At 44.9% G+C, this 118868-nt stretch overlaps 3 protein-coding genes across 6 annotated transcripts; 2 read left to right on the forward strand and 1 right to left on the reverse strand.

Moving 5' to 3' along the window:
- Positions 1-1582: 1582 nt before the first annotated feature.
- Positions 1583-32032, forward strand: SUSD3 (sushi domain containing 3). Of its 2 annotated transcripts, none has more exons than XM_082060019.1 (5): positions 1583-1770; positions 18413-18601; positions 20106-20253; positions 23141-23308; positions 31625-32032. In XM_082060019.1, the coding sequence occupies exons 1-5, from the start codon at positions 1686-1688 to the stop codon at positions 31836-31838; spliced, it is 804 nt and encodes a 267-aa protein (XP_081916145.1). In that variant the 5' UTR covers positions 1583-1685; the 3' UTR covers positions 31839-32032. The 2 variants fall into 2 exon arrangements, with proteins under 2 accessions (XP_081916145.1, XP_081916146.1); XM_082060020.1 differs by lacking the exon at positions 1583-1770 and adding an exon at positions 1912-1948.
- A 7345-nt stretch (positions 32033-39377) lies between these two features.
- On the forward strand, positions 39378-57678 carry CARD19 (caspase recruitment domain family member 19). 3 transcript variants are annotated; one of them, XM_082060021.1, is made up of 6 exons: positions 39378-39531; positions 48231-48373; positions 50182-50335; positions 53714-53773; positions 55235-55306; positions 57136-57678. In XM_082060021.1, the coding sequence occupies exons 1-6, from the start codon at positions 39516-39518 to the stop codon at positions 57246-57248; spliced, it is 558 nt and encodes a 185-aa protein (XP_081916147.1). In that variant the 5' UTR covers positions 39378-39515; the 3' UTR covers positions 57249-57678. The 3 variants fall into 3 exon arrangements, with proteins under 3 accessions (XP_081916147.1, XP_081916149.1, XP_081916148.1); XM_082060022.1 differs by lacking the exon at positions 39378-39531 and adding an exon at positions 42963-43082; XM_082060023.1 differs by lacking the exon at positions 53714-53773.
- Positions 57679-68602: 10924 nt separating this feature from the next.
- On the reverse strand, positions 68603-86836 carry NINJ1 (ninjurin 1). Its single transcript, XM_082060402.1, has 4 exons — positions 86652-86836; positions 78242-78476; positions 73544-73705; positions 68603-71373 (listed from the first exon to the last, which is right to left on the reverse strand). Exons 1-3 carry the CDS (start codon positions 86721-86723, stop codon positions 73551-73553), a joined length of 462 nt encoding a protein of 153 aa, XP_081916528.1. The 5' UTR covers positions 86724-86836; the 3' UTR covers positions 68603-71373; positions 73544-73550.
- Positions 86837-118868: the final 32032 nt, after the last annotated feature.

The following is a 118868-nucleotide window of genomic DNA, read 5'->3' on the forward strand; positions in this document are numbered from 1 at the left end:
CAGTGCAGAGTAAAACTAAATGTTGACATGAGCCGAGTGGGATTCAGATGCTGCTTCTGAACTTCTTTCTCTAAGTGCCTTTAAGAAAAGATTGGACTTGCAACACAGCTGTATTCAACTTTAATTGTATAATAGCAGTTGCATTAGCAATGGCTTAAGGAAAAAAAAAATCACCTGTCTTTGGTAATTCTCTGGCTTCACAGACATGAAGGACTTGATTGTGGGAGCTGTAGTTCCTTGTTGACATAAATTAAGTATATGAGTATTTGACATTACTGGAAATGCAGACCGGATTCATAAACTGCAGCACTTTTCAAAAATGCTGTTCTTTTGCTATAATGTGACCACGTATTACTTTTAAAATGTGTTTTAGTTGTAGAGATGGAAATAGCAGTTCTTTATATTTCTGTGGACTCCTTGCCAAATAAGCTCACAAAAGAAAGTGCCGTGTCCAGTAGCACAGAGTAGCTGTGTCACCACTACCCATGGGTACGATCCTGCTCCATTTGATACTCCTGGAAGAGCCTTAGGAGATTTTTCTCAGTCTATCTGGGTTTGGTGCATCTTGGAATTTCTTCTCTTCAATCTGCTTCAGCAGATCATTTATTCTTCTAATTCCATGTGAAAAAATAATTAGAGGGTAAAACAAGCAGAGTGAGTGTTAATAACCAGAGTGCTGACTGTGGCCCCCAGCCCATATGCTCAGCACTACCAAGCAGAGCTCCTTGAGAAGAGCCTGCTGTTCCTCCTCTCGCTTTTCCTGGACACACAGTGCAAACCTCTCAGTGCTTTTCTGTACCTACTGCCGGTGTCAGCAAATCAATGAACTCAGGGACCACTGCTGAGACCTGAACTTGCCCGTTTGAGGCAGCACTCTCAGGGTAAGAAGCGACTCTGGGTGATATGACCAGGGTGCAATGGGCACAATATTACGTGTAGTGAGCACTTGGGGTTTACTGAATGGCCTGTGTCTGTTGGTGTGTGCTGTCCAGCTCCCAGGTGGGGAGGTGGTGGATCTTGGCACTGTCCAGTCAGTTTCAGATCCCAGGGAAAACAAACACAACTTCGAAGACCGTAAGCTGAGTGTACGTGAGAGATGCAGCTCCCGGCACATGATGGCACAATGAGCGGCAGGCAGCATGTTTGTGATGAGCAGAGCAGACCCATGGGAGCAGCCCGCCCTACCTGAGGCTCTCGGGGCTGCTCTGGGGGCCAAGGGCGGGGGGGCGGGCAGGCAGCCGTGCCGCATCCCAGCCAGGCCGCTCCGGCGGAGCCGGTCGGGTCGGGAGAGGCCGGGGCGAGCCCCGGGTGCCGGTGCGGGCAGCCCCGGCCCCTGGGGGTTGTCACAGGACGGCGCTGCGCGGTGGCCCGGGCCCGCAACGGCCTGGGGAACCGCTTTTCAGCGCCTGGGCTCCCGCCAGCCCCGAGCAGCCGCCGCCTCCCGCCTTCCTCCTCCCTCGCCTCCTCCTCCCCCTCCCGCTCCGCTGGTGCCGGCGGAGGGGCCGCGGGGCGGGCGCCCGGCAAGGGCTGGCGGGGCCGCGGCGGCGGCTCCCGCGGGACGGCGGCCGCCCCCACCCCCGGCCCGGCCCCCAGCACCCCCGGCCCGGCCCCGGCGGCGGCGGAGGGCGGGCGGAGGCGGGCGCGGGCTGCACCTGCCGGGCGGCGCGGCGGGGCTCGGCGGAGCGATGCCGGCAGCCACGGCGCCGGGGCTGGACGTGCCCCGGACCCCCGCGCCCGGGCGGGACAGCGGCGGCCCCCGCGGATACACAGGTACGAGCGCGGCCGCGGCTCCGCAGGGTCCCGCATCGTTCCGCGGGGAAGTTCCCCGGTGCGCCGCACCAGGGGGAGGGATGCCCGCGGAGGCAGCGCCGGGCCCCGGGCAGGGTGCCGGGATCCCCGCGCAGGGATGCAGGTACCCGAGGCAGGATGCGGGACCCCCTGCGCAGAGGTGTGTGCTCCCCGGGCAGGGTGCGGGACCCCCCGGCCAGGGTTGCGTTACCGCTCCGCCCTCCCTCCAGGCAGGGCCCCCTCCCGCTTATCCTGTGTGCCGGCTGCGGGGCTGGTCCCTGCGACCGCGGAGGGCAGGGGGGCAGCTCTCCCTCACCCTGAAGTTCTCAGGGACACAGCACCTTGGGGCGAGTGTCCCAGAGCCGCCCCAGGCAGGGGAGCGCGCTTGGCGGGTCCCGGCCGGGCTGCGCTGCGGGCGCCGAGCGGGGCAGGACGGCTCCTGCGGGAGAGGCTGCGGTGCCAGCCCCGGGGTGCGGGGTCAGGCTCCCCAGGGATGGGTGTCCTAGGAGGAGGCTCCGTAGAACAGCCCCCTCCCCAGGGCCGCCCCTGCGGGTCACCCCAGATGCCTCCGGAGGCGGCTGATGAAGCCCCGGTACCACTTTGGGGAAACAGCCCTGTATGGGGTGCCCTGCGCTGGAGGGCCTGGCAAGGTGGCAGCTAACTGCCCGGGCATCGGTTGTGGTTCAATTGCTCTTAAATAGGAAGCAGTGGGGTTAATTTATGGGAGTTTGGGTGAACGCAGGGTGCTGGGGTGGCAAGCGACATGCAGCCATGAGGGCTGGACAAATGTGAAATTCAGTGTACTTTTAAAGAGGGAAGGGGTACGGCACACACTGTCTTGCAGCTTGTTGGAAGCTGCTGGTCCCCAAAGAGAAATAATCTCTAGAGAAATGCAAATTGACTGGGTAGAAAATGAAGATATCAGCATGTTAATGGAATAGGATCATACGCTGAGGAGTGGAATGAGAAACCAGTCAAAGCTTTTTTGCTTCCTTTTCTCTCTCTCCCCCCTAAGTTTTGTCCTTCAATTTGATCGCATAGATCGTGACATCCTTTCAAAACCTCTTTGACTCGAGTGGGGCTGATTAACTTGATGCTAATGGGAGCTGATGGAGGGTCTGGCCCTGCCGCAGGTGGGAGGTGCACATTGCATTGGGGCTGCAGTCCTGGTGAGTTTCTGGGTCCAGGAGAGAGGCAGAACTGTAACCTCCATGCTGTGGATGAGGTTCTTGGGGACATGGTTTAGTGCTGGAGTTGGGTTATGGTTGGACACGATGATCCTGAGGGTCTCTTCCAACTGAAATGGTTCTATGGTTCATAGCCTGTCCCCCTGCACTTTAATTTGCTCATGGGGTCTAGCAGAATTTGTCAATGACCTGATTTTGTTATGCTGATAGAAATGAGCAAATGTGTTTGGGCTGTATAGCAATGCTTTAAATTGCATCCACTGAATGTGCTTAACTGTGCATTTAATTTGAATTTAATAGAGCACTTCATTTTAAAAAATGCGAAACAAGTTCCGGGAAACCTACTTAGAGAATTAACAACTCAAACGCAAGTGTAGACCCTGTTGCTCTAGTTTGGTGCTAATGTTACTAATTATTGACTTTTTTTCATTTGTAAAATTGTGTATGTTTGGCTGCCTTTATTTGCTGTGCCCAATTGTCTTCTAAGGCTGGGTTTGCCCACAATGAAGTTTGGAAGTGGCATGTCCTGTGTTACAATCAAGCCTTTTTGTGCCTGCCTAGGTTAATCTTGTCCTAGGTACATATGAAGCAAAACTCATAGAAATTCAGAATCCACCAAAACAAAATTGGCGTTCAGACTAGAAATCCACCCTCAGTTAATCCCTTAGATATCCACAAACCCAGCTTCTCTCAGCTGTGTCTCCAGCCAGAACAACAAACACCATTTTCTCCAAATCAGCTGCACCAAAACCATGGAGCAGGAGTTATCAGTAAGGTGCTATGAATAGATTGGAGTGAAAAGGGAGTACGCAGGATCAGAGCACGGCCATGGAGCTGCTGTGTGTGTTGTAGGAGCAGCAGAGATGTGCGTGGCACACAGGCTCTGCCAGACCTTTGCTGGGTGTCAGGCTCCCTCGTCCCCTCTGCTCTCATTGCCCTGAGACTTTAGGGAGATTTGTCTTGGCCTTCACTATTTGTGCAGATTTCACCTTCATTGAATATGCTTTTGTTACTACAAATGTATTGAGTTAGGTGGATGTGCTGCTGTTAAATTGGAGTGGCTTAGATAGCTAAGATTATGACTGCTAGTTTTAAATTAAACTCTTGTTCAGGGTGCTTAAAGTGTGACTGTGTTATTTATGCAGAAGTATTTGCTGGATAAGTGACCTCTAGAGAAAGCTGATGACAACTGTTATATGGTATCTTTCATTCTATCGTGTTATTATTGGTGATCACTTTTCATGCTGCTTTGATCGAGAGTCCCCCTGTAAAGTTTCAGGCCGTGAGCAATAGGGTGGTAATAAAGATTGGCACAAACTCCCTCACACATTCCTTTTGCAGAGGATAAAAAAAAAGTAGCAAAATTTCTGTTTGAATTAACGCGTGAAAGAGAGAGAAGTTCAAGTTCCTTGGCGCAGCCTGATGCTTGTAGCACTTAGAAGGTCTCACAGCTTCCTGAAACACAGCTGTGAAATTCCAGCTTTTCCTGACCTGCCTCACCTGGAGCAGGGGGAAAGGTGCCCCCCTGTGCTAGAGGAGGCTCAGCAGCGCCCTTGCGAAAGGGGCCGTGGGAGCCCGACTTGCCCCTTGGCCAGGTCAGCGCGGCGCTGGAGTTTTTGGCGTAGCAGAGGGGCAGACGTGCAGAGCAGGACGTGGGGCGGGGGAAGAGTGCAGCAAATGTCTGCAAGCTGAGAAGAAGCCTTCTTCAGTTCAGCCTCTTACATTTTTAAATGATAGAGATGCTTTTATGTATTCCATATCATACTGTGGTTGTTTTGCTGTCACAGCAGCTTTCCGCAGTAGTTTACTATGGACAGATACTCATCGACCGTCTCTTGCCAGGCTCATTATATTATCTGTAAAAGCCTCTGAAATTCTGAACGCTCTTGTCAGTGGTGACCTGAGCGCTTTCCTGCCCTGTGGGAATTGCCATGGAGTGGGGGTGTCAGCATTGCCGCTGTGTTGCTGTTGCCTCTGAACCTGCCCAAATTATGCTGGCAGCTCTTTGGGTGTATCATTATGTTTAGTCTCCGTGTTGCTGAAGCTGGGGGCTCTGGCCCTCTCCCTTTCCGGGGTGGTACCTCGTTTTTTGCAGTGATTCCTCCCTCATTCCTCAGTGCAATCCTGTAGCTCTTTCAGGCCAGGGCAGCACATGCTTCTGTAAATGTAGAGACACATCTACAAAAACATCGGTGAGGCCGCAGACGTTAAGGGAAAGTAAGAAAGAAGTACAGAACATGACAGAGACAATTGTTATTCCAGGTTGTAAATTAGTAGGTCTCTTGTTGCTGGTCTCTAGTAGTTGTGGTTCTGCTCCGTCCCTCTGCCATCCAAACCAGAGAAGAAGAGAGGCCGCTAAAGGGGAGCTGGGACGTGCTGCAGGACACTGTGAATGCCACCTCCACACCAAACTGTGGAAGAAATTATCTAGCAGACCCCATTGAAGGGAAGAGACATGATCTCTGGCTTAGGACAGACAAAAGCTGCAGTTTGTTGGAGAGTGGAAAAGGTATCACTGCGTATTCGCTGGGTTATACTCCAGATGACTGTCAGTGGAACATAATGGGAGGTAGGTACCAGACTGGATGTATCTTTGGTGTGACTCGAGGTGTCTATTCTTTTATTATGCACACCTTTTTTTTTTTTTTCTGAAGTGAGTTTCCATGTCAGTGCCCAGGCTGTGAAATCATGTTGCTGAGAACTTGCAGTTGCTCTTCCAGGAAAACAAAAGCAAAGTTGTTCTTCAAAGCCAAGAGCACTGCTGCTCTGCAGAAGGGCTGCAAGGAGGTTTCTCACCTTGTTCCTGTGATCCTGAGCTGCAGCTCAGTTTTTAGACTGAGGAAGAAAACATTGATTCCAAATTTCCATTTCCACAGGACGGAACGTGACACAACTTGGAATATATGGGTTTGTTTCTTCAGGGTTATTTCTTCAGGGTTATTTCTCCTTGATTTTTCTCCCATGAGATCAAAGTGAAACCTTTTATTAAATAAGGTAAAAGAAGTGACAGTTGCAGAATTTCAGCTAATTGGTTTTATCTCCCGCACTGCAAGATGCTAATCTTCGTGGTTAGGCGTTTGCACCAGACATTGTTACTACTTTGAGGGAATGATTTTTGTGCTTGTCATAAAAACTCTAGAATGGTACAAAATAGAGCTGGAAAAGAGTTATTAGGTGTTCTGGCACAGTCCTCCACAGTGCAAGATTGTTCCCTGTGGTATTCTCCAACACTTTGTCCTAGCTACTCTTAAATTACATAGGTTATAGAGATGAATTATGTCTAGACTTCTGAATTTCAGCTAGGGAATGAAGTGAGCTGAGTGTTTTGGACCCAAAACATCGATATTTCAAAAATCAGAAGTCAACTGCAGAACACAGAAGCAAAACCACCAAAAACGACAGCAGATACTCCAGCACTTTCGGGGTTAGCTGTGGCCAGAAATGTGGTCCGTTTTAAAGGGCCAAAATGGTTTGATTGTTCCCACCATGGCAGAGCCAGGAGGTCTTCAGACCTTTTCCATGAGAAAGTGGAGCCTCCCAATGCACATCTGCAACTCTACAACAAAGATGATTTTAATTGAGCCGAAATTAGCAGTATTTGACTTAGTCACAATTGCCACCGAGTTTTATGTGCCTGGCACTACAGAATCTTGCCTTTAATAGTTTGCCTGGGACAAGCCAACACGTAGGACAGTTGCTAGTTGCATTTTATTGACATGCTCTCTTTCAAATGCAGTCACAGATAAGCGTGTTATTCTGAGGAGCAGTTCTGACTGGCTCAGTGGGTCAAAAGATTGACATGGATTGAGAGCAGCCTGCAGAGAAGGGCTTGGGGGGTACTGGTAGAGCAAAGATGGGACATGAGCTGGCTATGTGAGCTTGTAGCTCAGGCCAGTGCTGCCCTGGGCTGCATCCCCAGCCCCGTGGGCAGCAGGTGCAGGGAGGCGATTGCCCCATCTGCCCCGCTCTGTGAGACCCCCCTGCAGTTCTGGTCCAGCTCTGTCCTCAGCACAGGACACACATGGACCTGCTGGAGAGGGGCCAGAGGAGCCACAGGAATGACCCGAGGCTGGAACAGCTCTGCTGGGGGACAGGCTGAGAGAGCTGGGGGGTTCAGCTGGAGAAGAGAAGCTCCAGGGAGACCTTATTGTGGCCTTTCCAGACTTAAAAGAGGCTGTAAGAAAGATGGGGACAGACGTTTCAGCCGGGCGTGTTGCGATAGGACAAGGGGTGAAGGTTTTAAACTAAAAGAGGGGAGATTCAGGCCAGATATGAGGAAGAAATTGTTGCCCCTGAGGGTGGTGAGAGCCTGGCCCAGGTTGGCCAGAGAGGTGGTGGCTGAACCATCCCTGGAGACATCCCAGGCCAGGCTGGACGGGGCTCTGAGCACCCTGAGCTGGTGAAGGTGTCCCTGTCATGGCAGGGGGGGCACTGGGGGAGCTGGGAAGGTCCTTTCCAACCCCAAATATTCAGTGTTTCTATGACAGAGAGATGATTTTTCAGTCTTGGTGCAAGTCTGCCTCTCGCGTTTCGTTTTGTTTTGACAGTGGGAAATGCAGAAGTTGCAGAATGAGCAACCTCTTACCAAATAAATCAATTCCTGCGTCTGCTGGGGTCTCAGAGATGGGGTTGAGCTGGTGCCTGGTTCACATACAAGGTTTTGCTGGCAGAGTGGAGACTCTGTGGCAGATGGAGGTGCCGGCCCAGCAGCCCCGGGCTGCTTGGGGAAGCAGCACTTGCAGCTGCATCAGCAGAAACTGCAGCAGCAGCACCTAGTAGAAACACTCATAGGGGAAGAGGATGGGTTAACTGCATGCTTTTCCTCTAACAGAGCTGGGAGCTATTATTAAGTAGTTATTTCTGGGATTAAATAAAGCCAAACACAATGCTGCTCACAGGTACAAATCTCCTAAGCAGAGGATCTTTGATTGGGAATGATTTTGAGGAGGGGTGAAAAGGGGGACAGGAGCCAGGTTCGGTGAATGGAGGAGGTGGTGTACAGAAACCTGCGTGCACGTGTGCGCCGGGAAAGAGTGTTCGGGAAGAAGATTTGGGCTGAGGTGGCTGAAGGAAGTGCAAGGGGGGAGTTTTGTTGGTTGATCCCTCCCATTCAGGAGAGCAGAAATTGGTGCCTTCACGTACAAGATCAGCATTATACCCAGGAGAGCTTCTGCTCAGAACTGCAGTAATCTCCAAGACTATGACCTTTGTTAGTTGGCTGGGTCAAAAGAGGCATCCGGTCTGGACACGCAGGTTTTGCTTTGGTCTTGAAAGAGGCGCCCCATGAAGCCAGTGGCAGTTTTGTGTAGGCAAGAGGGAGCTCTGGTGTTTGGCTCAGCATCATTAATAAATACAGAAATATAGATTAGGACTAGGTTTTTTTCACTCATTTAAAATATGAATCAGAGACTATCCTTGCACGGTGTTGTGGCTGTCCAAAAGCTGCCAGTGATTTAGCTGAATTATCTGATGTAGATCTTAGTTTCTTAAACATGTGCAGTACAAGGGACTGAAGGGCAGGAGGCTGCTTTCCTTTGATCTGCTCGCTTAAGCTGCTTCTCATTCCAAGTATAACTCGCCTGCAATCATTGACTTTTTTAATGGGAATAAGCAAACACAATGGACTGGTTCCCTGTCCTTATAGTGGCATCCCTGTCAATCTTCCTGCCACCCCTCACTAATTCCTATGGCCAGGGGGGCCAGAAGCAGATGTGCTTATTGACTCGTGCTGTTAATCATTGCCGTGCTCGAATGCTTTCTGGCAGGATGCTGTGTGACTTTCGCAGTTTGCAGGTTGTGCCCGTGGTCAGGTTCCTGGCTGCACACCTCTCCGCTCTCATGGGTGAAGCCCAGCAACAGGAAAGCCAAACCCAGCAGCAAAAGGACAGAGGGGAGAAGAAAAATAAAAAGTGATAAAACCGCAGAGAAGATTTTTAAATCTGGCTGTTAGTTTCTCAGTCCATGAATGATTTTTAGCACCGTGATAAATGGCATGCTATTGCTAACTCTTTCAGACTGATGTCTAAAAAAATCAATTATTCACAGAAATTCTTGCTGACAGTTGCGAATGCTGGGTCACAGCTCTGTGCTGCACATTTAGCAGCTTAACACAGCAAACCAAGTACAGGAACAGCTTCAGTTTGCTATTGGGAGAGAAGAAGGAATTGCAGAGGCCAAAAGAGGCCAGCCAGGAGGAGCAAGTGCAGGCAAGGTCTCCAGCTTTAAAGTTGGCTTTGCTTAACAGGATGGCTGGAAATTCCCCTAGAAGGCTAACAAACCTGTATTCAATAGTCCATTTTAAAACAAGAAAGTAATTTCAAAGGTTTAAAAGTTTATATAGTCTTTACAAATAAGTGCTTTGTGCAAATATAATTCCTATGTTTTAGGGCATTTGGCCAATACTGAGCATGTAACCATCGAGTAGCAAGCATTTCTGGTGCACCTAAAATTTCATGTTGGGGTGAATCTTCTCATGCCTGAAGTGGTGTTTGGCCAGCTCTGGACACTCCCCACTCGAGCATTTTTCAGCCAAGGCAGCGTTGGTGCAGCGCTCACCTCGTGTCACCCCGTCGGTGGGGATTTCTGGCGTCCACAGAGGCTGTGCCCACTCTGGCAAACATCACACAGAAGCAAGAGGCCACCGGCTGCATCGTCAGGGGACATCTGCTCTTATCGGTGTCGTTCATTACCCCGAGTGTGCACAGAGGCCGGCGTTGCTGCAGGCAGATAACCCAGCGCCATCGCCCCGGGGCCGGAGGCTGAGCTCCGCATCCCCACCGTGCCCGGGATAGAGGACAGGGAATGTTTCAGGACACACGGGATGCTGCTCTCCTGCCCTCCTTCCAGAGGAACGTGGCAGGAGGGTCCCCAAAGGGTGGCTGAGCAGCAGCGCAGGTGGTTCCTGCACCGCATGAGCAGCAGCCTTGGCCCTGTCAAATGGTCCTGGACGGCATCCTTCATCCTTCATCCATCTACGGCTCCTAGCAGACAGGTGCTTTCCCTCTGAAAATAGGTCTGAGGTTTTCTTTTGCCTTCTCCAGTGGAAAGCTTGTCAACAAAGCACTGCATTTCTACTCTGTCTGTTGCAAATTAAATAGGCTGTTGAAAACTATGGTAAATCAGGAGATGTCTGATGTTGCCAGGGCATCATATTCAGGCTTGTTTTTCCATCAGGTGTGTTCAGATAATCATTTTCTGTCCTGTACCCCTTAAATCCTGAGATACTCAGCTCTACCCAGCTCTCCTGCTCATCTGTGCAGCCCACTGCGAGTCACCAGAAGCACCAGTGAGTTATATATTGAACCTGTAGATCCAGAGCTTAGTGGACAACGCTGCTGATTTGTCTCTATTTTACTTTCCTCATCTGCAAGAAGCAGTAAAATCTGAATCTTGCTCAGTTTACCAAAGTTTACACGGAATCCCAGAATGTCAGGGCTTGGAAGGGACCTCGAAAGCTCATCCAGTCCAATCCCCCTGCCAGAGCAGGAACACCTGGTGACAAAACTTTGATAATTATTAAGGGAAGCCAGAAAATGTTGGATTTGTTACCAGCTGGCTTTTAGGTTAAATATAAAATTGATGCATTTACGTGTCTGCTTTAAAGAGGGAAAAAAAAACCAAACGGTTTTGCAGAGATTCTTGGAGGTGCTAAACCATTTTGTATGTGAAAAGCCACAGAGCTGTAGCTTTTCTGGCAGCGAGCCCTTTTCTTGGGCCATTGATAGGATGACTGCTGATGAGGTATTTGTATTAGAACTGGCTGGACAAGGTGGTTTTGGCATTTTTGTTCTTTCTTCATTTTAAAGGGAACAAAAGCAAGAGGGCAGATTCTGTCAGAGCATCCCCTTCCAGACAAAAGGGTCGAGCTTTCCAGTTCAGGCTCCTACCAGCGAGTGCCTGCGGCCTTTTCCAGACCCCCGAAATGCCCATCGTCATCTCTGTGAAGGTGCTGGAATAGTTTTGCTCTTGTAAGCGGTTGTTGGTTGTGTCTCAGGTCAGGCTCCCGCAGGAGCATGGAGAAGGGCTCGCCAAAGGCAGACTGGTAGTAAAAGTTGTCTGTTTTCCTCTTGATACCTGATCCGCATTAGCAATGCGCTAAATATTGAGTTGGATGCTAAAATATGGATTTCCCAAAATCATTTGCTTTCTGTATCATATTTGTTTAACTTTTGTTTAGTTTGTGGTGGTTTTCTTGCAGTTATTGTGATGATGAAAAATGCTTTGAGCAGTAGTCCAAGATAATCTCCTATCTCCACTATGGACAAAGGAAAACTTTAACATTTCTGATCATCATAGCTTCCACTGGAAAATATATAGGGTCTGGTTAATGGAGCCCGCATATTGCTTTGCACCCTCTGCAGAAATGTTACAGTTGGCTGCACAGGTTTAGTGAATGAGAGGTTATTCATGAGCACCGGGGAAAAATAATGGTTAATGTTGAAAATATAAACCTGCAGAGTTCACCGGCCTGATGTTTCATGAAGGACACGTCCACCAGCAAGGATATGCGTCCCCAAACCTGGCTGGGGACAGAGCCACCTGGCAGCAGAGGGAAGGTGTGGGGATGCTCCTAGTCCTTGTTATTCCCTGGAGAGGAATTATGTAGAAACAGATTCCTGACCTGCAGATTTCAAATTCTGTCTGCCCTGGGACATTTGATACGTTTAGGGTATCGGCTGAAGTGCAGGTGAAAAGCTCTTTACAGGTTATTCCTCTTAATTTTATTCTCTTTAGAATCGTAGTTCTAGAAACAAGGCCACAAACTCTGAACTGTGCAAATATGTAGTTTATTATCTGTTTTAGAATGACGAAGAAGGGAGACCATCAGCACTATTAGTTCCATTCACCATAAAATCAGCCACAAAAGCAACTGTTGGCATCATTTCCATGAGTTATTTTTAATTGGGAACAGTTTGGATTAAGGCATAATTCTGGCGTGCTCCATAGTGGATATATGTAGAGATATATATAAAATTACTCTTTTTTTTAATATGGTAGTAATTGTGAGGTGATAAATAGATGAACGCTTCTAATTTGCTTTAGGTTTAACAGATCCTTCCCATTCTCAAAAATTTCACTACTAGTAACTTATCGGAAGCATCATAACCTATTTCAATTCTGTTGGTAAACAGACAAATAGAGCACAGAAAACCCATCTGTTCTTGCTTTACCTGGGACTTCATCAAATACCTCATTTTTCATTTGGTTTTTATTTCTCATTCATTTGTTCCCATAAGAAGAGAAATGTTCAGTATTGAGCTCATTGCTAGATCCAGGAGTAAAATCTAAAATGAGAGTAATCTGACTGATGTATATTGACAAAAAAATCAATCGTGGGGATGGCAGTATGGCGACTGGAACAAATCCTCTCTCATAAAGATAAAACACGTGGATAAGAATCATTTTACACCAATCATACGCATTATTTATGTCTGAAATAGGAGCGTATCGCACATGTTGTCGTCAAACCCTAATCTAGCACTTGGGTGATACATAGCTTGGATTTCACATGGATTAAAATTGCTTGCGGGCCTCTATAATACTATTTCAGAGCAGAGTTGGAAAGCACTTAACGCTGCCTTCTAATCTTGCTCCATGTTGTTCGCTACACTGAGCAGCTCAAAAGCCAGATGAAAAATGCTGGGTGAGAGAAAAGGAAAAGGCTCGGTATTGTAAAGAGAGATGAACCCAATTTGTCTGCTTCAGATCTGGATGTGAGATTTTGCAGCAGCGTGGCGCGAGGACTTCTTCCGGGCATGGAGGCCAAGAGTGTGCTGCCATCTGGTACATTTTGCTGCCTTAGCAGGCATGGTGAGACTCGCGGTGGCTTCGCCGTCCTCCCTGCGCTCTGGGGGGCCGTGCAGGGGTCGGCGCGGTCCCAGGTGTTTCACGCCTCGCCGTGGGGCCAGCAGCTCCATGAGCAGCCCCAGTGTGGGGGTTCTGGGGTGCCTGGGGCAGCACCGGTTCCTGCCCACCCAGCTTGTTCACCAGGTGATTTAACACCTCACCCGTGGCTTCTTGCCGGATCCACAGCAGCTTTGCCCGGTTGGAGGATGCAGCTCTGGAGGATCAGATTCCCGCTGAAGTGTCGCCAGCGTCCAACAGCCGCTGGCTCTGTGCCTTTGCTCGTTTACCTGACAAGGCTGTGTTGGTGAGCGCTCCTGCCCCTCTTGTGTTTCAGAGCCGCTTGGCGTTTGACACAGTGCTGTTTCTTTCTTTTCTCTGGATGCATTTGCTTCTTTCTTCTTCTGCACGTGCTCCCTTCCCTGCTCCGAGCCGGGAAGGATCCTGCTCTGTCCGGTAGCAGCTGCTGCGTGCTGCTGCCACGGCTGAACCGCGATGGCAGATGTGCTGCTGAGCCGGGAAGGGTGCGGGATGCTGAGATGTGCTCGCTTGTCCTGGGGACCCTGAACGTGGCGAGAAGGAACACGGCGCTGCCCGAAATGCGACCGGTGAGGCTCAGCCTGGTGTGGGAGTCCATGCACCCCTTCACACTGCAGAACCAGCGTACATTGTTAGTTAAGTTGCAAACAGTGTGCTGAAAAATCAGTTTTACCTACAAAACAGACAACAGAAAAAAGAGGAACAAGCCTAGGGGATCTGCTATTGTACAGGTGTGAGCAGAGAGCTCATTTGAGTGTGGATGTGTAAACACAGAAAGAAACTCGCTTCAAATACCTCTTTTCTCTCCTTCCCTCCTCACATTTCCCACGAGTGTGCAATGGTGGCCTTTGAGAATGGTGAGAAATTGGGCTCCCTCTTTCACAAATTTAAAATTAACTTTTCAATAGAAATCCAGAATGCTTATAGGGAGTATTTTCATTTGCAAATGCTGAAATCAGACAGATACAAGGCTGACGTATCGTTGACAAGTCGTGTTTCTGGTTTTGGACTACGTGCTCTGAGAGATGTCTTCTGTAGGTACCTTCAAGTTTTACTGTCTGCGGTTGTCCAGATGGTTCCTCCATGGGATACAGATGGGGGAAGACCTGCCTGCATGGCTCTTGCAGGTTCTGCAGGCTCCTCAGGTGAAGCTTCCCTGGGCCATGGTGACCGAGCCTGGCCCCGCTCGCCACAGGTGGCCCTTGCAGTCACGGGTGTGCAGGGGGCTGTGTTTTGGTGCACATGGTTAGTGCCACACCTGGACCTCCAAAACCCTCCCCAGGAGAATAACTTTGTAGGGCCATGCCTAGATATTGGAAGGCAGACAGGTCTATAACAGCTTTCCAGTGTCTCGGCTTCACAGTTACTCTCAGAAACCGGTGAAGTAGGTAGGAAAGGTCAAACCACACCATTGCTGCCGTGTGCTTTTGTTAGAAAAGGTTGCAGCAGGTCATTACTTGGTGCCACCAAGCAGCAGGAGGTCTCCATAGCGCTTCCCCAGGGCTGTGGCACAGCTGAGGACGTTGTGCAAGCTCTGCAGCTTCCAGAGCCTGGATTACTGTTTTACTGCTGGGTTGCTGTCATGTTCAACACTCATTTCCTAAAAAGCCGTGCCAGTGTCTGAATCTTCTGGTGGGAGGAGAGGCTGTTCCCAGTAGGCATTTGTTGTTGCAGCACTTTGTGCAGTGCAGAGCCCGGCCGGGCAGGGTTCATGGCCAGCTCTGCGAGGGAGCGAAGGCGCGGGCACAAGGGACCAACGCTGGCGCGAGGTGGTTTCACCCACACAAAATGCTTCACTACATCTGCTTTATTTCACATTTCACTTCTAGTCGCTTTTCTATTGCTTTTTGACAGAGCGAGCTCTTCCAAGAGCTCTTCTGTGAGGCTGCTGCGGATGTTGAACGTTACGCCTGTGACTTCAGGGACAGTAATTTCCAAGGCGTGCTTCTGTAGGAAAATAGACTTGCAGAAATAATATCAGCATGTTTACTTTCTGCGGGGTTTACAGAACCTAATGTTCTGTCTCTTTCTGGCATCTGGTTATTCCAGCATGTTTTAGTTGCATTAAATAGTCAACAATAAGCAACACAAAGGCTTGAGTTACTTGTGTATGGGAGTAATGAGGCGAAGTCATGGATTGCTCCCTTTCTGCACAAACAGCGAGTGGCAATCTTGACAACATGGTTTCAGGTAATTATTGCTGTGGTTTAGATCATTTTGGTATTTACTTACGTGATGTATTTGATTTTTAGCCTCTATGTTTTGCTATGGAAGGAGCACAGGAAATGTTTAGCGGACAAGCATGCCTAGTTTGCTCTCTCATTTCTCTTTTCTTATTAGCAAAACATAAATCTGCAGCTTGCTGACAATGGAACCATATGGTAACCCTTTCTGACAAATCGATTTTGCAATACAGATAATCTTAGCTGTGCCTGAGAAGAGATATCTTGGATTATTTTGTCTTAATTCTTGCATTACTCTCTATCTTTCAGTGCCTGGAAATTACGTATGTGGCTATTTCTGAAGCCAGTGATTTGGGTGAATTAAGAATTTATGGAGTACGCTACACTTTAGTGTCTTTACTTTGAGGGCAGTTATTTGTCATACAAAATAATCTGTTCATTTGCTATAGCCAATGCCCTTTTCTGTGGTGGCAGACAGTAGTGGCAGATTCGGGTACTTTGTGAACACTGGGCACCCTCCTAGTGTGGAGCCAAGTTAAGAAATGCATTTGTATAAATCAGCTCTTGCTGTCCAAGAAGCTGCAGAAGTAGCTGTAGGAACTTGAAGCAGTAGCCGGATGGGGCACAGGAGACACGGATCAAGTGCAGGAATGATGCCATGAAGCTCATCAAAACTAAACAACACATCATCAATGTTAATGTTTATTATAAACTCCATAGAGATGGCTGATAGGCTCTTAATTCCTCAAGCGTTCCTACTAGCTTTAGGTGCTGGCCCTCAGGCATGAATCTGTGAGGTCTGAGATGCAGCTATTGCAAAAGCTGCATGAGCAATATTTAGGGGGTTTATTCAGTTTTACATTTCTAGGTGCTAACAGTTACTGCAACCCAAGACCTGAACATGACATTTTCTAGGTTTTTAGAAAGTAACTATAAATCAAGATGTAAACCTGGTCAACACAAATGTTTATGCAGTGTTTTACTTCAGGAGGCAACACAGCCTCAAACACCAGCCTCAGCTGAAAACAAAAAAGGTCTCTCTGGATGGGTCCCTTCCCTGCAGCATGTTGACCACACCACTCAGCTCGGTGTCATCAGCAAACCTGCTGAGGGTGCACTCAATCCCACTGTCCTTGTCACCAACAGAGAGGTTAAACAGCACCAGTCTCAATGCCAACCACGGAGGGACACCACTCAGCACTGATCTCCACTGGGACGTCAAGCTGTTGACCTCAACTCTTTGAGTGCCACCATCCAGCCAGTTCCTTATCCGCCAAGTGGTCCATCCCTTGAATCTATGTCTCTCCAGTTTAGAGGCAAGGATACTGTGTGGGACAGCGTCAAACACTTTGAACGAGACCAGGTAGGATTACATGTCTTGAAAGAAAGGATCCAGTGCCACACACTCTATTCTTTGGAGAGCACAGGCTGAATGATGGTCCAGGTGAACTGGCAGGTCTGCAGAAAGCATCTCATGAGGGCTGCTATGGTGGCTAAGCAGGTGGACTTTGAATTAAATTTGGCTCTGAATTAATTTCTACATCTCACGCAGCTGGAAGTGTGAGCAACGTGAACTCCAATTATGTGACCCGGTATCTAAAAATAGCCTTGAAAGTGTAAAATACAAAAAGGTAGATTTTTTTTGCAGCTTAGGATAATGGTTTTTCATGTTAAGTCTCTGAGTGGTGAAGGTAAGAAAAGCCCAAACTCGTAACGCTCATCCGAAGTGAGGGGGAAGGTGCTCCAGTGCTGGGACGCTGGAGAGAAGCACAGGACATGAAGAGAAACAACCCTCAAGAAAATATTTGCTCTCATTGAGGCAAATTGCTGCCATATTAAGAGACTGAAAGAGGTGGCAAAACAAACAGAAATAATTTGCGTGGCATTAAAAAAGGCATGTTTTTAAGAGCTAGTCCTCAGAACATATTTACTTAGCAGATTAGGCCAGTAATTGTCACTGTGGCTTTTGTTTGGTCTTTTGCTGAGATTTCTTTGGGTTTGGTTTCCAGGATATTGGGGTTTTTAAGAGCGTGAATTGAAAATAGGTAGTAAACCTGTCTGCTGCAGCTTGATTGCAGAAATTTAACATTAATTAATGACAAGAGGGGAAGATTTAGTATTAAAAATAAAACAGACTTGCTATCAATGTGATTCTGACAAGATGTTCTCAAAGAGGCTATTAAAACTGCACAGTTCTTTTCGCTTGCAAGTTTGGAAAGCATACTTTCCCCCTTTTGAATGTTTGTGTCATCACGGTGCTCGGAATATTTGTGTTGCAGCTCCAACCCAGTTGCCTCTGAGTCTGCTGAAGTCATTTGTAAATCCAGTGAAAGATGGGGAACTCGGACTCTGGTGTAGAAGCAGTGCTGGTATTTAGTAATTGTTAAAAAAATTTTATGTAAAACATTTTCCACTTTCTGTCACTGCACGTGTACAAAACCAGAAAATGTATTTGCTGTTGTTAACTTCGAAGTATATCTGGATAGTATATGTTGTCTTAATAACTGATAATTAAAATTTGTGTTTAAAATGAGTGTGAAATAAGGAACGTTGTGACAATAAAATTCAATGTATAAAGTTAGTGGCTGACATTAGGTGGCTGAGAGGAGAACAGCTCCGTGACTCACAGAGCAGCTGTGTGAACGACAAAGGAATGGAAAGCTGAATGAACAAAAATGTACTAAAAAATGAATGGTATACTATCAAGCAGAGACAGTAACTAGAAAATGAAGCTAAGTGGGCTGTAGTTGTGCTGTGTCTGTCTGTCTGTCCCCCCCTGAAGAGTGGCTCTTCAGCTTGCAGCCACGACCAACAGAGGTTGATGTGCAGGGCTCTTGGAAGACAGGAGGTTTCTGTAGGATCATGGAAAGATGCCACCAAGTAGACTGAAATGCTGAAATATGTGATCAGTCCATCAGATCTTGGAGAGTTTGCATGGGGGGCGATGTGTTAGGATTGGACTGGATGATCTTTCAAGGTCCCTTCCAATCCCTGACGTTCTGTGATTCTGTGTAACGCTCCCAGTGCAGAAGATGCCAGCCCGAGTGCTTAATTAAGCACACAGAGTCCGACAGGACAGGAATCCGTAGGAGACCGCGCTATGTGCAGAACAACTTTTTCTTTTAAAAAATGTACCAGTCTAAATAGATAACATTGTAATATGAGTAAAACCCTCTTTGGGCCGGGGTCAGAGTGCTGGAACTGTTGAGCAGCACCGAAGGGGGTTTGTTTGCCCTTGGGCTGGCGCTTGGCAGAGCAGGCAGCATCCCCCACCCCGAGCTCTGGTCTTTGTCTTGGCCAGTAACTTGGACTGATTTACAATCCGATCGCTATAAAACTGAGGCGAACCTTCGCTTTGTTTTTGTCCCACAGCGCAGTGCAGCCACGTCGTGCCCCCCCAGCTCGGCACGCTGCAGATCCTGCACGGCAACGGCACGGCCGTGGGGACGGTGATCGCCTTCCAGTGCTCCGCCAAGCACCAGCTGGAGGGACCGGGCATCATCACCTGCGTCTGGAATGGGAACGATACCCACTGGACAGCCGGAACGCCCTCCTGCAAGCGTAAGGTTCTTTCCAAACCATTCCCAGCCCCTTTGGGCTGCGCTGTATTTGTTTTGCCCTGCCTATGTCCTGCAACGGTAGGATTAAATCTAGACATCTGCGCAAGGGAAAAGACAAATTCAGTTTCCTTCAAAGTTGCCCCCACTGACTGTAATTGCACTCCATATGTGTTCTGACATCGTTAATTATCACGACACATGAATGACTTGGTCGGATTTATGCCTGATCTCACGTCACCAACTCCAGTAGCGTTGCACTCAATAAATGTAGCTCTGTAGCTACAAGTTGTACCCTTCTTTAGAAAATGTATAGATATGACCAACTAATGTGCAAGCATATTTGCAAACCCTCTAATCTCCTAGCATTCTTTTCTGAAGATATTTTTGCTGTAAAAGAAACACAGCGATATTTTTGCACAATTTTAGGTTACTGCCTGTAGGCAGCCGCATGGGAAGGTTACCATATTGACAACTAGCGTTTGAATGGCAACAATATTAACTACTTTTCACGCTGTGTTCTTTCTTATTCATTTTAAGGTTGTTAGTAATTTGACTAGAAGTAGGCCCCAGCAAAACATGGTACCTCTGAGCTTTGGGGATCTCAGCCTGTTTCCCAGAACTTGTATAATTTTAAAGCACCAGTAGATGGGTGGCTCTTTTAGATACTTACCATTCTCTCACAAACACAGTTATTTTTATCTCTCACTTGAGAGATTCCATTAAAGACAAAGGAGAGAAATCCTCCCCTCCGGAGGCCGCAGAAATACGCAGCTTTGTGTGGAACTCAGCTGAACTGTTTCTGATGCTGGTCATCGTGGTGTTGGAAGAACTAGAGGAGTTTTGAAGCAAGACATGCTTAGTGCTCCAAGTCAGCTGGCCGAGATCTGCCTCAGCTGTGCCACACCACGGTCCCTCTCCTCCTTTTGTCTGGATAATTCGCTCCTACAGCAATCACTGCGAACTCACAGCCCCGCAGATGCTGCCCCTTCTTCTGTCCTGCATCCTTCCCCAAGCAGAGGAAGGCCTGTTGTTTGCTGCCCACCAAATAGGGTGTAATTAAATAGAACTCTCCTTGCTCTAAAGATCTCCTTTAAACCCATTTACCCCGACAGTATTTGATTTTGTAGCTCCAGTCCTTGTTAAAAATTGGCTATAAGAGTCTGCTAGCTCATTTTCATTTGATATCCCGACAAAGTTGTGTTTTTTAGCTACTGCAGCACTGAAGGCATTATGTTTAATTAGCTGCAGTGGTGAAATACTTGTGAACAATTCATTAGTGGCTTATAAACAGGAGATTTTCAAATAGCCCAATTTAAAGCTTGTGTAGCTCTAAGCTGAAGCCAAGCTACGCTGGTATGTTGACACATACTAATGTGAAAGTCCTCACTGAGCTATTATTAGCAGAAGTGTGAAACAGGTAGTTTCCAGCATGGTTTAATGAAAATGTGAAAGATAAATTCATGGATTGACCTTAGAAACGTGCTTCTGTGTTTGCTTTGCTGCAGCCATATCAAAATATGAGACTTTTGGATTTAAGGTCGCAGTGATTGCCTCCATCGTGAGCGGTGCCGTCATTCTGCTGATGTCCATGGCTTTTTTAACTTGTTGTCTTATCAAGTGTGTGAAGAAAAGTGAGAGGAGGAGGACTCAAAGGTACGTCAAGAAAAAGTTTTAAAATCAGCACTAAACTGTACATCATACGGACCCCATTGCTGTGGTAGCAGAGAGCTTCAAAGGACTTGCTGCCACAACACAATGCTGTTAATTACTAAAGATTCTTAATTTGTTGGTTAGGCTTTAAGCATAGAAAGGCTCAGAATTCAAGACTGTTAAGGCACCTAATGTCTGTTAATATCCGGTGACCTCAGTGGGCCTGGGCAGATCTGGATTTACCCAGGATTATGCAGTAGCTGAACATACAGGTCTGATTTGCTGGCCCTGTCCTTCTCTCCTTCCATTCTTTAAGACTGGCTGTGTTTTCCCTTCTCTCTCTCTTTCATTTTTTCCTTTGAACACTGCTGGGGAAATGAATCCCCCCATGTGGAAACCACCAAAAGGCTTCAACACCTGGAAAGCGCAATTAAAGCTGTCACAGCTATGCTGGGACAACATAGGATTTTATCTTCTGGCTTGAAGAGCAAGGCAGCAGGCAGGATTATAAACAGGCATGGGAAGAAGTAAAATTTACCAACCCAGTCCATTATAAAAACTGAGTGTGAAGGGTGGCTGCCTGACTACATCTGTCTGGACGCTAAAGCCGAGCTGCTGTTGTTCGAGAGAGCATCCATCCCAAGTCACTCACTGCAGAAGGTTTCCCCACGCACCTCTTCTTCCTGACCCTCTTGCTTTTCCTGCATGTTGTTACAGCTCCAAAGGGTGGCTGCTCCTGTCCTGCTGACGCCTGACCTGCACTTTGTGTTGATTTTAAGCTGCTTCTTGCTTCAGAAAAGTGTTTGGAGTGAGGCGGAGTAGTGGGAGACTGGGGAGGACACGAATCTCTCTGCTCCAAGCTGCGTTTTATGTAGAGAACCAGCATATGGGGTGAATTCTGTCATTTTGAAATCTGATTGTAACCAAAATGCAGTCCTTGAAAGGACTTTGTGTGGCAAAAAAGAAAGTCTTTGGTGTCATTCTTAATATTAGGTTTTCACTGATAACATGGAAAAATTTTTGAAATGAAAGGGTTGATTGGCATTTTTGGAATCACCGCTTTTCTTTTTGATAAGACTATTCATATCAAAGTCCTTATTTTTCATTTGTTTCAAATGGAGTTTTGTCCAAATTAGCTCTTCACATGACTTTGATGACTTGATTTTTTTTTTCTTACAAAAGAAAAACCCTTCACACTGGACATTTTGACCTGGTTTTGTCAAAGGGACGTGAAATGATTCCCTTTGTTGGGAGCTTCTCTGTTCCCTGCTGCTCTCTGTCCTCCCTTTCCCACCTTCTGAAGAAGCTGCTCCAACCCGGCCCCTCCACGACTGAGCTTCGCTCCTGAGGGGACCTGGTGACACTGAGGACATTGTGTGGCTTGGTGCTGCTGTCAGAAAGCAACTGAGATGATGCAGAAACTGTCCGTGTCACACAAGAAGGAGTATAGCATCCCTGCATGAAAACTGCTGGACCTGCAGCCCGTGCTGCAGAGAACCAGGGGTGGTGGTGGCATCAGTTTTGTTGCTGTAGTTGGAAAATGTGGATTGATTTTTTGGATGCCAAAAATTTATTAATTAACCTGAAGATGACTTCATACAAAATGAGTGTACACAGCACAGGATTAATTAAATAAGTGTCTCTTAGACCATCTCTGAAGGAAAGGGTGGTCTGTACCTGTGGGGTATGGAGGATGTCCTCATCCTGCCTTCAGCTTTGAGGTTTGCCTCTCTAGGTTCTTTGGCTCTTTTAGTTGGTCTACTAGAGGGATGACCTCTGCCTACAAACCTCTCTTGCAAGGTATCTGTTTGATGATCTTTGAAGTGCCATCTTGTGTTTTATCCCTGCATTTGGAAAGAAAAGAATATGAAGGCTGCTGAAAATCCCCACGTAATTTAGGCTCCTCGCAGACCTTGTCCCGTGGCGTGAGCATCACTGGTGTTTTCTTTGGTAGGATCAGGATTGTATCCTGAGAGGACAGAAATGACACCAAATCAGCATCGCCAGCCCTCGCAATTCTTGTCCCATCAGCTGGTGTGACTGTGTGAATCTTAAGATTTCTTTTCAAAACGAGAAATTGGGGGGCATTTTTTTGTCCCAGAGTTGTATAGAGCAGCGTGAAAACTGCCTTGAGCACTTCCACAAGGAAACCCTGAAGGGAACCGAATAAGCCCTGCTCTTAACGAAGGCAACATTACCTGCCTCCTGCATTTTTAAGTTAATTCATCTTTTCAGCCTACCTGGTGATTTTTGAACCCTCGGGAGCAGCACCACTGCAGAAATTCACAGAAAATACTTCTTTTTTTTTCTGGAATGATTTATTCCATAAAATGGTGATGAGAATCTGTAGTCTTTGCATGTACAACAGTGTCTGGCCTGATGTGTGTCAGTGATAAAGGTCCATGAGATCTTTGACACAACATCATCCCTTAAGTGGCTGTCCCTATCACCTGTAGTCTCAAAACCCACTGGATCAAATTGACACAATTACTGCGGTTTTGTTCCTTTGAACTATCCACAAGTGCTCATTAGAAAACTGGTTTTGTTTGTTTGCTGTTTTTTTGGGGAGTGAGGTATAATACTTTAGAGTATTTTACTGAATAATATTTATGCTGCTTAAGAACCCCACACCTTAAGGCACAGAGTGCATGATTTGAAGTCATCATGCCTTGAAATTGGGTCCATCTTTTTGAAACACCCTGTATTTAAGCAGGTATTTAAGTCTTTGGAAATTTGGCTTGCACTTGAAGTTCAGAGTGTGTTTAAGCGCTGTCTTCAGTAAGCCTGGATTTAGATTTAAACTCTAGTGAGTAGGGCTGTGGTCAGGTAAAAGCTCAGCTATACAACCATCTATCACAGCAATGTGTTTTACCCCTTGCTTCATTCACAGAGATATGCAGCTGTGGTACCAGCTCAGAACTGAGGAACTAGAGCACATGCAAGCTGCTTACTTTGGTTTTAAGGGAAGAAACAATAACAACAACAATAAGAAACTCAGGAACAAATCCTTATTTGATGATGTGGCTAACGTGGCATATGATAACCAAGGCTTCTACAGGTAAGGCTATTAAAATACAGTGTGTTGAATGAGTTTGTTGAACCAATTTTAGAAAGAGGATTCCTTGAAAGTGCATCTGAAAGGGATGCCCCTGAAAAGGACATGATGCCAGTGGATTGTCAGGCCTTGTCCTTCAACTTGCCCGTCCTGCGGGGAATTAATGTTGCCAAAAGGTGAGTCAGCAGAGAAGCTGAGCGTGGCCTCCCCCCGCACGGCTTCTATCCCCATAGTTAAGCCTGGTCTGTGCCAGATTAACTGGAGAGAGGTTTTTAATTGGCTTTGTTAAACCAATGCTAAACTGCCACAGGTAGGTCAGTGGCAGCAAGGTGCCAGCTGGCCCGGGAGCCTTGGAGGGGACACCAGGGACACGGGGGCTGTGGGCAGCTCCAGGCGAGCAGCGGGTCCCTCGGTCACCGCCAAAGCTCTCCTGAGAAATATCATTTCATTATCGGGCTGTGCGGGGCAAACACAATGGGATCCTGGTGGGCAAGGCAGCATGAGGGCCCACAGCGGGGGACCCCGGCTCTGGGGCAGCCCAAAGAAACATCCACGCTGAAATAAAGGGCATCACGGGCTGTGGATGCCTGCAGGGTGGGCAGAGGAATGGCTTGTGTCGGGTCAAAATCACCTCTGAATGTGTCCAGATGTGTTATGCTGGCTGTGGTGTTGCCAACATGAGAAAAACCGAAAAATGAATACATGTTAAATTCTAATTACTGCTTTGCTATTATGATCCATATAAATACACGTCATTCTGTCTTTTCTATGCTTTGGGTTCTGCTTTATCATCATGTACGATAATATATAGCACAATCCTTGTTTGCTTTTTATTCACTGCTCACTTGTACAGCTTTTATGTACAGCAGTATCTGTGATTTGTAGTGGTTACCTGCAGAAAACAATTTGATGCAGATTATAAGCCTACTTCCATGTCACAGTGCAGCTGGAAATTATATTCAAATGGAGGACTTGCACAAAAGTCTGATGGCTGCTTAATCAATTCCTAGCTTTGGGCGATTTCAGAAAGATTTATAAATCTAATTAAATGCTGATTATAACCTAAACAGTTTTTAGAAGGCTCAGGATGCAATTTTTAATTTTGGGCAACTTCAATCTGCTTCAATGTTAATGTTTTGTATAAGCGTAATCTGCTTTTAAAATAACGTGAATAAAGTTACATAGGGCTGTAAACAGAGGTTCGTGCTCTGCTGGAGCCTCGAGCTCCGGGGCTCTTATCTGCACCGCTCCACGGAGCAGAAGCTGCTGTATTACGTTTACCAAATTCTGCACACCTTTTCTTAACTGAAAGTACCAGAGAATATACAATTCCGCTGGATAAGCAGCTTCTCTGGGGCCAGAAATCAACAGTTTTATTATTTCTTTAGAAAACTGTAGATTGTTTAAACTTCAGTGGGGATTTTCAGATGGCAGGAGGAGGAGGAAAGCCTGTGAGCTCTTTTTTTCCTATGTAGAACAACACACACGCTGTGTTAAACACTGGTGCACACCCACCTCCTGAGGCATGAGGTCCGCTGTTAATCAAGGTCTACTTTATTTCCACCATGCAGCGGTGATGTGATCCTGGCTTATCACTAATTCAGCGAGGAGAGCAGGCGTGTTAGTCTGTGCACCCTGAGCCACAAGGCTGGCTGTTTCTATCGTAGAGCCTTGGAATTTCTCTAGGAACATGTGTAACTCTCTGCCAATTTGTACCTTGTTCCCTTTCTTCACTCAGACGAGATCTATTTAATTGAGGTTAGTAAAAGACGCTGATTTCTACTGTTTAATTCTGTTAAATGGATCTATGTGCAGGATAAGACGTAGAAATTCTAACATACTTCATGCCAGCTCTTAAAGACAACAAATGATCTGTCAACTTTGTGTTTAACTGCAAGACTTATTTTTTGTGTGTAGTGAATTAGGCCAAGTTTCATCATCCTGTGCACTTCAACCAGCTTACTGGGAAGAGCAGGACAGGGCAGGCAAACCCCTGGGGAGGTGCAAACATGAAGCTGGCTTACGCTGGGAAGACCAGCGTGCAAGGACGTGTTCATTACCTGGGTTATTTCTGCGGTACCATGCTCCATTTAAGATGAAGTGGATGTGCTGGCAGCCTATGCTTGGAGGAAATCTCTAACCCTGTGGGTGTTGCTGTAGTGGTGGGGCTGTTACAGCGTTGATTGTCTGAGGAAATAAATAAAGCCATGTGGCATGGCTGGAGAAAGTAGCAAAACTGAGGGCAAGCAAGCCCAAAGGAAAGCTTCTGTGTGTGCATGTGAACCAATGTGTGTGGCTATGGCCACAAACAGCCCTGGGCTGATCAGGCAGTTGGACCAGATGATTGTTGTGGGTCCCTTCCAACTGAGCCTATCCTATCCTACCCTATCCTATCCTACCCTATCCTATCCTACCCTATCCTATCCTACCCTATCCTATCCTACCCTATCCTATCCTACCCTATCCTATCCTACCCTACCCTATCCTACCCTATCCTACCCTATCCTACCCTATCCTACCCTATCCTACCCTATCCTACCCTATCCTACCCTATCCTATCCTATCCTATCCTATCCTATCCTATCCTATCCTATCCTATCCTATCCTATCCCATCTTATCCTTGTGTTAATGTTTCAGACATTTGGAGGAACTTGTGCAATGCATCACTAGACACCCGAGCAATTTAGAAATCACTGAATCACAGGATGGTTGGGGTTGGAAGGGACCTCTGGAGACCATCCGGTCCCACCCCCAGCTGAAGCAGGTTCACCAGAGCAGGTTGCACAGGGTCGCGTCCCGGTGGGCTGGTTTTTCAAAGGACACGTCCTGGAAGGCACGGGATGCTGGTGGTTCTCCCTGCCCTGCTCAGGGCCGCGGTTCGTGTTGTTCTCTGTGATACAGCCGGGAAGCGGCTCTGCAACCCACTTAGAAGGGGAAGTCTGAGAGACAAGTGGAGCCCTTGGCTGAGAAAGGAGTGGGTGGAGGCTTGGCAATTTGTGTCATTTTGACGATAGCATTTCCTTTTCTTAAATAAAGCTGCTCTGCTGCTTCTTCATGTGATATATGAAGTATCTGGAAGAGTGAGAACTCCTCCACCCTTGAAGAAGACCTTCCTGAGTAGATCTTAGCCTATTTTTTACTAGAAAAGGATGTAGGTCATGCAGCTTTTCAGGCTCAATTGAAATAGATGCAGAGATTGACTATAGATTAACATTTTGATTCACCACTTTAAGGACAAAGAATACCCTACGAACAAATAAAATAAAACCCCAATTTTTTTCAGGTTAAGCCAATTTAAAATAAAAAGCCAGATCTTTCCAACAGGTAAGTTATTTGTTATGGTTTACACAGTAATTTAGGATTAAAAAACTATCATCTGTTAAAGCGGTGCCTTAGTTTATTGATAATTTTGGCTGTAGCAAGGTGACATGATGTGGATGCAGAAGGCTGATGTACAGGAGTTATAAATAATGTATAAGCCCAGCTGCTGGACAGTAGAGGCCCCAGTGTGCTGTCCTGGGCCTGTCTGCAACGAAATGAAATGTTTTCCCCCTCCTGTTTGAAGCATGGAACAAATGTGATGAATACAAAGTTTTTCAGGGAAATGTTAAATTTTAACGGCAGCATTATAATGAGGCCCATTCTGGCTTCTTGGCTGCTTGAACAAATTGCTTTAAAATGCCGAGAAATACGTTCACAAATACCTGGGATCATTCACTACAGGGTGCAGTCACTGTTGATGACACCTCTTTATTTTTGATGTCATAATGAGGACAAAAATACCAATTTTTAGGAGGAAGTTCTGTACACAGGAGCTGCAAGCATTTACAGCATATTTGCTCTTTTATAATATTTGAAGAGCTAACTAATGTTGAGCAGAGAAAGTCCAAGTTGCGAGGCATGGGGCTGCTGGGAGGGACATGTTTTCCCCAGTGTTGCTTCTCAGAAGTAGAGAGTGTAGAGCAGAGATAGCAGGTTGTTGCCTGATGCAGAGGTTGGGATAGATTAGCTGAAGAAAAGGGTCTGTCGTCTATGGGAGGGAGATTAGCTGCAGCTCTGGGCCACGTAGTTAGAGGAGAACAGCGTGCATAAGCCTCCAAAACAGCCCCCTGAGAAAATTGCTATGCAGGGGCAGGGCTTGTCAACATGGGAATATATTGGGAACAGCTCTCGCAGCCCGACAGCAGCAGCTATCAGGAGAAAAGCCTAAAATTGGTAAATTATATTCTGCTCTCTTTAACAATTTAAGATTTAAAAGTCTTCCCAGATCTTCATGAGAACAAAACCAGGGCTGTTGACGTTGTTCATCCAAAGCACAAGACCTCCCTCAAAGCTGCACCGAGCACCGAGCCTGCTGGGGGTCAGAGCGGCACCACGGGTCTGGGACCTGGGAGAGCTCATTTCACTTTGCATCAGCTTCCTAATTATTGTAAGAAATAGCCACACCTAGGGAAGCCTCTATTTTCTTTGCTTTTTCAGCATAACAGTCCTGTGACCTGTGCTGGAATAGATACTCCCTTGACTCAGGGATGTGCTGTTATTTTGCAAGGGAGGATTGATGGTCCAGCATTTTCTGCAGTCAGGGAGATCTGAATGTAGCTGTAGACTAACTCCTTTTCATCCTCTGTCAGGTAAGATGACAACCAGAAAGAAACTAGTGCAGCTCAAAAATATATTTGAAGAGGAGCAAAGAAATTTGGTGATTTTTTTTTTTTTTTTTTACCCGGTATGGAAGCATTTCGAAGAATTTGTGCATTCCAAATTTGGACTGTTTTGAGGTGAATTATTTTACACAGCTCTAGGCCAAGTTATAAAACATTCTCTATGAAGTTGCTGGTCTGACTGCAGGAGTGAGTCAAATGGAAAAGCCCAGGTCTCAGTAGGTTTAAAGTCCTCCTTTCAGATATCCACTACAGCTGGAGCATATTAGCAAGAAGAAAAAATCTCTTCTGCAGAGAAACAGGCTAGTATATTCTCCCACATTAGATATTTTTAATACCTGAAATTTTTGTACTGGAGTCCTTCTGACTATAAGATGCATTACCAGTGTACCTGGCAAAAAACAGCAAATAAGGCAAATGCAACAACAGAGATGTCCAAGTGAGAAGGTTTTGAAAAAAAATCAAAGCCAGCATGCTCTTTGTAGAGGCAACTCGGGGTTTTCAGTCAGTCCAAGAAGTCTCATGCAAGGTTGTTGAAATTAGCTCGTAGCTTTGGCCTGCACAGTAAAACAAAATGTATTTTCTCTTTGATTTAGTGGCTGTAATGGTTGAAGTTTTCCACTACCTTGTGTAAGGGGTTCCAAGGAAGGCGTAAATCAGAATCTCGTGTTGCTCTAAGAAATGTTCCTGCCTGCCCAGGCTGGCTGAGGAGCATGAGGACCTTCTAGAAATGCAGACAAGGTGGGGTGGGACACTTGGCCATATTCCTACCTTGCCCTCTGCTCCCTTGAGGGCACTTCCCCAACTGCTTTTCCCCTCTGAACAGCTAAGAGATTAAAAAGCTGAAGGATCCGATGCCCTTCTACTAGCAGGATAGTGTGGTGTACAGTTACCACAGGGAATTAAAGGGCAAAACATCTTCTACAGCAGTGACTACGTGCAAGACTGTTTGAGGTCCTGGGAAAATGACTTCAAAGAGCGAACGACCTGTTTCATACAGTTGTACATAATTAATACAGTTCCCTACACATACGATGTTTGATTGTGTGGCACTTGGGACCGGAGAGGAGGAGAGCCAGCACAGGAAAGGGGCAGATTTGCTTTTCAAATTATTTTATTCAGATTATCCCACCCTGTGAGTTGTCCCACCTTGAGCTTCTCTATTAATGGTGGCTCTTTTTTGCTCTAGTTTGTTATCCCTGTGCCCCCACCACCACCTTTCAGAGACCAAAATCTTCCAGTACCTTTTGAAACACATATTTCCAAGCAAGCCCAGGCAGGGGAAGTGAGCTGTGGTTTCCTCTTGGGGCCCTGTCACAAAGAGTATGATAGCTGGCTGCTCAATTTTACCGATTTCTGAATTTCAGTCTTAATTGTCATCGCGTCTGAGCGCGGAGGGTGTGTGCACAGCAACATGTGCTTTCAATAAGGCTGCTATTATTGTTTTCATAATGCTTCCATGATTACCCCAGGGTCTTGTACAAAGTCACCAGATATACGGTAACAAAAAAATGCCCTCCCATCCACCAATATAAAAATCCCTTTTCAGAGGCAGCGCCAGCACCGGGCAGCATTTTGATGGCTCCACTGCTCGAGTTCTGACACTGCTCAGGTGTCCCCTTAGAACAGCGTGTTCCCCCCCAGCTAGCGACAGCTCTCAAGTCACACAAAGTGAAATTCTTGTGAATCCTCTAGAACCCATCGACAAATGCTATGGTGGCCGTTCTTCTCCCCAGATGGGAGCTCTGACTTGAGCTGTCACATAAAGTCTGCCCTTGTTAAATATCTTGTGCATCTACCTGGGCTGTTCAGCACCTGGCAGCCTTGGCTGGGCTTGTGTTTCCAGGTGAGAATACAGGGAGCTCTTCTGGTCCTCTTATTTCAGTCTGTGCAAGCTTCATAGTTCCCGAAATGGAAGAGGTTGCTTAGCCAAGAGTGTGGTTGTCCTCCAAGAACAGTTTTAGCCAGTTTGGCTTTCCGAGTTTGTGGTGGACTGTGGGCAATTGCAGAGTTTCACAATGCAGAACTTTATAGGGAAAAAATTTCAGGATGGGATGAATTCTTCCCAGGTAAACTATATTTATTGCAAAATGACCTAGATTTGAACTATAATCCTGGCAGGGCTATTTGCAAAGGCTGTGGATACCCCATGCAAAACTTTATTCCAGTTATTGTTCGTTTTATTTGATTTTTGTTTTGTAACTATTACCTACCACCTCAGGAAGACGGAACTTAGTCGCTTGTACTATAAAAGGAAAATGCACAGTAGCAAGTAACTCAGAAGATTTTCCTTCAGCAGTAGTAGTCCATGTAGCTCCTGTTCCCTGATGGGAAGCCACAGGAGTGCTCAGGTCGGTTCTGGTGTCAAACGCAAAGACACCTGAGGACTTGTTGATGCACCAAGATTAAAAAGTACAGTTGAAACAGTACAAGTCAATACAAATCGTGTAGTTACCAGGCTGTTTTTTTGAGAAATAGATGAGTTTGTTGTTGTCCAAATTAGAGGTGGGTAAATGCTGCTCATCTGAGCACCTCCTCGGTGAGTATATTCTGCCTACACTGATACAGTGCCTACTCGCATCAAAAGCAGAGGTGGTTTAAGATGCTATTACAGTACCTGACTGTAGCTCATACCCCAAATAGTTTTGTAATACAGCTTTCCAGTGCAGAGCAAGATTTATTCTCCTTATAAGAAAGATGTATCTGTAGTATACCTACTGTGTACCAGAACAGCAAGACCTTGGTTATTTGGTTTTATTTTCTGTTATTCCCCTGTTGTTCCTAACTGCATACACAGTTCATGTACGAGCATTTCTGCTGGCTCTCTGCAGAATGCAGCCTCTGTTTTCCCACCAGCTTTTCATGTACGAAGGGGCAGGAGCACGTTGTCCTGGATGCGGGTGTGCAGAGGGAGCAGGAGCCGCAGCAGCCGCTCACCTGCGGTGGATGTGGGGTGAGGAACCTGTGCCTGCCCTGCCCGCAGACAGCCGCCAGGCAGCCACTCAGGGTTTGCAAAGCCCCACATGCTCAGGCTGCAGTAATTTGGCACAAACCCCAAAGGGCTGTGTCTTACCTGCTTCTGGTTCACAGGGCTGTGCGCTTCAAGCCAGCTGCATCCATCAGGCTTCTTGCAGCAGAGCTCAAGAACAAACTGATCCCATCCCCCTGTTTTCCTGAACCAGTTGTGTGTTGTTTACTGAGCATCTTTTCAGCAACTCTGCCGTCTCCATCTGCCCCTCCAGCCCCACAGAGCACAGGCGGCTCCTGTGCTCCCAGCAGCGCTCCGCCAACCAAGCACGGACGCGCCTTCCGCACCAGCCGCAGCAGTCAACTGTTCTTAGTAATATTTCTCTAGATAGCAGTGGCATTAAATTGAAGCTGGGGACTTGTTTGGTGGAAAACAAACAAAAAACATCTGCCCCAACCCCATATAAAACCAACCTCCCAAGTCTTTTCAAGGTCTGCTTCAGCTTTTATGGAGACACAATTATTTGCCCCACTGCTGCCAACTGGCTTTAATGCTAGAAGAAGTGAGTCCATATGCTACAGCACAATTTGTTTGCAAAATGCCTGATGTGTGAACAAAATGGATTGGAAAGTTCTCTATCTTCACCAGGGCAAATGAAACACAAGTAACTTTTTCCTTCATGCTTACAGGTTCCAGGAGGAGTGGACTCGGGACACCGCAGCTCCTGTGTGTCGCAAAGACCAGGATCACTTGTCCAGGTTAACCAAGAGCCGCAGTGCACCCCTGAACCAAGCGGTACCAGGACCCCGCGCTGCGGTACAGAGCGTGGACGCAATACATGTCGTTGAAGTCTACGGACATACGGATAGTTGTAACAAACCAAACTGTCGGATACCTGGATAGCTGGTGGCTGAAATACAATCGCTCCTCTGGACCAAAATGAAATTTGGATAGAAATATGTGCCTTAAAGACAACATAGAAAGTTAATTATTCATATGAATTTGGAAGTTTTCTATATTCCAAGATGGTTATTTAACAGAAATGCTTCAAGGTCTGATATGAATAAAAAAATGAATGCTGAGGCTGGCAGTCCATAGCCATTCTCTGTGGTGTGCTATGTATTATGACCATGGCAAAAGCATGATATCATCCTCCTCTACATCTAGAGAAAAGTGGTAGCCAGTTTGTATATTTGCCTCATACAAAATCACTGATCATAATTACACATTCATAAAATTGCAACCTTCTTTTAACCAGTGTTTTTTGTAAGCATTTCAGAACGAAAAATCCCCCATATTTTTACACAGTAGTATGATAGAACTACAATAAAATTTGGTTTTTAACTAAAATCCCCTGTTGTTGCATATCAGGAAGGCTTTTTTGTTCAGTTCAGCTGCTGCTCATTGACAGACTTTGTGGGACTGGGTGCAGCTGAGGCACATCCAGCTCCAGCAGCCTGTGGAGAGGGGGAGCGATGAGGAATGTGCTGCCCCATGAGGGCTCGTACCTCGTTTTATCCATTTTGAATAGTTAAGTAACTGATATGGCTCTTACTCTGCTGTTTATATGCACACACATGTATATCTTAGAGTTATAGTATAGTTATTTTTGTTCAAGTTGAAGCCTTTTTTATTCTCTTGTCATCAGCTGTCTAATGGGTATTGTCACATTCCTGTAATGATGGAAATACGATCTTAGAGCAAACCCTGGTAAGTGTTTTACTGTATGTCCCACTTGTTATGAATCAAGAGTCCTCTTAAGCCATTTCGTTCTGAAGTTTCAGTTCTGAAATTCAAATTATTGTAGCTTGCTGGCAGGCCTAGAAATACCCTGTTCCATCCTGGCCATACTTGCCAGAGATCAAAACCACAACCTTGAACTTCAGCTGTGTGGAAGTCGCAGCAAAGGAGCTTCGGGTTTGTTCCTAATAAGCTCCGTTATGTACATTTCAACAGCCTGCACCGCTACAATGCACTCTGCATATGTGCTGCAAAAGGAATAATAGATGTACTTCTCAACACTACTTCCAGTTAAGTTCTCGATTCATTAATACTAGCCAATGTTTATCAGGACATATTTGTGCTGTGACCCATTTTGTCTGCAGTTTTTCGGTACCCTCCCAGGCCCAGGCACCCTCTGTACCCAGATGTGCTCCTGCATCCCCTGCTCCGGCGGGGGGATTGCACTGGATGAGCTTTCCAGGTCCCTTCCCATCCCTGACATTCTGGGATTCTGTGAATGGCAGGACAGCAGGGACAGCAGGACAGTGGGGACAGCAGGGACAGCAGGACAGTGGGGACAGCAGGACAGCATGGACACTGGGCTCCATCAGCAGAGGAAAGTGCCCCTAGGCCCTGGTTGAGAACAGGGCTTCAATAGTATCCATGGTGAAAGTCTGCAAGAGAGTGAAACAAAAACAAAATGTGGGAAGAGAAGGAGCATAGAGAGGAATAAAGGCTGGGAAAACCAGCCAAACATCTGAGACGCTGCTATGCAAATGGCTGGTACACTAGAATTAAATGCAAAAAGAATTATAGAATGATGGAATGGTTTGGGTTGGAAGGGACATGTGGACACTGTCTAGTCCAAGCACCTGCTAAAGCAGATTGCACACGACCGTGTCCAGGCAGGGTTTGAGTATCTCCAGAGAAACAGACTCCAGACTTTCCATGTAATAAAATGTACAACTTACTGAGAGTTACAAGTGCTTGTGGGACAAATGATAGGACTAGGACCTCGGCGTGGTAAATTAATAGCTTGTTCCAGTAGGACAGGTGAGAAGAACAGCCTATATATTCTCTGAAGTTCAGCATGAGTTGAAATGCTTATTAATTAATGTCTGCAGCTGGAGAACGGAGGGCAAAGGAGTGTGGGCTGCTGGGCACTGAGCACCTACTCTGCAGATCGGAGGAGGAGCTGGCAGGAGTTTGTCTGGGGAAATAACAGAACCGTCTTTAATATTGAGTGGCTTTATTTGTCTAATTCTCCGCTGGAAAGTGTCCAGCCACCAGGAGTTCAAACAGATGTCTCGGTGACTTCTTTATTTGCAAAGGTGGCGGGAAATGGGGTGGCAGTTGCTTTTGACTATAGCAAGGAAAAACTTGTTAAAAATCAAAAGTGACATTTGGGCAAATGTGATAAGAAGTGACATTACATTTTTAAGAAAAAGAGGAAGAGCAGCAGAATAAGGAAAATGGACTTTAAAAAGGCGAACTTTGACTTACTGAAATAATAAGTACAAAGGATCTATGAAGAAACAATCTGATAGAGCTGGCAGTCACTAGCAGCAAGTGTCTAAGGGCACACCAGGCAAACTGATGCAGAGGACAGCAAGAGCCTGAGAACAGCTGTCTCAGGAACTCTGAGAACATGAAAATCAAGAAAACCTCAAAAAATGGAAATATGGCAAATGACTGAGGAGCAGCACAAAAATGAGGAGAGCTGTAAGAGGTTATGTAAGTTGCAGCAAACAAGGGAAATGAAAGAAGAGAAAAATACATTGGAAGAAACAGAGAGTAAAACTATAGGTAAGGTATTTCTTGGGAAAAGGAAAAATGGACCCAGAGATGACAACTACTGAATGTCTGCTTTGGATCAGGCATCGCTGAAAAGTCCACTGGTTAATGTAATGAATTAGAACATGGGACTAGGATTGCAGCCTAGAATAAGGCAAGAAAAAGCCTGCAAAAATGAAGATAAATTTGATTCCTTGCTGAAATTAATCCTCAAGCACTAAGGAACAGTGTTTCATTATTATACTACAAGTATTGAGCAATGCTTGAACCATCATAGTTACAACTTCAGGAAATGGCAAAGGGCCAAGGAAGGTCTTAGAAGATGGGAAAGGGTAAATCTAATAAGCGGAGAGCAGAGAACCTCCAGAAGTACCAGAAGGTGCTTCTCTGCTACCCAGTAAGAGCGTAGGACAAATGATTCAACAATCAGTTTGCAAAGAAGGCACATCTCAACCCAGGGCTAAACAGAGTTGTAGGTGTGGGTGGCAGCCGCTCTGTCCTGGTTTCTCAAAAGCAGATGGTGCAGTGTGAAGGGTGACCTGGTTGGGCTGCATCCGGCCTCTCTGCGGCTCTTCTGAATTTCCTTCCTCTTCTGTACCTCTGCAATTGTGGTAATAGTGTTTCGTGATCGAGCTCCCTGGCATTTTAATTTTATCACATGACTTTATAATATGACTTCAAGTCACCAAGCACAATAAATTCACTTTTTGAGATGTCTGGGTCAACACACCACGTGAGAAGGGACCCCAGCTGACCTGTTCTACAGGTGAGGCCAATCTGAGTAATGTCTGATGGGGGAAAGTAAAACCTTACAATGTCAAGGACATTGCCAGCCATGGGAAGCTATAGAGAAGGTAGGTAAATTTACTCTGTGCCTGAGCATTGGATTACTATTGTTTATTGAGGCTGCTAACACAAGAGGAAGTTACAAGGTAAGGAAACACCACCCATACTACTTTTATAAGATTTGTGGCTCCGTTCCCTCTGGGACTGTGCTTAGTTTATGATGGCCGCACCCCCTGGAATTAGCTTTATTAGCTTTATTGCTCATGTAAACATTATTTATTGTCAAGGGGGAAATTAGTGCTGTGCAGGAAGGAGATGAAAGCAGCCGAAAATCTAAAATAGACGTTTCAAAACTCTTCTTGATTAAGTTAACCCTTTAGTGTTTGCCAGCCAGTGATTTCAAATGGATTCAGGCTCCCATTTCTGCCACAGCAGACTTGCATTTCCTTGTGTATGTTATGGCACTGATGGCTTGCACTTAAAGAACAAGCTAAAATGCTGTGAACTATGTAAACAAGCCTGAGACAGCCCCCTCCCTGCATGGATGCTTCTAATTTAATTGATATACATTACAGTATGGCAGGATAATTCTCCACAGATTAAAAAACCAGCAACAGTGTTTATCAGAGGAATTGCTTATTTGCATTCCTTCACCCTGTATTTTAAGACTGTTTTCCTAGAGCAGGCAGCTAAGTTGTTAAGCTTTGCTTGCAGACAACCAAGAGACAGTTTTTAAGATCTTAGGCTTAACACTAAACAGGGAATGGTTTTTAAGGCAGCTGATGTGCAGTTTGCTGTAGGAGGGTATCTGATCCTTACTTCCTTTTAAATTAAAATTCATTCTTTGACACAAATGGAAGAAAGCATTTGGAGAGCCTGAGCCTGGGACGTGCCGAGTGCTCTGCATGGGAACAGCAAACCCCGACCTGGGCACAGGGCCCTGCAGAAACACCTCCTGTGGGGAACACCTCCTGGGGCTCGGGGGATATCACAGAGTATAGTGTTGCCAGATGCTGTGATTTTTCTCACAAGTCTCATGGTATTTCTTATTAAGCCACAAATGGTAGAGTTGGATGAGTATGTGAAAATCACAGCTTCAATTTAAAAATACATAGGTGTCTCACACTTGTATGTGAAGGGACACTTCAGTCAAGCAGCAGAAAAAGCACACAAGTATCTCAAGTGTCTTTGATAGTAATGACATGATTTGGGGAAGGCCTGACTCATGATTCACAAATAGTTGAAGTTGGCAAATCTATGTGTGACCTTGACATGTCCTCTCTGGCTGAAAAAAGGGAAAGACTACATTTTGATCTGGATGGAGCAATGAAACTCGGGATGGACACCAGAGTATCTACTGTAGCATTAATATTGCTCTCATGGAGATTTCCACATGGCTTTATGGACACACAGACCTTCTCCTGGAGACCTGCCCCTTGGGTATTATCCTGGAAGGCTCTGAAGATGCTGTTTTCCTCAGGAGGCTCTGCTGTCAGTCTAACTTTTGGTTATAGGCAGGTTTTGTTCAAAATTTCTGTGAGAAGCCCAGGACCCAGAAAAGAAGCAGAACTGTGAATCTGATGGAATGTGACAACTTGCAGGAGGTGGCCAACGCCACCAGACTGAAATGACACGGCATGGGAAAGCAGGTTACACCAGACACTGGCTGTAAGAGCAGAATATGAATGACGGATGGTTTGGGTGAGAGGAGGTGGAGATCTTTAACAGTTTTGCTTCCAAAACATCCCAGTCATCAATGACGTCTTGGAAGCAGAGTAACCTAATGAATCTTCTATAACTTATTGTCAGATGTCAATGATTTTTGCAACTATCTAATTTTTTTTAAGCAATGTCACACAGTACAACCTTTTAATAAATTAAATGTAGATGTAATTGAATCTTCTGCTTGGAAGGACTATGAAAAAAATTGGCAATGTGCCAGCTGGTAGGTTTTGAGATGTCCTACAGCTGCATCCTTTTGTAACATTGATAGCTCAGCAAGAAGCTGTTCCACTGGGATACATAGTTTATTTTGTTTCAGGATTTCTTAAGTGTTCTATGGAAGTTTTAGGAAAGATCCACATCACCGCTACCTGACGACATCTGATACAGTTTACAAGTTATCTGGAGAATTTACACTGTATTTGGATACTGTAGCGTAGTAGTTCTTGTGCCCAGAAAAAACACCTAAGGAAAGACTAGAAAGGAACGCACCAATGAACACCTTGTGGGTGGAGGACATCAAACTGTGTGCTCCTCTGGCTTCTCCAGCATGGGGGCTACGCTTGGTCATGTCTATATGCCTGATTCATCTTCAGCACATTTAGTACCTGTTGATAAGTTTAAGAAGTTGGGCTTTTTTGTTTGAGAGTGAAGTACAGTAACTCATGGATGAGCAGAAGTCCAGAAAAGCTAGCGATATGTGATTGAAACATCCTCAAGACCTGTTTCACCTTGTCTTGGGCTCATTTGCCTACAAGAAACAGCTTGACCAGTCAGACCACAGGCCAGAGCTGAAGAACAACCTCCAACAGAGGTACAGTGAGGCTCTTTGATGACATTTTCATAAACTCTTGCTGTAGGATAGAGCAGAACCTTTCAGATTTTGAGTGGTATTTTGAGTTATGCCTCATAACACGACTCTTTGTAAACTCTGATCAAATCCTGTCCCCCGAAAGTGATACAGAGAGCCTCATTTGGTTCTTCCTTCAGTAACGTAAGGAAGTGATCTTTTCTACTTACTTGTAAAGGACTATTATGAAGAGAGAGCTGATGGACAGAGCCAGTGTTGAAAGGCTCTTGTTTAATTATTCCACAATCACTATTGTCACTGCAGCAGAACGTACCGGCTGGTGGGAACACTGCACGGCGCCAGCACCCTGCACGGCAAGGCGTTTCAGAAGCCGGTCTCCATTCCCGGCAGCTATCGCTAACACAGCGATGGAAACGCGAAACTCCTCTGGCGCAGCAGCAAGCGAGGCGGCCAAAGCTCGGCGGGTGTAAAGCAGAGCAGAAGCAGCTCGTTCCCTGGATCTCAGATGCTGGACTTAAGCATGCGTGTGTTCAGGCTGCTCATGTGTTTCAAGGTCAAGGTTATACAGAAATGCTCACAGGAGTGTTTCCCACAGGAGATATGCTGCATCTCTGGCCGGAGTCTGCAGCAGCGCCTGATCCATGCCCAGCTCCTGCAGCCCACGGCCGCACACCATCCTGCCCACGCCTCCTGGCCTGTGTGGTCGGGGTGACGACTGCCAAGTGAGGACACTGGGGACAAAGGGCCTTTGTTCTCTTCCTGGAGCTCTGCTGAATGTCAGTTTGCCAAATCCGTGAGCTGTTTGTTTATACACCTTTTTTTTTTTTAAGGGGAGGATGCTTTATCTGCTTCCTGCCTTCAAAGAATTTCAATGTTCTGGGTTTGTTTAGAGAAAAAAAAAAAACATAGTTGAGTATTTTTTCTCATGTGTATAACTAGATTTGTACTGTACTAGGTGCAGTTTTGAACATGTATGTGAAGCTGGCTGTTCATTATCCCATGTACAACCTAACAGCCAACATGGTAACTTCTGTAATATTTATCAGGATGATTTATCATCAAGGGCTTATTCTATGTGCTGGCTTTTCCATAGTGCCAGGAACAAGAGGTAGTCAATTTTTTCTATTATCTGCATCATGTCCTTTTTTCATGAGCGCTGTCAAAATTTCCAAGGATTGGGTGTCATACCACAGAATTGGGGTGAGTGTAATTCACTAGTGTAATGAATAGAAGAAGTTAAAACTGCCCAGGGATTTGCAGACCTGTGATTTCACCCAAGTCAGTTCTGTTCATATGTAATAGTTTGGCTTAGCTGGTCAGGAATAAAGAACTGAGAACTTGCAGCACAGCGTCTGGAGTCAGAGAATTGTTTTTCTTCATCTCCTTTTAAGCAGTGAACAAATAAAAGTTGATTATACCAATAATAATGCTGTGACTATATAAATAAGACTGGGAAATCACCCATTCTACATGCAAAGCAATCCTAGAAACTATCGGCACCAAAAACAAACAAAAAAAATATCCCATAACTTTAAGTAAACGAACGTTTTGTTTTGCAGCGCTGGTGACACATCCCTTAGGACGAAGAGCTGGCGCTGGCTGGCAGGAGCAGCGGCGGTGGCACCGCGCCCACGCCACCCGTCCCACCGCGGGGCTGTGGCTTCACCTCGGCAGTGACCTCTGCTCGCCCGAGCACGGCACCGGCCACCGCCCGCGGCACCGCACCGACCCCGACCCCATGGACGATGCTCTACAAGACGTGTAAGTGCCTGTTTGTCAATCTGTACCGGGCAAAATGAGCGGTCGGAACAGTCCGAATCTGCAGGAATGCAAGTGAGGAGCCAGGAGGGGCAGCGGCTCTGACGGGAGTGGCCACCCGGTCGCTGCCACCCTATTTTTTTCCCTTCTTAGAGTCTGTTTTTATAAATTAGTAGCTAAAGCTTGCTGAAGGGGGTTTAGTGTGTAATCTGAGCCTTTAAGAAATATTTCATTGTGTTTCCTTAAACACAAAGAAAGACTTTGTTAAAGGAACTGCCTGCACTATCTGGATTTAATTTGTTCCTGAAGACATCCAGTCCTCTTCAGCTGTGGGAAAATAAGAAACCATATTGTGATTTAACAATTAACAGATAAAACAAGAAAACACTACATGCTGATGCTGCCAGGACAAGGGTAATATTTAGTAGATCGAATAATTCACTCAAATAAACAAATCAGTCGGTTTAGCTGGGGGGAACAGCTTTTGAGCCAGGAAATACATCTGCTGTCATTTAGACACCGGAAAATAAAACATTGTTGGGCAGGTCACTCAGCTTAGCCACTAAATTAAGAGACAGAAATCTAAAATGAATCACAGCGTTGGGTCACTGCGTCACGCTGGCCATCAGCAGGACGCGAGGGCTCGCAAAATCAGCGTTAATCGCCTCAAAACATTTGTGCGGGTTTTGTAGCTCCCTTTGTGTACGTCTCATCACTGTTACCCGTACCGAGAGTGTCCTCCTTCTCCCACCGTGCTATCTGAATGTCACAGATCGTACCGTGGGGGGGATTCGGTGGCCCAGCTCCTGCCAAGGACGTGTCTCCCCACAGACGTGTCCCCTGCATGTGACGGGTGTCCCTTGCACATGATGGGTGTCCCCTCCGCTGCCACAGCCTGCTGGGGACCTGCCCTTCCACGGCAAGCGTGACAGCCACGCGGCTGCGGGAGTCGTGCGTGCCAGGGGCATGACGGGGAGATATATTTAACCCTTATCATTATCTGAGTCTATAGGACAAAAATATCGCAGGCCATGTGGCACTGCGCACCCCAGCACTCGCGGATGGTTGAGTTTCACTTCTATTTCCCTCACAGTGCTTGGAAACACTGCCTGCTACGAAATATTTAAGATTTATATTAGAGATTTCAGTCTGTGTCACATTAGGACAACCAGGTTTTTTGGTTTTGTGGTTTAGATTCTGGTAGCAATTCACAGGAAAGTTTCTAGCGAAGCACAAAATGCAGTGAATTAGCAATGGTGTAAAATGGTCATAAAAACATACCGTACTACCTCACACTTCCTCAGCACGCCACACTACCACTGCTTCTTAGCACTAGGCAACACGTCTTCCTGTAACATTTGATATACACATGAAATGGTCTTTAAAATGTATGATGAAAGCTGTTCTAAAATGACAATTTCCTTTCCGCACAGTACCTGTTTCTGTTACTAAAATACATTACCAAAAGTCACTCTGATACCGGCATGATCAATGTCTCCATGCGCAATAATAGTAATTTTAAAATCTATTTTCATGCTGTCCAGGAGATCTGGATTCTTGGGGGTAAATTGAGTAAACCTAAGATGCTTATACTCTATTAATCTTCCCAAGGACACACACTATAAACATCACAGCACTTGGTAATACTAAAAATATTTCAGTGAGGTTTTTTTTCTCATGTTCTTACACTTTGTAGAGATAACAAAGCTGCTTTCATTGGTAGGATGGAGGTACAGACAACATTTTCAAGAGCAAACATGGGGGTGTATGTATCTAGAGGTGCCTGCTGGTGTGGGTTGGCGCAGGTCTGGCGATGGGCTCCTCGGCGCCGGCCCCGCGCGCAGGGCTGCGGCGTGGGGGGATGCTGCGGCGTGGGGGGATGCTGCGGCGTGGGGGGATGCTGCGGCGTGGGGGGATGCTGCGGCGTGGGGGGACGCTGCGGCGTGGGGGGACGCTGCGGCGTGGGGGGACGCTGCGGCGTGGGGGGACGCTGCGGCGTGGGGGGATGCTGCGGCGTGGGGGGATGCTGCGCTCCTCCGAGAGCTGTGCCACGCTAGAAACTGACCACCAAGGTGAGATGTCAGGGAAATAAATGGTGCTGAAGAAAGCCGCAGGACTGTGGCTGGCCCTGCCGGCCGGAATGCTGCCGCAGAACATGCTGGAAAGGCCCAGAGCCTGGGGCTCTGCTGGGTATGACGCTTCCTCCAGGACACCACGACGTGGCAGCACTCGCAAACTTCCACCAAAATCTTTCATTTTTTTAAACTCCCAGCCTAGCTGGAGCTGCCTCTTATAAGAGGGTGTATGCAGCACATGTATCCAAGGGCAAAGCCAAGTCCTCACTACATCCTTTATTAATTTGGCAATTCCTGCCTACCCCGCAGGCTGCAGAAGTCGTGTTGGTCAGGACACAACCACGCATGTCAGCACCACAGCTTCCCCAGACGCTGCAGCACCCAGAGCAAGGGGCCGTAGGCTTTATTATCTCTGTGTCACCAGTCCCGGTGCACTGGTGCGGCTTTTCCACGCACAGCACAGAAGCAAAGCAGTGCAAAGCTTTTGGGATCTTGTGGGCCAGTGGTCACCCAGGCAATGGTTGTGTTCCTTGGCTAAGGGTGAGTCTTGGTGCTCCAAGACTTGCTGCTTAATGTTTTTAAGAAGAGGTGTCTGTGTGGGGGCAGTTGTGTGGTTGAAGCATTTTATGTACCAGTCCACAGGCAGCTTTGCTTACTGAGATTTTAATACCTCCAGAAGATTTCAGTCCCTCTTTAATATAAATGTTTTTGTTCCGGTTTCAACATGAGTCATAATTACAAATCACCCTGTGTCTTTGCCATACTAGAAATCCACCTTTTCCAACATATTATAAAAATATTAGATTTTGCTGAAAAAAAGGAAAAACTGGAGTAATAAATAATGTATCGCTTTATCACAATTTGCAAAGCTACGGTTCAGACTCACTCCTCTGCAGCATTAATACCTAGGAAGGCATCTTGTGCTCCATACCACACTGGATAATCAAATGCTGATTAAATTTTCTGCTAACAGGGGTTTCTAAAACGCACAGGTTTCCTTGCACTTCTGCTTTCATGAAGTTCGTCTGTCCCAAATAATTAGATTCTTCACTGCAGCTTTTCTTGGACTGAGAGCTGTCCCTGCTCCTGGCGCTTGAGTAACTGTCAAATTCGCCTCACACGCCGTAGCTGCACTTAAACAAACGTGTGCAGCGCAGCACAAATTCCATACGGATATTATGCAAATTTAGACATGGTGTTTGAACAGTTAAATTACTTGTGGAAGAGAAAATCGCGGCGTTACTAATTATGCGATTAACTGTTTCCGAGCTGCCAGCTGCACGTTGCCAGCTCCGCGCTGCCCCGGCGCCGGGACCCGCACGGAGCGGGGCGGGAGCAGCCCCGGCCCCGCCGCTTCCCTGCCCGCCCCCGCCGGCACCTCCTCCGGGCCCCGGAGGCGCCGCCCCGGCCCGGCCCCGCCGCCAGCCCCGGCAGGAAGGGCCGCAGCCCGGCCGGGCAGCGCCGCGGCCGCCATGGCCGGTGAGTGCGGGCGGGGAGAGCCCGGGGGGCGCGGGCGGGCGGCGCCGCTCGCCCCGTGTCGGTGCCCGCGGCCGCTGGGGTGCCGCCGTGCGTTCCGCGGGGCAAGTGTTTTGGTGCCTTCAGCGCACTCCCGCCGCGCGGGGGTTCCGGGACGGGTGACGCCCGCGGGCGCAGCGCGGGGCCCGGGAGCGGCCGCCGCCCGGTCGGGCCGGCTCTGGCAGCGTGGTTCCGCGGCGGGGCCGGGCGGCCTGGGCTCGGGCACGGCGGCCGCTGTCAGCGGGCGGGGGAGCCGGAGCCGGTGCTGCTGCGTGTCCGAGCCGGGCCTGTGCGCTGCCCCCGCACCGGGTGTCACTGCGGGGACGGCGGCCGCCCGGCCCGGGTCCTGCACTCGGGAACGTTCCGCCCGCCGTCCACACCACCTCCCGGTTCTTGACGGGCCCGTTGTGTCAGCCTTTGTACGGAGCTCGGGGAATGCGAACAGACTCGTGTCACACTCGAGCATCAAGAGCTTTTTACTGTTTTGCTCACCGTTTTATTATTTCTGCGATTTTTGAAAACATATTTCAGATAAAGATGAGTTACTGAGCTTGCTGCCAAAGGCTCTTACTTGCGGTGACCAACTGGCCCATGGCTCTGGTGCGGTGGCTTCCAGCCCCGCATGGCCCGAGCCAGCCCGGAGGAGCAGAGCGGTTGCTCTTCGCCGGATGCATTCAGTGACCACTGCAATCTGATCATCTCAGACTGTTTCCCTTGCAGCCAGATTCCTTCTTAAATCTTGTTCTTGGGGCCTTGAAAGGGAAAAGCCAAAAGCAAAATTAGCGTCATGCTGACATTTTGTTGAGAGTTTTTCAGCACTTTCCCGAGATGATTCAACAGGACATTTGCATGGTCACGTACAAATGGCAGGTCACCTGCCTCCAGGTTTTGGTTGTCAGCTTGCAGTTATAAAGTTTATGAAAATCGTCCAGGAGTTTTACAGGGAGTTGCAACTCGTGTTCGCATGGCACAGCAGATACCATTGAGGTTTCTGGAAAGGATTTTTTATGAGTGATGGGTGTTGTTATGGAGAATGTCAGATGTGTTGGGTTTGTGTCTTTTGTATTTAAATTTATCTGCTTGAAATGATGCTGTTTGCTTTGTAAATTGAAGGAGGCTTTTAAGGGGAAAACAAACAAAGGATGAAGCCATACACATACAGTGGTGTCAGAGACGGTATCAAGAGTCCTTATGTAAATATTGGTGGAGTTATTAACTGGAAAGATCTGCCCACCTGACTGAAGGTGGTTGGCAGCATTTGTGCTCCTGGGGCCCAAGTGTAGATGACAACAGTGACATGTCAGTGTAGCAAGGAGGGGCTGATCCCAGCCCTGGCCATTTGAAATGCAACTGGATTTATTAACTTACTGTGAGGTAGCAACTGCTGTCACTAATTTTATGTATTGTCTGTTTGAGGAGCTACTGGCTACATAACCAGTAGTCTCTTGCGTTTTTTCTGATATGTCTTAATTATACGTGTATTTCCTTTCCTTCCGGGCGTGCGGTCAGGTGCAGGCTGTGCATGTTAGTGTGCCGTGCATCTGCTGGATCCAAGAGGCTTTTTGTGCCTCGGGTAAGAGAAAAAGAAGCTGTTGTGTATGATGTGTCGTGGGCTTATAGTAATTATAAGCCAATAACATAAAATTATGAGTCATGTCTTCTTCTCAGCTGTCAAAGGCAGTTCCCGGGTTTCCTGCCTGTCTCTTTGAAAAATTTACATTTCCTCTGAGTAAGGAAAATACCAGCCTTTTTAAGCAATACCAGTGCCTGTGCTGTAAACTGTCAATAATTGACCTGGTCTCCCGATTTTGCTGCTCTGAACTTTCTAGGCAAGTACTGGCTGGTGGCATGACAGTCCTTGTAAAGCTGGGCTGACTCCTGCTTAAAAACAACCTCTTCTTAGCATAAAGATTTTATGTTTTCCTTGCAATAACTGTTGTCTCTTTGAGGCAATGAGATAAAAGGTGGATATGCAAAATATCCCAAAGAACCACTCCCTGAATTCTTAAGACTTGCCAGCACATCAGTAGCCTTGCTGCAGTTGTGCAGTTGCCTGGTTTGGGGGTTTCTGATTTTTTAAATGTAAACAGTGGGCGTGTTCAATATTAAAAGCTGCTGCTTATGAACAGTGACTATAAAACTGAAAAGCACGGTCATGTTTGTGCACCCATAGCTGGTAGTGCATGGGCACAAGTCCGTACCGTGACAAAGCTCCTGGGGCACACTGGGCTCAGGAGCATCGTGTGGTGGCTCCAAGCACACACGTGTGCTTTCTAGAAACCCTTCTTGCTCCAGAGCAGGATGCCACATTCCAGTCACTAGGATTGGTGGAGCTTTTTTTGTTTGTTGTCTTTAAATTTAGTAGCTGTGGTGCAATTCTGCACTGGTGGGCAGTGTCGGTGGGAGGTTTCACTTCTCTGGTCTACCAGAAGCCTGTAGGCAGTTCTTTGTGAGGTTTGGGCAGAGATTGCTCAGAATGAGAGGAGAGACAAAAGATTTTGAAAGGGAGAGGTGAGATGTTAGAAGAGTGAGATACTTCTGCTCTGCTTTTATTGAACTACCTTGATAACCATTCTTTAGGAAATTTTAAACCTTGCACCCCATCCTAAATACTGAACTGAAGTAATCTGGAGGAGGTGAAGGTGCAGGCAGGTGAAATGTCTCTTTGGGAATTGGGGGAAGCAGACTGGTCCATGGGTGCTTCCTAAAAATGGAGCATCCCATAGGATGGGAGACGCGTTTTGCGGATGCCTGAGCCAGGCATAAGACCTGTCTTTGGCAGGCACGGTTTAGCAGTAGCCAGCGAGGCCAAGAGTATCATCTGATTCTCCAGCCACTTGGCTTAAATGGGAAGAAAACGGAGCCACCCCTGAATTCTCGGGCTTATGTCTGTGACACCACCATGCAGGTTTCAGATGGCAGCAAAACGGCCTTGGTAAGACTGGTGGTGGTTTAACAAGCGTGTAAATGAAAGATGCCGCAAGGACATGGAGTGGTCCTGATTGCTCAGAAAATGATCTTAAATGTGGTCTTTGGTTGGTCACAGTTAACTTCAGAGGCGTAGTTGCTGCTAATAGACTTCTTCATGCTGCCTGTGCAGGGATCAGTAATGACAAGGTAATAACAAAGCAGCAACAGAGCAAAAAACAGGGAAGGAGAAGACACTTCGGGCCTGCTTTTATTATACTTTATATACTCATTGTGCTGGATCCTTGTCATGATTTCAGCACTTGCTGTGGTTCGTTCTTTGAATGTCACAGTGCTATTTGAAGTTTAATTGCTCAGCTAGCTGTAAGACCCTGGTTTAATGCATGTTGTTTGTAAGTTTGCAGAAGGTACAGAGTTGTTGGTGACACTACAAATCACGTAGCTGAGGCAGAAGAGGAGGGAGCTACACTGTGGCACTTCATTCCCCAAAAAGTATTTGCATGAACAGACACAACTTCACAGGCTTCTGGTCCTCGCCTCAGCCTTTTGAGCCTGCCAAGGAGTTGAAGAGGAGAAGTTTGATCTCAGATGTGAATCAGATAATGTGGAACTTCTTGGAACAAAAGGAAATTGCACAGCACATATGTCAGGACAGCGTGTTTCTGACAGGACGCTGAAAGGCTGCCATTAGAGTGAGCGGTGGAAAAGCAAAGCATTAGAAACATGTGGGAATAATACGGTGTTTGTATAAAAAGTAAGCATGTAGCCGAATTCCGGTAGTCTTGTCTGAATAGGAGTGACACTGGAGAAGTTATTAGTGCGTGATGGTCACACTGGGAGCTTTTCCTGAGCCCTTCCCTGTAAATATTTGTAGTGCCACAGATACAGAAGGACGTGGTATAGAAAGGGCAAGGGCTGTGCTTGGGTGAGGTGCATCGAGCCAAAGTTTTCTGGCTCTTTTCCGTCACTCTTTTGTTTATCTTCTCTAAATTGCAGGGCACAAAGGGCTGATGCTTTTGTATTTCCTGGTAGCCAAAATACCATAAAACCTATGCATTTGCTTTAAATGGGGGTGGCGATGTTTTGGTTTTGTTTTCTGTGCTGCTTGGTTATAAAGGGCTGTACTGACATTTTGATGCTTATTTCAGACACGGTCATAGACATTCTCTTCCTAAATCTGATAAGGGCACAGTAACCCGTTAAATAGACCTGTGCCTGTATCTCAATCTAGGGGCTGCACACAGGCAGTTGTAACCAGGGCTATGCTCCTGCAAAATCCAGTGTTGCCAAACTGGAAATGGTGCCTAAAACAACAACAAGTCTGGATTTATGTATTTGCAGAGGTTTGGGTCAATAGAAAGTTATGTTTTATTTGTATGGCTGTTTGAATGTACTCCGATGGTAAAAATGTGCTGCTTTTTGAGTGCCCATTGCTCCCGCGTGAACTGCAGGTCGAAGTGCTTCCCGAAAAACGTGGTGGCTCTTTGGCAGAGGTGCCGTTCCTGATGTTCCAGTTCTGTTTCAATCTGGGCAGTTCCTGCTGGGCAAGCTGCTGATCTCCCGTTAGACAAGAGGCACCATGAGCTCTGGGAGTGATTTGGGGTGAAATGTCTGCAGCTGGGTCAGCCTGGCCTGGCTGTGCTGTGGTCCTTGGGTGCTGGGCGGCAAAGACCAGCCCTGTGCTATGTACCCGTATCAGTAATGTACAAAATTTGAAGCCAAATTTATGTCCTTTTACTGTTCTACATCAGGGAGAACCTCTCTCTATGAAGTATGTTTTTACATTAAAAAATTATGAAATGCATTAGTTTTAAACTCCATCATCTGTTGTCATAACTGATAGAAAATTTATCTTCTGCGATTTACCAACTATAGGACTGTATTTGATTAAATATCCATCAATGCTTGACATCTAAGTAACTTAGAACCCTCACCCTTTGGCAAGTGAGAGAGGCAGCACGATTGCCCAGCCAGGAGTTCAGATGTGTATGATTTTAAGTGGACGGGTCTTTGGAAGCACGTGGCTGTGTTGTGTTTCCCTCATAGATAGTTCAGCTTTCTAAAATCACATGATGGTGGTAATTTTATTTTAGCTTTTTAACCACTGTTAGGAAGATGAAATTGATAGAATTTAAAGATGGCTTGCTAATTAACCGCTGTGGTTTGTTCTTTTTTTATCTCTAGATCAGTCATATTGTCATCGGCTGCAACACGACATGTATTTTCTTACAAGCAATAGCCGACTGAACGAGCAAGTGGTTGATAAAATTATTCTTCAGCTTAACAGAGTCTACCCCCAAATTCTTACCAACGCAGAAGCAGAAAAGGTAATCTGATGAATTTTACCGTATCTCTGAATGTTGCATTGTTTTCGTGGGTGTTTTGCTCGGCTGCCCTGTGCAGCCAGTCCTCCTCACCTCTGACTTGCTGACCGGTTGTCTCTGGGATCTCGTATCAGAGGAGGAGTCACAGGGCTGGCACGTTCCCCGTGCCAGGTGGCTCTGAGAGGACGGTGCGTGCAGAACCGCGCGCTCTCAGGGCCGCTCCGGGGGCTCCGTTGCACCCGCCGGGTCACCACGTGCCCTGCGTGCCCGCCTGGCGTGTCAGATGGTCCGTGCTGCATCCAGCTGTGTCCGCAAAATCATTAATGAATTTCAGTGGCTGATTAATGTGATTAATAACTCTGAGTATTGGTAGAAAGGGTATTAATCCCACCTGTAAGCGTGGGAGCTGTGGGAAGTGGATGGGGTTAGTAACGTCTTCTGTATAGAGAAGGGCTGCCCTTCCTGACATGAAGCTTTCAGAAATAGGTAGCTGGTTTTAGGGAGGAAGATTATTTGAACTTGTATGGACTGTAAGTTAAAGTCAGTTAAAAGCTTTCCAGATACTACTTAAAACAGTCCGTAGTTGCCCTCTGCTTACTTCATTGGCTGCACAAGGCTGCGGATTTTGGCATGTAAATATCTTAACATTAGAGAAAATGGGTGTAATTCTGTCAAACTCCAGGGAACAAATAGCGTTTTGGTGGTGTAGAGCAGTGCTGGATCATCAACTGAGCCAGTCTAGCCACTCAGTTATGATAGTAGTGTGACATGCACAATTAAAGATCATCTAATTCCCTCAAGAGCTTAAAAATAAATGCATAAAGAATCTGTGAAACTTAATTTGTGACTTCTGCACTCAGCAGACAGAAATTAACTGCTTTCTCATAGGTCCAGGCAAGTTTCTGCCAACTCTATTGAGTGTTTAGGAAGCTTAACAATCTCAGCTATATCTGGTAGACCTTGTGGGAATTTTGTCAGAATAAAGAGTGTGGTATAAGGTGTGTTGCATTCCTGTCCCCCTAGAGCAGGAATTGATCTTAACCAAAAGTGTACTACAAATGTTACCTGCGGTACTGGTCTGAAATAAAATGCTTTGCTGAGAATGGCTTTGGACGTTTTCCAAATGGGCTGAAATGGGTGTGATGTGTGTAAGGCCAGGTACGCGTTTTCATTGTCTTTGTAAGGTCTCCTCATATTCATCACACTTGGCAGTACAGAAAAAAAAGTGCTTTCTTCTGCAACTGCTTGCCATATTGCCTGAGTAATGAATTTGTGTGTGTTGTGCTGGGTACGCAGCGGTTAATAGTGCTGGAAACAATGACACATGTAATCTTGGGATGATGAACACTCCAATATTGGGACTAATATAAGCAGTATAAAGTACCTTTTTGGGTGATTGTTACTAGGCAACGAAGGGAAAACTTGAAAACATAAAACTTAATTATAAGATTTGTTGATATTTTCTATCATTAGCTGTCAGAATCAAATTGTAGAATAGCAAACACCATGTTAGTTTGAATGCAGGGAAAACATCAAACACAGAGTAGCTGTAACTTTGTCAGGACAGGAAAAACTGAGGAAGGCAGAGGCAATGTTCTCCCCATCGAGCAGCGCTGAGCAGGTGGAGCTCAGCGTCTTGAAGATTGCTGTGCAATGCATGTCTTTCTTGGGTTCCCCTTACTTTTTTGACCAATTATTTTAGCAAAAATACAACAAGCTCTTTATCTTTGCTCCGTGGCATATTGTAAAGTGATGTAAAATTGATCTCCGCTGTTGTAATCTCCCTTCTGATGAGTGCTTTTCTCTAACAGTTCAGGAATCCAAAGGCATCGCTCCATACCAGACTTGCAGATCTGCTAAAGCACCTTCAAAAGAAAGGAGACAGACACTGTCAAGAGTTTTACAGAGCTCTACAGATCAATGCCGAACAGCTCTATAATGACCTGCCGAGCAGGAAAATCTTGAGTAAGTTGATTTGTAAGTTGAGTTGTGGATTTCCTCATCAGTGTATCACAGCACCTCTTTCAGATGAGGTCTAGGTTGTTGAAATAACCTGTTTAGGTTATTGCAGTGATTTTGGGGGTATACATGAATACCTTCTCACTGGAATTCCAAAAGCTGTAAGGGGATTTGGCTGCGTAGTTCTTGTTGACTGGTGTAGGTAGTCCAAAACTCTTTGGTTGTTTGGAAATATGAGATATGTCTTTAAAACAGTTTAAGTGTAACATGTAAGACAGCAGTATAACTCATCTGAAGTACAATTTCTCTTTTAGTAACCATTTCTTATTAATTCTGACTCGTAGCACGTAAGAACATTACAAAACTCAGATTTGTGTAAGCTCAAAACTCCAGTGAACCAGAAGCTTGGCTTTCCCTCAATCCATAAGTCTCCTAGTTGCGTCTAGTTTAACGTAAAGCAAACATTCATAGGCCCTTGCAATTACAAACTTTGATGTTAATCACTTAAGACTTGTTTTGTGCAGTGGGCAGGCCTGACTGATGTCTGTAAAGCTGCCCCCAAACATCAATGTATGTACTTCAGAAGGACTGAGGCTCAAACAGATTTGATTCTACACTGCGAAGGAGCTCATTTCTTTAAGGAAAAGTATCAAGCCTGACTTGCCAACCTGGGATAACACTTGCTGTGCGTTGGTGTTTGTGGTTCTTTGGGTTTTTGGTGGGTAACAAACTGGAGAAAAGAACGATGTGCCAAGTGGATGGGAAATACGTTCAGGCATCCGCATACTGAAATGACTTGAGGAGCTTGAGGGAAAGCTCCCACGTTTAAGTTAATGAAGCTGCAAAGGAACTGTAGTTTAAGAAATCCTTACAGAGTCTCTAACAGCACTAATGTGTCACTGGTCAATTGATTTCTAGTTGTAAGAAACTCCACAATTAGGTGCTGGGGGAAATTTTAGACATGTGAGTCAAAGTCCAGTGAGATTCAAACCAAAGTCCATAGGTTTAAGAAAACCAAAAACACAAAAAAAACCCCACAACACCAAACTATTCGACCAATTGTACATCTGGACTGAAAACGGCTTGTAAAATGGTAATTACCTTTGAAGGTACTGCATTGTCTAGATTTGTTTTGCCTTTCATTTTGAAGGAAGAGCTTTGTACCTACCCAGCACGAATAGGTGCCAGTGGCAAACTGCAGCGTTTCCCTGCCTGCCCTGGGGGCTGCAGAGGTACCACAGGTCCCCATAGCCCCTCGAACTGGGAATCGGGGCCCATCCCTGCCTCCAAATCTCCGATGAGTGTGAATCCCCAGGGATTCAGCCTCGCAGCAGCTTTAAGGGAGGGCTTTTGATCTGACATTCACCTTGCAGAAGTCATGGGGCTCTTCAATCAGTCTTGGATCAATCATTTTCACTCAGGTAGAGCTCAAAGCAACAGATTTTTCTGCTGGGCTGACTGGAAGGCAGCAGACAGCCTTTATTAATTAAGAACAACTAAAGAAGTCTTAGTGTAGTCACTAAGAATAAAATTTCAAGAGTGTATTGATGGTCTAAGAGTTCGACCTCTGTTAATGTTCAATAACACCTTCTACAAGCCATTTCTGAACAAGTGTCTTTAGTACGCAAGTCCTTACACCTGGTTTACACTTTGGAGAGTTTTACTCGGTAGCCACAGGAGCGGGCAGGTTAGGGCCATGTGTAACCAGCACGTGTGCTAGAAATGCTTCACAGGAAAAACAGAGCTGTTTGTGGTGCCCCAAAACTGCTTTGCTGCTGTTACACGAAGAGACTCCAGTAACTATCATGAATCATTAAATTCTCTGTATCGTGGTACACTCTCTTATGTTACCGTCTTCAGTACGATAATGTAAGTAACCGAATTAAAATACTACTACATGGTGAGATTCTGCAGTTTCCTTATATTGACCTGAGAAGGAAATGATTGGATGATTCTGTTAATATGTTTGCTGCTTCATATGAGTTCTGTAACTAAAACAAATGTCTGCATCCTGGGTTGAATGGTCGATAAGCATCTGTGCAGCATTTTAAGCTAAAATCACAAACAATTTTATTCTTCAGCAAAAGCTCCCTTTTCAATATGAGCTGTTATTTCTCATTTAAGTGAACATTTTGTATATTAAAGGCATCATCCCTCTGGCCTCTAACACATACAATTTTTACGTTACTCGAATGTTACTCACAGCAGTGGTTGTTGAATTTGTCAAAATGAGCACAGAGCATTGACAGAATTGACACTAGAATTTGTAAATGTGAAAGTAAAAGTGCATTCCTATTATGGGGACTTTGTTCTAAGTGCAGATTAAACTGAAACACGCAGCATTGTGAACACCTGGAGAAATGATTGATGAGGACACTGATGAACTAGGACAGGGTTCTGTAGTAGAATATATGCAGCTGTACGTCTGAAACATATTTTTGACATAGGAAATACTTTCAAAGATTTCTGTTTAATTTTTAAAACAGCTTTAACATTTGCTCTAGAATAAAACCCCTTTGCCTCAAGTGTAATATTGCAATGAAACGCTGGGTAATGTCTGAGAGTTCCCACTAGAGGGGAGGTGCGGCACAGGCACGGGCAGCTGAGAGCTGCTCCGCATTGTCACGCAGGAGGGAGCTGAGACCAAACGGTCTCACATTGTGCATTAGAGGAAAGTCATTCCCGTGGCATTTCTGGTGCTGGCGGTGTTCTTGGTGTTGCCCGCACATTCTGCAGACAAGGGCATCTCCACATCTGCGTGGCAAAGGCGTCTCTGAAAGAGCTGCAGGTCCTTAAACTGCTTTATTGCTGGCAAGTACTGAACACCTTGGGGTCAACCTCCATTTCCATTTTTGCAGAAAAATAGAGGCAAAAATTATTTGCGCCGAATGTTAGCACATGGTACCTACAGGCTTTAAAAGAGGCTGAACATGTCTTTAGCTGAGAACCAGAATGGAGATAAATCATCTGTGCCAAGGGGTTTGTTCCAAGCGCTTCATCTGCCGGGTACATCAATGCCCAGGGATTTACTGAGGAGCAGAGGGCTGTTTGCAGATGAGCACGTCCATTCACACACAGTTTCTGTTCATGACAATGAAGGTTTCTGGTGTTATGGGAGGATCAGCTCCCGCTTTCCTCAGGTGGGAAGCGAGAGTAACGTTAGTGCCAGGTGCTCAACCATCCCAATCAAATCATTGTGTGCCTGCATCTTTTCATCACCGTAGATCCAGACTTAACTATAGCCATGATTTACCTTTGAAGAGCTTAATATTCTACGTCAAAATCGGGTATTTTTCTGAAATGTGTTATTTTGCTTGTGCTGATTATGTTTGTTTGTTTGCTTGAGCTGAGTACTAACTTTTTGTGTGTTGCTTTTATTTCTAGAAACCACAGATTCCACAGAGATAGACACTGACAAGGAGAAATATATGCTAAATGACAGGGGTAAATAAATGCATACGGTGTCGCTGGATGGAATGGCTTTTCAGATGCAATTTATTTTATCATGTAATTTGGATTTCATGTAACAAATAGTTTGTTTTATGATGTCTTTACTGTCACAAGTTAAGTGGAATTAATGGCGGCAAATGTACTTAGCTGCTGTTGAGGAAACCAGTGCCAGGAAATTCAAGAGACTCTAGAGTTTAATCAATATTTACAGTGGTATTTTTACTTACACTGTTATAGCTAAACTCTCCATTTCCTGTGGTTTCTTCAGTGCTTCAATAGTAAAGTCTTCAGCTGCTGCTGCTGTCATTTTACATAAGGCCATTAATAATTTTTTAAAATAACTTGAATTTTTTTTAAGCTTTCAATACAAATCATTTGAAAACAAAGAAAGGACGATGAACAACAGTGAAATTAAATCTCTTTTCCTCACGAAAACATGTAATTTTTTTCCTTCTTCCTCTGTTCAATGCCCGGATTAGAGGCAGATGTTTTATTCACTGAAAGATATTTTGGAAAGTAATTGAAGATCTGAAGAAACTGAAAAAAAAAAAAGCTGAGGAATTTTCAAAATTCATAACGAGCTATTTTATCATTTAAGTTTAATTCATACTTTATTTAGAAACTTGGATATAATAATGCGGGAATAAAATCACCTTCTAAGAACTTTGCCTTTTTGGCAATTTTCCCCTGAGACAAAACTGAAACGAGGGGCAGAAACATATATATATATATATAAAAATATATTTTTGCCTGTGTTGTCATTACTTGGAGTATTGAACCAAATGGCTGTTGAGATCTTTCACAGCGCTGTTGCTGACTGCAGCGGAACAGAACAGGGAGCACAGAGAAAGCCCGTGGAAATAAGAACATCAAATAACTTCTGTTCGTCCTGCTAATGAAGGAGCCGGCCTCAGCTCCGCTAATTCATTAGTGTGCAGTATATTTGTCCTTAAATTGACAGGTGCAGTTTAATTGTAGCTCTGCTCCTGGTGAAGTAGTAGATACAAACAGAATAATAGATAACAAAGCAGCAGCTATAAATCTTTATGTGACACGTGGGCTCTGTGCCTTGGCCCAGGGGTGTTTATGGAGTAAATGCTGCAGTGAGGTCCCAGTAGTCTGGTTAGTGTTTTGTCGTAGTGTTTGAAGGGGGTTTTGCACAAAGGTTTAGGGTAAGAAAATATCTAAGGAAGCTTTCACTTAAATTTAATAGGGTATAGCTGGATGAACAGAGGTGGACAGTGAATGGTGTCAAAGCAACTGTAGTAAAAATTAATTACAGTATAGTAAATGTGCTTCATAGTACATTAGCTACAGAATATACATAATTGTGAATGTTAGCTTCATTTGAATACACTTAATTATGCATATTAATAGCAATTGATGATTTATGAATGGAGCTAAACTTCCACTGCTCTCTTCTGTCTTAATGTGTTTCCTTTTCGTTTTCTTTAGGTCCAGTGTTTTTCCTCGCTTGTTTTAGCATCGCGGCAGGATTTGCGCTATTTTGGTACTGCTCTAACTCAGGTAATCCACTCTGGTGGTGTTTCTTTTGGTTGCCTTTAGCACGTGATGGGACAGCCATCTACTATGGCTTGTTTAATAGCATGGGTCAAGGTGTCATCATTCATTAATGAGCTCAGGATACAAACTGCAGTTCAGACATGCAGATATAAATAATGAATAGTGTGCCCACAGAGGATGCCACAAATAGGGGCTCTTTTTGTAGACAGGAATCATGTGAGCTGCTGTTGCTATAGCAATGGGTGTGATTCCCAGCAGGAACACAGACCCAAACCTTCTGGCCTCCACATCCCGTCCTTCCCAGATCAGAGTCCCTCAGTCCATGGAGTCAGGGCTTAAGGCTAAAAGGGAACCATTAGACCATTGAGATTAACCCGTGTGTTTCCTCAGCTGCCATCGCTTCCGTTCATCAGGTTCAGTCACCAGCATTTAATAGAAGCATTTTCAGAAATGGGGAAAAATTTAATGAAATATAACAAGGGAAAGTGCAGAATATTGCATCTGGGCAGGAACAACCCCAGGTTCCAGTATAATTAGGGGAACGACCTATTAGAGAGCAGCATAGGGGAAAGGGACCTGGGGGTCCTCGTATTCAACAGGATGACCATGAGCCAGCACTGGGCCCTTGTGGCCAGGAAGCCAATGGTACCTGGGGTGGGTTAGAAGGGGGTGGTCAGTAGGTCAGAGAGGTTCTCCTGCCCCTCTGCTCTGCCCTGGGGAGACCACACCTGGAATATTGTGTCCAGTTGTGGCCCCTCAGTTCCAGCAGGACAGGGAACTGCTGGAGAGAGTCCAGCGCAGCCACCAAGATGCTGGAGGGAGTGGAGCATCTCCCGTGTGAGGAAAGGCTGAGGGAGCTGGGGCTCTGGAGCTGGACAAGAGGAGACTGAGGGGGTACTCATTCATGGGGATCAATATGGAAAGGGGGAGTGTCAGGAGGATGGAGCCAGGCTCTTCTCGGTGACAACCAATGGTAAAGACAAGGGGCAGTGGGTTCAGACTGGAACACGAGAGGTTCCACTTAAATATGAGAAGAAACTTCTTCTCAGTAAGGGTATCAGAACACTGGATCAGGCTGCCCAGGGGGGTTGTGGAGTCTCCTTCTGTGCAGACATTCCAACCCGCCTGGACACCTTCCTGTGTAACCTCATCTGGGTGTTCCTGCTCCATGGGGGGATTGCACTGGATGAGCTTTCCAGGGCCCTTCCAACCCCTGACATTCTGGGATTCTGTGAAAAGCATTCAGGGCCTGACACCAAACAAACACAGAGTCCATCACTTCCCTTGACCCCAGTTAATTGTCCATAGTGTTAGAAGTGTGTGTTGTCATCTCAGTTTGAACTGTTTTCAGCTCCAGCCTGTCATTTTTGTTGAGCCTTTTGCTACCAGATCGCAGAGCCCCTTATTTCTGTGCCAGCTGATATTTTGTATTTTTCCCCTGTGGAGGTCCTTGTGCCTCAAGTCCTCTTTCCACCTTTATTTTTGCTCTACATTACCAACTAGAGCTCCCCAAGTCTTTTGTTCAAGGCTCTTTTTTTTCCCGTTTTTGATACTCTCTCCTGTACCTGTGCTTTGTCTCAGCGCCCCACATGTAACAGGGCTACCAGACCTGGCTGTCCCAGCTTGCACCACCCGCTGCCCTGCCATGGTGTACATCTGCCCCTTTACCTAACTCATAACCTCCTCTTTGTGTGTCTGAACCTGCAGGGATGAATCCTAAGAGATACACGCTTCTCATGTCTTGCCAGTTGATGTATACAATATACTATGCTAGAATGACATTTAACTGTGCTCATTCTCTCTTTTTCCTCCCATCTTCATTTCTGTTTCAGATACAAAGGTCGTAGGAAGAGCCAGGAGAATCTTGGGCTTTTCTCCTCTTATCATAGGAAGACACGTTAGAAACATTTGTATGTTGTATTTGGAAGACATATCAAGAAATTAAGGAAAAGCTGCCTCTTCGCTTGTCTGTACAGTATACCTGCCAAGGGAAGACAACGGTGCATGAATATTAATGTACTATACTCTCATACCAAAGATTTTTATTAACTAGCTTAATCAACAATTGCGTTGCCTCAAGATGTATTCAGAATTTTGGCTTTACGTGTCCTTCCTTATTGGAACGGACCATTTATTTTTGTAAATGCTTATTTTAAAATATTTATCATTTGGATAAAAAAATATTTTTAATACAGACTTTAAAAGAAAATCCTAAGTGATCATGGGTCTTAAGCCAGGCTTGCATATGTGTTTTATACTGGAATGAAGGATCACGACTTTAAAGAATGCTAGCCTGTATTTTGTGATAATGTAAGAAAAGCACTTAAAAAGCCACATGCACTCAAAGCCTTACTAAGAAATGGATCTCCATCTCAGGATTGTCTGTTTTGTCTGTATCCTTTATGCTTTTGCTGCCTGAGCTCAGGTGGGCCCTGGCACCTGCGAGGTTCATCAGTGCTGGTACAACCCATGTTGTGTCACCCTCCTGTTGGTTCGTGTTGGCGCTCGGGTCAGTTTGGTGCAGGGCCCAGCCCCGGGAAAATTTGTCAGATTTATTTAGCTTTTCCAATGCATGTTTTGCAGTCTGTATATGTAAGAAGCTGAAGTAATCCAAGATATTTTATAGTGACTTAAGTGCCACGACATGGGGCTCTTTATGGCCAAAAATAAGTAACTTACTTGAAGGTTTTTCATAATGTCATTTGATGACGTTATGTTTTCCTTCTGTAAGTTGAAACCTGAAAAACTTGGAGAAACCATTGAAAGGCTAAAATCCTTGGGAGAGATGCAGGGAGTCAGGGCTGCAAGTGGAGCAGCTTGGGTTTTGTAGCTTCAGGAACGTGACTGTGCTCCTGCTCCCCGTCCCGAGGGACGGGCGGGAGTTCTGACCACCCGTGAGAAACCATGTTGTCAGTGGATGGTTCTCCAATTATAATACCTGCTCAGGGGTGTAAGGAGCTTGGGGACACCATGTCCCTGCGCTTGGTGAGAAAGGGGCTTCGGGGCTCTTAATTCACTCAGATTTCCAGATTAGATCAACTGTCGCCTGAATGGAAGTTGTGCCTTCATCACACCACATGCTAGAGGATCCCATGCAAAATTTTAAGGCATTTGGAGTCAGACTGAAAATTGTCTTCCAGCTTTAAACTTTGCTCATGCTATAAAAATGTCATCATCTTCTCCAAAGCAAATCATCTTGGAATAACTGTATTTCCTTCCAGGACAACACTTGCCTGATACAGTAGCAAGCACATGGTCCAGAGGAGGAACTGGGTGCAGGGCCAAATTTTCAAATAAAAGACCCAAAGAGGATTTGCAGGAAATGTCTTAAGAGATGTAAAAGGGCTGGAGGACCCTGGTTTTACTCTTCTGATAAAACGTTTTTCCCTGTGGCATTGGAGCGTGGTGGGGACGCGAGCCCACCCCATGAGAGGTGGCCGCACTCTTCGTTAGGTCACAGCTCGTTGTCTCCGTGGGCATCGCTGGTGTTGGTGCAGCTCGTCTGGAACGGTAGAATGAATCAGAGAATGTCCTGGGTTGGAAGGAACCCACAAGGATCGAGTCCAGCTCCTGTCCCTGCATATGGCAACCCCACAGTTCACACCGTGTGTCTGAAGGTTTTTGTCCAGTCGCTTCTTCAACACTGTCACAACTGGGGCTGTGACACCTCCTGGGAACACCAGGGTGAGCTGGGCCGGGCTCAGGGTGACGCTGTTGGCTGAAGGGTTTGTTCTGCCGGGCAGCCGGGCTCTGATTTCAGGAGTTCCCCTGCGGATGGTGCCTCCAGCAGCCGCATTCCCGCTGACTCAGCAGTTTGAGCAGCGCCCGTAGCCCTGCAGCGCCCGTGGGGTTTGCTGTGCAGACAGACAGACAGACCCCGAGGTGAGCAGCGGGCCGGGGGTGTTACAAACACCAACAGCCCGATTGCAGCAGGGTGAAACCTGGAATGAGACAAGCGCCACGCGAACACAAGAACTCACAGCAGAGCAGTTTATTTTGGCTCTTTTTCCCCTGGCTCCACCCCACCAGCTCTTGCATCATGTTGATCTCAGCTCAGCTGGGCCTGGAACTGGGCAGAAAGCGGCGCTGGAGCCGAGCGTGATTCCTGCAGAGCTGAACAGGAATCTGCTGCTGTGCTGCCGTCCAGCTTGGGAAGTGCCTTAATTATGTATTCTGCTGTTGTCTGCCTTGTGTTTAAGGTGACAACAGGTTGGGGTTTTGTTTTTTACCTCCAGCAAACCACTTCTAATTTATAACATTTGAAATGAAATGTTCCTTTCCTCGCTACTGCTGAACTCCTCTAGCAGCCCCTTTTTAAGGGACTAGAAAAAAAAATACCACTAAAAGGGTTTTAAATCTTTACCTTGAAGCCAACTTTGAAGCCTCATTAGAGGAACAGTATTCCATTTTGCACAAAAATGTTACTCAAAGTAGTCGCAACAGTCGCATCCCATTTTAAAGCAGAAACAGAGGCCTTATCCCTGCAAAGCAGACTCTTTCTGTTTAGATTATGCACTGTGTTACCCCTTCGATAACAGGTTGCAAATTGTTGTGAGCGGTTACTGAAACCTATAGAAGTTATTGGTGCCTTATTTAATCCAAAGGTGAGATTCTGCTGCACTTACTGGTTCTGGGATCTCTTGCAGGGCCAGGAGCCCTCCAGGGTCAATTGCACCGCCCCGGAGCACCTGGCTGTGCATGGGACATGCTCCTCCAGCTCCTTACGCCCTTTCTCGAGCCTTGAGAACCATCTGCAATAGGAAGGTTTACTAAAGGCTGTGGCTGTGTTTCTTCCCTGTCTGAGATTGCTTGAGGTGAAGATGCTTCTCAGGGAAATACAAAACCATCCAGGATGAGCTGATCCCAGATTTAGGGCTGGGCCAAGGGAGGAAAAAGGGGGCTTTGTTTATCCTGGTGGTGTTAGTTAAAGGACCTGGCACATGGCAGACAGCAGATGAAGTGAGAATTCCACCTGTGGTTCTGGAGGAAGCCTGTGTGACCTCCATGAGTCAGGTTCTTCTAGGCAAGCAGTGTGATTTACTTGGAAATAAATCAAGTAGGGTCTTGGATGAGCCTGTCTGGCTGCAGAATTCCAGCTTCCCCATCAAGAATAGCTTGGCATTTGCTGCTGAAACTGTACCGGTATTGAGGAATGTGCTTTACGTGCAGGGAAGTTGTCTTGGCTGTGTAACGTTCAGCGAGCGGTTAAACATGCAGAGGATAGAGGCCGTTCTTGTGGACGCCGTGGTTGTCGTGCTGCAGACAGCAGATGTACAGGAGCTAATAGAATGGCTGTGTTTTCAGCATCCCCTCGCCTTGTGCAGATCTCATTGAAGAAGTAAAATGCTTGCAGCCCTGCGCCTTCAGCAGCATCATTCAATCTCCTTGAAGAAGTAAGATGCTTGCAGCCCTGCGCCTTCAGCAGCCTCGTGGGCTGCAGAGACGAGCAGCTGCTGTCCTGGACGTGGCCGGGGAGCAGGATGTGCCCGCGGGGACCGTCCCCTTCGCTCTGTGCCACCCACGCCGGAGTCCCCAGGGGATGGCGGGGAGCTCCACGCTCTTCTCCCTCCCCATACCCAGCCACTAATCATCTTCCTTCCCCGTTTTTTTCTTACGAGTGGGCTTTTTGATTTAAAGTAAAGCTGGGCTGCCTCTGATTGTCCTGGCGGTGACGTGGGGCTGCTGGCTCGAGGACAAGGGCTGTCTGGTGCGCTGACCCCGAGCAGAGCGCGGCCCCACCACCAAACCAGCGGCGTGCAGAGGGCGCTGGGAAGCAAGTGACAGATCGTACAATGGAGTTGCACAATTCCGTTTGAAGACAGGCTGCTATTTAAAGTACTTCAGTGAAGTACGGTGTGCCTGTGAGCCAGAGCGCCAATAAAGTGATGATTCATTCTGGGACAGAGCGGGCACTGCACAGCTGCTGCTGAGGGAAAACTACTGTTTCTTTCACTTCTGTTTTGGTTTTTTTTTCTCATAATGTAATAAATTGAAAACATATTTGGTTAAACCGTGCAGTTGTGGATGCTTTTCACTGCTGTTCTGAATGCACAAGTGCTACTCTATGGAGGTGCCGTGCTGTAGCTGTGTAACCAGCGTTGCTGTTACACTGAGCAATGCAGTTTGCTGTACTTCACAGGTCCTGTGTTTTATAATCATTTCCCCTAACGTACGTCTTCTTGAGTTCTGTGGAAATTAATGGAATTTGTTTGTTTTTTAATGGGGTGAAGCTGGCAATCAAATTGAAATAAAATCTATACTGAGACAAAAATTGCTGCTGTTTTTCTTGTAGCTGATGTTTGCGCTTCTTCCCAGAAGTGCCCCACACCATGTTGCCGTCCCGTGGCTGCTGTCTGCCGGCTGGCTCCCTCCTCTCCCTCCCTCTCTGCTCTGTGCTGCTGACGGTGTTGGTTTGGGTATTTGTGGAAAGAGTTTTAACGTTTTCATCTGCTTTTAAAATCCTTTGCAGACACGTGGGTGCAAAGACTGGATGTCTTCTGGTTAAGCCCCAACTTTGTGTCCTTTTGGTAGTACCGGAGTCATCACCCACCAAGCCACACTCATCTCTTCTTGGTGTGAAGTGACTTTGACACAAGGCTGATTTTAAGCGTTACTTTAACCACCCGAAAAGGGACTTAGCTCTAACTCATCCAGTTTGTGGGGACATTATTAGTGCCAAATGCAAGAGAAACCAGTGGCTGCAGATGCGACAGGCGTGCAGCAGCATCACCCTGTTTAATTCACAGTGGCTGTTTTGGCGTAAAAGAGCAATTCAGGTGAATCCTGACCTGCCCTTTCTATTTTGGAGCACAGGCTCTATACACTGTGGTCACAAGGAAAAGCTTTCTGCCACGTTGCTGCTGATAAATACTTAATAACATTGTGCCTAGTAAAGCATAAGCCCTTCAGACTCGGCCTGCGCTTGGTGAGCTGGTAACGGGGCAGGTCAGATGCCGCAGCCAGAGCGCCACGGCACCCGGAGCCTGGATAAATAACCGGCAAGATGCGTCTTCTCGGCGCAACTTGTATCAAGTCTGCTCTTTTCAGCAGCAAAATATTTCATCGCACTCGGGTGAGTTTTTTCTTCCTTTTCTTTTAAGCCCAGGTTTTAGGAACCCTGGGCTTTGGCAGCACCCAAGCCCCTGTCCAGAGGATGCTCACACCCAGGATGCCCCTGCTGAATGCCACAGCTCTTGCAGTAACAGAAAGGGAGAGATCTAAGATTATTTTCCGCTGTCTGCACTGGGCTAATTATTTTAAAATCTTCTAGCAGAGGTTGAAAATAGCATGACTGTGCCTCTGAAATATTCCTGATCCATAATGGTTGTGGACAGCTATGTTGTAACTCATCTCTCTGTGGAGGAAAAAGCTACCCACTTAGACTGAGATTTCCAAATCTCGCCGGGGCTGAGAAGCACGCTGGAAATCTTTGGAAGAGGCTGTTATGCTGGTCCTCTGTCCTGCTCCCACCCCTCCTGTGTCCTGGGGTGACCTTCCCCTTGCCTGGGCTTTCACTTCAAGTAAAGATTAATTAAGAAGTTTCCTAAGCACAAAGTAGATTCCAGAGAAGAAGCGGAAAAAAAAATAAATCTGTGCTCTCCATCCTACCAATTCCAGCTTGGGGCTTGCCCTCACTTGGGAGGACAACACAATTGGAAAATTGCCAGGTGTCAGCCCCTAAGGCTGCTCTGAGCTGAGCTGGTGCCGCAGGAGCTGCCTGGCCCTGCTGCGGGGGACACGGGGACACGGGGTGGCACCAGGGAGATGGGCCCGTGCTGCAGTGACCGGGAGTGAGCAGCCATAGCTCTGCTCTCATGCTTCTTCCTGCACACCAGGAGAGGGAAACTCAGAGTTCATCACTACTTCCAAGCACAAAATTGAGCCCATCAGCAGTGGCTGTGCCGGATGCTTCTGGGTGTGCTACAGATTCCAAACAGGCGCCTTCATGTACTCCTGGTGGCTTTTCCTCTCTGCCTTGTACCCAACACAAGCTGGCTGAGTTCTGGGGGACTGAGCGTCCTGCAGAGGGGACATTGTTGTCCCATTGCTGTGAACGTGGGGCTGGACCTGCCCCTGAATCTCTCACCAGGAGGGTTTATAAGGCAAGTACAGGAGCTTGTTCTCCCACCCGTAAATCACCCACCACCCCAGGCCTGCTTTGCTTCAGTTTTATGCTGGTCTACAGTTCCACAGCAAGGTGCAGCTGGGGCCGCAGGAGGCTGGTCCTTCACACTGAGCTGGCACCCTGAGTTATCACTGATGCTTCCCCTAGGTTGAACATGAAAAGCTTCTTCACCCAGAGGTGCTGGACACTGAACAGGCTCCCCAGGGAGGTGTCACGGCCCCAGCCTGACAGTTCAAGAAGAGACTGGACAACGTCCTCAGACACACGGGGTGACCTGTGGGATGTCCTGTGCAGGGACAGGAGTTGGACTCCATGATCCTTGGGGGTCCCTTCCCACTCACGATGTTTGATGATTCTCGCAGTTCTGGAAGAACTCCATCCTGCTGGGAGGTGGAAGACAGTTTATGGCAGGTAGGATCCAAATTCAAAGTCCAGTTATTATATAACAGTTATTATATAACAGGTAAAATGATAGCAGAAAAATAATAATTATTATTAATAATAATTCAGATAGCAGTTTTCTATGAACGAGTTGCACTGTGGGGCATAGGTGAAACTTGTCTTGACTAGCACAGAGTCGTCAAGAAAACAAACAAGTAGGAAAGAAATTCCTCATTCAGCCCTGGATGAAATTCAGCCCTGGATGAGTCTAGGCTGGTCCTGTCTCTGGAAACATGAACAAGACAACTCGCTGTTCGTCACACCCTCTCCGTGCAAGTGAAGGTGACAGGCAAATTAAGCAAAACAGTAACAGTGACATCAGGTTTAAAGGTGACAGTATCTCTATTTGATAACCGCAGTCCCTTCAAGATGTGATGACGCCAGCCGGGGCAGCTGTGAGATGCAGGGCTTCAAACCTGGGTTTTTATCAGCACGGAGAAACAAGAGCTTTCAGAGAGCGTGAAGAGCACTGACCAACATGGGCCCATTGTGGTTTGCTCTCACGCTGCCCCGTTCAGCGCGCTCCATACAGTTCAGTTTTGTTAAGCCACGTTCCCAGAATTCGAATCTCCACAAGAGATGGAGAGGCCTGGGGGGAATACAGTCACTTCTCTCCCAAATGATGCTCTCCCTGGCATGCCTGATGAATCATATCTTCTGACACAGAAAAAAAGGGTAAGGACACACAGCCGTCCCCCTCCACGGCTTCCATGAGTCCAACGCAAGCGTGAAACATAAGGCCTTTCCAACGGTTTAAATTATTTCCATCCTCAATGCCAGAAAAGTGGGGTAATGTTGGGTGGTGATGAAATCGATTTATTCTCAAATATTTTTGGCACCAGTGTAAATGGCTGGCAATGCTTCAGGAGTCCTGGTGTGGCTCTTCGTACCATGGCACCAGATTTACCAGTTGCCCCCTAACTAATTAAAACCTGGGCGGTAAAAAGGGAGTTGGGGCTCCCTCTGAGCTGGAGGGCTGGAAAACAGGAGGAGGAGTGGAAAGCATCATAAAGGAGGATGGAAGAAAAAGGAACCAGTTTTTGTTTTCTCCATTTCTGACAAAGCCCAACTGGCCCGATGAGCCGGCATTGGAAAGTGTCTGTTCCCAGCCGGGGAGCTGCGGCACTCTGCTTGGGACATTACGAAATAGTCCAAGGAGGGCAAAATAACCATGAAAACAGCTTCACCAAACTGCAGAGGAGGAAAGTGAGTTCAAAATAATCCATTGTATCCAATAGCAGGGAAGGTAAGTTTTTATTGTCACCACCCTGTTAGGAGGTTGGATAATAACTGGTTAGATACTATTATTGAAAAGATCGTATTCTGTGTCTTCCGCTATTTATCACAACGTATCCCACAATGACATGTAGGTAACACTCCCAATGTCACAGGCAAGGGCCATTAGAACAGCAGGACCCAGTGTATTTAATACAGAATCAAGAATTGAATCTGTGTGAAAATATGAAATTCCTCCTTGCAAAGAAGCAGCCTTTAAACACCACATCTTTTCTCGTCAGTGTTTCTGCTGTGTCTGTACCTCGCACAGCCGGTGTCTGCTCACCGACACAGCCAAGAGGCTCCTGCCAACAGTGTGAGCGTTTCAGAGAATCATTGAATCATTTTCGTTAGAGAAGACCTTTAAGATCATCAACTCCAACTGCCAAGTCCACCTCTAAACCACGTCCCTTAGTGCCACTTGCACGCGTTGCCATTAGCCATGGCCCGGTCCTGCCCTCCCACCACTGCCGAATGTGTCCAAATGTCAGGGTGTGAATAAATGGTAGTGGGGAGAGGGTAAAACCCTGGGGACAGCTGACACATCACCCTGCAGCGGCTGGACTTAACCTGGCTCTGCCAACAAATCCGCTCAAAGAGCCTGCTGTGGCCATGCAGTTGCTTATCTCTTCCTCGAGTGCTTTCTCCCGTTGATTTTAATTTATTTCTTGCTCTAGTAATGACTTGTCTTAGCTTTTGACTCCAGTCCAGCCTTGATGATCACCTGCGACCATGAAAGGGCCACAGCAAGGCCCCTACATGACACCAAGGTCAATGGGCTCTTCTTCTGCTCCTTAAATATTTCATCTGTAAAGCAGCGACCTCTCCTTTTTCCAGGGGAGCAGGAGAACCTGTTCCTCGGACACGGGGCTTTCTGAGATGGTGGGAATGCAGGGCTGAGCAAACTTCCTTCTCTTTGGCTTGCTTCCGAGTGGGTAGTTGGCTCAAGCTTCATAGTAGTCTTGAGATGGAGTCTGCCTATTTTTCAAGACTTCTGACCATTGTGCCTTGCACTGTTGTAGGTGAGAAGTTCGACAATGAAAATGATGTGCCAAAATGGTATTTCCTAAAGGAGAACATCATGTCATTTCCCATCGCTGCTGCGGGAGATTTCTTCCAAGATACAGAGCTGTCTTCTGGGCTAGTTCCCTGGGGCAAAATGGGCATCTGAATGTATGGGTGTGGTGGTCTTTACAATGTGTGATGTTCACCTCAGGCTCATTACATTTGTGCCTATTTAAGTGACGTTAGCCATGTGTGTTTCTACTAGAAACGTAGTTAACAAATAGCTGCCATCTGGGGATATCTGGGGTACCAGTGGTTTCCCGACTCTTTCTAAGGGAAATGTGGTATCTACACCACTCCACTGCAGCATCCGTTCCTGGATATTTGTTTAATAGTGATAGCACCAAATGTGTTGTTTTAAGAACTAAACGGTACTACTTCTGCTCTGCTAAGCCATTTCCCTACAGACAGCACAGCAAAACTGCTGGGAGTACTGGGTAGCTCTTGGTTTATTTATTTTAATTTCATGATGGAAGTGTAGGGTTTGTGGGGTGGCCATGCAAAGGTGGGCAGCTCCATCTCTCAGAGCTGGATGTTATGCTTACGTACATCACCTGCAAATAATTTCTTTAGAAGCAAAACACGGTCGTTTAGCAGCTATGTGGCTTTTTTTGGTATGCAAACAACTGAGGAGAAGGACAACCTGCTGCTTCTCAGGCTCCGTGCTTCCATATGCCCTTATTGCAGCCTTTCCGTACTCAAAAGGGGCCGAGAAGAAAGATGGGGACAGACTTTTCAGCAGGGCCTGTTGAGATAGGACAAGGGGTGATGGTTTTAAACTACAGGAGGGAGATTCAGGCCGGACATGAGGAAGGAATTGTTGGCCCTGAGGGTGGTGAGAGCCTGGCCCAGGTTGGCCAGAGAGGTGGTGGATGAACCATCCCTGGAGACATCCCAGGCCAGGCTGGACGGGGCTCTGAGCAACCTGAGCTGGTGAAGGTGTCCCTGCTCATGGCAAGGGGGGCACTTGATGGGATTTGAAGGTCCCTTCAACCCAAACTATTCTGTGATTCTATGATTCTCTGATTCTACGCTGCCTCTAACCTTATGGGAGTTCTTTTCAAGGAGCAGTGTGTTTAAATGCGCAGGTTATCGAAGATGTGAGTGGTATGTAGGAGAATATATCATCAGTTTTCTTCTAAGTGTTCCCACTGCCCTGCTGTAAGTAGAGCCAATTCTTTCAATGCAACAAATTCTCTTGTGATTGGACAAAATCATATTATAGAACAAGGATCAGCTTTTGATATTGGGGTTTTGTTTGGTTGGTTTGCTTTTTGTTTCTTGTGTGGAGTTTTTGTTTCGTTTGGTTGGTGTTTAGTTTTGTTGGTTTGTTTTTGTTGTTGTTGTTGTTTTCCCACTAAACTGAAAGTGGTGCATAAATTAGTACCACATGTAGCACTTCCCAAACAAGATAAAACTTAAAATGGCAACTCTTTTGGTAAGCTAGAAAATAAGCAGAGCTCAACATTTAAATTCTGACAACTCTTCTGTGAATATGTGAATGATCAACATTACCATGGTTCTTCTTCCTCTAACAATAAAAGAGCATTCGGGCTTTCAGGGTGACACGGAGTCGCACGCCCATGCCCTGGACAAGGAGATGAGCTTGGTGCACTGGTACCTGAAGCACAGGGCAGTGCGTCCCAGTCAAACCAGTGCCCAAGGTGTGGCTGGCAGGGCTTGGTGCAACGGGCAAAAAAACAGGATTTGTTAGAATGAATTAAAATCAGTGACCAAAACCTTCCAAATGGTACTTGAGGGGAAAGCAGTAACCAGGATGACGCTTTCTAGTTCAGCCCACTTTATGTAACACTCAGCTGCAGAATAAGCTTCAGCAGTGACCTGGTTGAGAAGACAAATACTTAAAACTCCTATTCAGTATTTACAGTCGTTGTCACCTGCTTCAGGAAATATACTGAAAATTTCAAGTCAGGCAGTCCTTGATGCTAAAGGGACTAATGAGAAGGACCAGAGCAGCATGTGTAATTCTCACTCTGCTCAGCAGCTTATGAAACAGGAGTAAACGGGTGACCTGGCTTGAACCATTTCCCGAGACAGCCTGTAAAAATTCCTCTCGCTTCATTATTGATGACCTCTTTTTAAGCGAAATGTTTGTCAACAACCAAGAACTTGGGAGAAGCACAGCAAACCAAAGAATCACTTAAACCCAAGCACTTGTTTGCCACCCCTAGGAGATATTCGCTAGGATTTTAAATAAGCACCTGACTTAGAATAATAATCATGTGGTTCAATTATTTATACTTGACATCAACCTGCAGATGCTTTTGCCTGCTAAAAAATACATGAGTCTTGAAGGCTTCGGAGACTTAGAACACAGATTGCGTGTCTGACGATGTTTTGCAAATCTTACTTAATCACAATAAAAGGCATGGTGATAAACCAGCATACTTTTTATTTTAAAAAAGACATCCAGTTGCACATGATGCCCAGCACAGCCTTGTACTCGGATGGCTTGCAAATCAGGTTTTTGTGTGTCTGGAACCAAGAGAGAGGCTCTATGATGTTGCAGGTATCTCTGTTGTGGTGCTTCGGTCACACTTTCAGGAGGCAGGAGGGTTCCCAATGGGGTTGTTGTTGTTCTGAGCCCGGCTCGGTCAGATTTGAAGTGAGCACTCACCCCCTTAATGCAGATGTACTCATCCAGCTCTTGGCACCAGTGCCTTCAACCAAACCCATGTCTTGCAAAGTCCATTGGAACGTGCAGCGGACAAGCCTGGAGCGTTCCCTGCGCCGCTGCTCCGCGTCCCATTCGCTGCACAAGCCACTGGGAGATGCGATACACCAGCCGTGGGAGTTTCTGTCGGGCCACAGCTTAGCAGTGAAGATGCGACAAGAACAGCAACTGTATTTCCCAGGGGAAACCGACTGTAACAGCTTGTTCGCTTGAGTGACCTGAAAAATTATGGTCCAATAACGAGGGGAATAAAGTGGGGAAAGACCTGGGGAATGACCCCCTCTGAGTGCTTTGAGGTGCGTGCCAAACACCATGGCGCCACAGGAGACGTCGTGGCAGTGAGGAGCACCCCAGCACAAAGCTGCCTTCAAAACTGGGCCACATCCCCCCCGAACAGAAATACCAGAACCAGCAGCAGAGCCCCGGTGTCTGTTTGCATCTGCCTTCAAAGCAGCAGGGACAAGTGAAAAAGTGAGAGGATTAGCTAAGTGCCAGATACACCTTTCTTCCTGTTGTTATGTCTTGCTTAAAAAACTAGAAAGACGCAAATCAGGCAATGAAAAATATCCAATATTCATACAGAAGTTAAAAGTAACTATCTTTTCAATGGGTAACGTACTGAGGACAACACAGAGAAAGCACTGCAGATGTCCAGCTTTGGTACAGTGTCCTGCACAGCAGAGGTAGGTGCCTCCAGGGAGCCACTCCAGACTGAATGGGATGCATGGAGGGGCAAATATTCCAGTGGGTAAGAAGGTGAGAGGTAAGGAAAGTGGTACATTCAAGAATCTTATCAAAATTCCTGCCCAATGTTGAGCCACAGACAAATTTCACACTTGGAAGGGCTCTGCCTACAGCCACCTATTTTCTCCAAAATAAAGGTTTTTAAGGTTTTCAGCACTGCTGTTTGGCCAGTCCGTTCAGTACACAACACCGAAACTGTGACAGCACAAGTGTGTCTGAATAGTCCTTCAACAATTTGCTGGTTTGCAAAATTAAATAAGGAAAATTGTCCTGAGTGCTTCCTTCAGAACTTGTTCTGAGCTATGTTTAAATTAGTACAACACGCACAATTAAAACCATTACTTGCCAGATTTCAGCTGGAAATGAAGCAACAAAAGACGAATGAAAAATAAAAAGGAATGTCTATTCCATTACTAATCACACAAGTTTCGGATTTGTTTTCTGTTAGTAATTCTCACAGAACATGTAAATGAAGCTATGGTTCATCATAGGGCCTTGAGACATAACTAAAGAGAATTATGATCAACAAAACTTGTAAATGAGATGAGACACATGGAAGTCAAACTTCTATTAATATGTACAACAAAGCATTTAAAAAGTAATGGTAAGGAAATGTACTAGTACAAATTTGCATCTACAAGTAAGCAGAAGCTGGAAAACTGGCATTTTTTCTGATTGCAGATGGGATACTTTGGAAATAAAATGACTGAAATGTTTTTGTTGTGGAAATTTTTATAGCTCACACCGTTACTAGCAATAGTGTATTTAGAAAAAGTGTCAGTCCCTGAGCCAGCAGGTAAGAACTTAGAAGGTACTTATATCACTCTATATATATTTTAAAATAAAAATTACAAAATTAGTTATGCTTTTAGCTATAAACTCCTAGGAATAACATAACTGCAGCGATCAGCCTTGGGGAGAGAAGAGGGAAAAGTAAGTTACCGAGGGATAAAATTCTTTCAACTGGTGCATTGACTTGCTGACAGGTACCAGTTAGCAGGTAAAGCTCATCCTGTATCCTCCAGCTTTCCAGCTGGGCCTAGAAAAGGCAGCGCTTCTAACAGCATTTCCAGAAATACATATAAGGCACAAGATACAGAGTACAGCAGTTAACAGAAAGAAACCATTAGCAGTTAGGTTATTTGTGTGTCTGTGCACAAAGGCGAGGATATTTTAAGTGTGGGCCAGAGATGAAGAAACAGGACAAGGAGTACCTGTGAGCACAACTGGACACAAGACAGATTGCGGTTTCTGGTAGAAAAATATAAAAAAGAAGAAAATAAGGCACAGCTGCCTTAGCTCACTGGAAAGGGAAAGCACATGGGTTTGGTGCCAAGTGAGTGAAACAGAGGACAACGTGAGCACACCAGCTCCACAGGCCTGCCGCTTCTCACCATGCTGGAAATAACACATTGCCACAAAACCAAAAGTCCTGTGAAGTGCCACCAGTTGATATGACCTTGTTTGATGAGCCTATGCCACTTCTCTGAAAAACAATTGTTTCCATGGAAATGGAAATGCCGATATTCCTTGGGTGAAAATCAACCTTTCCTTGGGTGCCAAACAGCTTAAAAATTAACACATGGGAAAATTTTAGGTACACAAATGTGTTGGTTGTTGGAAAGTTGAGCAAGATGATGTATGTCCAGCTTCTTTGATAATTTTTTTCCCCACTGTGTAACTGGCTCAAGTGCAAATGGCATCTAGAATGAATGCCTCAGGTCTCTGAAAAACAAAACAAAGGCATTGAGATGTTAGTGATACAGGAATTATAGTAGATGACAAATTTGCTTTGAAGGGGGAATTAAGTTTGCTTTGGAAAAGCGTGCATAATAGTAAAGGTGCAGCCTGGAAATGGGGGCCGCTCCCTTCTCCCTTTAAACATCCTTGGGTCTTGCCTCTACCTGAGGTTACATAAACCAGCTACTGTTTCTCCTTTATTGAGGCTGCTTTAAACCAATGCCAGCAGTAGATATAATACCAACCATGTTTCTGTGAACCAATACTCTGGCTGTGCCACTCTATATGTGGTATACGACACATATTATAGATGTGGGAGCTATTCCCATCCAGTAGGCAGAACTGTGCTTCACGCTCTCACAACAGTCTCAGAGAAGTCACAAGTGAGCTGAGTCCTCCTTGAAGCTTTCTAACTAGGGACTCCACAATCCCGGTCATAATTAAGCCACAAAAGCCTGGGGTTGGATGGTTGACTCATCTTCCTCTCCACTCAGCACATCAGTGTGATGAGCAATAACTGCTTCTCTCTCCTCCCTCTTTTCTTTCACTGTATCTAGAAGTGTGGTTGGGATTCTGGTATGTCACCTTGCCCATTATTTGAATTTCTTGACGGTTATTTCAGATTCTTGCCTCTGCCTCTGTTCCTGGCTATTCTGCATGTTTTTTCCTGTGAAGACAGCTAAAGTTCCAATAATCCTTCATCATGTTCTGTTGGCCTTGCCAGTGCAATTTTGCAGTTAGTGTTTCAGTATTGTTTCAATAGCTACTGCTGAGATGGACATTCTACTTATAATTCTGATAATATTCAGATGATCTATGTGCTTTTTGCTGCTAAAATTATATATTTATTTGTTTATTTGTAGAGATTACGGCCATAAAATACAATAAAACTATCTTGTTTCACTGCCAGAATTTCACAAGGTTTTGTTAAAGCCGACGATTCTGCTCACACCCCAAAATAAATGAAATTCAATCTCCACCTTCCTAGTAATTTGTTGCACTGAGCTCCCCCCACGTTGTTTAGAGTCCTGATAGATTTTGGTCTGGTTTGCATGGTTGTTACAGATTTCTGTAGCACCATACACCTTCACATTAGAGGTTTAAATGCTTTCTATCTTCTTTTTCATGGAGAAAGGTGTTCATCTAGAAGTCAACTCAAACCAATAACGTTACATGTGTGCAGTAGCCAGCACTCCATGGCTTGGCAGGAAAGTCCAGTAATTCCTTCAGCAGCGGGATTTGAGATTTGGAAGATAAGAAGCCAGAGAGATGCTGGCGCACACAGTGCTGTTCCAAACACGGATGTGGGACTACAGTGGCTACAAGCCTATAATTGAGGGTTATCTCCTCCCAAATTGTTCATCAGAGCTACGACGCTAGGAAGAGACCCATTTTGAATCCCACAGTTCCTGCATTTATCCTTTTGTATAAGTAAATAACTAACTTTAAAATGCAGGTAGAGCAAGCAATATTGTTCTAAATGACCGCATGTGTCAAGTAAAGTGATAGTGCATGTCTTTGCAGGCTGAGAGTCCCACACAGCAAAAGCCCCGCAGCTTGGGAGGACAGCGAAGCTGCGCTGTCTGCCCAGGAACCCAAGGGCTCCACTCATGTGGAGTATTATATATCAGAGTTAACAGCCCTAGTTACCTGGATAAAGTCTATTCTATATCAGAGTTAACAGCCCTAGTTATCTGGATAAAGTCTATTATATATCAGACTTAACAGCCCTAGTTACTTGAGTAAAGTCTTCAGTGTTCCTAACAGACTGGATGCAGTATACTGCAAACCTTTCTTAAAACATAAAAAAAGAAAGGCATCTGGAGGAAGCAAAACAATAGTACTTCCCTTCTTGGCTTAGTCTGCAATGAGGAAAAGCAGTAGCTGAGCCAGAAAGCCAACCTTCACTCTTCCTATGCGTGACACATGCAAGGGGCTCCCGACAAAGTAAGATCTTGCCGTCAACTTTTGAGCTCCACATTTACAAATACACTGTAATAACCTAGCAGTTCCCAGTAGCTTCCGCTTGTGTAGTCATCTGAAGCAAACTCATTTCTCCGCAAAGCCTAGAACTGTACAGATAAGCTCGTGGCTGTTTCTAAAGCTCTGCATCCCCACATGCTGTGCCTGCTGCCGCCACAGAGACCACACTCACCTGGTACCTACTGCTTGGATGCTGACTCAGGAACCGGCTTCTGCACTCCAAATGCAGTGATAAAAATATTCACAACTACTATAATGAATACTAGGCCAGTTGCAAGGTTGTTGAGGAAATTCAGCTTTACATGTTTTGCAGGGTTGTTGAGGTCATATTTTACTTTAAAGAGAAAGGAAAAAAAAAAAAATTAATTACATGTATATTTCAAAATCCAAACTAAAAGTCTTCATTACTCATGTAGTTCAAGAATTTCCCTCGCACCAAGCTATTTGCATCAGTCATACTTAAAAGGGAAGTAGGATCCTGCAGTGTCAGTAAAAGTGCTAAGGGGAAGATGTTTAACTACAAGAAGCCTCTTAGCTTCCAGTAATTAGCATCTAATCTCTGTGGATGCACATGGGAAGTAATGGATACATAAACATTACTAAAAATGTTATGAGTTCTTGATCCCTTGAAATCTAGTTTTGTTGCAGACTTCAAGCATTTAAAAATCATTGCAGTCTCGAATATATGAAGCTTGAAGCTCTGACAGGATGGAATGAATTTACATTTCCTACAGTTAGAATGCCACAGGTTCTTTGCAGACAGCTCAATTTCTTTATCAGTGCTGGATTTCTTTTCTTGTACCGGTGCCCTCCCCCACCTGTACTCCCTGCTTTTGCATAGATTCTGTTTTTAGAAAGCAAGGGCATTATATCTGTTAAACAGAGGAAGATTTCAGAGCAGTGTAGCTGCAGTCCTTTATACAGAGAGCATCAGCTGTGTAAACATTTTCTTTTGTTTCTTGCAGTTGTTCTTTGGTTGAACTTCTAATGGGAGTGAGGGAGGAACACACAAGGAAGATACAGTATTAACCGAGTTGAAGCTTTGATCCCAGGCCTTGTGAAAACATCTAATGAATTACTTTGAACTGATAATAGACTTGATGATAGAGAAAGGCACGCGCTTGTGTAGGACAGTCAGAATCTGCAGGTGCTTGCCTGACGTCAGGCGGAAAACCAAGATGTTTGTCTGTCTCTGTTCTCCTGCAGTAAGAGCTCCACAACTCAGACCCTCTGCTAAATTTCTTGGATGCTGGTGGAATGAGTGCTGATAAATTCTGGAGCTTGTTTGGAGAATGGTTTTTGTCTATAAAGACCCCTAGTGCTTAAATGCATAGATCACTGGAGCTTGTGTTTGCACCTACAAGACATGTGAAAGTTTATACCTGACAAGCTTTTACAGCAACATAAATAAAACTTTGAGCTCTCTCTGACAGGCGTGTACATAGATGTGTAGCTTATGACTCTACTGCACAAGATAAACTTTGTTATTTGCTTTTAACATAATGACCCTGTCAACACCGCAGAATTTAACTGCAGAACCAAGACTCGCTTGTTGAAGCAGTTAAATAGAAGTGGTGGCAAATGCACTCATGTGAAAGTGAAGTATGAAAAGCCAGGTTCACTTGGTGTCCCTAATTAGGAAGACTAATGCTGTTTTGGTTTCAAGGAATTCTGGGCACCCGTTCAAGTCCTGTTTGCTAAAGCAGTGTAGTGAAACATCACAGGCCAGTCAAAGCACTGCAGAATGGTGTGGGGAAACTACCTGAGAAGCTTAAGCTACTGCACATCTGTGTAGGCATGAAATAATTTAAACTCAGCATTACTTAACCCTGAAAATGAATTCAGACATGTAAAGCATCTGGAGCTATATGGATGCGTGCATCCCAACAGTACCTGGAAGGACTCTGGTACTGTTGTGTGAATGAAGCAGAATAAAAGAAATGGAATCATTAACAGAAAAGCATTTCAGATAGTTGGTTTAAAAAAAAAACCCAAAGGTAATAATGGCCTAATGTGTTTTGTGAGTTAAAACAAATCATGCTCAAAAGAGAGGTGACACTGTCCAAATAAGGGTCAGAGGAGACAAGTATTGCTTGTCAGTTTAGGCAGTGCTCTAAATGTTGAGGAAAATTGCAGTAATCCTATCTTTGTGATTATAGTACTTAAAATGAGGCTGTTTGTGAAAATGTTTTTAAGAGCAGTTATTCTTTAAGTATTTTATTATAGTGGGATTAGATTACTATGATTTTATGCCACTTAAACTATTTCAAGATATTCTTTGCTTTTCTTCCAAAGAGAGGCTGGATAGTTGCACAGACTTTTGTTTGGACTTGGAAGAGCTTGGAGGAGACAGGATTTTGTGGCTGGACAGAAAGACGAACTGTCCCTGCAGGCCAAAACTACCAGCTACACATTGTGAAAAGCAAGTTCTTCCCATTATATCTTTGTACGTAATACTCTAGGTGTACCTGCTCTAGCAGGTGGGTTGCACTAGATGATCTGCAGAGGTCCCTTCCAACCCCAACCGTTCTGTGACTCTGTGTGATTTGTATCCTACTTCATCTGAGTATGGACTGGGCTCCTGTTACTCTCACCGTGTGCGGGGTGGGCTGTGAAATTCACCTCAGCCCAACTTTGGGGTTGGGGTTCTTGGGTCCTCTCTTTACTCTCAAGGCGACAAAGATAAAAATTACAGAGATGGAATCCACTTTGGCAATGCCTGGTAGCAACAAGCATTGAAAAGCAATGCCCCAGCAAATACTGAGAAATTACTGCCCAACAAAAAACACGGAACTTTCTGGAATCTCCTCCAGGCCAGGACCCAGATTTTGCTCTTGTTCCAACTGCACCAAATGCAGAGACAGCTGCATTCTGTCTCTTGTGTAAGAAACAAAAACGCTACGTCAGCTGCCTATCAATATTGCACATCTTATGTATCCTGGTTTCCTCTGAACTTCCTCCTTGAACAAGAAAGTTGTTTTTTCAGTTGTGCTAAAAACTGGAATATTTGAAGAATAACAGAGATTACAAAGGTGGCACCTATAACTTAGTAAATGCCACACGTGAACTCTGGCTATCACCTTCAAGGCTTTCCATTCACAGTTGACTTAAGATCTGTCATATAGCACTGATTAATTTAAAAGGAAAGACTGGAAGAAAGTTATGAGAATAAATGGTCATATATCACTAGCAAAAGAAGTGATCCATAGCTTTTTCCGACTACAGAAGGCATCATTTATTTCAGTAATAATGGGGTTCAACTGATGCCGAAACCTAAATGTTTCCTCTGATTTCCACAGGTATCTTTGATCCACTCTCCAAAGTTATGGTCTAGGGGTTTGGGTGCTGCTAATGAATGTTACAGGTTTTCAGTAACTTCGCAAAGTGCCACTGAATTCTTTTTGCATTTTGCCTTGCAAAAGCATGGGGGAAAATATCACAGCAAGTCAAGATAGCGAATGGAAGTACTGAAGACTTAAGGTCAAACCAGAAAACTCAGACTTCCAGAAGAGTGCTGTCTCTCCACTCTCTGTGGAGTCTGACTTGGACTTTCTTGGGTAATTCATGCTCACTTAGCGATGACATTGTTTTAGAACTGAGACTGGTTCTATAGCTACTTAGATCAATATTATGCCTTGCAGAATAAGGCAGAGGTGTAGGACATACATGTGCTACTAATCTAGCAATACTGACTTAAAATACCTAATTTTTAGTGATAAGTACTGGTTCCTGTGCCTCACAGCACCGTACCTATTAACACTGAATAGTGGAACCTCTATTTTTGGGAACAGCAAAGACACTGCATTGAACTTCTAGGAACGTGAAGGGCTGTAATTCAACAAACAAGACAGAAAGGGGAGGTGGGGAAGGCAGCGAGTAAGGAACTAATTCTACAGCTGTCTCACCAGACGTGCCTAAAGCACCACTAACACATGTCCTATTTAAACCCATTCTCCTGAAATGATTTCTAGCGTATAGCAAAGGTATGGCATCACATTTGTTTGGTAGAAAGTAGAAAAGGTTTCCCTAGTGATAAGCAGAATTCCAGACAATCTAATTGTAGCTTCAGGATGCTACTTGGATTGTGTTCTCAATTTTACAAGTAGTTTCAAATTTTTTGGCTGCAGCCATGGTATGGGGATAATATTCCTATGGTGAAATCTTGCTCCAACTAGACTATTGTTTTTTAATTTTAATTTCAGATTAACACAGGTTTGAAAATTAACAAGAACATTTCTACCATTCCCCACCTAGAGATTTAGGATGCTTTGAATAATTTCCTAAATTTAAAACAATGGGGTTTTTTTCATTATTGTCAAGCCTTTGCTATTAAACTGTTGATTTGATTGCAGAAACACTAACAAACTGAAGACAATATTTCACCCCAACATGAAGATGGTTGTTTCAACTCTGACTTCTGTTTTGGAGTTCTATGTTCACAATATATTCTTATAATATTACTTATTATATGACTGATAAGGAACAAACACATTTCAGTCATAACATTAAGTAAGAGGTCTTGTCAGAAACAGTATTATGAAACTGGGCAGACTGCACGATCCTATCTGACCTATTTTACCATATTTCATAATTTTCCTTCCTCCTTGGGCCTTCTGAAAAGAAAAATATTCATACTCTGGGCAAATGAGTATGAGAAAGTTGATCAAAAATGACGATTCCACATAAAGCTGCCCTTACTCCTTTTGTTGCAATATTTCTATGGTCTTAAAAGAAAATTTTAATCGATTCTAAGGTAAAGACTGTCAAATAGAACAGCTTTTTAAAAAGAAATGGAGAATCTATATATCATCTTACAGGTTACATCCTATAAGGAAAATACATGTCAGTGGTTCTTGCTGTTGTCACATACCAAGGAATATCAGGAGCACTCCCACCATAATTTGTAGTGTGAGCGACAGGCTGATAAGAACGATGAGCGGGATGTAGAAGGAGAAAGAAGGTCCTTGCTCCATCACAGCTTTCAGCTGGGACGCGTTGGCCATCAGCAGGGCAATGTCCAACATGCTCTCTGCCGCGCTCTTCTTGTTGGCGTAGTGGTTGATGTTCATCGGCCCATTCCTTTGAAACCACTGTGGCGTTCTGCGCTAAAATTGGGAGAGGGGAAAAAGGTTATTCTCATCTCTTCTAATTCATGTAGCAAGAGAGAGATGACTTGGCCCATCGTCCTGATAGAGTAACAGCGGCACTGGGACCACCTGCAGTTTTGTCCCTGTTACCGCTGTCCTCTCTCTGAGGAGAGCAGTAAATAGTGGCTGTCCTGGACCACGGCAGATGGACATTGGATCAGTCTAAACAGTCAGTACGTTTCTGCTCTGAAAAAATGACTAAAAAAGCTAAAAAGTTTGCACTGAGAAAAGTTGGGAGGGAAAAACCACTGTAAAACAATCAAGCAAACAACAAATGGTTGCCACTAATTTACTCCTAAAGGCATACTTAAAAATACAAACATTTATTAAAATCACCCCCTGTCATCACACATCCACATAGTTCCTCAGCTACTTGTGAGTGTTATTTTGAGGGTTTCTGTGGACATTGGCTGCTGTACGAGCTTTGCTTGACCTCTTTCCCTGCTGCTCCTACTCCACCATGCCAGCTCCAGCCAGGGAACTGCTTTTCTATTTAAATATCATATGATCCGTGGCTGCCACCAAGCACTGCCCAGTTACAAGGAAACTTTTCCTTCCATTTTTGCATCAGCAGCTTTTGTTTGTGTGTTTGTTTGTTTTTTTTTTCTTTTCATTCCCCGGCAAACAAACAGAAGAATAAAAAACAACTTCAGGGCAAACCCAGAGCTCATTAACCCAGTGGGATGAATAAAATGAGCTTGTCCTGATGATGCTTCATGTGACCCAGCTTGGAACTCAACAGTTCATCTCCCAGGGGTGCCTATTTCTCCATGAATTAGATGCAGCTTAGGGAAACTTGGTCAGGCTTAGATGTCAAACTCTGAGATGAAGGAAATGTAGGGAACCCTCTTTTCCGCAGTCTCTAACCAGGTTAGGAACTTCATTCTCACTGCTCTTACTTCTAGACTTCATTTTCAAAAATAATACACAAAAGTAGTACAAGTAATATTTATTACGAGTAATAAATATTCCAGCTGACTTCCTTAAACCTCCTTCTTGGAGACCTTTTTACTGCACAAATGCGTACCCTCTTGCCAGAAAATACTGAGGAAAGTCTCTGTTTGAAGGTTAGTTCAAATGCAGAAAACGCCCTCTAATTACCCTCTTCAGCAGCACTAATAACTGTCAAATTTCCAACTCCAAAGCCAGGTTTGCCACTGTCCAGATTTAAAAGCATCCTTTCAAATAGGACAGATATTGATGCATACAGCAAAACGTTGCCAGTTTTTCCAGGGCATTCAAACACCAAACTTGACCTATTTTCACCAGACATGTTGTAACCAACCACAGTCTGAATATTTTACTGAGAGAAAAATGTCACGGGGCAGGAGCAGACTTTTCTTCTGCAAAGAGAAGGAAACATGTCACTGTAGCTTCACACAGACAGATTCTTTACTGAGACCAAGCACCCAGGAAGCACGTGGCTGAGACAGATACTGACTTCAGTCGGGAAGAACTCGATGCTCGTTTGGTTTTGTCTATATACCACAATCTAAAAACTGCAATTTAGCTGGGGAATGTGTCCCACATTTGTCACCTTTTCTCTCCCCAAGGAGAGTTGCCTCTTCCCACCCCCCTGCCCTGTTAAACCACTATAGCATTCGGATGCTTCAGAAAAAATACTGCGATTCTGGCACCCCACCCACCAGAACTAAACCAGGTGTGGGAGTTCACTTCCTTATGGAAAGCAGGATGGAATATATGCTGGCAGTATTCAGTAGAAAAATCCAGACTAACAGTTTTCACTGTCCATTGTACAGTAAAAAGCCAAACACAAACGTTTAGCTCTTGATTAGATGGGGAACGACGGGTGTAGTAGCAGAATCCATTTTCTGGGCATGAACTTAAACTCTTCTCAGTAGACTGTAGAAATAATATGATCTATTTTGTTGTAAGTTCACAACAGAGGAAGTTTTTTCCTATGTCCAGTAGCTATTTAACTCCTTCTTGCCAAAATACTGACTTTGACACATCTGTAGTGTCTATGAGGCTGCAGTGTGTAACACAGGCAAAAACTGTATGGGCAGCTGAGATGCAGTTCTGAACCCTGATGGAAGGGAATGGCAGTGAAAACATGACCACCAGGTTTTTTGTTTTCACTTGATGTAGGAATGTGATCATGTTTTCCTTCCTTCCTTCCTTCCTTCCTTCCTTCCTTCCTTCCTTCCTTCCTTCCTTCCTTCCTTCCTTCCTTCCTTCCTTCCTTCCTTCCTTCCTTCCTTCCTTCCTTCCTTCCTTCCTTCCTTCCTTCCTTCCTTCCTTCCTTCCTTCTCTCTCTTCCTTCCTTCTCTCTCTTCCTTTTTTTCTCTCTTCCTCTTTCTTTCTCTCTCTTTCTTTCTTCCTGTCTTTCCTTTCTTCCTTTCTTTCCTATACAAAAGAGTAAATAGTCTGGGCGATATCTACATCTTCTTTGCAGTTACTTCTGTGACTACACAACATAAGACAGTTTCTACACAAACAACAGAATACAATATTTTCTTTTTCCTGGAGAAACGCGCTTTTAGGACTTGCTGTTTGCTAATTGTCCATGTAGTTAAGTTGCAGGTGGAAATAGCAGGTGGAACTAGCAGGCCATGGCATTGGAACTGTGCTGGAGGCAAAGGTTTGGAGTCACTTCTGAACTCCAATAAATGGAGAAGACTTTTCAAAGCAGGGTGCTGCTGAGGCAAACTAAGGCAAAACTTCTTATTCTGGGAATGTCAGCTCAGTTATTTACCAGATTTAGATCCTAAAAAATGGCATTGAACTCTGTTAAGAAGCTTTCAGCTACCACTGCTGAAAGCAGATCCGTTCAGAATTGGAACTAGGCCTATGGGGAACTGAAACATCGGTTCTACTGTACAGAGCTTTTTCTCAGCCTGTGATCTTGCCTTCTGCAGGAAAAAGGACATGTAATCATGAAAGCCCCAGAAACAATCATTTCCCATCTCTTGATTGAGAAATGGAGCCTCCTGACTCATGCTGGAAAACCATAAAACCAAAACAAAAAAAAGCAAATTACCCTTGCCTTCTGGAAGTAAGCTGAAGGCAACTGCCCAAAGTATTGAAACAAGTGCAGTCAGTACTATGGCAGCAGTTTTTAAGGCCAAACTATGTGTTACCCAGCAATATATAGACAGGTAATGAAAGGAGAGCTGTTCCCTTAACCTCAGGGTAACGACAAGAGAAATTATATGGGAACTTTGTTATGTGGCTTTATGGTTTCAGGGACATTCTGAGCATGTAGCAAGCCATGCAGCCCACAGCACCAAACGCCACTTACTGTGCTGTCACCACCGCAGGGCTGTGGAGAGAGGCAGTGGGACTTGTGGAGATTCTCCAGGACAGCTGTAAAGTGAGTTTTTTCCTGCAGGTGTCCCTTGACGAGAGAACAGTAGAACCACAGAATCATGAAATGTCCTGAGTGGGAAGGGATCCCCCAAGGATCATGAAGTCCAAGTCCTGTCCCTGCACAGGACAACCACACAGGCCACCCCGTGTGTCTGAGGACGTTGTCCAGTCTCTTGTGAACACTGTCAGGTTGGGCCGTGACACCTCCCTGGGAAGCCTGTTCAGTGTCCAGCACCTCTGGGTGAAGAACCTTTTCCTCATGTCCAGCTGCCCCTCCCTGGCACATGTTCCTGCCGTTCCCTGGGCTCTGTCACTGTCACAGAGCAGAGCTCACCCTGCCCCTCCTGCTCCTGCTGAGGAACCTGCAGCCCATGAGCTCTGCCCTCAGTCTGCTCTGCTCCAGCTGAACAGACCCAGGGACTGCAGCCGCTCCTCACACGGCTTCACTCCAAACCTTCACCAACTTCATGGCCTCCTCTGGACACTCTGCAGTAGCTCCAGTACATATTCCATGCAACCTGCTTCAGTCTCCATGTAATCAAAACACCTCATTACACACTTCCAGTATTCAAACTACCTGGTACAGACAAGTTGATCCCTTCAGTTGGTGTCACCAATGAGTCTGAGGAAAAACAGCACGTGTGCATGAGAGAGCCTGGCGCAGCTGGAACTGCAAGGCACTGGCCTGCAAGCAGAGCGACCCGCCATGCTGGTCTAGGCCCATCTCTAAGGAGTGACAAGCGTCCCCATGCTGCTCTGTGACAGGAGAATCCCTTGCTTGTCACAGCCACCCCCACTGTCCCCACACCAGCTCTGTCTGCACTACATTGTGCAAGGGTAAAGCTACAATGCTACAGCAGGAGCTCGTGGCACTTTTTTGCTTCTGTAAGACCAAACCTCCAGAGCAGGTGTTGGAAACGCAGCCTGACTGACACCTGTCTGACACCACTTCGCTTCACTCGGCATTTTAACAGTACGCCCAGAAGAAGTGAGTCCCCTTGAAATACAGAAAGGATTTATTCATTACATTTATTAAAAATAAATAAAAGTGGCACTGAAGCAAATGTCCTCAGGTGCTGAGTTCTGTCAATCATGGCTAAGACCCAAGTAAGACTAAAACAGAACATAATTTCAGAACTTTAGTTACTTTTTTTTCTAAGTTCAACCCTATAGCTACAGAACCGATCTGGTAACTTTATACAATTATTTAGTAATTCCCCTAGATGTGGAATCTCTGTCCACATCTCCATCACCCACATACTGAAAATGTAATGGGCCATACATGGCCATGCTGAAATCAGGCTTCCCCTGTCTTAGAGATCTTGCAGACCCAGAAAAAAAGAGAAAAAAAGAGAAAAAAATCTATGAAGAAAAGAAATATTCTTCCAACAAAAATATTTAAGCTGTATCAGTTATGTAATGGATTATTAGATCCTTTGTACACCGCCTCAAGTTATTTCTTTTCCCCCAATAAAACATTAGATCACTTGCTCAGTTTAGCGCTGACTCAGAGAGAAAAATCCCTTTGTCTGGAGTGAATCATCAGTTACGTTCCCTGCAGAAATTTCATTGTGGGGGGAAATCTGCCCATCCACGTGCTAAACTAGCTTGTGAGGCTTCCCAACCACGTCTTGAGACAGGATGGCTACAGGCAATTAAAAAACAAAGGGACACACACACACACAGTGTCCTGTGTTCATGTTTCATAGACAGCATCATTTTTCTAGCAACTTTAAAAACTTTTAGTCAAGAAGAGCCACTTCCTATACAGACAGACAGAAAATGCAAGTATGACTACATTAAGAAAAAAAAAAGTGGCAACCATGGTGATTCCTGAGAGCTAAATATGAAAAAAAGGGAAAAGCACAGTCATGTTAGCTCAGGGCAGAGCACTGTTTTCCTAAACCTACACTGGTCCCAGGACAAGTTAGACTATTTTCACTTATTAAATGACTTAAAAATAATCAGCACACCAGATGACTAACTTTGTGAAATAAAGTAATAACTCAAACTTGGTTGTACAGTTATTTAAGTAGAAACTTTCTCTTGTATGATTTTTCTTCTGTCTTGCATTACTACTGCTCATTGCAGTGATTTAGTCTTTCAACACTGTTTCTCCAAACTGGACTATGAGCTGTCTATTTTGTGCTGATAAAGCATTATTTGTTTATTCTGGCTACTTAAAATACAAGTAAACAAAACCTTATCACCAATAGTGTCAATATTTGGAGTATATCAAACACTCCAAATGCAATTTGATGCAAGTAATGCATTAGAATATCCCATATCACTCTGTATGCAGTAAAATTATTTCAAGTTCCTGCAAATTAGAAATTTGTTACTTGTAGTATGATGCCAAGAATCTGTTGCATCCCCAAATTATTTATGAATTAATATACAATCTTGAATACAGCTTTAGTAATAATACTAATAATAATATATAGTAATACTAATATTACTAATATATACACTAACACTAATAATATAGCAGAATACTAATAGCAGAAGCCAACTACTCCAGAGCTGGTCTTCTACCCAATTCTTGTTCACCTTTTCCATAGTTCCACTCTTTCAACTGGCGTTTCCTGTTTTCTTGGAAACATTAAACTAGGTTTTACATGGGGAATCTGGGCTGTTTCAATATGGGCCATGAACAGGGAAAGCAAAGACAAGAGATGAAAAAACAGCTACTATTAATATCTGCATTTGTATGAATAAATCCTTTGCAGCAGTGGCCAGACGATTCTGCTGAGCGTAATTATTCCCATTAGTCAGTGAGGTGTGCTAGCCCAGGATCAGAAGCAAGGAATTCCTTGCTTCTAAAAGCTTGACAGCTGCTAAAAAAATATCCAAATTAATCATGGAGCTAAAATAAACCACATTAAACCACTGTGTGACCACTCACTGAGAATGACAGGGGGGCTAAATAGTCTTTTTTTAATTTGTGTGCTTCTACAACGCTTTGAAGACAAGTAAATCTGCATTTCATGTCAGCTTTTCTGTAAGAGAAGATAGCAGTCTAGTGCTGAAGATGTGCAAGAAAATCGCTTCTGAGGAGAGGGGAGACACCAGGATGGGCAGCAAGCAAACCAGAATTGTCTGAGTTGCGATGCCTGCGAGGATTCCTAAAAGCAGACACTTAATGCACTTCTGACTCCAATCCTGAAGATTCAGGCACCTGTGGATTTGTGGTCTCTCCAGGTTTAGTTGGCTGTTGAATTGGTGCATTCTTTTGTTGTGTGAATTGTGAACCTGGTCAGATCTTTTAAGGTACCTCCTATTCACAGTTAGATTTTTAAGAAAACTGTCCTACTCTGTTTTATCTCACAAATACTTCTTTCTAATAATGTTTTTTTGGTGTGAGAAAATGAAAAAAGTGTCTCTAAAGTTCTCTGAAGTGCTGTTGTATGCATATAACACAATATAATAGCACATCTCGCTGACTATATTTTATATGGCACTCCCATAGAACAGTTTCTATGGCAAGATGTAACAAAATGATGATTGCTTGCAACTGAAGATGAAGTCAAACAGGAAAGTTCCAGAAAAATTCTTGGAGCAGACCAAGTTAAAAAAAAAAATCCCCATGACCAGTACTTTGATGCAATCACAACTCTTTGTTAATAAAACAAGCAAATTACTAAGCAGTCAGTGACTTAAAGGAAACCCCTTCAGGCCACCAGTTTGACCTGCGTATCCCAGCCTTCACTCTCTTTAGGTACTTTCCAGGATTTATTAAAACCAGATTTGTTTTTCATGGTACAGTATTCATGACTACAAGGGTTTTTCAGGAAGGGAGGGAGGAAGGAAAGATCTGCTACACAATCAGTCCAGTCTGTCTGTAACCAGAAAGTTTTACTAGTGACGTTAGAAGGCAGTTTAATAGAAGTGTTTCTGTGTGGCAGAGTCTTAGGTTGGAATCAGAGCTGCTTTTTAGAGTTCAGTCTCTTCCAAAACATAAAAGATGCTCTTTTACCAGTCCGGCATTTCAGACAAGTGTCATGCTTTGAAAACAACCTTTGTGTATAAACAGAACACGGGATGAAATACTTTCCAGTGAAGATCTTTGGTCATGTTTTGACTACATGGAGTAGTAAAAAGCTGGGTATTTATCTTCCTGATTTTATTTGGATTACTGTATGGAGGAAAAAAACACATAGGCTCAACTCTTTAAGTAATTCTTCCTACTTTTGTGCTCACTTATCTCCTGTGTAGGTACCCCTGAGTAACTTTTCCATCCTCTCCCAAGTCATCTGGGTGGAAAACCCTGCCAGGCTGGAAGGGACCAGCAGGGGCGGGGGACACCGCAGGACTGGGGCTGACTGCTGGAGCTGAGGGCTCATCGTGCCAAGGACCACAGAGGATCTTCTCTTCATTAGCACTTGCCTGCCTTTGAAGTGAGACAAAACGGGGCGCTTGCAGCACCATCCCTATTTTTAAAAAGGGCGTTGAATTAACGCCAGGCGTGTGAAAAACAGTAAGGGAGCGGTACCGGTTACAGGACCGCGGCAGCAGCCTCTGCCCGGGGCTTCCCCGCCGCGGCTCGGCGGGAGGGTCCGCAAGGGCACCCGTGCTGCCCCGCAGCCGCCCGGGCCGGACATGGAGCCGGGCCGGAGATGGGACCCGGGCCGGAGATGGGACCCGGGCCGGAGATGGGACCCGGGCCGGAGATGATGGACCCGGGCCGGACACGGGACCCCGGCCGTGCCGCCGCCGCTGTGAGCCGCGCCGCTTCCCGCCCGCCCTTGACAGGCCCCACCGCCTCCTCCCGCGCCGCTCCCCGCCGCCCCAGCCGGCCCCTACCCGCTCTCCGGCCGCCTGCTCCGCGCCCTCCGCCAGCCCGTTCAGCTCGTGGGTCTCGCTGCCGGAGTCCATGGCGGCCCCGCTGCCCCAGGGCGCTCCCGGCCCGGCGGGAAGAGCCGCCGAGGAGAAAGTTCCCAGCGCGGCGGCGGCTGCCGAGCTGCGCGGCGAGCCCGGCCCGGCCTCCCCTCCCGCACCGCCCCGCGGCCGCCTGCCCGCCCGCCCCGGGGAGGGCCCGCCCGGGCAGGTTCGGGCAGCGGGGCGGCCCCTGCGGCGGCGGCCCCGGCCCGGCGAAAACACGGCTGGAGGGGAAGGTTCTTCAGCTGGGCCGCGACCCGGGGACCGGAGCGGCTGCCTCGCACGGTCGGCCTGGTTTTGAGACCAGAGAGCTTGGTTTTAAGACCCAATTTCCAATGTTGTCAAAGAATCATAGTTTGTGCTATGGTGGGGGGGAGTATGGGTAATCGGTAATATACACAAATGTTCCATTTTAGAACTAAACTATCTCTACAAAATTAAAGTTGCAGGCTAGGGTTTTATTTTAAGGCCTTTTTTTAAAAGTTATTTTACGTTTTCACTTTCATAATATTTTTTTTTCTTCCTTCTAGTCTTATTTTCCCACCTGTATCATGGCAAACGACACACATAAAAACAATTAACGTGCAGGTTTGATGGTGGTGGAACATCAGAGGAATGCTTGGTTGCACAGAAACAACACAACTGGTAAGAGGGCAAAATAATTTAAAATAGAGATTTAAAAATGTTATTGTTACAAGCAAACCTTCCCCTGGTTATATTCAACAGTATTCAGAGTAAAAAATAAATACTATAAAATATGTCTTCCATGACCCCGTGTAGTCTCGTTTAAGGCCAGCAGCGAACTGCTCCTCTTGCTAGATTGCCTAAGGAGAGATGATGTAGAAGCGTTGCTACTGGTTCCTGTGTCACCAAGATAAGGATTGTGACGCATCAAATAAAATCTCTATATACACCGGATCACTGCAGCTTTTTGCACACAGCAGATGGGAACTCCTCTCTAACACACAATAGCTCCCGAGCGGATGGGAGAGTGGAATTCTGACAACCACCTTAACATTTTAGGGGTCTCTGTGAATATTTGGTCCTTTGGAGTTTCTCCGGTGGGGTTTGATGGAAATTCGTATTCACCTCATTGCACTGACTTCTTGTAGCCGACTTTAAAGTTCACAGTGATATTTTGGTGAAATAGACTTAATTGGCAACTGAATCAATTTTTAGAGTCCATGCAAAAGCGTATGGCCAGCCAGATGTGGCCAAGCACAAGCTAAGCACGAGTCAGGCTTCCATTCTTAATGCCGAAGGTCACTGAGGAGTACATCTCACTGTCCTCAGGATTGTGTTGAATTGATCATTAACTTCTGCCTGGGAAAAGCCCCTTGACACAATATACACTTGCAAGCTACTGTCTTCAAAAAGCTGCACAGCAAACGTTTATTTAATTAGATTTTATAGGAAATTCTCATCTGTTTTGATTCCTAGTGGCCTTCTCTGCTGCTGTGTAGTACAATGGGCTAGAAAACACTTATTTGGAGAGGCAAAGTTTTGTTATTATATTCCATAGAAAATGGAAGAAACAATGTATTATGAGCACAAAGATACGTTTGTATCTCTTGTTCTGTTAATTTGACAGTTGTTAATATGCTCCGACCATGATTGCCAGGGTGTTTGGACCCCAAGAAAAGCTGGTCAGAAGCTGCAAGTGTCCAGTGGCATTTTCAGAGGTACTGCTATATTTTTAATCACCCCTTTTTCATCTCCTGTAGCTCTTTGCAAATTAATTGTGATAAATTTGCTTGGTTGTGATGGTTTAATTCCCAGTGAAAATAATCTGCCCTTAATCCTAAAAATTAGAGATCTGCTCCCTGTAGTTGACAGTTAGGAGTGATAGTGCTGAGTTATTCCTTCTCTGCGCTAACTCACGTTTGTACTGCACAGGCACACGCCAAAGAGGTCTGTGAGAACAGGACCTGTTGTTAATCTTATGGGAAATGGGTGTAATTTCAGTGGAACTGAGAAAAGCTTAGTCTGAGCTTGTGAAATGGTCTGTGAGCCAGCTTCAAACAGTCCATTCTGTCTCGCATCTATATTGTTGCACTCCTTGGCCCAGTATCAGGTTTTTAACAACAAATTTTCCCGTTATTCAGCCTTTGAGTTATTTGCTGGTAGCAAGAGAGGTGACAGACCGGTGATGTGATGACTCTGCAGCCGTGTAATGAAGCAACCAGACAAGACTGTGTGGTAGGTCATCCTTGTTCGTGCAGGAATTTGCGCACAGTCATTATAAAATGAGAACTCTGCAAGTATTATTATCACATGAGTCTGAGTCAGGATTTTTGGGCAGTGTTTTGCAGGGGGTGCAGCAGGGGTCCTTGGGACCACACTCGGAACCACCGCTGAAACCAGTATGGAATGCTCAGGACAGAACAGGCCTGTTGCTCTGCAGTTTGCACCTTCACCGTGAAATTAACTCACAGTCTTGTATTGGACTCTCAAGCCACTGGTTTGGTTTTCTTTTTTCCTCAAAAGCACTGTGATGACTATATGACAGGCACAGAGTGACCCTGGAACACTCATGAAACCTAACTGGAAAGGACAAATTTTGCATTTTCAGGAGTTTTTTGTTTGATTTCTTTTTTCTTTTAATTTAGGGATTCATTTGCTCTGAATGAATACAATTTATGTGGCCAGAGACAATCTGAAGAAGCCCAAAATAGTAAGTACATGGTACTACCTGCATTTGTGGCCACTACATAAAGAAGTCATCATGCAAACTGGTGCTTCCTAACTAGAGCACGAGTTTAAGTAAAATAAATGGCATTGGGTATAACCACTCTATGGGAAAAAACAGACCAGCCATTCCAAAATGCAGAACGAGGGAAGGATCTAAGGAGGAGGGTACTGGTGATGAAGAAATTAGACTTCTTGAGCTATTTAACGTGGATATAGAGGCTGGATTTCCAAGCTGGTACTTTGTATCAGTTTCAATCACACCACCTTCCTTGGCACATCCTACTTTTTTTTGTTTGCTTGTTTTTTTCTTGCATCTTGATTTTTTACATTAAATTTTAGGTGCTTGGCCTGCCAGCTGTTCTCAACAATAACAACCAATCCAAATCAAACAAATAAGCAAACAAAGAAACAAAACACCAAGCCCCAACACTTTCTAGCTACTGTAAGATTTGTGTAGTTTGATTGTTTCTTTGTTTTGGGAAGAGATTAACCTGTCTGTGTTGTTGAAACTACTTGGAGTGAAAGCATCTTATTTTGTGCTGTTTCTTCCTTTTTTTCTCTCCTGTTATTCCTTAAAGACTTGCAGTATAACCTGCAAAAAATCGTGGCATTTTAGAAATAATTTTAAAGAGAAATACTTAGTTTAGGCAGTTCTTACTCCAAGTGCCTGACTGATTTTAATTGAAATAACACTTAAAAAAATACCTAGCTGTTAGCATCTGCTATCCTCTTAGTTCATGACTTCTGATAGGTCTGAACTCTAGGAAAGAAACTGACTTTTTTTCTTTATATTTTCACCTGAATTATGCAATAAGTGGTTTTCTTGTGGTCTTCTGTCATAATTTCCTGCCTGATGCTTGCTCTTTGTGTGAAATACTTGGAAGCTGGGAAAAGACGGAGCTTCCATGATGTTCTCTCTGAATGACAGGACAGGATGCATTAGAGAAATATTCTCCACCTAAGGGCAAGAGACCTGTCCCACTTTCATTTTCAAATAAAAATTGGGTGGGTAAAAAATGAGGGCGTGAATTTGGAGAGAAAACAAAGGAGAGTTGAAAGGCCTGACAAACATCCAGCCCAGCAGCAGAACTGCAGAACTGCCTGCGTCTTCCATTCACCGCTCTAAGATCAGTCTTTGCCTCGTGTGCTTCTGTCTGCAGCTCCCAGAAAGGCAAACTGGTTAAAATAACTTCATAATATGTATGAAAATTGTACTTCTTTTTCTGTTATGAATGATGCCCGTATGGAATTACTTCTCTGCAGTTGGACATATCCAGTGATGTAACGGACACCGCAAGCTTATCTCCTCTAGTTTGTTTTCTGTCCAGGGGTCATGATACATAATTTAGACCTGACCTGTTGCATACCTTGGCTCTTCAGTAGATCTGTATTTAAATGACACTGTTAATTCCATAGAGCCATAAGGTATTTTGCAATATTTATGTTACAAAAATACTGACTTACCACAAACTGTGCCTTCGTCTGGAGCAATAGAGGGCAGGTAAGGCTGGAAGTTCTGGTGCGATCATGGCTATCAAGCACATACAGACTGCAAAAACCTTTATATTGACTATCTGGACAAGGCTATGTATTGGAAAGAAAGAGGAAGAAACAGACTTAAAAGTGTTTTAGTTACGGCCATCTCTAATATTACAGAGGGTTGTGGATGGAGGAGTTGGTTTGGCACAGTCACTGCAAGATATTTAGATAAGCTGAAGCTTGTCAAAGTCAAGTTGTGATTTGAGAATTAGTTGTAGCAGTGCATCTACTATGGCTGCACACAGAAACAGGCGTTAAGATATTTTTAGGGACTGTAACAAGTGTCTGGGGAAGAGGAGTTTATATTTGTGGGTGTATAATATCGGTACAACAGAGCGGCTTTCTGTATTGTAGGCACATAACTAATTCTTGACTAGTTCAGAAATGGGTTCATGAACAACCATTGCACAACACAGGGGGAAGGAGGTTTATTGAATAACAACCCGCTTGCGTTGCAAGGGGCTGGAATTGCTCTGCAATAGCTTAAATTGTAGGTCTGCCTGGCAGCCCCCAGGAATCAAGATACACGGATGGTTATGACAATATCCAAGTTCTGAAAGAGACCCGAATATTTTGATTTACTGTGAGCTTTCATGAAAAGTCAATGCTCAAGGGAAGTGATGGTGCTCTTCACTTCTAGTCGGTAAGTTGAGGAGAGACGTTTTGTATCAAACTGGTTGTGGGGCTTAATGCAGGAAGCACACAGGGAATTCTCTGGCCTCTGTTATTCAGAAGACCAGATTCAGTGATTGCAACTCTCCGGTTTGTATTTTAAATCAGTGAAACTGGTGATTAAAAATATTCTTTTGCTTAAGATGTGCTGGCTTGGTTGGCACACACATCCTTGAAACAGACTTTTGGAGAAAGAGAAGGTTTCAAGCAACATTGAACTCATGCCAGAAGGAAATGAGTAAGCTCCTACCTAGGAATATGCGGAAACATCTACGCAAATGGTTTAGCATTAAAACAGGACATCTGGAGCTTGTGAAAAAGATCTGACCCAGGTTATACAATTTAACAATGCTCTTTCAGATTAATTTTTGATGCATTTGGAAGTGGAAGGCTGTTAATTTTCTCAGTAAAGAGCAAGTACTACCCGTTATGTAAGTGACTTTTGTGTGCTGCAGTGCTCACTCCCGTGGGCTTGCCGTCCTTCGGGCACTAACACATTTCTCCACAGCCCATTGTGTTCACGGTACACATCAAATTAGCTGTACACTCAAATAAACCTCTTAACTGCTCTATTCTGCGTTGTGCAAACAGCTGTTCGCGTCATGTAAAGTGCTGTGTGTTGTTGACTGAAACAGCTGGTGCCTGTGGTGCAGATGTTGGCCGGACTGTGCTTTGGGGAGCAGAGGGCTCTGGTGGCCTTGGCCTCCCCAGGAGGGAGGTGCTGGGCGCTGGTTACAAACCACATCTGCACGGATAGCTGTGCACTCCCCCAGCCTGGCCCGTGCAGCTGCCTAAAAATTACTGGCGTTCCCCCCAGGAGAGTCTTTTGATCCAGTTTTTCTTTATTTTTACTTTTCAGATGATGCCAACCAGCCAGGTTCTCAGGCGGTCGCGCAGTTCTCTGATTCCGGAGCATCCTCCTGCAGAGCTCTACCACGGGACAGACTCGCGTTTCAAGAAGCGTCACCGCACACCGCTATCTGAGAAACCAGTTTCAGCCTTTTGCTTAAAACAGGAAATAAATGTCAAGGGTATGGATAGTAGAGACTCGAGAAGAGGAAATAAAGCTCCTTATTTTTATCCTCAGTCTTAGGGACTTCATAACTTTTACATTTTCAGGCTGAAATAACGTGGTCTATTGCTATATATTAATTTCTCCTTTTTAATGTCTGAGTACAATCACTGCACCTTTTTTTAACCGCAGCATGTATGTGTATTTACACACTTCTACAGTGAGAGAACACCTGATTCTTATGCAAAAATTGTTGTGAAAAATTGTATAGCTGAAATGAGATGGGATATAAAGTTGCAAGTTTGGCATCATGAGGATGGTCTAAAAGTTCTGGTGAGCTTGAACATTTTTAAAACTGACTGAGAAATGTACAGTGATGTACATTCATGATTTATCTCACCTGGTAAGGTACTTAGCTAAGAAAAGTACATTTGCTTGCATCTGAAGCTGCGTAACGGAGCTGCATGCTGCAAAGTATACAAATACCACACAGGTTCAAGAGGTGCTGGTGTGTTTTTAGAGGGTATACAAGTAATTTACTTTAGAAGTGCTGAATCTACGTCTATGTCATGAATTTGAGATCAGGAATCAGCTGCATATAAATTTCCAAACTGGGTTGTCATTGTTTTATTCCAGCCAACAGAATCTTCTTATTATCGTGAATTTTTTTTTTATAGATTTTATTACATTAAATAGGTGGCGAATTATTTTAAAACCTCTATGTGCGAACTCTGGGAAATAATGTTTATTTTTGAAAGGTTAATTTAAACTTTTGTCATCAAATGTATACTCAGTGATAGGTCAGAGATGACACGTTATCAGTAATCCATTCCAGAACAATGAATTTAAAGCAAAAGCAAGGCGAATGCATGTTCCAGGTGCGGTGCTCTAGAAGGGAGAGTGCCAGGAGGTTCTCTGTAAACAGAGCAAAGAATGCACCTGTCTTAAAGGCCAGGTCTTTGTACAGGTGTGAAGCTCAGTTGTATGTCCTTACTTAGCTTGTTAACAATGGGATAAATAAGAGAAGAATCAGGTCCTCTAGTGACTATCAGCCAAGTGTGATTCAATGAAAGGGATAATCCAGTTAAATGAAAAGGCCTCTGTGTATGGACTTACTCCAAAATGTAATTCACAGAACAATGTGTGCTATTGAAATGTAGTTTAAAAAAAATAAATAAAAAGAGCTATTCAAAGGGTTCTTTTGTATCACAAACTCATGCTTCTAGGAGCAGCTCCCAACTCACTATATATACTGGGAGAGGAGGAAGGGAGGGAGGGGGAAATAACATTTCTTGACATCAGCTCTGCAGGTGCTATGGCGGGGTGAGGGTCCCGCGGTCCTGAAGCACCTGCCCTGCAAAGGGCCTGGGGGGAGATGCGAAGAACAGAAGAGGAGACTCCATTGCCAAGGTCCAGCCCGTCCCCACCGGTGAAGTATTTCATTAATTTTACTCTCTTAAAGAAAAAAGAAGTCTCGCTGAGTGTTATTGGCTGTTCACAGAGACACGGGGTTTTTTGGTGTTTTATTGGCAGAATACCAGAAATACACTGCAAATTGGTGTTGCTTTTTTTTGGTTCCTACTTCAAGCATACATACATACATAAGCCATTTGTTCTTCAGAGACCTGTTGCCTAAAGAAAGCAGCGCCATCTGGCTTTTTGTTTCTTCTATCTGCTGAATACTCAATGCAGTATATAACAAAAATTTCCAATTTACCCAGTTTACTAGCACCGCTTTCCTATGTTTTCACTTCATTAGGTGCTTATGCTTGCAATTATTTTCTGTTGTTGGCTTTTCTTCTTTTATTTGCCGAGTGACTTTTGTATTCTTATTGAGTCTTGTTGGTTGCACTGGTTGTGAGTAATCTTTTCTGACTTAGAATCACCAGGGAATTAAACCATAACCCATTAATAAGTCATAAAACAAAAAAGCTATCAAGAATATTGTAATGTCAGCTACATAGCCCACAGATATAAAAACATATTTGTGCTTACAGTGTATTTGTTGTAATTCATATCTGCTTTTGCTGTAAGCTTTGTGAGAAGCTTACACAGAATGTGAGTTCAGGGTAACAGCCCTGTGAAGATGCATATTTTAGTTTATAAACTTTGCCTGCTGTGTCAGTTTATGCCATCTGCTGAACTGTGCTGCAAACATCTCCATTTAATGCTCATGTTACTCAGATGAAGAAGTTGAGCATCAGTCCAGTGTTACAACTGAAATACTGAGGTATGGAGGAAATGAACCAGAGCTGATAAGTAACATTTTAAATGAGGCAGAGATAGATGGGGTTTAGATCAAAAAAATGAGATTTTTTTTAAACCCCTGTCTAGCTGGAAATTAAAATCAATATTTGTGCTTCTACCTGAAGTCGAGAACTGCCCTCATTGAGCATCTTAATGCTGAAGCTGGACCGAAATCTTGGGGCTGATTAATTCAACTCCCTGAGGGTTCTGAGGGTGGAGCTCTGCTCCCCATTGCCCCAGGGCACGTGCAGTTTGCATTGACAAGACTGGGATCCCTCTAGAGTGCAGGGGTAAGATGCTGCTCTACTTTAAAACACAATCTTTCGAGGAAGCAAGTTGGTAGTTCTTGGTAAAAATGGGGAGTTATGTCCAGAAGTGGGAGGCCCAAGGTCTCGGCCCAGCATGGGGCTGCTCAGCGGGTGCTTTGGGGAGCACAGGGAAATCCATTCCAAAATCACACGTTCCCTGAGCCAGCACATTTTTCCATGGCTTTGGCATGAAAGATGCTGAGCACCTCGACTAGCACAGGGTGGCACTGTGAGAGTCTTTGGGGCACAGGTTTTGGCTCTTCTATTGGGAAAGGAATTGAACATAGCTAAGTAACAACTACACTGCTACAGATTAAAAGGAAACACCATTGTTTTTTATTTCAGAATAAAGAATTTCACCCATCCCTGGGGTGGGGGAAAGTCATTCTGGTGTCTAGGCTAAGGATCTGAAGTGAAATTGAGTGACTTCTTGCGCTGTTTGAGGACAGAAGGAGGAAAAGTTGCTAGTTCGAAACATTTGTAAGCCAGAATACTGACAAAATTGTGTCCCAAAAGGAAATCTAGTATGCTGGCTACTTTGAATCCTGTTTTCTTAGGTGCCAAACAGAACCCCCAGATTTGCTTTGGGATCAGAAGCTTCAGGATGATGTGTTGCAGAATGTAATTCCTGTGCTGGATCTGTTTCCTAAGGGACTAAACACGGGCTACACCTGCGCTTGGGGCAGGACCCCGGTGTCCCAGCTGCAGGGCTGTGCTCCTCCTCACCGCCAGCCTCCCCATTCTGGCAAGGCCGAGTTTAAGGCGTGAATGCAGGCAGAAATTAATCTGTTGGGCTAGAGCTGCCTCTGTTGGAGGACTAGATGTGAATCACTCCTCAGTGCAGCTGGTTGCCAGGAGGTCTGGCTGTGAAGCGCTTAATCTCCCGGTCAGTGTGATGGATTGTAAAAGGTTCCAATAACAGGGGAAGTCATTAGGCCCTTCTGAGGATTTCCTTCTTGAGCACCACCAAGTCATTTTGCTGACTTCGTAAGTAGGCAGAAGGAGTGAGATATGAATTTATCATCCTCGCTGGCATTGCTTTTCTGCAGGATTGATATATAAACAAGAGGTAATCAATGACTGAGAGACAGGAAACGTTCTAATGATGGGGCCAGGGCAACTGTGGTTTGGATATTGCTGCACGCTGCATCTCTAGGCACTCGGGTTTTATTGCAGAAGAGAAACTCTGATGGTTGTATGTGAGAGTGATGGATCCTAATACCAACACACCAGGCAATCTCAGAGCATTTATAAAGGCATTGCTACTAGAGACTCCAAGTACAGAACAGGAATTTTGAAATGGTTAAAACCGAGAAGATTTACCAAATTGGGGGTTCTGGATGAAGACAGAAATAACCACCTTCACATTTTCAGGGAAAGAAATCAGAGGGTCTCAGCCTGGCTGCACCATCCACTAGTCACTGTGTTACAGTGTTACACAAGACACGAGAAAAAATATAGCCCCATAGAGCAAAAAAGCACAAGTTAACCAGGAACATGTTGTAGCTCCTTAACCTGTTTTGATTATTTGAAAGGATTTGAGAATGGCTGATTTGCTTAACTTACATTTTTTCACAAAGCTTTTAACAAAGATATCTCGAGGAATTAGAGGAAGGCACTGAACTGCACTGTGAACTAATCCCTGCTTAAGTAGCTGGAAGGAAAGGAAATCATAAAACTCTTTCTGTAGGTAGCACCAGTCGGTGCTGAGGTGCAGGGCACCAGCAGGATTGGGCAGGTGTGGGGGCTGCAGAGCGTCCCCACATCCCTGGACAGGTTAGGGGGGGAGTGCTGCAGAGTGTCCCCACATCCCTGGGCAGGTGTGGGAGCTGCAGAGTGTCCTCACATCCCTGGGCAGGTGTGGGAGCTGCAGAGCGTCCCCACATCCCTTGGCAGGTGCAGGGGGGCTGCAGAATGTCCCCACATCCCTGGGCAGGTGTAGGGACTGCAGAGTGTCCCCACATCCCTGGGCAGGTGTAGGGGGGCTGCAGAGTGTCCTCACATCCCTGGGCAGGTGTTGGGGCTGCAGAGCGTCCCCACATCCCTGGGCAGGTGTTGGGGCTGCAGAGCGTCCCCACATCCCTGGGCAGGTGTGGGAGCTGCAGAGTGTCCCCACATCCCTGGGCAGGTGTTGGGGCTGCAGAGTGTCCCCACATCCCTGGGCAGGTGTTGGGGCTGCAGAGTGTCCCCACATCCCTGGGCAGGTGTAGGGGGGCTGCAGAGCGTCCCCACATCCCTGGGCAGGTGTTGGGGCTGCAGAATGTCCCCACATCCCTGGGCAGGTGTGGGAGCTGCAGAGCATCCCCACATCCCTGGGCAGGTGTTGGGGGCTGCAGAGCATCCCCACATCCCTGGGCAGGTGTTGGGGCTGCAGAATGTCCCCACATCCCTGGGCAGGTGTGGGAGCTGCAGAGCGTCCCCACATCCCTGGGCAGGTGTTGGGGGCTGCAGAGCATCCCCACATCCCTGGGCAGGTGTTGGGGCTGCAGAATGTCCCCACATCCCTGGGCAGGTGTAGGGGGGCTGCAGAATGTCCCCACATCCCTGGGCAGGTGTAGGGGGGCTGCAGAGTGTCCCCACATCCCTGGGCAGGTGTAGGAGCTGCAGAGTGTCCCCACATCCCTGGGGCTGGAGCCGTGGGCACAGCGCTGGGACCAGGCGTGCTTGAGGCCTTTCCTCCCGCCAGCCCTTCCTGCCGTCACTTCAGACGGGCTGTGGATGACAAGGACAATAAGCTGCGTGTCCGCAGAGGCCATCGGATACGCGGTATTGGCCCCCACCGAAGGGTCTGGATCTGAGACAAGAAAGCTCCTCTCAGTATTTCCAGGGTAAGTTAGAAGCCAGATATCAAGAGTATGGTGAAACCTGCCTTCAGAAATTACCCAAATACAAAAGGCTTCTCAATGAATGATTCTAACATACAATTGCAGGCTTTGGACAGGTTTTCCTGTTATGCAACTGTTGAGCCAGGAATTGAGTTCAATAAGGAGAGTAAGATTTAAAAAGTATTCCATCTCCCCATGTATTTGCTCAGGTTTAGAGATGCAGTTTGCTTTGCTTTAGAAGCTTACGGGTATATAGAGCTGTTGTCTTCAAACACAGGTGTGTGTAAATTTGCTGTGAAAAGCAGCTACACATTACTGGGAGGACATGTGGCCATGGGACCCAAAGGGTTCCGAGTAAGTGCAGACATATTTAATTCTGATAACACTGTTTCTCACTTTGCTATTGTTTCATGGTGCCAGTGATTTAAGGAGCAACCAGGCATATATCTGTGTATTAGCCCACTAATATATATACTGAGACATACCAAGGAGAGAGACATAAGCTGTCTCCTCCACTCAATATTTATATCCTAGCTAGATAAAATAGAGAATAGCTGTGTATTCTGGCTGCTGGACAGTATTCCTGGATCTGCTAATGCAATCCCACTGAAGCCGAGCAATCATTCTGATGCATCTTTAAAGAGAGTTTTGATTTTTAAAGTGAGATAACTCATGGGGAGGGAGCTGCTACCAACATGTTTTCCAAGTAGTAGATATGTGGGTGAGCATCTTGCTTATGTTGCTCGTGTGCTGTGATAATGGGAAGAGAACCCACATTTTCGTGAGCGGGTCCAAATCTTGCTGAAATTGAAGGAAATCCTGCAGTGAGCTTTTGCTGAGTGCATTGAACATGATCCAGGACTGCAGCTAAAGACATAAAATGAAAATGTTTCTTTTAAATAAATAAAAAAAAGCCATTTCATACCTGCGGTGTAGTTTGCATGTTTTATCTCCTTTGCCTTACACTTTAATTGCCTTGCCTACTTCAGCTTTTCTAGGTCTCACTGTTTTAGTTTCTAGACAGTTTAAAGCTGTGGGTTCCTCTTCTTAGCTGGCAGTGCTTTGTAGGAATAAAATAACCCAGCAGGAGGGAGAGTCAGGCTGCTTCTGGAATAAACATATACTGCCTGCATCAAACATCCCATCTACCGTCACAGCCTGATTGGAAAAAAAGATACTTAAAGTCTGTGAGTTTTTGTTCGGTTGGGGGTTTTTTTGTGCATGGTTTCTTGGTTTGGTTTGTTTATAAGGTACTTGGGTAGAGGATCTGTTTTGTTTTCTTGCCACTCGCTATTTTGCCTGCTCCATCTACCTGTGATGTCTTCTCTGTCCCCAGTGTTTTAACTGCTCTTTAATCCTCTGGGGCATATTCGACAGTTTTCCTTTGTGTGCAGAGTGAACAATTCCTTTATGTAGGCTCTATGCAAATCTTTGCATCATGGCTCCTTGAGTACATGTGCTAGTTTACCCTGGAGGGCAGAATTCTTTATTTCTTACAAAGTACTTGCTGTTTTAAGATTAGGGAGCTGTAGATTAAAATGAAAGTAGTAGATTTTTGCTTGCATGGTATGTGGTGACTGTGTGAAGGCTTGGTTACGTTTGCCCCATCTGCATTGCAGATTAATGATTTTATAATTTTGTGTCGAGCAGCATAACCTTTTCCATGGCACCATCAGCAATTACTTTTCCTGTATCAATAGTCCTGTGGAAAAAGATTCATTGTATTCAAATAAGGCATAAAGATGCTTACTATGGTAAGAGCTCAAATGCTGTAGCCACATGTGTATTGTATTTCTCTGCAGTTTGTAATATACACTAATTTTAACATTCAAGTGAAAAATGGAAGTGCATAGGCACTGCCTGAGGTTCTCTGAACTCTTCCTTATTTTTGGATGTATAACCTGAAATAGGGATGCACAATGGAAGGCACGGGGACTGCGGGTGGTGACAAATGGATGCTCCTGTCTTTGGTTCTGAAACTGACTGCAGTCTAGGGCTGGGGCTGGGTTGAAGTGGCTGGATCACCTCCTTGGATTGTCACCAGAATGCATAATAAAATGAAAACAGCCAGTTCTGTTAACTCTGCATTTTGCCTTATACAATGTGGTTAGGATGGTTTGTGGAGATAGGAAATGCCAGTCCTCAGTGTGTGCTGCCTCTGCCAGTCCTGTCCTTCCCCCTTGACGGGGATGCTCCACAGGTTCCAACCCCAGCTGCAAAGGTGATGGTTTAAGCACTGGCTATTTTTCTGCTGAGACACAGCTGGAAGAGTAAAGATCTCCTCCTTGCACAGCTTTTCACAACCTTACTGCTGAAGGACAAGGTCAGAGGCATCTAAACAGTGTTCTGTGTTCAGACTGGAGCTGTGGGAGGTGTTAGTGCAGGTGCACTGGGACCTACCCATGGGGAGCAACCACCGTCCTCCTCAGGATTCTAATCCATCATATAGAAATGAAAGGCCTTTGATTCAGACAAAGGTTAGGTGCGTTACTCATCGTTCTAGAACTGGGTTTGAATTAAGCCTGGTAAAACCCCTAATGCTCCTGTGAGCACTTTTCAGCTGTGTGTGAGTGCAAGGGATGTCCAGGGAACAACATTTTGCGAGTGCTTGGAAGAGATGAGAAAATATCTCTTGGGGCAGATTCAGGTTGTCAATGAAAATTTAATGATACCCTTCAGCAATATGAGAGCAAAGGTTGGGTCTAAAGCCTTTGTTAAGTCCTATAAATAAATTAAAGGTGTTAGGTAAATTAGTCATCATTTAAGACAGCTTTTGCCGGTAAACACAATCACATGGTGTATTAGACTGAGGAATCATAAATACAACTGTGCAATGACAGAAAATTAAAAATTGGCTTCCACTTCAAGTTTAATGTGGTAAATACATATAGTGGCTGAATAAACACAAGCGAGATGGTCAAACATAATTGGAAGCAGCTGATTGCTTACCTGGACTAGTTATTGTTCTGGACAGGGGGTGGTGATGGGGGTGAGGTGAGAGAGCTGGCACAGGGTTCTTTTGCGATCTCCATAAGAAAGGCCTGAAAACAAACGGCTTAATTAGATAAGTACTTTAATAAGATGGAATAATGAGTATAGGTAGCAAATAAATCTTACATCCCTGTAGATGACGAGTACCCTGCGTTCACAGAGCCTGGACTGATTTTCCCTGGTTCAGTGCGCAGGGCAGAGCAGATGTGGCCCGTGGGGAGAAGCCCTCCCTTTTGGCCACTCGAGCTAACATACACTTTCCTTACAGGAAAGCCAATCTATTCCTAAAAGATGTTCTCATGAGAAATTCTTGCTGGACTCTCAGATAAGGCAAGGACTGGGCCCATGCGCACCTGTGAGGTTCAACAAGGCCAAGTGCAAGGTCCTCCACCTGAGTCGGGGGCAACCCTGGGTATCAGTCCAGGCTGGGGATGGAGAGATGGAGAGCAGCCCTGTGGAGAAGGACTTGGAGATACAAGGGGCTGAAAGATGGGACATGAGCTGGCTATGTGAGCTTGTAGCTCAGGCCAGTGGTGCCCTGGGCTGCATCCCCAGCCCCGTGGGCAGCAGGTAGAGGGAGGGGATTGTCCCATCTGCCCCGCTCTGTGAGACCCCCCTGCAGTGCTGGTCCAGCTCTGTCCTCAGCACAGGACACACATGGACCTGCTGGAGAGGGGCCAGAGGAGCCACAGGAATGACCCGAGGCTGGAACAGCTCTGCTGGGGGACAGGCTGAGAGAGCTGGGGGGTTCAGCTGGAGAAGAGAAGCTCCAGGGAGACCTTATTGTGGCCTTTCCAGACTTAAAAGGGGCTGTAAGAAAGATGGGGACAGACTTTTCGGCAGGGCATGTTGTGATAGGACAAGGGGTGATGGTTTTAAACTAAAGGAGGGGAGATTCAAGCTGGACATGAGGAAGGATTTGTTGCCCCTGAGGGTGGTGAGAGCCTGGCCCAGGTTGGCCAGAGAGGTGGTGGCTGAACCATCCCTGGAGACATCCCAGGCCAGGCTGGATGGGGCTCTGAGCAACCTGAGCTGGTGAAGATGTCCCTGCTCATGGCAGGGGGGGCATTGGGGGAGCTGGGAAGGTCCCTGACAACCCAAAATATTCTGTGGCTCTATGATTCCTCAAACACCACGTCTTCTGCAGGGCTCCCCGGACAGTCACAGACTCACGAGCCAAGCTAAGAATACATCTCCCCACCTTTTGTTTAACACCAGCCACACAGAGCTCCATAGCTTGCCTGCCTTACCCATTCTTTCAGATAAACTAGTGTGGAGAAAACCTGACATAGGACTGCTTTTCCTCCCCTCAAAAAACAGCAGAAGATGTAAAGAGATATCTTGGTAATAAGTGTCACTCCTGAGAGCATCCAGCACCAGAAGGCTTGTTGCTAGGCAAGAGCACAAAGGAGTGTGTAATAATGCTCTGAAGAGAAGTCTGTAGATTTGATCTTAAGAAAGCAGCTGAATTTCAGTAGGAACATTTACATATTTAGTTTGTGGAGCTGGTGTTTGATATTAATTTTAAAAGTAGTCTATAATTTGCCTTGCTGACTATTGTGTCTTAACTATGGCACTATTCTAATGCATCCCATTAAATTTTTTTCCCCACTGCAATTAACTTATGTAAAATCAGGTTTCCGGGTTTTTTTTTCATATTTTATGAAGAAAATTGCCTTGAATATGATTACTGTGCCATGGTTTTTCACTGTATCTTATACAGTTAACCATGTGTTATTAAGATGCGATAACAGTAACATCACAGAGTTGCAATTACATTATGAAAACATTATCTTCATGGAATAATGGTACTTGAGGGACACAGTAAAGTACAGGTTTTCACAAAAGCATCTTGAGGTTATTCTGCCAGCATGACGATGTCTTCCTAGCATGTCATGAAGCTTCTGCAATGCTTTTAAAGTGAATGCATAACAATAATAGAAATCCTGAAACATAATTCTTGGTCTTTAGTGACTTAACTGATTTCACTACTTTTTCCAAGTTGTTGTGGATAGCTGGAAGATATTAACCATTGAGGGCGTTAATCAGCACATATATCTGTGGATGTACCCTGTATTCACATGCTTACACAAACAACACCCCTGTGCACGTGGGTTCATGTGGAAATCCAACTGGAATACAGACCTGGTAAGTGATTGGATATCAACAGCTTTATTTTCTTTCACTTTTCTCAGCAAAAAAAGAGCCACAGTAAAATCTTAAAGCTGGCCTTACCTGTTGGCTGTGCTGAACTAGAATTTCAAACCAGGAGTTTTAATCCACAGGCCAAGGGAAATATAAAAAAGTACAAACATTTGAAGTTTAAACAGGAGAACATTTTTTTTTACATTTTGAGGATTTTGTGTGTGTGTGTGTGTATGCATTCCAAGTCCATCCTAGTGCAACAGGGTAGGAAAAAGAAGGTAAAACTTCTCTTTGTGGCAAAATTTTCTCCTCTTTCTAGGGGATCTGAAATGTGGATGATGTGCCAGCACATGCTGAATGTTCTACAGACACCACGCAGTGCCTTATTTCCTTGATAACGGCTGGCTTGTTCCTTGCTGTAGTACACTTTGATAAACCGTGGAAATGGGCACAAAGAAAGATGTTTCATTTAGGTAGAAAATTAACAGCAATAATTATGAAATCAATGTGCAAACTTCTTTACATTAGAAAAATCAAGTAATTGAAGACAAAATTAACTGCACATAATAGCATGAGTCATATTAATTCAGATATCTCTAGGCAGTTCTATAAAGATGGCTTCAGCATTTATATTAGTTATGATGTCTCAGCCAGTTCTGGCATGCAGCTAAGGAGGGAATCGATTATTCTGCAACAAAATGAAGCTATTTGGAGTAATGTTAACATCATTGCTTATTTAAAAAAAAAACAGTCCTCTGGGACATGCAAATGTGCATATGGGTTCTCTTTAGCATATTTATACAAGTGTTGTCCACAGCTGTTTAACTTGGATAAAGGTTTTTGGTGTCTCCTTAATCTTATGTTACATAAGTTTTGAACTATTGGGCTGCTGAAGAAAACTTTTGATGTTTGATGGAGTTATATTTATGTGATGCGTTTGCTTGACATTTTCGTATTTTTGCTGATAAATGACCTTGTTAGTATATAAGCTGCAATCTGCTGCATTAAGCAGCTCTAACTCATGAAAGATGATCCTAAGAAAGTGTAGTTGTTTTACATTGCTATGTGATTGACTCCTGAGGTGGGGTTTCAAACAATTATTCTATTCAAATAGGCAAAGGCAGGATGGAAAATATTCTTTTGACATAGTCTTGGGCTCATAAAGCTATGATGAAAATATTGGCATCAACAAAAGAAGGAACAACATAAGGTCTTAATGGGTGGAAACACAGGAAACCGTTTACTGTCTGCTAACGAAATAACTGTTCTAAAAGTGAAGCATTGGTGTATTCTACAGCTCTTTTAGAAAAGCTGCTGCAAGGACACAGCCTAGTATCTCTAAAAGGTCGTGGAGATTGGGTGGTGGGGTACCCTGACTGCTAGAGAAACGTAAATGTTGTAATTATCCTCAAAATGGGTAAAAAGGACAATCCAGGGAGCTACAGGCCAGTCAGCCTCACTTTGCCTAGAAAAATCACACAGCAAGTCTTCTTGGAAGCTGTTTCTGGGTGTGTGAAGGAGAAGGGGATGATTTGGAATAGCCTATTTACCATGGGTGACTCATGTTTGAACAACTTGGTTGTCTTGTGCGATGAAATTATGAGATCTATGGATAACAGGAGAGCAATAGTTGTTGTCTATCATCTCGATTAGCAAGGCTTCCACACAGCCTCTCACAGCATCCTTGTAGCCAAGTTGAGACTTCAAAAGTTATGGTCTGGATGTGTGTCTGTCTAGTTATGATCTAGAAACAACATAACGTACTAGGTAAGTGAAGGACTGGCTAGATTGTTCGGCTCAAAGAACAGTCCATGCTCAACCCGGAGACAGGTGACAAGTGGAGTCCCTTAGCGGTTTGCGCTGGCGTCTGTCCAGTTTAGTGTATCTATCCATGACCTGAAGGAGGATAAACTGATGTTGATAAACTTCAATGAGCTTAGAGGAGGTGCCCTAAGATAATCAAGGAGGTGTAGCACATGAACTATAAAGAGAGGCAGAGGGAACTTATTCAGACTGGGCAGGAGAAGGGAATGTGACAGAAGTTTTTCTTATGAGGTGGTTACCAGGATCAACTTCCCTAAGGGCAGGATGGGAAAACAAGAGGCTGTGGTCATAAATGGGAGGTTCCAATTACATGTAAAGGAAAATAATTTTCATTGTCATGATAATTAACAATGGAATAAGGACCCAGCGGAGCTGTCCTTGGAGATGTCTGGGTAATGCTCAGAGTGACCTCATTTGAGCTCAGTGTTGACTTTACTTTGAGCAGGAGGTTGGACTAGAGACCTCCTGATGTGCCTTTCAGCCCGTGGGCCTCTCTGGTTCTACAGACTAAGGCAGCAGGTTGTCTGCTGGAGAAGACTCTCAGAGTTCCACCACAGCCCATGAAACTACAGCACATTATGTGACTTCCCCTTCTGTTCCTGCAATATGGAAACAGACAGTTGTTTTAATTTGGTACAGCATCCCTCTCCTGTGTTTGATACCCATGAAAGAGTAAAATTACAGAATAGCTCATAGGAAAAGGATATAATCCCAAGAAACTTCTCTGGCATGGTGGAGCCTCACTGCATGGCTTGTAGAATAACTTTCAGGCCACAATGTAAGTTTACAGCAGATTGCATCAGAAAGCATTTCATACCAAAATAAGCCCCAGCAGAAATCATCAGCAGAGATGCAAGGAGCCTGGCAGCAGCTGAGTTAACATGAAGTGAATGTGGAGGGTAGACCAACCTCGAGGGCTGGAATATAATACGTGTTCATCTCTTCTGCAATTTGTAATGAAAGGGGGAGAAGAAATTGTGGCCAAAATCTTCAGAGAAGCAAGAGCAAATGAGGAAAGATCAGTTTCTGCCATCCAACACAATGCTGGTGGTATTGCCTTCTGCAGAACGAACCTGTCTGAGACCCGAATGCGCTGGGTGCGTATCGACGCCCTGAAGCTTTAGCTGCTTTGCAACATACACTATCCATGTCACAGCTGCACCAGGCAGATGCAAGGCAGACTGCCCTACCTTTGGTTATGAGCCATGTCTTTCACAATTACAACTTCTTGCTCCTTGTTACATGAAGTGGTTTTAGGTTTGTACCATTTTCTTTTGCCTGTGGCTCTATGAGCAACAGGAGTGCAGCCTTGGGGTTCCAATCGATAGCTGGGAGGTTGTAAATTAGTTGTGTAGAAGTGTCAATACAGGCAGTTTTCACACATCTGTTTACTTTAGCCACATGGCTTGTGACCTTGACTTCCACCTTCCCAAAAACATAATGTCAGTTTTTGCTCTTCCTTCCCATTATTAGGAGCTGGGCAAAAGAAATCTAACCCATGCCGCTGTTCCATACTTGTACTATTGCTTGCATGTCTGAAAGAACAGTATTCCTTGTAATCTTTGCAATACATAGCTGGTATATCAGGCTAAAGCCACTTCTGTAGTTAAACATATGGATTGTTATGGCATACTGAGCTTACAATGACCTCGTATAGGTGCAGACAATTGTACTGTGGTTAAAAATGACTTTTTCGAATCTGCTTTTATTGAAAGTACCTCCACTGATTCCTGTCTGAGCTTAACAGCACACACAATGTTGCTGAGATATGAGGCTGTTCACAGGCAGCCCAGCTTCATGCATTTCATGCACCACTTAAATACAAGCCATATGTGCAACATAGTCATCTTTCTCACCGTCCCTTGGGTTTGCAGGTAGGTTTTGTGTGATGTTTGTATGCTCTGCAGATGCAGCAGCAGGTTGGCAGCTGGGGTGAGTCGGCACAAGCTGCTGCAGCACCTGAGGATGCCGTTTGGATTTGTATTCTCAGATTTAGGAATCAGAGGCAGTTGAGGAGACCAGCTTCAAAGTGTTTGGGCTTCTTTTTTAAAAAAAATTATTATTATTATCAGCTGAACAGCTGAATATGTATGTTTAAAGCATGTTTTTAGTCTTGTCTAGTGACTAACACTTTCAGTGAAACATGGTCTGTAATTACGGTCTCCCTTGGTTTTTACGGTGTCTAAGCATCCCTTTTACATTTGTCTAATGCTTGTACTATTCCTTACGCCTCTTTTTTATTTTTATTTTAAGCCTATGACTAAGGGAAACAATTTAAAAACCCATTACACTGCTGTCCTTGATGATGTGTTCATCAGAGAACAGCTCATAATGCTCTCCTAGGACTGAAATTACTGGGTATCTTCAAAGCTCGGCTGACAGAAACCAACCAAGCAAGGGAATTAGCCTGATCTATGAGATAGAAGAAATTCCTTTCTGCATTCGCCAAAACATAATAGAAAGGGCCTTTGTTGGTGTGAGGGAAGCATCCTCCACTGAGGCCCTGGCCATTGTGAAAAGTGGATTATCCACCACTGGAGGTCTTTTAAGAACAGGCTGGAACAACATGTAACTTGGCAGGAGTTTTATATGCTCAGACAAGCCTGCCTCAGAGCATCAGTTTGGACTAGATGACCTCTTCTAAAGTGCTTTTTTAGCCCTGCTACTCTAACATAGTTGTCTTTTCTCCTCGCTTGACAGGCAACACAAATGTAAATGCCTGTGTGTAGCTAAGCAACGTCTCCAACTAGATCTTAAGTTTTGCCCCCAAAAGTCGCATTTTCCCTTTTTGTCTCAGAGAAAGCAGAGAACTGGGGCTGGCTCAGCCCTGGGGCAGAGTTGTGGGACCACGAGGAGTGTGAACATTCCGTGGGTGCATGTGCTGCTCCCACAAACCCTGCTCCTGAGACCCCCGGCCCCTGCTCCAAAGCTCAGCCTGGGGACTAGTTGAGCAGGTCAGTCAAGAGGCCTTGGTGTGCAGGATGCACAGAGAGGAAACAAAGGTATCTAGCTAGGTTCCAGGTGCAGGCTCCAAAACCTATTTCAATTTATTTTGAATCTGCAATTTAAAAGCTTGGAAAGAGCTGATCCGCATCAGGACTTCTAGGAAAACCTGCTACAATTCTTCAAATCTGTCTCACGCCTTTGTATTCTTTTGAGTTTGCACTCAGGATGGAAGGTATTTGATTTAAAAAAAAAAATGAGGAGAAACTTGCATATCTCTAATTCAGTTTGATGCCTTTTGGATTATTAAAATGACATATCCATCTAAAGTTGGATGGGACCTTATTTTGCTTGAGCAATGCAACATCTGAAGTGGTTGGTGTTGCGCTGTTACCACAGAGGCTTGATTAACGACATTCTGACTGACTTGAATGAAGCCTGTGAGGTTATAATGCACCAGGATTTACAATGCAAAAGCCTTTCGTCTTTCCATTTTTCTTTTTCATTTTTTCCTTTCTTCTTTCTTCTCCTTTCTCCTTTTCCTTTTTCCTTCCCTTTTTGCCCTGTTAATTACAGTCCGAACAAGCGTGGTTACCATTTAGAGCAAAACCAGGCCTTTCCAGGTTCATGGTGCAATAACTTAGAGACAGATAATATGGCTTTTTAGCTGTTTCTTCTGACTTTGTGGTGCAAATCCCAGCTCTGCAGGACCTGGCAGGGACGGCCGGAGGGAGGATGCTGTCCCAGTCTCTCCAAGCAGACTGATGGGATCCAGTCCTTGGCTGCTCAGGGTGAGAATGCAGCAAAATCACTGCTCTCTTCTTCCCTTCCAGGCCAATTTAACGCCCAAAAGGCATTTATCTTAAGCAATTTTCAGTTACTAACTATACAACGGGGTTTTTTTTCCAGAAGTGATTACATTCTTTGGTAATTTGAATCAGTTGGAGTCCTCTGGAAATATCAGTGTTCAGTGCAAACTGCTGACAGCTCTTCATGTCCTTAATGGGGTATCCCATTTTTGTTAAAAATGTACTTAGCATAAATATATGTAATGAAAATAGGCAGAAACTCTCTGTCTCTTGATCTAATCTAAACATAACAAAAAATATCAATGCTTAGTTTTTAATCAAGACAGCTTTGCTCTACTACCTGATGCATACTGATACAGTCTTCTTTTAACAATAAAGAAGAGAATATTCTTCAAATTAGATTTATCAGCAGTTAACTGGGTAATGCCATTATACCTGGCTATTCAGTTATTTTATAACTTGCGTTCAGAAAATGTCAAAGGGATTATGCAGGTAGAGGAAGCACAGCTACCGGAAATTTCCTCAAACCAGACTCGCCTGACAGGCCAGCTGTGATATATGATAGGGATTGTTCTCTGATAATCTGGTCCATTAACTCTTGCCATTGGGTTTCTATGTGCAAGGAAGGAAGAATCTCTTTTTTATCGCAGAAAGAAGGTATGGAGAAAGTTAATATGAGTGATGAATAGAGCCGCACACCAATATGAGCCGTAATGAAAATATACATCAAACTGGAGAACTGCTGAAAGCACAAGGGTGTTGAAAGTGCTGCAATATGTACTTTATTTATGTTATTGGCAGCATAAAAGTGCTTTTGGATGGTGTGAACCCTTATCCAGCTCTGGCAGAACACACCAGCTCTCTGCAGTCGCACTCAGACTGTCTCTCTTCGCTAAGGTCTGTCCTTTCTGACAGCAGAAATAATGCCCCAGTGTAAAACCTGACAAGAGGTTTTGTTCCTATGCACGAGTGCTTCCTCGCTGGTTTTCCCTATTTTTCTGTGTCTGAAGCTGGTTTATCCTGCTGTTACGCTCATTAACTTCAGCTCCAGAATGAGCGACCGTGGAAATCAGCCCACAGTTCCCTATAAAGATGACAATACTAGGCAGGATGGTTGCAAGGCCCTGCTGAATCTTCCTATAGCTGCTGGTTCATGGGAATTTTCCATGACCATGAGCTGACTAGGCAGTGATCCAGGGCAGCGCATGCTTTAACCAGACCAGTTCCTGTGCACCGGTGTAGAAACTCTGGATCAGTGATAAATATACTCATTTTGTGAGTGACGGAAATCTGGGTAACATATTCTCGTTGTTGTTTCGTGGTAAGAAACTTTGCAAATTATTTCACAAGTGCACAAATATACCAGTGTTTGTTATCATGCTCGCTTTTATTATAGCTGTTAAGATCTTGGGTGCCTCAAAATGATATTTGCTTTAGCAAGGAAAATGCCTCTGCTATTCTGCTGAAAGCTTGCTCTGTGCAATATGTTTCCACCAGAGAAGATGGCTGAACCACCCAAATGGAAAATGTAAAGAAAGAACCTCTAACTGAAGGAGAAGGGACCGTTGCAGAGTCTCAGCTGGTGGCCTGGCTGGCAGGAGCTGGGCAGATGGGCCTGGGGAAGGGTTTGTCCCAGGACAAGGTGAGGTGACGGCTGCTGCCCTGTGCGTACCTGCCCTGGTGATACGTGCAGGGATGGTGCCTCTTGCACCAGATTCACTCAGGATGGTCGTTCATCTTGAGGAATTCTCTACAACCCTTGTCACAGGACATCTTGCAGCCAGTTTCTGGATGGTGCTTTGCCAGGGGCCTGTGTCCAAACCGACCATGTATTTTAAAGTCACAGTAATTAACTAAGCTAGAGGAGATGATCTGCTAACCTTTTCTTGTAGCTAACATCTGAAATGTGTGTAATAAGATTTCCAGAGTCTAGTGTGTTACTGAAGATGTGCCTGCTTCCAATTATTTGTTCCAGTAAGCCCATGCTTTTTAGAGTGCTCAATTAATTTTCATCACAGCACTCCATTGGCTTTTGGGCATTATATTACATCTACTGTAGACTCATATGAGGGTGCTGTATTTGTTCTAGCCAACTTTCATAGTGAAAATGCAACCTGGTTTATTTTCATTTACATTGTAATTAATGACAGCTACATATTAGATACTTAGAAAAACTCTGACTAGTCCTAGGGTGGTGAGTTGTGCAGAAGTCCCCCCAAAACAAAGTGCCTGCACAATCTGGAGCACATCTTTGACATTCCAGTGGTTTAAGGAAGGTGACGTGTGATTTTTGTTAAGTATTTCTGCTTCCACTGTGGAGGTCAAAACCAACGAGAACAAGGAACTTCCAGAAAGAATGGGAAGGAATGAATGGACTTCATGAACCCCAGAGTGTATCTGTGGTCTTTTCTGTAGGGAATTTTAGTTGTTCATTTCTTCAGATCAATTCACCTACCTCCAGCTGTCTCAAATGCCTTCAGAAGAATGGGAATATTCATTCTAGCAACAAGAGTACACTCCAAAACTACAAAATCTTTCAAGACTGGTTACTAATTAACCTTGTCTCTGGAACGGAAGAAATTATAGAAACCCTTAAAACAAAGAGGACAAGGAAATAAATGTGATTATCTGATATCTGAGAGTTTTCAGGAGGAAATTTAGCTTAAAAGATAAAACCTAAAGATTTCAGATAAACCTAACCAACCTAGGCACAATGTAGATATAATTCAGGGTTGATAAAAACAACCCACAATGGAAAAGAAGCTTTAGATACCTATAAAATTTGCCAGGATTAAATGAAGGGAAGCTGATCAGAATGTGGTGGTGCCATCTCATAAAATGTGAGAAGGTGAATAATGATCTAGATAAATACTACTGTAAATGTAATCATGTAATATTTGAAATCCACATCGCACCCTCGCCTGGAGCACAACCTTTGATTCTGTTTGCAAAAGGATTTTCAAAATAAAAGCTACTGAGAAAAGTAGGTAAGAGATAAGCCAGACAAATGGTAGCCAGGGAGAATACGACTAAGAGGAGCTGTAATGGATATTCTTAGAGAACTGAATAGAAATCTTGCACCTCCGTGTACTTTTATTGCAAGAGCAAGCATTTTAAATCAAAAGGCATAAAATCTGAGTATCAAAAAGGCCATACACAGTTTCACTGAGGAGCCACTTGTCTTGAGACACTGCCTATTTTCTGGACAAGTGTATTGAGCACTAGAAAAGCGGTAAAAAACCTCCACCTCTAAAAATTGTTTGAGCTGGCATAAGTGCTTGTCATCCTCAGAAGTCTATTTCTTAAATCTAGAGCAAGCCCAGGGGAACCGCAAATACATGAAAGGTTTTCTAGGCACCATATGGTGGTTACGAAAGGATCTAACAGGGGCCTATTTTTGAGTCAGAAGAATGGAAAAGAGGAGGGCTAAATCTTGGAAAGCAGGATGTTCCTGATTATGAAACCGAATGTGGTAGACAGGCTCAAGCCCTCTACACCTCAGGAACACTTGCTCTATATCTATTTATAAGTCATTTTGCCAGGGGGGCATTAATCAAGTGAGAAAATGCTCTTCTGTTCCAGCTTGGGAGTGAAGAAACAGTTATGACAAAAGAAAAGCAAAGAGAGCTATTTTATGTTGATGCAAGAGGGGTTAAATACATCCGTACGCTTGCAGAAGGCTGTTGCTGAGCCACACCGCATCCCGGTGAGGTGCCACCACACTGCACCCAGCCTGTCCCCATGTAGGTGGCTGTGCAAAGCTTGTGTCACCTCGTTCTTTGACAAAACAAAGGCTGGTATCGCTCAAACACCCACAATGCTGGCAAGGCGTTTCAGAGAAGGTTGGTAAAAGCAGACTGAGCGCCTTCAGGATGCCCGTGTTGGGTTAGAGGATTAGTGTCTCTGATCTTCTCCCATCCCTGCCCAGGGAGACACCACATTCCTGCTTTGCTGGCACCACTTCTGTCCCTCTCCTTGGCACTCCCAGCACCTCTGTTCCCTTGGTTGCTCTTCCAGTTTTGGGTGTCCCCACAGCTGGATGCTCCAGTGTTTGGGAAGGATGGGTTTATGTGCTTTCACTGCCCATGTCCCTCTTCACAGGACAGAACTGCTGGAGCTTTTGTTTTATGATAACAATAAAAGTGCTGCAAAGCACTAGTTGTTTGCTCATGACATTCCTCCGATAGGCTCATACCACTCTGGCAAAACTGACCTCCTCTGGGTGTTCCTTGTAGGCAAGAAAACTTTCAGGGGTGCTTCCAGGTTGGCTGTGCCAAAAAGGAGTTTGTAGCAGCAGCGGCTTCCAAGAGGCTGTGGGCACAGCGGCCTTTCTGTGGGTGATGTACAGTGGGGGACCTGCCAGCAGAATAACCCCGCAAGCTCAGCCCAGCTGAGCTCAGCTCAGCCCCTTTGTTCCAGGCTACTGATACCCATGGGACAGAGCTGAGGGGAGGAAGGACGAGTACTCAGTCATTGTCACTGTCTTCTAGCAAAAAAGGTACATTTGGCACATTGGGAAAACGCACTTCCAAGCAGTGGTGATTTCCTTGCTGTGATACAGCCCTTGATGTTGTTCTTTTCATTAATTCCTTTATGCCCTTGCTATAAACAATCTGAAGGGCAACCAGATATATTTAAATAGTCACACTAAAAACAGATCTTTAATTTGTCCAATGCTTCTTACTTAGTAATGAAACCAAATGGATCTGTACCCAATAGCAGGATTTGGCACTGAACAGTTAATCCTGCTGTAAAATCTGTGAAATCAGCGGGAAGAGCTGATTTCAACCGCCGGGGTTTCAGTGCAGAGGAGAAAGGTCTATTTTTACTCCCCTGTGGTTCAGACCAGCGATGTCCAATCTACTGAACACAGATACAGTTTCAATTACTTATTGAAGTTGGAGTCTATTGGTGAAACTAGAATATCGTTTTAGAAAACATAAACGCTTAAAAGAAAGAGTTCCCTGCTGAAGTATTATGTTACTGCCTTATATAGAGCAATTCTGCCCCATAAAATGATCCAAAAGATCCAGCCATACCTGGATATTACACAAAAAGGAAGGAAAGTGGTTTTGCTTTATTTTTTTTAAATTATTTTTATAACTGTTTTTAATCTATTTTTTAGGAAATATTTTTGCAAACCTCTGAAAACCTTTGTAAATCCATCTATGCAACGGCAAATCTGTACAAAATATTTTATTCTTTAAGATTGTTCAAACTGGTAACGAGATGCACTACAGAATGCTCTGCGCCCTGTTGTCAAAAGCTGCCAAAAATTAATTATAGCCCCATGTTTTACCTAATTTTCCAGCTTATAAGATCACTACACCCTTGTTTACAGCAGTATTTAAAAAGTAGTTATAATATTAAATTGCACTGTTTGAAGACAATCTTTTATAAAGTGCAAGCAAGTTATTGAAAAAAACATTCACAAATAGGAATGGCAGAGGCATTAGTTATTCTGCTTACTATAAATTGCCAAGCTATAAAACCTCCTAAAGCACCTTTTAAAGCAAGAATGGAAGGCGAGATGAAAACCAGGCATCCTCATTCAAATCCGCGATTGTTCCCCGCAGTATTTGCCACCGTTCAGCAAGGTGCCAGACTTTAACTTACATCTCCTTTAGAAATTAGTGATTTTGCTGGTTTAGGCCGTATATTCTAAATTTCACTACATGTCATGAACTAGTTCAACTGGTTGGCCAAGAAGTGACCTCCCCAGTAGTGGAGAGACGGCTCCCTGTCCTGCACAGGGTGGCACATTCACCCTCTAGAAGTTCTCACCCTGTTTGCAGTTTATTACAGATCAACGTAACAAAAATTGTAGATTAATCTTTTCAGTATGCACTGAAATGCACCAGCCTCGCATTAATTCCCGGTGAGGTGCTCACAGTTTCCTAAACCTTGAAAATCTGCTGCTCGGGTGTTTAATTGTGAGACCTGCACCCTATTTATTTTCCCTGTCTAATTCAAATTTCCATGTCTAACACAAATATTTTCAGGTGCTGTTTGCTGTGTTCATGATGCGTTGTCAGCTGGTACTGTCAGAAAACATTATCCCTTCCTCACTTTGGTCTCCAGTAGCAACACAGATTTCACCCTCTCTATGGTGTTCTGACAAAAGCCCTGAAAGGTTAAATATCGTTTTTAGAGTAAAATCCTGGAAGTAAAATAATTCTTATAGTTATTGAAATAGCACAGATTTTGAAGCCTTTGAAGACCTTCATCCTTTTCAGGAGGAAGAAATGGAAGAAATAATGGAGTTCATCTTAAATGCCTAAAGCCGCGCAGGTGTTCAGGACAGAAAATACTAGGTGCATTATTTGAGATAATCAATGACTCAGCAGCTGGGTTTGCCTCTCCCAGAATGGCGGGCACACAAGACATTGATCTACCAACCAATATGCGATTATATGACTCCCTCTTCCACTCTTTCCCCAGGCTTGCACCCACTATTAGTGTGCATTGATTCTATACTGATGTGAAGACGTGAGGATTTTCACACTCGAGGGGGATGCACGTGTGTTTCGCAGAGCTTGGCATTAGCCTTTACAGGAAAGCGTGTTTCATAGGAAATGGCTGTGGAGGGTCAAAGTGAACAGCTGAGGCTTTTCTTAATTCTACTTCATTCTCATATAAAAGAACATTATTAAGATCTCCAGTGAAAGGATGATAATGCTCAGAGAATTTAGCTGGTATCTGGAAAGGAAATTAGGGTGTTGGAAAAAACCTGTCTTTTAAACTGTTTTAATTTGCAAAGTCACTGTTAGTTGAATTAAACATTCTGTGCTAGTTTTTCATGTTGTTATTATCTTGGAGTTGGGAGGCTGTGATTGGAATTCCACTCTCTAATACAGCCATGCAATTATTTTGGTGTTGTGCAATACTTATGGCCTTTTAAATATTCTGTCATTCGACTGATTGCCTATTCTTATTCTTTTTTGCTATTTACAGTTTTACAGCCCCACGGGGAAGGAATAACCGCACCGAGAGTTAATGAAAATGTAGACTGCTGAAATGAGGAAAATGGTTTCTCAAAGCGCCACAGAACAGGATATTCACAAAGCTGAGGAGCACCAGCAGTCTTGCCGCAGTGGACAACCTCAGCTCCACTCCCACAGAAGCTTCTGAGTGTTTTGCCTTTGTCTCATTAATTTACAGAGAGCAGAAACAGCATGAAAGAGCTGCTCCAACAAATTTCTAACAACATCATGCAAAATTTTAAAGAAAATCAGAAATTATCAATACAGGCGTTCCTGGGTTTTTCATCCTCAGATTCGTCAGGGTTCTTTTTTTAGGGCAATACAGAATACAAAGAATAAGAAATGAAATCTTAAGATGTGAACATAAGAAAGAACAAGAATCTCTGCAAAAAGATCAGCATCAGGAAGTTAAGATTAAGTTTATGTGCCTGGTCAGCAAAACTGAGGTCAGAAAGATATACTTGGACTTTCAGCGCAATATTTTTATTAACTGTGAGCAGTGTCAAATTGGAAAGAAAATTGGCAGAAAGCTTTTGGTCCCTCTCGTCCTCAGTTTTGGGCTCCTCACACCAAGAAAGGCCTTGAGGTGCTGGAGCAAGTGGAGAGAAGGGAACGGAGCTGGTGAGGGGCTGGAGCACAAGTGTGATGGGAGCGGCTGAGGGACCTGGGGGGTTCAGCTGGAGAACAGGAGCTGAGGGGAGACCTTCTGATCTCTGAACTGCCTGAAAGGAGCTTGGAGCCAGGGGGGTCGGGCTCTGCTGCCCAGGAACAAGCGCCAGGAGCAGAGGAAACGGCCTCAAGTTGCGCCAGGGGAGGTTGAGGTTGGATCTGGGGAACAATTTCTTCCCCAAAGGGCTGTGGGGCATTGGAACAGGCTGCCCAGGGCAGTGCTGGAGTCACCATCCCTGGAGGGGTTGGATAGATGCGGAGATGAGGTTCTCAAGGATATGAGGCAGTGCCAGGGGTGGGTTAATGGTTGGACTCAATGATCTTAAAGGTCTTTTCCAATCAAAATGATTCTATGGTTCTGTGAAGATGACTGTAAGCATCTAGAGCTGAAGCAGCCCAGAGGGTGGGGAGGAGGGTTCCTGTCCCCGGCTCTGAGCAGCGACAAGGACTCCGACTGCAAGACTGCAAAGTGCCAGGAGATCCCTCACTCCGCTCCTGGGGGCTGGCTTGGGGAGCCGCGAGTTCTGTCCTGCTTTGAATAGTTTATTTTAGAAGAATCAAATGTTAGCAGAATTTTGAAGCTACGCTATTGGTAGTGTTGTGTACACAGCTGAAATCCAGGCGATGAATTTAGAGCAGACAATTAATAGGATGTATGATAACAAGTAATCATGAATGTGTGCAGTTAAAGTTTATGAAGGAATTCTTTTACACCTGTCTGAATGAAATAGTGCAGATAATTGCACACATAAAGAAGCAAAAAATAAATATAAGCTTAGAGCATAATAGGATCCAATTTTTTTCTAGCTGTTGAATTTCAGTGGCTTTGTTAAGGTGTGCAGGGCAGCGCCCCTGGGCTGGGGGGTATCGTTAATTAGCTTACTTTGCATGTGGCACAGGATAGAAGCTGTTAGCACTCAGAATTAAATTCTGAAGAGCGTGTGCAAAGTAACCAAATGGTGGACAAAATGTGTGCTTCAACTCAGGGGAGAAAATTACCTTGTACCACGCGCTATCTACACCAGATTTAGCCTCTATTTTTCCCATATGTGTGCTTGCATCCTGCACTTTGTCAGGTGCAGGTTTGGCTAGAAGGTGAGTTCTGCTCAGCCTCATGCTTTGTATCCTGGGACAGGTAGGGTGGGAGCCCATAGGAGTAACTGTGCAAAACCACAGGTTGGGTTTAAAACTTCGGTCTTGCAATGTTTGATTCTTTGGGTGTGTTGTCTGTCGTGAAGCAAATAACCCAAATTACAAAGAGGGTGTGACACAGCACAATGAGGAAAGAGGCACATGCTTTTGATTGACTTTTAACATAAAGAGTATGGGAAGTAGTGCTGAAAGCAGGCCCCTAAACCTGTGCTGGGAAATTTGTAATCAGAAATGGCATAGTTTATACTCTTCTGTATTTCTAATCGTATTGTTGTCTGATCTCATCTAAAGCCTGAAGGCTTCTTGCTGGGTGAAAATTGCATGTGGAAATAGAATCTAGATAAGTTGCCTGTCATCTCAGTATCAAAGCACTTGAGTCCAGGATGAAAATGTCAGGTTTTTATTTTAGAAAAAGAAAGGCTTTTCCTCCTGTGGGATTCTGTGAACAACATGAATCAAGATGTCTGAAACCGCTGGACTGCAGAAAGTCAGACAGAGTCAATTACATTTCAAAACCATGGCCGTGGCAAGGTGTAACTAATCAACTAACCATGACAAATTCTGTTTTCTTACCAATATATGTTTGATAGTCATTTCTTACTGTGTTCATCTCAAAAATAAGAAGCATAAAATACCTGCAAACACTGTTCTCCAACAGTATTTTTGCATTTGTCTGGAGCTTATGGAGAAAGTTGGCGATAACTGGTTCCAACCATTTCTGCCACATCTCCTGGCTTTCTGGAAAAGCTGCTTAAAAACGGCACCAAATTGAAAGTGCCTTGTTGCAGAGATTTCTAATTTAGAAATAATATATCTTAGATTTGCTTTACTCAAATTATTCAACATCATGATTTGGAGTATTCCAAACAGCAATGAGAAAACTCTTTGAGACTCCTTAATTGCACAACTGAAGTGGAACCCTGGTGCAGCACATGTCCTCAGGCAAAATGTTTAGACTACTTACCTCTCTGATTAGTCTTTAGTTTCAAGGAAAAGTTAAAAGCATCTAATAGCAGTTGTTTTGGGGTTGTCTTTGAGGATTGATGGAGAGAGTGCTGACAGGTAGGTGAAACATCGGACCAATAAGTAAAAGATAGCAGTGCAGAACCTGGCTGGGGCCAAAGCTACTGTATGAGGAAAGGCAGGTATCTATAAAGTACATAAGATGTAGAGGCTGATAAGGTGAGAGGATAGTGTGAAAAGTGTGCTCTGTAAGCCAAATGAAAACATATGGCTTAAGCTTTTGTTGTGTGTACCGCAGTTATCACTGGAAAAGTTATCTGAATGTTTTCCTCCCATAGCAAGAACCAAAAATACCCCTTTCAACCCAAA

This window comes from Streptopelia decaocto, assembly GCF_964273445.1.
Source record: "Streptopelia decaocto genome assembly, chromosome: 8".
NCBI classification, from domain to species: Eukaryota; Metazoa; Chordata; class Aves; order Columbiformes; family Columbidae; genus Streptopelia; species Streptopelia decaocto.

What these genes read in the sequence shown, in the direction of transcription:
- NINJ1 (XM_082060402.1), bottom strand. Translation starts at nt 86,723, where the DNA reads ATGGACTCCGGCAGCGAGACCCACGAGCTGAACGGGCTGGCGGAGGGC. An exon ending in AGCAGGCGGCCGGAGAGCGG is followed by an intron (nt 78,477 to 86,651) that starts GTAGGGGCCGGC and finishes TCCCAATTTTAG; the next exon opens with CGCAGAACGCCACAGTGGTT. An exon ending in AGTGCTCCTGATATTCCTTG is followed by an intron (nt 73,706 to 78,241) that starts GTATGTGACAAC and finishes TTCTCTTTAAAG; the next exon opens with TAAAATATGACCTCAACAAC.
- CARD19 (XM_082060021.1), top strand. An exon ending in CCAACGCAGAAGCAGAAAAG is followed by an intron (nt 48,374 to 50,181) that starts GTAATCTGATGA and finishes TTTCTCTAACAG; the next exon opens with TTCAGGAATCCAAAGGCATC. An exon ending in ATATATGCTAAATGACAGGG is followed by an intron (nt 53,774 to 55,234) that starts GTAAATAAATGC and finishes CGTTTTCTTTAG; the next exon opens with GTCCAGTGTTTTTCCTCGCT.
- SUSD3 (XM_082060019.1), top strand. Translation starts at nt 1,686, where the DNA reads ATGCCGGCAGCCACGGCGCCGGGGCTGGACGTGCCCCGGACCCCCGCG. An exon ending in CGGCCCCCGCGGATACACAG is followed by an intron (nt 1,771 to 18,412) that starts GTACGAGCGCGG and finishes TTTGTCCCACAG; the next exon opens with CGCAGTGCAGCCACGTCGTG. An exon ending in CGGAACGCCCTCCTGCAAGC is followed by an intron (nt 18,602 to 20,105) that starts GTAAGGTTCTTT and finishes GCTTTGCTGCAG; the next exon opens with CCATATCAAAATATGAGACT.